Source organism: Notamacropus eugenii, chromosome 5, assembly GCF_028372415.1.
Source record: "Notamacropus eugenii isolate mMacEug1 chromosome 5, mMacEug1.pri_v2, whole genome shotgun sequence".
NCBI classification, from domain to species: domain Eukaryota; kingdom Metazoa; phylum Chordata; class Mammalia; order Diprotodontia; family Macropodidae; genus Notamacropus; species Notamacropus eugenii.
Window position 1 is genome coordinate 216116870 of NC_092876.1, and position 144179 is coordinate 216261048.

The window sequence follows — 144179 nt, forward strand, 5'->3', positions numbered from 1 at the left end:
AAAACAGATTTTCTAATTCCAAAAAGGAGAAGACAAAAGGAAAATTGAGAAAGGAAGGGGAGGAAGTAAGCAGGGAGGGAAGGAGAGAGGAGGAGAGAGAAAGGAGGAGAGAAAAGGCAAGAGGAGGGAAAGGGAGATGAGAGAATTAGAAACAAAGGGAATAACTCTCAGTTGGGAATATCTGAAGAAACTGTGATATATCGGTGTAGAGGAATGTTATCACACCATGTGAAATTATGAAAGAGAGGATTCCAAAGAATCATAAGAAGTATGAACTAATGCAGACTGAAATCTGCATTAAAGAAAAACAGCATTGAAAGACTCAAGAACTCTAGTCAAAGCAAAGATCAACTATATTTCCAGAGAAACTGTGATAAAAAGCCTAAACAACAGATTTTAAAATGATTAAAATAAATACATAAAATAGGAAGAAGATACCAAATGATTAGAAAATATGAGAAAACTCTACCAATATAATGAAGGCATCTTTGACAAAAGTATCAGAATGGAACAGGTAATCATTCTTTCACTGATGGATTTTCTACAGATTTTGCACAAGATCCTTATAAGTCATAAAAATCCTATGATGTCAATTAATTATAAGATTGTTTCAGAATTGAGTAAATAAGAGAGCAGACTGAATTGTAAATAAGGAATCAGTTAGTGCTTTATGAATACCAAGCTGATTTCTGACAAACAAAAAATCATTCTAGTAATTCTAATAGCGTTATTCTTCAAATAATATTATATGACTGTAAAACAGGGAACACCATAATTCTGAGGACTCAAAACTATGAATGACCCAAAGGGCAACAGAGGTACTTATGATGGATACAAGTAGGATTCAACATATTACCAACAATGTTTTGTGCTTCTGGCAGGGATGGGGAAGAAATATAGTGAGAAACGGGGCATAGCATACTAAGAATCACATGTCTTTTAGACTATCTATAAGTAGTGATATCACTGCTAGTATTCTGAATATGAGATTCTTGTATAGTCATCAAATATCAAAATACTGTTGAAGTAACCAAATCAAATCAGTATTGACATAAAACAAATCCAGAAGATAAAAGGAAGTTGTAGGTAAAGGAAGGATAGATCATAAAGAATATGGAAGAATTAATTTTATTATATAGCCAAAGACAATAGGAAATATTACATGGGGTTCATGGTCATATCATCTTGCACTACTCATGGTAAACATTTGGCCAAAAACTATGCTGATGATAACTATTGCTCAAAATGGTGGACAAACTGCATCTAGAATCAAATAAAACCCATCAAGTTCAATCAATATATTTTAATATGCAGTGATTTCAATGCTAGACATCAAAGATAGAGTAATAAATTTGAAGTCAGGAAGTACTGGATTCAAATCTCATCTCTAAATCCAGCATTTAGCATAATGCTTGGCACACAGTAGAGGCTAAATAAATGCTTATTTCTTGACTTGTTAGCTATATGACCGTGAGCAGATCACTTGACCTCTCCAAGCCTCAGTTTTCTCATCTGTAAAATAAGGAGGATGGTCTAGATTGCTTCCAAGCCCACTTTCAGCTCTAAATTTGTTCATAGAGTCATAGGATCAAAGATTGTTCGGAACACTAAAAAATGTGGAAAATAAGGATAGCCTTTCGTATATGAAAATGATACAATATTCCTTGAACAATAGGGATAATTTTGTTTCACTATCATTATTATTATTATCAAGTGAGGCATGAAACACCAAGAAATACACTTACCCAAAGTGTATGGAAATAGTTAGAAGGATGTTAAGAATATAGTCCAAACAGAAAAGGAATTCTGTGTAGATAGATGATAGATAGGTAGATATACAGACAGACAGACAGACAGACAGACAGACAGACAGACAGACAGACAGACAGACAGACAGACAGATAGATAGATAGATAGATAGATAGATAGATAGATAGGTAGGTAGACAGATAGATAGATAGATAGATAGATAGATAGATAGATAGATAGATAGATAGATAGATAGATAGATAGATAGATAGATAGATTAAAAGGTCATCTAGATGGTCCCATTTATAGATAATTTTATGCTTATTACTTCAGTAATACATTGTTTAATCCTGTAAATAAGATCCATAATTATTCCCCACCAAAATAATTATCATCCAGGAAAAAGTAACTGATTAAAAGAAATATATTCGAAACTGGGATATTCACTTCTTGTGCAAGTTAGAAAGATATCACACATATCTTAGATAAACACTGAAAAATGAACAGCAAACCAGGTCATGTTTTTAATGACCTCAAGAGCCCTCTTGAAACAAAGATCTATGTTTTAAACATTAATATTCTTTTTCTGATAATATTCATTTTAAGGGTAATAGAGAGATAAATGGTAAGTATGAGTAAGCTGTATCATAGTACCAATAAAAATTATGCAGATTAATATATTTAAAGCATGTGATCAAGGAGATGAATGACTAGAGGAAAAAAAACCTTTTCGTGCAGTGGATAGAGCAGGGTACACAGAGTCAAGAAGAGTTGAGTTCAAATCCTGCCTTAGACTCTAACTAGCTATGTGATTGACCCTAAACAAATGACTTAATTTCTGTCTCCCTACCTCAATGGGTTGTTGTGAGGATCAAATTATTTATCATAATAAGGTTCTTTGTAAGCTTTAAGTCACTATATAGCTAGCTTTTATTATTAAGAGCATGGAATAACTTAAGGAAAGATTGCATGGTCCACTAGTATCCAGCAACACCAAGAGATGTGAGAAAGGTACCCAATGTGTTGGGCAGAAACCAAGAAAGGATGTATGAGAGAACAGGGGCAAGGATAAGACAAGATGAGAAGTAGGGGAATTGCAATCTACATTGTTAGAATATCCATAGTTAAAAAACTGGAGACTTACATATGAAATGTGGTACAAAGATTTATAGGGAAATCCTAGTGTAAAAATCCATTCATAGTAATTCCAGTTCTTTAGAAGGGTCAGGTTGGGGCATTGTGATGATCCCGCCAAGTACCATTTAACCAGAACATTCTGGTAAGGGTAGGCCTGCCTGTATCAACAGCCCTGTTACATTCATTAGAGGAAGATTCCAAGACATACGCTAACCATACTTTCTGGATAATCAGACTTGGTCTTGGAATTGACAAAGGTGATTCAAGCACTGAGAAAACCAATGCAACCTCTTAAAAATTAATATCTATTTACTAATGTTTTGAGTCAGTTATATGTCCTGCTGTATTCCTTCCTCTGTCTCACAAAGAATTTTTTAAAGGAGAAAAAAATCAGCAAATTAATTAATACATAAAAAACTGCCATGCTATGCAATATTCCATACTTGTGAACCCCTCACTTCTGCAATGAAGCAAGGTAGACTTTTTCTCATGTCTATTTTTTTAGGGCCAAGCTTGGTCTTTATAATTTCACAATATTCAGCTTCAATTATTTTGTGGTGGTTGTTTTTTCCATTTACATTGCTGTAGTCATAATGTATATTATTTTCCTGGCTCTGCTTACTTAACTTTGTATTGATTCATATAAATTTTTCCAAGCACCCATTATTTTCATCATTTCTTACAGCATATATTCCATTCATGTATCACAATTTGTTTAATTATTCTAAATGACTCAATAGATCAAAACATTCCAATGTATAACTATTCTGAATAAGTTTTTTTATAAAGTGTTCAGAAAATCCTTCATTTCCTTAATGCACATTTTCAAAAGACAATTATATCTGTTAAAGAACTAACAAACAAAACAAAGCAGTATCTGTATAGTATGAACATGCTAGTTATGTTTCTTTTACCTAGTATAATCAACATATTGATATTTTAACCACTCAAGCAATAACTAGTAATCATTGTAGTTTACTTGGATTTTATTTTAGGGAGAGAGAGGTAATATGACCTTAGTACAAATCCAAACATTGTAATCTGAAAGTTAGCTTTCTCGTACTTTGTAATGTGATGCAGGATAAACTTATCAAAAGTTGAATAATGGAACAAATTCCTCCTTAATCCCTATAATACACTGTTTTGATGACTCTTAAAATGTTTGTAAATCTCTCTTGGTTCTTTTATATACTCAAAAGAATTGAGTAGCATTCTACCCACCAGTTTTTGCATGGATTAACTCTAGAAGTCTAAGAAAAAAATGTTAACTCCAATGAAGATAAATGTTTTTAAAAAGTAAAGCAAAATCTCTCATACTATTTTTGCCAGTCATTCCATAAACATTTATGAAACATTGACAGTGTTCCAGGCACTGTGCTAAGCCCTAGGGATACAAAAAGGCAAAAATAATCTCTGCTTTCAAAGAGCTCACAGTGTAATGGGGGAAACGTAAACAACTATGTATAAACTGTATATAGGATGAAATGGAGATGACCAACAGAGAAGAGGTGCTAGAGTTAAGGGAAATTGGGAAAGGCTTCTCTCAGAAGGTGAGATTATAGCTAGGACCTGAAGGAAATCTATTTTTGCTAGAATCAGAGAATGCCCTCTCAGGAGACAGATGGCCTATACAGGGCTTGGAGGTTCAAAGACTGCTACACTCTGGAGATAATGAGTTCTTTCTGAACAAAATGGAAAAACATGGATTAAATAATATTAGTGGGCACACACCATTGGGCAAACTCTAAGCCTTTTCTCTTGATAACAATGAGATAACTCTTTATGAAGAGACAAATAGAAATTGGTTGCAAGTTTTACTTTAACATCAGAAAAGAAGTACCTTTATTAAAAGATATATCCCAGAGAGGCAGCACCAGATCCTTCGAAAATAAGGAAACAAATCACTTGGCACATTTCAATGTGATGGCTTATCATCCACAGCTGCTTCCAGGAAGTTGCCACTAAATCTTTATGCTTTTAAACTTTGTCCTCCAAGTTTGAGCCATAAAAATTACCTTCATTGGCCTGGTCAAACATCCCCTGTACAAGTTCTATATACTGGGGTTTTTGGCTCAGCAAATATACGTGGTTATTTGAACAGCATTTCTTGACTTGGAGAGACAGCTGCCTTTGTATGGACAGATTGATTAATTAAATCCATATCACTCTGACATTAAAATAACATGAAGGGTCACATTTTCAGCTCACAAAGGATTTAGGCTGGAGGAACACTCTAACAGAGCAACAAGAGGAGGTTGGTACGTTTTATTCCAGGGTTTTATAATTCCCACTGAGCCTAGATAGAACCTATATGTTAACACTGAAAGGAAAGCAAAATAGAGGAGTGTCTTTAAATCACAGAAAGGAGAATAGGAGAGAGAGGGACAAGGGGAACTTAATGGGATCTCTGGCCTATAGAAGTAACTTTGCCCAGAGTCATAGAGCTAATAAATGGCTGAGGCTACATTTGAACTCAATCCTTCCTGATTCCAGGCCCTGTACTTCATGGACTGTGCCAACCACCTGTCAAAATGAAGAGCAACACACACAGACACACACACACACACACGCACACATGCACACACGCACATACATATACACATACATACACATACACACACGTACACACATACACATATACACACATGCACACACATAGACACACATAGACACATAGACATGCACATGCACACACACACACACATACCTACACACATACCTACATACATACACACAGGTGTATTTACGTACATATATGTATATATACATGCACACATATAACTATCAACAAAAGAACATACAAAAAAGACCCAGGGTAGAGGATACAGGGGTGGTCAGGAAAAGTCTCATGTGCAAAGTTCTATTTGAATTGTTTCACAGAAAATTAGGAATTCTGAGAGATAAAGATGAGGAAGGATGCATCCTAGGCATGGGAAACAGTCTAGGTCAGGGATCAGGAACCTGTGAGCTCAAGGCCACATGGAGATCTCCAGGTCCTCAAGTGAGGCCCTTTGACTGGATCTAAACTTCACAGAACAAATCCCCTTACTAAAAGGATTGGTTCTATAAAACTTGAGTTCGGTCAGAAGTCCTCACTCAAAGACCTAGAAGGCCACATGCAGCCTCAAGGCCACAGGCTGCCTACATGTGGTCTTGGCAAAGGTAGATTGAGTGTTTGTTGTGATAACTATCAAGAAAGTCAACACAACTGGACCAATGCACACATAAAGCGGAATAAGGTAAAAAAAAAAAGTCTAGAGAGGTAAGTTGTGGCCCCCTAGGGTAGTATTTTGAATGCCAGATAGAGGAGTTTTAATTTGATCCTAGAAGAAATGAAAGGTCCAGTGGAGTTTACCAAGCAGAGAAGTAAAACGAGGGAGTTATAGATCATCTCCAAAGCTCCTCTTAGCTCGGACATTGTATGATTCAATTTCATTACTTATATGTGGTGTGAGGGACGTAAAAATGCCAGACTATTCCAAAATCTCAGCCTCACCAGTCTGCTGTGGTATCTGAAGCTCCCACTAGAAAAGTAATTCTTTTAGGTGAAGACATTGAAGATCTCTTGAAATAAAAATAGCCAGGGTAGCCTAGGAGGATTTTAGCACCCATGACAACCTTCGCATTAATTATTTTTATACTGTAGTTCCTGAGCTGTTCACTAAGGCCTTGAAGAAGAAAGGCAAAAGAGAGCTCCATTTAGAATGGATGTGTCAGTGACAGGGGGATGAGAAAAACAGAAAGGTCTAAGAGTATATGGAGGACAATGAATCCTCGTAGCAGAGGAATATGGCCAACCGCAGAGTAGATAACTGGAAAGTTACTGAATATTAACATGCTATTTAGAATGTTTCCTAGGACCAGTTCTGGAGTGGGTGAACTAGAACTCCTTATGTACCTACCTGTGTTAATGATAGCACTGACACAAGGGCACTAGAAAGTGTAATAGCAAGCACTCCGAGCTACACAGGGGGCCTGCTGTCTCATGTTCTTAGATCTGAATTGCTAAAAGGAAAGGCAACTTTTGAGGGATCAACAATCACTTTGAACAAGCACATGTATCATTCACTTAGTTCCGGGAAAAAAGTCAGCACCCTGAACTTCAGAGAAAATACAGAGAAATCTAAACCAACAGACAGTGCTTCCAAACTGTCTGACAGTAGGCAATATATACATCACAAATGAATAGACAGATGTAACGGCCTGACCATACATACATAGTTACCAGAGAGAGAAGTAACAACATCTGGGAGGCTGCTTAGCACCATCCCAGAGTCTCATCTGTCACACACAGCTTCTCCCAAAAACTAAGCCCCAAAGTAAAACCTCCCACCCAGAGTATTTGTACACTTTTTAGAGCCAGAGGGCATCACAACCCTTGAGAACCAATACCCCATTAACAAAAAGTATGGACCTTCCTACAAATCTTCCCAGTCCTGTTAATGGGTGGGGAATATCTTTATCACATAACAATACAAATACATACACTGTTTCTAGTTAAAGAAACTCTTGCTTCTGTGCTTTTCTCCTAGTAAACACTCTAGGTTGATGAAAGCAAGATTCATTCAAACGCACTTGATTATACTAAAAGAAAAACAGCAAAAGATTCTGCTTTGTTGCCATCTCAGCAGGGGGGTGGTTCTTCTGGCAGACCTGACCCCACAGAGATTAGGAAGACAGCTCAAGAAGGGAGTACCATAGTGAAGTGTCCAGGAAAGGAGCACCATGATAATGCCACTATGGGGCTGAGATCACTGAGGGAGTAGGTAAAGACCAGGAGAAGATTCTGAAGCATAAGGAAAGCATCCCTTCATCACGGACTGGAACCAGTCACTCTATCTTGTGTAATTATAACTGTTAATAGTGCTAATTTTAATACAAAGGACCAGTTCAGGGGATTCTTTATTTGCAGTAATTGGAACCTGACTGTACAATTAATATGGAAAGGAAGCATGATAGAATGGAAAGGGCACTGCACTCATAATTAAGAACGACTTGAGTTCAAATTCATACTAACATAATTACTAGTTGTATAACCAGAGAGAAGTCATTAAGTTGTCTGAACCTTACAAACAAAACTAATGCAGTTAAAACTAGAAGGACAACAGGAGACTTGAGTGGGAGGAGGGGAAGAATTTACAAAAATTTTCTTGATAAAGGTCTCATTTCTAAAAAATGCAGAGAACAGTCAAATTTGTGAAAATAAGAGCCAGTCTCCAATTCATAAATTGTGAAAATATGAACTTGAAGTTTTCAGAAGAAAAAATCAAGCCTATCAATAGTCACATGAAAAAATACTCTAAATCACTATTGGTTGGATAAATGCAAATTAAAACAATTCTGAGATACCACCTCAAATTTATCAGATTGGCCAACATAACATAAAAAGAAAATGAAAATAAACTGGACAGGATTGTGGAAAAATTAGAACACTAGTGCATTGTTGGTAGAATTATGTACTGGTCCAACCATTTTAGAGAACAATTTGGAACTACATCCACAAACTTATAAAATTGTATATACTCTTTGACTCAGCAATACTACTACTAGGTCTGTATCCAAAAAATAAAAAATCAAAGGAAAAGAAACTATTTGTACAAAAAATTTATATCTGGTCTTTTTGTGATGGCAAAGAATTAGAAACTGAAGAGATGCTCATAAATTGAGGAATGGCTGACCAAGTTATAGCACATGATTGTAATTGAATAATATTGTGTCATATTAGTAATGTCAATCAGGATGACTTCAGAAAAACTTAGGAAGAGTTATATGAGCTAATGCAAAGTGAAGTGAGCAGAACCAGGAAAACATTATATATATATATATATATGTAACAGCAACATTGTAACATGATTATCTGTGAAAAACTTAGCAACTCTGATCAAGCCAAAGATGCAAGATAATTCCAAAAGACCCATGTTGAAAAATGCTACCCATCTTCAAAAAGAGAACTGATGAAATTCGAATGCAGATTGAAGCATACATGTTTTTACTCCTTGCTTTCCTTGTCATTTTTTTTTTTTGGTCCATTATTTTTTTCTTTTGCAGCATGGTTAATATGTAAATATATTTTGCATGACTTCACACATATAATCAATATCAAATTGTTTGATTTTTCAAGAAGAGGGGGCAGAAGGAAGATAAATTGGAATTCAAACTTTTAAATCAATGTTAAAAATTTACAAGTAATTAGGAAATGTTTTATGAAATAAAAGTATTTTGAATGAAAACTTATTTGGGTCTTAGTTTCCTCATACATAAAATGAGATTAGTACCTACTTTATAAAGCTTTTGTAAAGGTCACATGTGATTATATATGTGTGTGTATACACATATATGCAAAAAATATATATGCAAATGTATATGCAAACCTATATATATATGCAAGCCTTAGAACATGATACACACACACACATATATAATATATATACCTTAGCTATTAAAATGCAAATTCATTCCAGTAAAAATGAACAAATGAAAAGCATTTGTTAAGTGCTTACTATGTGACAAGCAAAATGCTGAATACTGGGGACACAAATATAAAAGAAAAACAGTCCCTGTTCTCAAGTAGCTTACCCTGTAATGGGGAAAACAATACATATAAGGAGTAATGGCCAGGAGAGGAAGTTGTAATCTGAGAAGTCACAAAGACGGAAGTGGAGCAATGCAACAATTCATCCACACATTTTCCCCAAAAGCCTCAGTAATGGTGCTTTCAGTATAGTTCTCAGAGAAAGTTGGAAAAAGGGGATAGATACTACATATACATAGCTGGAATAAAGATGAGGGATATATTGTTCCCGGGGATTTTAGAGCCAAGCGGCTTATCTTCTCCTAGGCATGTCCTCCTGACCTCATCTTTGCTGGGAACCACTCAAAATTTTGATGTTAGTATGATCTATGGGAAGAAGAAAAGAAGAGATTTCCATGTCCTGCATCCCTTGGCCCTGATGGAGGCAGAGACAGACATATTGGTTGTCCTACACTCCCGAAGTCAGGTTTATCATAGCCAGCTTCCCCATGCTTGTAGCCCTAATTTGACGTTTTGTGATTTGTTCATGGCTCAGGAAAAGTCCTACTTTTTCTACCCTTATAACAGCTGTTCTAAAGCCCAATACTAGTGAAATATTCCCAGAAAGCCATCTCAAACATTTGCAGAAAAGCATTTTTCAAGTTTGCAGGGACCATAGAGATCATCTCATTTGACAACGGGCAAAGTGAAGTACAGAGGTTAAACAACTTCATTTTTATCTTTGTTTTCATAATGCCTTGCACATAGTGAGTACTTAAGAAACACATTTAATGGCACTGATTTCCCTCATCTTGTAATCTGCCTTCAGAATTCCCTCCCTGAGAGTTTTCTAGCCCTCTTGTTTCTACATCCTCTGTTCAAGGGACTGAGGGACCCTACTTATTCTTTCCTTGAATTTTTAAAATTTTCTGCATATATATGTGTATATATATATATGTATATATATATACACATATATATGTGTGTATGTGTGTGTATGTGTAGTCTTTATATTCCCAGATAAAGTAGATGTTTAATAAATGCTTGTTAATTGTTTGATCTATGTCCAGTTTTCCTCTTCTCTAGAATGAATGCTTAGATGTAATAATCACGTTGCCCCAAGGTTCCCATCATTTATATTCAAGCAATCTCCGGGTCCTTATTTACTATAATAAGGTCTATAATAGCAGCTTCCTTTGTCATTCCCTTCACATTTTGAAAGATTAAATGCTTATTAAGATAAAGAATAAATTTCTCAGTTACTCTGCTTTTGATAGAGACAGTTTCAGAAAGACTCAGGATGACTGAAGTTCTTTGTCATTACAAAATCATACCTTTGAAATAGATTCATGACCAGTTTCCAAATTCCTCACCCCATTCTTTCTTCTGAGTATCTAATTAGGTATACCCACCTTGTTCCTCCTTGCCACAGATCTCCAGGTATCTCCCTGTATTGACTCAGTCTCTTGATACTAGGTAACTCGATACAGGAACTCACTGTTAGATTCTGAAAGGTCTTCTGCTTTTTAGTACAACTCTGTACCATTTGAGTGATAGATACATTTATATTCTAATCTTTCTCTGACATACTTAAGAAGTTATTTTCTACCCCTCTGTTTAAATATAGGTGGAGCCAGAGAGCTCACTATTTTTCAAGGTAGACCTAATTGCTAGACACCCTAAATTATTAGCAGAGAATTACATTGAACTGAAATCTGCCTGTCATCTATTGTTTCTACCTCTATCCAATGAAACCTCAAGAATAAAATAAATATTTAAATTTTCATATATGTATATATTATATATAATATAAAATTATATGAAATGTATTCATGTTATAATCATAAAAAGAAAGAGAAACAATATACTCCATCTTCTACATGACAGTGTTTCAGATTTTCAGACAGTTATCATGTTCTCCAGTGGAAAAAAAAATTGAATATACTCATAAGTATATAAAATATGCACACTTGTTGAATGGACACTTTCCAATGTGCTTATTTTTCCTTCTCCTACCAAAGACTTTTTTCTTTGCATACTTATAATTCAGTGTATGAACATATCTGTATGTCTACAGTGCACAGGTACATAAACATCAGGAAAATATCTCTATTTGGTTAACCACCTACGAAAGGGCTTGTTTTCCTTTCTATCCCCACTCCAGTTTAGGAGTTGAATACTAGCAAAGTTCCTTGAGCTTGGAACTTACCCTTCCTCATCAGAATTAATCTGGGTGCTGTGGGGGTAGGATTTATGTTCCTTGGCATAGCTATGGGTGGGCAGCTTGAATCACTCCTACTGTCTGCATACTTGGCCCGATGCACTTCTCGCTGCACCACTCAGCTTCCAAAAAGAATAAATATACTCAGCTTTTCTATATCTGAGAAACTGAAAAATTCTGCGAATATCTGACAATTTAAGGAGAACCTATGTTCTTTACCAACTGTAAACCAAATAGACTAATTTGAGCTTTTTTTTTCTTTTTTCTTTTGGTTTCATTCCTAACTTGTCCAAATTTTTATTGCCTTTTCTCTGTTGATTTGGCACTTCTTATTTTTTCTTCCCAGTTTAAGAGGTTACAAAAAGGCTACATTTTACACCAAGGAAAATGCTGAATTAAAGCCACTTTTGTCTTCATTCAGTGTATTCTGGATATCCTTGTTCAATATTTGCTTATCACTAACAGAAAGGCCATTTCTAGGATATGGAAAAAGTAAAGAGTAACATCTTTTATCAAGGCCCCCTTCATCATTTCAACCAACAGCAGCTTCTTTTGACTCTTCTTCCCAAGAAAGTAGATGGAATTGTGTTTGACTAAAGAGAGATAGACCAGTGGTTCATTTCTTTCCTAGAAAATTTTGATTTCATTCTATTTCAGAAGTAGTTTAGATGTGTTCCCAAAATGTTACCCACAATTCTTTGCTTTCCTTCCCAACTTTCTTCTCTCCTCTTATTTTTTAATCTCTATTCCTTCTTCTCTTTGCCAGGGTGAGGAATAGGAGTGTGATCATTGTAAGTCTCAGATCTGGTGAAAAGAGAAAGAAAATACAAGTTGTCCTAAAACACAAAGTTTGAGAGGTATTGAAAGGCCTGCCTATCTACAAATATTTTCACTTTTAGTATGAGACTTTGAAAATCCCAGCATTAGAGTCATTCATTTGGATTAAAATAATGTTGCTCTGAAGAACAACTGATTTGTTGTTTGCATGGGCATTTTCACCTATATTATCACATTAAATAATCTATTTAAAATGTTGTGGTTGCAAAAAATGTGATCTGGAATACTTTCTAAAGCTACTGTCTACCATAAATTAAGGGTTGGGATCAAGATAGGGAAAAAGAGTTAGAAACATAGAATTTTTGGAATTGAAAAGCCTGATGGAATTATCTTGTCTTACCTTCCATTTTACAGATGAATAAACTGATCTAAAGAGGTAGAGTGACTTGTCTGAAGATACACAAATGGCAGCTATATAATAAACATGATTAATAGAAAGAAGGACTGCATTTCATAGTGTGACCTGAAAATACCCATATGGTAGATGTTAACAGGCATCATTGATGGAAAAAAGATTTCATTTCTTAGCATACCTAGATGATTGTGTCATGAGGGTAATACTATTACCACTAGTACTACCACCACCACCAACCACCACCACCACCACCACCACCACCACCATTACTACTACTACTACTGATAATAATAATAAAATAACTTAAGAATACAATACTCTAAATTTCCTGGACCATTGATGATGCAATCTTTTAGTCAGAAGACAAATACTGTAAAGGAAATATGAACTGCTTCTCAAAAGGCAACCAAAAAATAGTACTTAGTCATTTTCATCTGAGTAATATTTTTTATTTGAGGAATTAGTCATAATGGACAAGATCTGTAGCATGCCATCTGTGTTTTAGTACTCTCCATTGATTTGAACTAAGCATGGTGGTTATGTTTTCCAACCTCCTTTTCCCCATTTTTGTGGATTGTATTTGCAAAGGGAGGTTGCCTTACTGATAGCCAGGCTTTGTTGTAGTGGGAAGAGTTCTGGACCCTTGGATTTAGGAGGCCAGGATTTTAACATTGTCTATGCCCTTAACTAGCTGTTTGATATTAGACAAGTCACTTCTCCTTTCGGGGACTCTAATTCAACATCTATAACAAGTGGGGATTGCATTCTCTAATGTTCTGTTCAGGTCCAAGATTTTATCATTCTAACTGGGTAAAAGGAAAATCAAAAAGCTTCTCTGGTTGATTCATACTGACTATTTTTTTACTTTAAAATAAAAAATTTCCCTTGGAATATGGACACATTAGTTTGAGTCAAAAGAGATATTATATGTAGACCACAAAATAAATCTGCATGCTTGGACAGGATTTTTGCATGGTTATATCTCTTGAATCTCCCATCCCATGTTGACTGGGCCTAAATGCCAAAATCTAATTCTGATTTTAGAAATAATGATTCATCTTTAAATTATTATTCTCTGAGAAAGAGAATTTTTAATACTTTTTCTTTCCTTCCCTTGTCATTATAATAAGCTAGATAGCAGTTGAGCAAATATAATAAAAGCAAACAGAGCAGGCACTAAGTACACAAAAAATTTTCACACATATACACACCCTCAAGAGTCATTTGAACATGCTTTCATAGAGGAAGCATCTCACAGTCCTCAAGAGCAGATCCTGGGAGTCTGAACCAAAAGTGCCAATGGAATTCCAAGCACCTATCTGGATGTGACTAGTGTACACAGGAGTTTGCATGTAAAATTCCCAAAGTACTTCATGATAATGACCTAGTTTCCTCTCAGAGTCTGATCTTTTACAAACATTTGAAGAGTAACTACCAGCCATAGTACACAGGTATTTACAGACTTGGAAAGAAACCTCAAAGTGACTGAATTTGCAACCTAACAGATAGTTCTGAACTGAATAATTAAATGATTATAAGCACCAAAGTGGTAAATATAGTATCACATTCATCTACTTAAAATTGTGAGCAGGGCTAGAATCTGGAAATTACTGAGTGAATTTTTATTCATCACAATAATAAATATGCCAGGGCTCAAACATGACTTAGATTATTCGTGTTAGCCATTATGGAAGCACAAAATTCCAGGAGGAAGAGACTTCTAAAATCTTCAGGTCCAACTATGCTTGAACAATAATGTTACTCTCTACCTTATCTAGCAAGTGTTCTTGAAGTATTTTCTTGAAAACTGCTAAGGAAGTCTCTGTTCCATTCAAGGCAGTCCTCTGCACTTTTAGACGGCTCTAATTATCAGAAGTCTTTCCTCACCTGAAACCTCAATCTTACTCTTTGCATCTTCTAATCATTGTTCTTTATTCTACCCTATCATTCAGATAGCCCTTCAAAATACTTGAAGATGGCTATTATCTCTTACCCCACATCTTCCCTTCTCTAGTCTATCACTAGTTCCTTCGGTAAAACATCACATGCCTTTTCACCATCCTGACTGACCTCCTGAAGAAAATCACCATTTTATCATGTCCTTCATAAACCATGGCAACCATAATGGAACACAACAGATGCTTCAGGAGTGGTCCTTCCACATAAATTATTGATTCATATTGGACACTAAAACCTGGAGACCTTTTTCAAATGACCTACTGTCTAGCCATAGTTCTCTTATATTGTTGTACTTGTAAAGATGATTCTTCTAATACAAGAATAAGTTACATTGATCCCTTTTAAATTTCATCTTATGAGATTTCCAAACACTTTAATCCTATCCCAGTTCTGTGTCATCCACAAAATCAATATGTATGTCAATTCATGTGTCTTCATCCAAATCATCGAGAAAAATGTTAAAAAGTAGAGGTCAGGGCAGAGAAAGATGGCAGAGCAGAGGAAGTATTACAGTCAAGTTCTCCCAACATTCCTCTCCAAACAACTTTGAAACAATGCCTCAAATTGAATTATGGATGGTGGAGTCAACAAGATATCAGAGCGCAACATTTTTCCCCATTCAAGAGAACTTAGGAATTTGGAAAGAGAAGTCTGTGACACTGGGGTAGAGGCTGACCCAGAACACACATGATGTTATGGGCTTTGGAGGCAGAAGCAACAGTAGCAGCAGCTGAACCAATAAGAAGATACCCAGTCAGGAAGAGATTATAGGGGATCCCAGTGCTAGCTGGGTATAACTATATTGGGTGTAGGACTCAGTGCTGCTGGACAACTCCATTGCCCATACTTACTTATGACCCACAGTTCCAGAGTGGAAAGAAGATCATGTGGTCACAAAGGAGCAGGGACCATGAGGAGCAATAGCATTTGTGGCTGCAAGGCATTAGGGGCCCTTCCTGAGTAAGGACCCAAGCAAAGACCAAGAGAGTAGTAAAAATATTTCTTCTGGATTATACCACTTTAGAAGCACTAAAACTTCCCCTCCCCCCAGTTATCTGAAAACAGCAGTTCAAAAAACCCTGAAGCTTGTGAGTCTCACACCACTACCACCCCCTACTTAGGTGAACAGAGTCTAACTTTAACATAAAGTTCAAAGTAAAAAAATAGCCTGAAAAAATTGAGTTAACAGAAGAAAAAAAGGACCTGATTAAAGAAAAAACCTATTATGGTGACAGAAAGATCAAAAAACAAATTCAGAAGAGGACAATGGTGTCAAAATAGGAAAAAGGAAAGCCTTAAAGAAAAAAATACAGATGTACACAAGCTGAACAAGATTTCCTGAGAGCAAAAACATATTTTTAAAACAAAATAAGAAAGGTAGAGGAAAAATTGGGAAAGAAATGAGAATTATACAAGAAAATTATGGAAAGACAATTAATAGGGTAGCTGAGTCATGCAGTGAATAAAGTAATGGTCCTGGAGTCAGGAGCACTTGAGTTCAAATCCAGCCTCAGATACTTACTAGCTCTTGGGCAAGTAATTTAACTTCAATTGCTTCACAAAAAAAAAGTGCATGTGCATTAAAAAAAAGACAATTAAGATCTTGGTAAGGGGAACATAAAATAAAGAAAATACCTTAAAAACCATAATTGGTCAAGTGGTAAAAGAGGTACAAAACCTCACTGAAGAAAATAATTCCTTAACAATTAGAATTGGGCGAGTGGAAGGTAATGACTTCATGAGACATCAGGAAATAGTGAAGGAAAGTTAAAAGAATGGAAAAAAGGAAGAAAATGTGAAATAACTCCTTAAAAAAGGACCTGGAAGGGGGCAGAGCCAAGATGACAGAGTAGAAAGACACACATATACTAGCTCTTCCCCCATAGCCCATAAAATATCTGTAAAGAAAGACTCTCAACAAATTCTAGAGCAGCAGAAGTCACAGAACAACAGAGTGCAGGAGATTTCCAGCCCAGAGTGACCTAAAAGGCCAGTCACACTGGATGAGGAACAGAGCCCTGGGAAGAGGATGAGAGCAGGCCTCAGGTGCAGAATTCCCAGTCACAGTAGCAGCGGTTCACAGATCCTTCAACCTGCAGGCACCAGGGTTTTTTCAGATGGCAGAGAAGGGAGAAGGGCCTTCTCATAGCTCCAGCCTCAGGCAGCAGCTCCGCAGAGGCCACATCAGGCAGGTGGGCAGCAGCAGCTTCCATAGCAGCCCCTACAGCAACCCACATCCATTGCTGGATCATAAAACCCCTGGGGGTGCTGAGCAGCTGATTCTTACCTTAGACCAGTATAAAGGCCCTGCCCCCACCTAATACTCCTGGGGGATTTGAGCAGCTGATCTTTATCTCACACTGAATGGCAGCCCTGCCCCTGCAGCTTATCTGAATGTCAGCCCCCAATGCTGGCTTGGCAGAACTGGAGGAGAGGTGGTTATGAAGAGGAAACTCTATTAGTCAGATTCTGGGCACAAAAATTTCTGCTTGCTCCCAGACCAGTGTACACACTTGATTGTACCATCTTGGAGGAACTGAGATCTTACAGATCCTCAGAGTATACCCTACTCTTGACAAAGGACCTGAAAGTCAAGTAACTGATTGGAAAAATGCCCCAAAAAGGGGGAAAAAATAGGACTATAGAAGGTTACTTTCTTAGTGAACAGATGGAGGCTAATGATTTTATGAGAAACCAAGAAATCACAAAACAAAACCAAAAGAATGAAAAAATGGAAGACAATGTGAAATATCTCATGGGAAAAACAACTGACCTGGAAAACAGGTCCAGGAGAGACAATTTAAAAATTATAGGACTACCTGAAAGCCATGACCAAAGGAGAGCCTAGACATCATCTTTCATGAAATTATCAAGGAAAACTGCCCTGATATTCTAGAACCAGGGGGTAAAATAAATATTGAAAGAATCCACCAATCACCTCCTGAAAGATATCCAAAAAGAGAAATGCCTAGGAACATTGTAGCCAAATTCCAGAGTTCCCAGGTCAAGGAGAAAATATTACAAGTGGATAGAAAGAAACAATTTGAGTACTGTGGAAATAAAATCAGGGCAACACTAGCAGCTTCTACATTAAGGGACCAAAAGTCATGAAATATGAGATTCTGGAAATCAAAGGAACTAGGACTAAAACCAAGAATCACCTACTCAGCAAAACTAAGTATAATACTTCAGGTGAAAAATGGTTTTAGAGGACTTTCAAGCATTCCTGATGAAAAGACCAAAGCTGAAAAGAAAATTTGACTTTAAAACACAAGAACCAAGAAAAGCATGAAAAGGTAAACAGGAAAGAGAATTCATAAGGGACTTACTGAAGTTGAACTGTTTACATTCCTACATGGAAAGACAATATTTGTAACTCTTGAAACTTTTTTCAGTATCTGGGTAGTTGATGGGATTACACATACACACACACACACACATACATACACATACACAGAGAGCACAGGGTGAGTTGAATAGGATGGGATCATATCTTTAAAAAATGAAATTAAGGGGTGAGAGAGGAATATATTGGGAGGAAAAGGGAGAAATGGAATGGGGCAAATTATCTCTCATAAAAGAGGCAAGTAAAAGACTTTTCAGTGGAGGGAAAAAGGGGGGAGGTGAGAGAGAAAACATGAAGTTTACTCTCATCACATTCACTCAAGGAAGGAATAAAATGCACACTCATTTTGGTGTGAAAACCTATCTTACAATACAGGAAAGTGGGGGAGAAGGGGATAAGCAGGGTGGGGGGGATGATGAAAGGGAGGGCAATGGAAAGAGGGAGCAATTAGATGTCAACACCCTTGGGAAGGGATGGGGTCAAAAGAGAGAGCAGAAGTAATGGGGGGGGGAGTCAGGACAGGATGGAGGGAAATATAGTTAGTCTTACAAAACACTACTATTATGGAAGTCATTTGCAAAACTACACAGATATAGCCTATATTGAATTACTTGCCTTCCCAATGGGGATGGGTGGGGAGGGAGGGAGGAAGAGAAGCTGGAACTCAAAGTTTTAGGAACAACTGTTGAGCATTGTTCTTGCATATAATTGGGAAATAAGAAATACAGGTTATGGGGTATAGAAATTTATCTTGTCCTACAGGACAAAAGAGAAGATGGGGATAAGGGAAGGGAGGGATGTTAGAAGGGAGGGCAGATTGGTGATAGGGATAATTAGAATGCTCGATGTTTTGGGGTGGGCGGAGGGGAGAAATGGGGAGAAAATTTGGAACTCAAAATTTTGTGGAAATGAATGTTGAAAAATTTAAATAAATTAATTTTTAAAAAAAGGACCTGGAAAACAGATAAAGGAGAGATAATTTAATAATTATTGGACTACCTGACAGTCAGGATCAAAAAGGAACCTAAATATCATATTTCAAGAAATCATAAAAGAAAACAGCTCCCAATATCTTAGAATCAGAGGGCAAAATACAAATGGAAAGAATCTGCCAATTACCTCCTAAAAGACACCCCAAAACAAAAACTTCCAGGAGTATTATATTCAAACTCCAGAGTACCCAAGTCAAAAACATAATACTGAAAGCAGCAAAAAAAAAAAATAAAGTTATTCAATACAATGAAACCACATTTATGATCACATAAGATTTTAACAGGTACAACAATAAAGAAGAAGAAGGCTTGGAATATATTTGAGAAGGCAAATGAGCTAGAATTACAGCTCAAAATAACCTATCCAGCAATACTGAGCATAATCATGCTGGGGCTGGGGGTTGGTGGGTGGAAGAGTGGGACCAAATGGGTATTTAATGAAATGGATAATTCCCAATCATTCCTGATAAAAAAAAAACAACAAACTAGAATTGAATAGAAACTTTGACTTTCAAATAAAAGAGAAATCATAAGGAACTTTAAAAACATATTTATTTATTTATTTATTTATTTATTTATTTATTTATTTATTTATTTATTTATTTATTTATTTATTTATTTTTAGTTTACAACATTCAGTTCCACAAGCTTTTGAGTTCCAAATTTTCTGCTCCTCCATCTCCTCCCCTCTGTCCCTCCCCAAAATGGCATGCAATCTGACATAGTCTCTCTATATACATTCACATTAAACATATTTTCACATGTGTCATATTGCAAAGAAGAATTAGAACCAATGGAATGTACTATAAGAAAAAAGAAACAAAATAAAAAAGAAAGAGAGCAAATAGTATGCTTCAATCTGAATTGAGACTCCACAGTTCTTTCTCTGGATGTGGATAGTATTTTCCATCATGAGTCTTTTGGAGCAGTCTTAGAACCTTGCATTGCTGAGAAGAGCCAAGTCAATCAAAGTCAGTCTTCACACAATGTGGCTATAACTGTGTACAGTGTTCTCCTGGTTCTGCTCCCCTAACTCAACATCAGTTCATATAAATCCTTTCAGGGTTTTGTGAAGTCCTCCTGCTCATCATTTCTTATGAAACAATACTATTCCTTATATTCATATACCACAACTTGTTCAGCCATTCCCCAATGGATGAGCATCCCATCAATTTCCAATTCTTGGCCACCACAAAAAGAGCTGTTATAAATATTGTTGTACATGTGGATCCTTTTCCCATTTTTATGATCTCTTTGGGATACAGCCCTAGAAGTGATATTACTGGGTCAAAGGGTATGCACATTTTTATAGCCCTTTGGGCATAAGTTCCAAATTGCTCTCCAAAATGGTTGGATCAGTTCACAACTCCACCAACAATGCATTAATGTTCCAATTTTTCCCACATCTTCCCCAGTATTTCTAATTTCCCTAAAATTTGTCATTTTAGCCAATTTGACAGGTGCGATGTAGTATCTCAGAGTTGTTTTGATTTGGATTTCCCTAACCAGTAGAGATTTAGAGCTATATTAGAGATTTTTGAGTTATATATGACTCTAGATATCTTTAATTTCTTTCTCTGAAAAATGCCTTTCATATCATTTGACCATTTATCAGTTAGGGAATGGTTTCTACTCTTATAATTTTGACACAGTTGTCTATATATTTTAGAAATGAAGCCTTTATCAGAGACACAGATCGCAAAAGTTCTTTTCCAATCTTGGTTGCATTGACTTTGTTTGTACAAAACCTTTTCAATACATTGTAGTCAAAATTATCCATTTTGTATTCCATAATGTTCTCTATCTCTTGTTTGGTCATAAATTCTTCTGTTCTCCATAAATCTAATGGTAAACTATTGCTTGTTCTCCCAGACTGCTTATAGTATCAACCTTTATGTCAAAATCATGAAGGCATTTTGACTTTATTTTGGTGAAAGACAGTGATCTGTGCCCAGTTTCTGCCATACTGTTTTCCAGTTTTCCCAGCAGCTTTTGTCAAATAGTGCTTATTCCAGAAGCTGGAGTCTTTGGGTTTATCAGCAGTTGATTACTACAGTCATTAACTCCTGTGTCTTGTGTACATAACATGTTTCACTGATCTATCACTCTGTTTCTTAGCTGGTACCAAGTAGTTATAATGATTGCTGCTGTATAATACAATTTAAGATCTGCTATGGATAGGTCATCTTCCCTAGTATTTCTTTTCATTAATTCCCTTGATATGCTGGACCTTTTATTCTTCCAGATGAATTTTAATATTATTTTTTCTAGTTCTATAAAACAATTTTGGTAGTTTGATTGGCATGACATTAAATAAGCAAATTAATTTAGGTAAAGTTGTCATTTTTGTCATATTAGCTTGAACTACCCAAGAGAAACTGACATTTTTTCCAATTATTTAGATCCAACTTTATTTGTGTGAAAAGTGTTTTATAACTGTGTTCATATAGTTCCTGGGTTTGTTTTGACAGGTAGACACCAAAAAATATTTTATAATATCTACAGTAACTTTAAATGGAATTTCTCTTTCTATCTCTTGGTAATAAATAGAAATACCAAGGATTTGTGTGGGTTTATTTTATATCCTGCAACTTTGCTAAAGTTATTTATTATTTCAAGTAGTTTTTTTTTTTACTTGATTCTCTAGGATTTTCTAAATATATTATCATATCACTTGCAAAGAGTGATAGCTTTGTTTCTTCTTTGCCTATTCTAATTCCTTCAATTTCTTTTTCTTCTCTTATTGCTAAAGCTAATGTTTCTTTGCTTTACCCTGATTTTATTGGAAATGCTTCTAGCTTATCCCCATTACAAGTAATACTTGCTGATGGCTTTACATAGATGCTACTTATCATTTTAAGGAAGACTCCATTCACTGGGGACTTAATAAAGTTAAATGGTTTATATTCTTAGATGGTAAGATGATACCTGTAACTCCTGAAAACTTTATCATTATTAGAGCAGTTAGGAGTTTATATAGACAGAGGATGTGGGTATGATTTGATTATGTTTGGATGATGTAAAAAAATGAATAAGTAAAAAAGAGGGATGCACTTGGAGGGCAGGGGAAGGAAGAGAAAGAATGGGGGAAAATATCTCACATGAAAGAGGCATGCAAGGAAGGACATTTACAATTAAGAAGGAAATGGGGAGTGGGGAATGGTCAATGCATGAACCTCACTCTCATCTGAATTGGTTCAAAGAGTAAAGAATATATATGCATACTCAGCTGGGTATAAAAAGCTGTCTTACCCAATAGAGAAGTAAGAAGGGAAGGAAATAGAAGAAAGGAGAAGGTGGGAGTTTGATAAGAGAAAGGGCAGATTAAGGAAGAAGCAAAACAGACTTTGGAGGAGAGACAAGGTAAAAAAGGAGCGAGAAAAAGAAACAGAAAAAAATAGGATGGGGGAAATATGTAGTAATTGTAACTATGAGTGTTAATGGGGTGAACTTACCCATGAAATGGAAGTGGATAACAGAATAGATAGAAATCAGAATCCAATAAGGGGTTGTTTATTTTTAAAAACTCATTTTAAACAGAATTAAAATAAGAGGTTAGAGCAGCATCTATTATGTTTCAGCTGAAGTACAAAAGGTAGGAATAACAATCATTATGTCAGACAAAGCAAAAGCAAAAAGAGACCTAATTTTTAAAGAAAATTAGGGAAACTTTATTTTGTTAAAAGGTACTAGAGAAAATGAAGTAATATGAACACTAAATCCATATGCACCAAATTCATAATATCCCAATTCTTAAAGGAAAAGTAAAATGAGTTAGAGAAGGAAATACTCAGTAAATCCATACCAATGGGGTGCCTCAACTTTTCCCTCTGAGAACCAGATAAATTAAACTGCAAACCAAACAAAAGAAAGAAGCAAAGAAGAGGAATATAAATTTTTATAAGTTAGATATGATAAACTTCAGGAAAAAATTGAATGGTAATAAAAAGGAGCATAGCTTTTTCCTCAGTTGTACATGATACCTTCACAAAATTGACCATGTAGTAGGGCATAGAAACCTCACAATCAAATGTTAAAAAAAGCAGAAATATTAAATGCACTCTTCTTGTATGATAATGCAATATAATTGTATTCACTGAGGAATCTTAGAGGCATAGATTAAAAATTAATTCTAAGTAAATAATGTACTTCCAATGAATGAGTGGGTCAACTAACAAATTATAGAAACAATACTTTCATTAAATATGAGGCAACATATCAAAATTTGTGGGATACAACCAAAGTAAAATAGCAAGAACACACACACACACACACACACACACACACACATACATATATATATGAGTACATCCATGAAGGAGAGAAAGAACAGACTGGTGAATTGGGCATGCAATAAAAAAAAAAAACTAGAAAAAAACAAATTTAAAATATCCAATTAAACTGCAAAATAGACATCCTGAAAATCAAAGGAAAATTAATGAATTTGAAAGCTTAAAAAACTGAACTAATAAAATTAGAAGCTGGCTTTAGGGGGAATAAAATAGATTTAAACTGTTGGATAATTTTATTTATAAAAGAAAGCAGAAAATTAAATTATCAGTATCAAAAATGAAAATGATTACACCACCAATGAAGATGAAATTAGAGCAATTTTAGGAACCATTTATCCAATCATATGCCAGTAAAATTCACAATGTAAATGAAATAGATAAATGTCTGTAAAAATATATAACTTCCTTAGATTAAGGAGAAAGGAAATAGAATATTTAAATAACTCAACAATAATTTGAACATGCAATAAATGAGCTCCCTAAGAAAAAAATCCCCAGCATTGGTTGGATTTACAAGTCAATCAAGAACAATTCATTCCAATTCTATGCAAACTATTTGGAAAAACAAGTAAAGAAGGAGTCTTATCAAATTCCTTTTATGACTCAGCTATGGTTTTGATACCCAAAATAGGAAAAGCAAAATCAGAGAAAGAAAACTATAGGACAGGGAGAGAATTCTGGGAAGATGGCAGAGTAGGTAAGAAAATTTCAAGCTCTCAAGATATTCCTCCATAAATGAGATAAAATAGTGCCTCTAGGTGAATAGAGCCATGAAAATAAATAAGACTAGGGGCAGAACAGGGGTCCTCTTTCAACAATAGGAGAATACCTGAAGAACAATCCCTGGACTAGATTTCCCCCTGTGAAGAATAAACACCTTCAACATAGGGTCCATCTTCTTTACAAACCGCAAGCTGCTTAAACAACAAACAGCAAGCCCTGGGATTAACTGAATTGGAGGTTGCCTTTGCCTGACACAGGAACTTTTACCCCAAAACAGTGAGGGAAGTTGGTTGTCTGACCTGGGGAAGATCTGTGGAACCTCTACTGACAAGGAGCACCAGACCCAGCTGTGCTGCAGAGAGCAGCAGAAGAAGGAAGGAACCAGCACACACCTGGTGAGTGCAGAAGCAGCGGGGCAGGGCATGTCGCTGGCTATGAGCACTTACAGGAGACTGGAGGTCTTGGTTTGAGTTCAAGGGCAAAGGAGAGAACTGAGGAGGATCAGAGGTTGGAGGCACCATCCCCCATGCCCCAGGACTAGAGGTGAATATAAAAACTAAACTATTACAAAAAAAGAAAAAAAATACACAGACAAAAGAGAAAGAATCCAACCACAGAGAGCTACTATGGGAATAGAGAAGACTGGGGTTTATTTGCAGAGGGGGATACTGAAGGAAAGAAACCCTCCTCTATCCCAAAGAATAATGTCAAATGGTCACCTGCCCAAAAAGAATTCATTGAAGAACTTAAAAAAGACCTCAAAATCAAATGAGAGAGATTGAGGAAAAATTAAAAAGAAAAATAAGAATAATACAAAAAAAACAAGATTAAGACAAGCAAGTCAACCAATTAGAAAAAGAGATTCAGAATCTTAAGGAAGAAAATGACTCCTTGAAAATCAGAACTTAGCATGAGGAAGCCAGTAAAGTTATAAGAGATGAAGAAATTTTATATCTATCTATCTATCTATCTATCTATCTATCTATCTATCTATCTATCTATCTTTGTACATATACATATACATACATATATGTAAAGAATGAAAAAATAAAAGAGAATATGAAACATCTCATAATACAAACAATGGATCTAGAGAACAGATCAAGAAGAGAAAACATAAGAGTAATTGGACGATCTGAAAGTTCTGAAAAAAAGAATCTTGATACAATAATACAAGAAATAATTAAACAAAATTGTCCTGAAACTGGGAAAGTAGGAAAAATCTACCAATCACTACCTGAAAGAGATCCTACAAGGAAAACTCACAGAAATATTATAGTTAAAATCTGAAACGCCCAGATCAAGGATAAACTATTATGAGCAACAGGAAAAAAAAAACCAATTCACACATGACGGTGCCACAATTAGAAAATCGTACAAGACCTATCATTGGTGACACTAAAAGATCATTGTGGGTCTTGGAACACTATATATTGAAAAACAAAAGAACTGGCTTCCAGCTGAAGATACCATATCCAGCAAAACTAAGCATAATTCTGAATTTAAAAAATGGATATTTGATCAACTGTCAGACTTTCAAGACTGTTAAAAAAAACAAAACCCTGAACTCAATAGAAGATTTGGCATAGAAGAGCCAAGAGAAATATAAGGCACATACCAATGACCAACTACAAGGGGCTAAATAAGGATAGAATGTTTACCTTTTATGTAAGGAAAAAGCAAAACTTATGTCTAAGATTGCTACTGGTAATTAGATAGCACATAAGAAAGATTGGTGTAGACTTGAGTATGATATGACTTTAAAAAATAAAACCATTCAAGAACAGCTAAAAGAGTAATTATCTTATACAAATAGGTGCAAGAGGAAGAACCAATACAGAGGAATTAGATGGGGAAGGGGGAGTGGGCTCTTAGTTCAAGAAACCTACTTTCGTTGGGAATGGTATTAAGAGGGGAAAATGCATATACATCTAGAAGAGTATAAAAGTCTTCTAAATTTAAAAAGAAATAAAACTCTAAGGGGATAGGGAGGGAGGAAAGGAGGGATCTTTAGAGGGGAGGGTGAGGGAATAGGTTAAAATTGGGTATAAAAAAGTGTTTAGATATAAGGGAATGGAAGAATAAGACAGGGACTTCTGGAGTGGGGGTAGGTTAAATAATAGGAGGGCAAGGTAGCATGTAGAGGTAAAGTAGAGGAGTTAGGAGAAAGAGGAAAAAAGAGATATGCACAAACATAAAGACTAGAGTAGGAGTATAATCTCTTAGGGAAAGGATATGTTTATATATGTATGTACGTATACATATATGTGTACATATCAATAGCTGTACGTAAATATCTCCATGCTCAATTGTAGCCTTGGGGTGGTGGGTAGAAGGGGAGGAAAGAGAAGGGGGAAAGGAACAAAGTAAAAAGTGTACAGCAGAGAACAGAAGAAAACCTACAAAGAAGCAATAAAAGATGGACAGCTTTCAACATAACAAACAGTATTTAACATATAAGCTTTTTTGAAATGTTATTGCTACATATTCTGAATCCTCTCCTGTGTTTTGTTATGTACACAACATTTTTTTCTTTTTAGATATTTAAGTTTAATATAATTTAGTATTTTCCTAAAATGAAAATTAAAATAAAATAAGTAAAATGATTAATTATCCAGGAAAAAAGAGAAAAAGAAAACTATAGGCCAATTTTTTTGATGAATATTGATGCAAAAATTTTAAATAAAATATTATCAAAGAAATTTCGGCAATATATCACAAAGATCACACTCTAGAATGAGGTGGAATTTATAAAAGTAATGCAGGGTTGGTTCAAAATTAGGAAAACTATAATAATCAAATCAATAATAAAACCATCAAAAATCAAATAATTATTTCAATAGATGTGGGAAAAGCTTTTTAAAAATATATAATGCCAATTCCTATTCAAAACACTAGAAACCATAGAAATCAATGGCGACTTTCTTTAAAAAGATAGGCACTCTCTATCTAAAACCAAGAGCAAGCATTAGCCATAATGTGGATAAACTAGAAGCTTTCCAAATAAGATCAGGAGTGAAGCAAAGATATTCATTATCATTGCTATTATTCAATATTGTATTAATAATGCTAGCTATAGCAATTAGGCAAGAAAAAGAAATTGAATAAGAATAGACAACAAGAAAGCAAAACAATCACTCTTTGCAGATATTATGGTATAAAGAACCCTAGAGAATCAACCAAACAAAAAACTAGTCCAAATAACTAACATCTTCATCAGTTTCAGGGAATAAAATAAACCCACAGAAATGATCAACATTTCTATATGTTACCAACAAAACCCAGCAATGAGATAAAAAGAGAAATTCAATTTAAAATAATTGCAGACAATATAAAACACTTGGGAGGGCACTTCCCCCCCCCCCAAAGATACTATATGAATACAATTATAAAATGCTTTTTACACAAATAAAGTCAAATCTAAACAACTGGAGAAATAATAATTGCTTATGAGTAGATCAAACCCATATAATAAAAATGACAATTCCACTAAGGGCAATTTATTTGTTCAGTAGCAAACTAATTAAACCACCAAAAACTTATTTTATAGAGCTAGAAAAAAATAATAATATTCACTCAGAAGAACAAAAGATTAAGAACATCAAGGAAATTCTTTAAAAGGAAAGAAAAGTAACCCAGCAGTACAAAATTTCAAAGTGCATTACAAAGTGATCATCATCAAAACAATCTGGTACTGGTTAAGAAACAGAGTGGTGGAGCAACGCTAATGCCCAGTAAAAAATGACCATAGTAATCTAACATTTGATGAACACAAAGATCCAAGCTCTGGAGGAAAAAACCCACCATTTGATTAAAATTGTTGGGAAAACTATTTGATAGAAATTAGATGTAGACAAACACTTCACACAATATACCAAGGTAAGTTCAAAATGAGTACAGGATGTAGACATAAAAGGTGATATCATAAGAAAATTAGGGGAGTATAAAAAATTACCTGTCAGATCTATGAATAAAGAAAGACTTTATGACCAAAGAAGAAATAAAAAATATCATGGGAAATAAAATGGTAATTTCAATTACAAGAAATTAAAAAGATTTTGCACAAACAAACCAAATGTAACCAAAATTAAAAGAATAGCAGGAATCTGGTGGAAATTTCATAGCAAGTTTCTCTGATAAAGGCTTGATTTCTTAAATATGTAGGGAATTGGGCCAAATTTATATAAAAAAATATGTCATTCCCCAATTGATAAATAGTAAAAGGCTACAAACTGGCAATTTTTAGAAGAAATAAAGCTATCAATAGTTATATGTAAAATTTATCTAAATAACTATTGATTAGAGAAAAACAAAGTAAAACAACTCTGATAATACCATTCTACATCTATGAGATTGGCTAACATGAAAGAAAAGGAAAAGGACAAATGCTGGAGGAGATGTGAAAAATAAGTATATTAATGTGTTCTTGCTGCTGGTCTGATCTAGAGAACAGTTTGGAACTATACTCAAAGAGTTATAAAACTACTTGTATATTTCATCTGGCAATATTACTACTAAGTCTGTATCCCAGAGAAATTAAAGAAAAAGGAAAAATACAAAAAATATTAATAGCAGCTCTTTTGTGGTGGCAGAGATTTGGAAACTGGGGGATTGGAGAATGGCTGAACAAGTTGTGGTATATAATTATGGTGGAATACTATTGTGCTATATGAAAGGACCAGCACAATGGTTTCAGAAAAATCTGGAATTATATGGACTGATACAAAGGGAAGTAAGCAGAACTAGAAGGACATTGTACATGGTAACAGCTATATTGCAGTGATGATCAACTGTGAAACACTTAGCTAATCAATACAATAATCCAAGACAATTCCAAAGAACCCATAATCAAAAATGCTGTCCTCTTCCAAGGAGAGAACTGACGAACTCTGAGTGCAGATTAAAGCAGATTTTTTGCTCTTTCTTTTTTTCTTGCTTTTATGGGGAAGGGGGGGGAAGGGGAGGAGTTTGCAACATGAAGAGTAGGAAATATGTTTAGCATGACTTCACATGTATAATTGACATTATATTGCTTGTCTTCTCAATGGAGAGGGGAGGGACAGGAGGAAGAGAGGGAATTTGGAACTTTAAAAAATTTTAAATGGTTAAAAATAAATGAATGAATATTTAAAAGGGGAAAAAAAATCAGAGATTAAAGAACAGAACCTTGGCACACTCCACTGAAGAATTCTACCTGAAAGTCAAGTATGGACATTATTCTTTTTAAAACTCTATGCCCACATTGTCAAGCAGAATTATTAATGATATTTCAGGAAGATTGTCAATCTATAAACTCTTGGGATCTTGAAGCTATGGACAATAAGACATTTATCTGACTGAATCCATCAGAATAAACCCATCTGAATAGAAGACCACAATATATAATAAGATCTTGAAAGTATATGTACATTCAAGGAAATTTCTCAATACAAGTATATAAATCTATCAAAACTACCAATATGAATTCATAATATAAATCTTAATCTTAAGACATAGGTAAGAAAACATTATACAAACAGGATAGAATTATATTATGCATTCTGGTGTAACTGTAGGTCTACCTAAGAGATAGTATGATTTATTGGAATGACTGCTAGATTGGGAGTCAGGAGAAATATAAGTTCAAATCCTAGTTCTGGAATTTACTAGCTATATGTCCCTGGCTGAATTTCAGCTTTCTTATTAGGTAAGGAAGGGTAATACTGTATTACGTATTTTACAGACTTGTTAGTGAGGAAAAGTCTTTTAAAATCTTAAAGTCTCATATAAATCTCAGTTATTATTATTATTTAGACATAAGATTATAAAGTCTTCCCATTTACAAATTATGTAAATATGAATGGGGGAGAGGAAAGAAAGGTAAAAGGTGAGGGAGAAGGAGAGAGGATGGAGAAAGAAGGGAAAAGGAGAAGAAAGAGAAATGGGGACTCAGAAAGAAAGAATGGAGGTTGGGGGTACAGAGAGAAATACAGAGAGAAAAACAGAGGATAGAGAAAGAGAATGAAACAGAGAGACAGAAAAAGAGAGACTGTGTGATCTCAGTTTCCTTCTATTCCCCAGAACACTGACGAGGAGATAATCTACTTTAGAGGATGTAAGTGATGATGGAAGAGAAAGCCATAAGGGAAGAGAAAAAGGGCACATGGGTTCTTAAGACCCCATTACTTTCTGTCAATGCAGATCTCCATTTAAGTCCCTCCATTTCTGCATAGTCTCTATAGGCTTTTTATCAATTCATGGTTGGAAGCATTAAACCTTAAAAGGAACAGCTCCAAGTTGTTCTGCATTGACTCCTACTGGAAACTTTCCCTTATGCACTTATCGTCTCCCTCCTTTTCAAATGATCCTGTATATACTTATCTGTTTAGAGGCTTTTAGTCTCCTCCCCATCGCCATTAGAATTTGAATTCCTTCTTAAAAAGTTCAGGGCTCCTATTTGTCTTATCTCTGTCTTTCCTAGCTCAGTGCTGTATCAAGAATGTATCTAATGCTGTATCTAAATTTCTTTTGAGAAAACAGGTTGAAAACACAGAATCCACATTGCTATTAAGCTTCAGACTAATCTGATAAAGTATTTGATCATTTCTTACATACTTTTATATACCTTTTAGTTTTCTAAAATGTTTTTTATATCACTTATCTCATTTTATCCATAGGACAATCCCATGAAATAATAATAATAATAATGTTAACATTTAAATGGCACTTTAAGGTCTGCAAAGAGTTTTAAATATATCATCTCACTGGATCCTTACAATAACCTTGTGAGAGAGATACCATTATCATCCCCATTTCATAGCTGAGGAGGTTGAGGCTGAGAGTGATTTTCCTCAGAACCACACAGCTGGAAAGTGTATGAAGTAGGATTCAACTGCAGATCTTCCTGATTCCAGACTCCAGCACTCTACCCACAACACCAGAGGTCCTTAACCTATTTTCTGTTATGGACCCCTCTGGTAATCTTATGAAATCTAGGAATTTCTCCTTGGAATAATGTTTGTGAATGAATGAAATAAAATGCAAAGGATTACAAAGGAAACCAATTATATTGGAATACAATTTTCAAAATATTTTAGAACATATTCTGGGTTTAGAACTCCCACATTATTCCATGACATCTCCTTAGGTATTTAGGGCAGGTAGCTATATTATTATCCCCATTTTCCAAGCGAAGACAAAGGCAGAGGGAGATTGTCATTTTCTTAGGAATAGAAAGCAAATACGAATGACAGAGCTGGGAAGAAAGCCAGGGTTTGACCCTCTACCTTTTTCCTGCGATATCATCCTAAAAACTTTGAATTGATTCTGGCCAGTTTTTGCAGATCCTCAAGTAATTTCGCCCCTAAAACTGAGTAGTTCTCAAACATTTTGGTGTTAGGACCTCTTATATGCTTAAAAATCAATGAGGATTCCCCCAAAAGCTTCTGTTTATGTGTGTTCTGGTGATATGTATTGGAAATTAAAATGTCTTGGTATTATTATGAAAATAGTCTTGACCCCTCAGACACCCTGAAAGTGTCTCAGGGACCCCACAGGAATACCTAGACTACATTTTAAAAGCATTCCACTAAAACTATACTGATAATGAAAGATAGCCTAATGAAGTACTGGGTGTAGATAAATTATACCCACCTTAACTTTCCCTGTGCCAACACAGGTAGCAATCCCATCAGCATTGAAAATCCTATCTCCAAAGACAAAGGACAGATGGGGAAAAATTATCAAGTTCAACTTTACTAAGTCTAGCTTTTTTTGGTTTTTCACTTTCAATTTCTTCTTATTCATTGACTCAAAGTCCCAAATCAGCTGTGTATAGAAACGAAGAAACAGAGTAACTGCTAGGATAGTGATGTAGGGAATCCAGAGGAGCATGAGACATTCTTCACAGGTCTCTGATGAGCTAATGGGCTAATAGTTGGTGAACAGTGTGATAGCTTTCCCTATAAGGTGGCTGAGAGTGCTTTCTGAATTGGCATAGAAATTATTTTTCTCCCATATTTCTATGTTTCACTGTGTCCCACTCTCCCCTTCTATTCTAAGCATAAAACAAGTAAATCTGGAGATCAAGTCTGGAGAATAGTATCATTTTCTCAAGTTCAAGTAATGTTAGTGATGGAATTGTGTCAGGTTCAGAAATTCTTACTTTTAAATTCAATTGAACTATAGAACATTCTCCTCTAGGCTACCCATAAATTATGTTGTGTTTTTAGGAGTACAAGAAAACCAAGGAGAGAGGAAGAAATCTTTGAAGATCTTGTGAACACGAAATAGAATCCATTTCAAGCTTTATAACTGTCAGATGCAATAAGGATTCTAACAATCAGTTTCTTTAACATGAGTTAGGAGGATTTCAACTAATGAATGCTGACTTAAAGGAAAGATGCTTAGTTGTTCAATAAAATGGTTGGCAAATAACTGATTGAGGTTGGGGGGAGTAGGAGAAGGTGGTGGTGGTAGTGGTGTGCTTTCTTATGCCTTTCAAAGCAAAGTACTAATTTCTTCAAAAGATTTTTAAACCAGTATATACTGTGTGAAAGGTGTTTGGGCACAGCTTTTCACTTTTTATTGGGTAATAGAGGAGAAGTTACTTGGTATGATACAGAATGTGGGAAGACCTACACTTAAGTCCTGGCTTGGCCATTTTTCTAGCGGAGCAATCTCAAGTAAGTCATTTTACTTCAGAGTCTAGAGTTCTTCATCTATAAAATGTAGATAAAAGATCATGTAATATCTGCCTCACTGGATGGCTCTAAAGGAAACAAAGTGCTTCAAAATTTGCGCAATTTACTTGTTTCAAGTTAGTTCATAATTGAGTAGCTAAATGGCACCAAGGACAGAGAACTAGCCACAGAGTTTTGAAGATCAGACTTTAAATCTGTCTTCAGACACTTGCTAGCTACATGAATTGAGGAAGTCATTTGACCTCTGTCTCTTTCACTTTTCTCATCTATAAAGGAGGAATAATAAAAATATCTACCTTCCAGGACTGATGTTAGGATAAAATGAGATATTTGTAATACACTTTGAAAATCTTAAAGCACAACATAAAAGCGCTACAATACCATTGTTTTATCTCTCCAACTAGGTTGTAAAGCTTTCTGAGGGCATAAGCCCAGCTTCAATTTTCTGGGGACACAGGAAGCTCAATAAATATTTGTTCATTGACTATTGACCTACTGAAGTGTAGAAAACCAATTATCCACTATCTATAGTAACTGGTAATTCGCATTGTATAGCTTTTTACAGTTGGCAAAGCCCTTTCCTCATAACTCTCCTGTGAGATTAAGTAGTGTGTTATTGCCTCTATTTTACCTGGTGCTCAGAGACATTAAGTGACTTGTCCACTGTCAAACATCTAACAAGTGGCATGGTTGGGAATCGAGTGTGGGCCTTCTGACAAGAAAAGCCCTGTCAACACTGGATCTGAATGACCTTTAGCAAGCCACCTCACCAAACCTCAGTTTCTTCATTTTTAAAATGAGGAGAATGGATAAAATTATCTCTAAGTTCCCCCTCCAGCTCCACATCTCTCATCCTATGACCTCTGAGAGCCTCAGTTTTCTCTTTCGTAAAAAAAATAAGAGATGATTTCTAGCATTCCTTTCAGTTCTGAATCTGTGATCCAGAGATCTGACGTTTTAGCAAATCTTTCCACTATACTATACCATCTCTCAATAGAAGATAAAAATGGCAAAAATCGATCCACTCTGTGAAGATGCCTTCACCTTCATCTTTATATCATTTTATTCCTCCATTATTTAAAGAAAGTAGATAGATTCCCTTCAAAAATTCTCTTGTTTTTCTCAGAATGTCTGGTGTCTAGATACATTGTGGAGAGCCATTCAGTTGTTCCAGAGACTACATCATCACTGCATAATAGTAAAGGTAAATCAGTTGTTGTCTGGGGCAAAGTATGTATGGGGGTAAAGATTTGGAGAGTATTTTTTTTTTTTTATTAGCTTTACCATAGGCTATGCTTATCATCTCTCAGGGTTAAGCCTAATGACCAGTGCCATTTGATGTTCAGGAGCAAAGAAAAGGTTCAATAGTTACAGTATAGGATGTTTTGCTTCATTTGAAGAAAAGCATCCTGTAGTCCATGGTTTGTCTCAATTTTTGTTCTTCCAGAAAGAACAGTTACTCCATAAATGTTTGCTTAAAAAAAAAACAAAAACCAAACAACCATTAGCTAACAGATAAAGTATTATTCTGTCCTCCACAGAAATGTTCTTCAGAATGGTGATTAGCTTTTACAATTGAAATGTGATGCATTCCTTTTTCATGCTAATATTTCAGGAACTGGAAACCCTACAGACAGTAAATGATTGCTGTTATATCAGTCATTGTACCCTGGAAAAAAGAAGGTTAAGGAGTAGGACAGTTCTAGGGAGGTTTACAAGCACATGTTAGAGTAGAGTTAGATCATGTTCTTTTTTACTTGAGGGAGACAGGGAAACGAAGGAAGGAAGGAAGGAATGAAGGAAGGAAGGAAGGAAGGAAGGAAGGAAGGAAGGAAGGAAGGAAGGAAGGAAGGAAGGAGAAAAGAGAAAGACAGAAAACGAGAAGAGAGAGAGAGAAAGAAGGAAGGAAGGAAAGAAAGAAAAAGAAAGAAAAGAAAGGAAGAAAGAAAGATCACCCAAGTCTTAAGGTGAGAGTGGCATAAAGTTTTCTGGTTAATGGATTGAAATGGTTTCCTTATGTGAAGTGGTGTTGAGTTACAATTCGAAGAATGAGAACTGGGAGGGGAGAAGAAAACAGCTGAGCCCCAACCTTCCCCAGGGCTTGTCAGAACGTGGACACCAGTTCAACCAGACAAGCGATACCGGAAGCTAACGTGGGGCTGGAATTTACTGCTCTGCTGGTGCCTAATGCCAATGTTTACCAGGGGTTTAACCAGGGCAGGCTGAGGACGCATAGATGGTCTGCTGCGAAATGCCACGCAGGCAGAGACTGACAAGCAGCAGCAGGAGCTGAGCTTCCCCCCACCCCCCACCACCACCCGGACTGCTGTTCCTGCTGAGTTTTCAGGGAGAGGGGGTGGGGTGGGGGGGGAGTTGATTTTTTTTTTCTTTTCTTTTCTTTCTTTTTTTTTTTTTTTTTTTTTTTTTTTTTTTTTGCTGCTGTTTGGCTGCTACTGCTGCTGCCGCGGACGCTGCTCTGCTCCAGGTAAGCAGCCCAGTCCAGGAGCGAAAGCCTCAGGGCAAACCCTGAGACGATGAACAAGATCTGGAAGTTTTTCCGAGGCAGCAGGAGAGCTCTGGTTTTTGTATTCGTTGCTTCTGTCATTTGGCTGCTGTTTGACATGGCAGCTCTCCGCCTCTCATTCAGTGAGATTAACACGAGGGTCCTCAAGGAAGACCTCATCCGGAGGGGACGAGAACAATTCAAAGTTTTGCGAGATCGAGAGAAGGTGCCGCCCAGCAGCAGACGGGAAACCAAGCGTCCCATGAAAGTACCCGAAAGGGGGAAATGGGGCAGAGAAAACTTAAGGAAGACAGAGAACACTTTGTTGAAGGCTGAGGACCATGCAGAAAAACTGCAGCAGAAATGGACCGTGCAGCAAATCCCTGGAAAGGGAAACCCGGTCTCTGTGTGGGGACCAGTAGACCCGAAGAGCTCCCCTCCGCCTTCCCTTCCCCCGCTGAAGCCGGGCAGGGAAGACTCTTCCAAAGTTAGTAACTCTTCGGTCCTGATGGCAAGAAAACAAAAGGCTTCCAGCAGGTCCCAGGAAATTCCACTCCTAGGAACAAAAGAAATTTCCTTGGTGAAATTCACAGACGGCGTCCCTTCTCTCGTCAATCAAGGGGTGCCACTGAAGAAAGCAATCACGTCAGCCACGTCTGAAGGGATGAATAAATTGGACTCCAACAGGACTACTGCCCCTAAACCAGATGACTCCAAACCAGAGACACCTGGAGGGCAAACAGGTAGGAAATCCCCCATTGACCTGACAGTGCCAAAATCTGGGGAAACCATAGTATTAAACAAAAGTGAGAATGGGGCCAAGGAAATAAATGGGAATGAGGTGCAATTAGACAGGAATCCTTCCCTGCCCAAGTTTACTGCCAACAGAGATCACTTAAAAACCCAATCTGTAAATGAAACAAGAGAAGAAGGCCTGCCAAAGAATGATAAGGATAAAGTGGATCTCGGGAAGAAATTCAATTTCTCTGAAAGCCACATTGTGATTATAACCAAAGAGGAGGAGATGAAAATGCAAAAACCTAAAGAAGTCCGCAGTTCCAAAGACAATCCTATAGTTTTTTCTAAGACACTGGATGAAAGTCAAGGAAAGCACATTTTAAAGAACAGAAGTGAGACATCTTTCCTTTTAGGCACTTCAGAGAAAGTAGGAGTGTCTTCAACCAACCAAACCCTTACTGGAGGTTCAGAATTCACAAGAGTCAATATAGCTATTAAGAACCAGTCCATGATACAGAATCAAATTGGGGGGGAAGTACATTTACCTGAAGATCTTGGAATGCATCCAGTATTGAACATTGATGTGACACTTTCTCCAAGGAATCCCAAAGCACCAGGCCAGTTTGGAAACCCTGTAGTAGTTCCCCCTGGAAAGGAGAAAGAGGTAAAAAGAAGATGGAAAGAAGGAAACTTCAATGTCTACCTTAGTGATTTGATCCCATTAGACAGAGCCATTGATGATACAAGGCCTACTGGGTAAGATCAATTCCCTTTCTCTTCATTCTAGATTGTGGGATTTTATGCAAACATATTTCCCCTTGGTGAGAGGATGCCACTGTGGTAGCTTAGAGAACCAAAATACTTTTATCCAGTGTAGACTGTCAAAGCTTGACATCTTCTACATCAGTAGGGATGACTCCAGGCAAAATTATGAAATAGGCACACCTAATTTTTTTCTTCACCAATTGCTTAACCTTTCTGTACCTCAGGGGATAAATAAACTTATGCTCTGTCTCCTCCCCTATCAAAAAAAAAAAAGAGAGATCTAATAAATTCAGTTCACACTAAGGTATAAGAAAAATTATAAGGCTTAAATTTTTTATCTATTCTTTTTTTAAAAACTTACCACTTCAAGGATATATGCAGAAGAAAAAAGAATGAGTATCTAATTCTGGTATTTCAGGAATTGATGGACTGGTAAAAGGTTTATGGGAGGACAGAATGGAAGTACAGGGTCATGGAAAGAATGCTGCAGATAGAGTCAAAAAAGACCTGTGTTCAAATTCTGATTGAACAACTTTGTTAACCTTTAGGCATGATATAAATTCACTTTTCGGTAAGAAGTGTTACCATACCCTAGAAATCAAATCATATGTTTTTCTTTCTAAAAACTTAATTTTTCCATGGCATTCTTTTTTGAAATAGAGTTGAGGAGAGGGAGGCAAAAAAGGAGAATTTCAAAATTATATTTATTCAGAAGAAACAATGTCCAGAAAATGTCATGGTCCAAAAATATTTAGTGAGCATCTATAGAATGCTTGGCATTGTAGGAGACATTAAATATAATGTCAAATAAATAGCTGCCTATTCAGGCAATTAAATGAGCTGAGAAGCAGACAGAACATTAAAAAAATAATAAGTCCACTTCTGGTCATCTTCATGATGCAGATAATTGGTCCATCATCTAGACCCTAGATGATGGTGTCACAAACAAGCACGTGTAGGCTTCATGTTACCTGGAATTCTCCCAAGTACAGCCTGAGCTAGATTAAAATGTGATTGTGAAATATTAAAAATAATAAATATAATACAGATAATATTACAGTTCTCAGGGATACTTTTATATAGTTTAATGGCCTCTATTTCTATTTGAATTTTAAATCACTGATCTGGACAACCCAGATCATATCGAGATTCATTAATCAAATCATTGCTCAATGAGTAGACACGATCCTCAAGTAACTTATAGGCTAAAGAAAGACATTTTAATACAACAGAATAGCAAAGGTACTTAATGAATCATCAATGTGTCTAATCCATCCAAAAATACAAATTACAGTTCTGTACCTCCACTTTTGTATTTCATATTAACCTCTGCCTTTAAATTCTCCATAGGGAATCCTTTTGCTAAGAGTCTTCCTTTAGGTCTCGACATTGAATAGCTACTAGTGGACCAAGTGGGCTTTCAGTCTATTATCCATTGCTCTTGCTACACCTGATCAGATATTCCTTCAATGACGTCCTTTATTCTGCTTGCTATGTACAATTCTCTGTTTATAATATACTACAGTCTACTTACATCATCATTACCTTTTGCATAATCTGCAAAATTGATTATTTAGAGATCATGGTATCTGGTAATTTACAGCCATATACCCTCACCAAAAGGACATTGGTGCAAACAAACAAACAACAACAACAACAACAACAACAACAACAACAAAAACAACAGATTTTTGTTTCAGGCAAAAGTTTTAAGTCATTAAAAGAGTTGTATAATTTCCTGGATTCAATCCAGTCCAATCTTCTTCCAGTTAAATTGTGGGCTCAGGTCATTGTTCATCCACTTGTCTGTGCAAGATTATATTCTTATGAACCAGTTCTGTGGACCATCAATACAATTACATATTCTATCAATGTAAACAGTAAACATTCTTCATCCACTTGGTTTTTCCTATGTGACTAGGAGAGTCATCTAGAGATTATTGGTGTTAAAGAATTGGGCGTTTGTAGCAGAAGACATCTCAGGATCTTTGAACATGTTATGTGATTTCCCCAAACACAATTCAACCCAATTTCTTCCTTTTGAATTTTACTATTTTTTATGAGATTCTGTTTTCCCATGCGATCAGTTAAGTCAAATTTTTTCAAGTGAGCATGAATATAATTTAAGAGGGTCAGCAAGGTTTCAGGGCTTGATACGATTAGAGCATCTGAAGGACCACACTGTCTATATGGAGTCCCTCTTTCATTTGGACTGTGTTTCAGATGATCTCAGTGATAGTGAAAAATACCTTTGATGAGCAGATCTCCAGGTTTCATCCTCATTTATATTAATAATCAGGTGGTCATACAAAAAAGATATCTATGCTATTTCATCTGTCAAGGTATTTTGTATGTATGGTTTTAATGTAAAGTTGGGGGACATCTTCATAGAGGTGTCTTTAAGGCAACATTTTTTAAAACTGTATTTCATTATATTGTTCTATTTGAATTAATGAGCATTTATTGTCTCGTTTTCTCATTTTCCCCTCCACTGGGGAGAAGAAAAAGAAAATCCTTGTAAAACTTGTATATGCATAGTTAAGCAAAAAGCAAAATTCTCTTAATGGCCAGGTCAAAAAGTATGTGTCTGAATCTTGGGTCCATCACATCTCTGTCAGGAAATGTGTATCATGTTTCATTATCCTAATTGTGGTTGATCATTGCTTTGATTAGAGTTTTTAAGTCTTTCAAAGATACTCGTGTTTAGATTATAGTTGGTATTGTATAAATTGTTCTCCTGGTTCTGCAGATTTCACTCTACATCAGTTCATAGTCTTTCTAGGTTTCTCTGAAATTATCCCTTTTATATGACTTTTTGTGACATAATGGTATTCCACTACATTCATGTGCCACACTTTGTTCAGTCATTCCTTAATGAATAAATACCCCATCTTTAGTTTCAAGTTCTTTGTCACAACAAAAAGAATTGCTACAAATATTTCTGTGCTCTTTATTTTTAATCTCTTGGAATTTAAGGTATTTTTTTCTACTGGATCTAATGCTTTTTCATAGTCAACAAACTTAAGTACAGTATTCTGTGCTATTTTCTGCACCTTTCATCCAATCCTATGACTGCAACTACGTGGCCTATCATGAAATATCGTTTTCTAAAACCTGGCTGTTCCCTTCTCATATCTTCGTTAAAGATGCCCTCAAGAAATGTGTATATTATTACAATGAAGATTTTGTAGAGATAGGAAAGTAAACAAATTAATCAACAGTTTACTGATATTTTCTTCCCTTTATTTGGTAGGAATCATATACACTAGATACTTAGTATTCTCCTATTTTCTTATTTTTTGAACTTCAATCCCTCAACACATTCAAAAATTGCAGCACAGGCATCTTTTGTGTGCAGCTCTTCTTGTACATCTGAACTGATTACTTTATCTAGCTCCATTTTTACCTCCTCATGGTAATATTAGGGATCTATAAATCAAAATGTGCTGGCTCCACTATCTTTGATAGAGAAAGAAGTTGTTTTCTTAATAGAAATCTCCACAGATTTCATTTTTGTCTTCATTTAATACTCTTAGGATAATCTCATACCAAACTTTCTGTAAACTTATTTTTCCTCTACTGCATCTGGCTTTTTATGAGATGACTGTTAGCTTCCATTGCACTATTCCATAAGCTTTTACAAATTAACTTGTACTCTAAACTGGTGCTGTCTTTGGTTACCATCTGTATGCCCATTGCAAGGAGATCAAATGGTGTCACCTCTTACTAATGCAATTTCTAAGGTTATTTAGTGATTGATTTGCATCAGTTAAACTTCCTTAGAAAATTGTGTTGATCTATGCCAGCATTTGTTCTTTTATCCATTAACTATTTTTCTATCACCAATACTATGTTAAAATAAATGTTTTAAGTTAGAGCTATTTTAACCTCACACTATACCTCATTTTTTCTTCCTTGTAATTTAGTATGGATTTTATCTTTTATATAACTAATCAATGATTTGAATGTTATACAAAGATAACTAATTCCAAAAATTACTTTCTAACTGTCCAGATATAGTTACTTTGATCTTTGTGTGCGTGTGTTATAATTTGGTGCTGACCACATTCAGCATCTTCAGTACCTTCTCCTATAAGTATCCTAAAAGTATTCAGTAATAATTAATAACAATAATAGCCAACACTTATTTAGTACTTTAAAGTTAGTAAAGCTCTTTACAAATATTATCTCATTGTTGTTCTCATAACTACCAAACTTTATTCAAGAATCAGATATTCTTTTCAAGCCATAACCTATCCTTTGTTTTGGGGCATTGAAATCACAGGACATATTGAGTCATTTTCATCTAAAGTATAATATCCCCCTATCTAATTCAGCATTTACTTCAGCATGAGAGCAAAATAAATGAATATTTTTAAAGTTTCACTTATTGCAGATGACCAAAGTGATGTTTGCATAGGATAAGAAAAATAATTCTGTGAACTTTACCAGATAAAACAGATAGTATCTCACTTATAGGTAGGTTGCAAATTACCTTTGCAAATGAGTTCTTAGAAGCACAGAACATATTTCTTATAAAAATAAATTAATCTATGGTTATTTGGTTCAGAGGTCAACTCATGAAAACCTCCTTAACCTGCAGTATACCTTGAGTAACAATAATAGTATCAAATTCATCTAACTATGCTCTATAACATTGTTTCTGTGGGTATATGAATTCCAAGAAGAACTACTCCCCATCCAAGTGATGGCAACAATTCAGGAGGGGCAGAGGTTCTGAACCACTTATAGGGAACAGAGTATACAGCTAGGATCCGGTAATAATTTTAAGCCTCTTCATCTGTACCTCTAGATTATTGGGTCTCTCAGTGATTCCCCTACCTGTCCTGATTTGGGAAACAATAGAGTGATTTCCACAGGATCTGAATGTTCACCTGTCCATATGTATGAGTCATTCATAAATTGAGTTGTGAATCAGTGATGACCTGCATTCATATGGGTCTGAGCTTAAATGGCCATCGATACAAGAGATCATAGACTTCATAGCAGGAAGGAATTTTAGAGATCCCTGCACTCCACTAACCCTCAGTTACCTCAACTGAAATGAAAGGTTTAGATTAAATGACTTCTGAGGTCCCTTCCAGAACTAGGTCTATGATCCTATCCTCTGATTTCAGCCCTGGGTTAATAACACAAAATCCATACTTTAGGTCAACTGACTTTCAAAGTTTAAGACTACTCACTTTAATTAAAACAGCACAAAACAAACTTAATTTGGGTGTGAAGTTAACTATTGCCTAGAGACACATTTTCAAATATGAAAAGGCATTCTTTTAGGTCATCTTACACATGGTGTTAAGCAAGTATCAGAGACTTCTGCTAGATAGTAAAACATATTCCAGAGAAGGCAAAAAGTACTACTGTGAACACACAGTCAAAACTTCTTCTTTCCAGTGGATAGTGCCTCTAAATTTAAGAGAAAGTAAAGATGATTGTTTAGGAGGGTGAGTCAGAATGTGTGGTGAAGTACCCTCCTTCACATAAGAGGCTTTGGTTAAATATAAGCATACTGGGAGGTCAGACAGCCGTCCAGCATCCTACCCATCTGATTTTCCTTTCCTCTCATAGGAATGAGAAAAAAGTCTTCAAGAGTGAAAGAAAGGAGGAAATATTCCACAGTTGCTTCATGCCAAGATCACTGAAGCATTTTCAATTGCTGGCATCTCTCTACATATGGAAGGAGCGAATCATTCTTTAAATTAATTTAACAAGTCAAGAATCAGCATGACAGTGTCTACAGAGATAGTCTTGAAGTCTAGATTCAAGTCTCTATATAATAAAGAAATAGAAAAATAAATAATAAAGCAAAGGACACACAAAGCCTATGTGATCCTGGCAAAAGCACTTAACCTCTTGGTGCTCTAGGCAACTCCCTAAAGAATGTAAGTTGCAAAGAAGATGCCCACTTATGTTGGTAGAGAAAGTTTCCTCACCTGGGAATAAATAAATCACAGGTCTAATCCTTCTCCCTAAGAGCACATCACTTATGTCCTCAATCAACTTGTCAAGGTATTGAAATTAGATTAGCAATTATTTCATTGGGACTAGAAGGCTTTGATCTCTTCTATAGAGCTTTGACAAAATTAATTTGCCACTGAGAGTGTCAACTAGCTGAAAGAAAAGTAACAGTCATTGCCTGAAGAAAATTCTAACATATTTAGGAAAAGACTTACTCGGATAAAACAATTCGAGAATAACACAGAATACTACATTTTCTTATGCTTGAACAATTCAGTGGAGTAGCAAGGCAGAATGTGGAGGGTTCTGCAGGCAAAGCCCTTGTTTCCCCGTATATGCACTCATGATATAGGTAGCAAGTGCTAGAACTGGTTTGGAAAGGATAACAGTCAGGAAAGGTTTGTAGGCTTGTTCAAGGACATGAGACTAGATATAGAGGCTTTATGAAATGGTTTGGATTTGGGGAGACAGTAGAGTGGGTAAGGTATTTCAAGTGGTAGTAAATAAATGATCAAAGGTACAGAAATGGGGATGAGCACAGCATGAATCAGAAAGTAAAGAAGGCAGATTGAACGAAACATTTTATTTATGCATTTATTTTATTTACATTGATATATTATATATAATACTATATTATTATTTTGTAAATATATTTTATAAGCTCAGAAGGAGTGGTTGCATATTTCTATATGTCTGTTTCTTAAATGTGGTGACTCTTAACTCTCTATAATCATTATATATAATAATAATAACTAACCGTTCTATAGTGGTAGCTAAATGGCTCAATGGATAGAGTACTTGGTCTAGAAGCCAGGAAAACCGTAATTCAAATATGACCTTCAAATTTTGATCTTCAAATCACACTTCCTAGCTGTGCCATCCTGGGCAAGTCACTTAACCTCTGTTTACCTTAATCCGCTGCAGCAGAAAATGGCAAACTACTTCTGAATCCTTGCCAAGAAAACCCTATGGATAGTAGGGTCCATGGGGTCACAAAGAGTCAGATGTGACTGAATGGCTGAACAACAACATTTCTATAGTGCTCACTATGTTCCAGGTACTGTGCTAAGCATTTTACAATTGTGTGTGTGTGTGTGTGTGTGTGTGTGTGTGTGTGTGTATGCTTCACCATACTTTATGAGATCTGTTTCTGTAGCTGTATTTCATGGGCTCCTCCCTTCACTGGTAATGGGTTTTCTTTGTGGTACATGTCAGATTAATCTTACAACAAATATTTGAAGTTCTAGATAATAGAATCATGGAATTTAAAGAAAGAAGGATATTTGAGATCATCTTCTATTCCAACCACTTCATTTGATAGATAAGAAAACTAAACCCTGCACCTCCTCCTCCACCACCCCCCTAAATGAAATGCTTTTCTAGGGCCAAAGAGAAATAGCACAACTGATATTTGAACCCAGTTTCTCTGATTCTAAATCCAATGTCCTTTCTGCTATACAACTTCATTGGATTAATTGCATTGCTTCTGTTTTTTCCTCAAATGGAAACCCCATTTTGACTCATAATAAAGAACAGGAATTGTTTATCTCAGGTAGGTGAACTTTTGTAAAAAACATTGATAACTACCTTTGAATATAACTAGTTTCCTTTGTAATCCCATGTCTTTTATTTTGTACATTTGAAAACATGATTCTGAGGAGTGCATAGGCTTCACCAGAGTGTAAATGACAAACATTTGAAAAAAGATTAAGAACCACTGATATAGAATATTTGTGAATTTTATTTTTCTTCAGAATGAATTGCTGAAAGTAATAATTATTCTGTGACATCTACTCTGTAGTTACCTTCATTGCTTTTGGCATCTATAATAGCTTCTTTTCTTTCTTTTTTCTTTTTTTTGTGGGGGTTGGGGGGGAGAAGAACGTATGATTTAATAAGTGTAAGAAAGTCCCAGTGAGAAACTCCCTCTGTCAATGTAGCTCGGCATCCTCTTGGCAACTTGGAGCCATGGAGAATTGCCTGGATGCAGATAGCATCTTTCTTCGTATGTCCTTTATAATTAATTTGGGTATTTATAAAAGTGAAAATGATTAATTTGCTCAAAGTTGTTCTTAAAATAATATTGCTTTTACTCTATACAATAATCTCCTGGTCCTGCTCGTTTTTCTCTTCACTATTTCATGCAGATCTTTCCATGTTTTTTCTAAGATCATTGAGCTCATCACTTCTTATATTACAGTAGTATTCCATCACAAACATATACCACAATTTGTTTAGCCATTTCCCAGAGAAAGAAATGATAAATAGAAGTACGTATAGAATAAATATACACACATGCATGCACACCCATGCACATACACATATATGTATGCATACACACACACATATATACACACACATATACCTATTAGTGTCTAATAACAGCCATCTCTAGGATGGGGAGAGAATAGAAAAAAAGAAGTTTACATGATAACTTTATTATATATTTAAAAAGAATAGCAAGTTGTACATCTTAGATTTTCAATATCACACAATCATCTTTTATATTGTATTACGTTATAGAAATGCTTGTTTTATTCCATAAAGTAAAAATAAAAAAATCAAAGGTATATAGAAAAGGAATGAGAGAGAGAGAAAGAGAGAAAGAGAGAAAGAGAGAGAGAGAGAGAGAGAGAAAGAGAGAGAGAGAGAGAGAGAGAGAGAGAGTTGGCTGGAGATACTGAGAGATTGTATAACTTGCTCAAGATTCCACAGTCAGTACGGTGTCAAAGATAGGACTTGAGCCCAGTTCCTACTGATCCTGAGGTCAGCTCTCTATCCAAAGCTATGTAATAATCCAGTTAAAATTATGTCCATGTGGTACACCCATCAGCTTGATTCACAAAGGACTTAATTCAATTAGATAATTATTAATAAGCATCGGAGAGGTAGCTCAATTTACTGAGTAGAGCAGAGGTCTTAAAGACCCAGTCTATGGGCTGCAAATGGCCATAAAACTTCAGAGTGAGGCTCAAATCAGATTAAAATGTAAGTGGGAAATATTTAAAAATTAAATAAAAATACAATACAACATAGATAACATTAATTTGTGGTTTTCAAAGTTAATATGTGCTTGCAGGGATCCATTTCTATTTGAGTTTGATACCAGTTGGGGAAGAGGACTGACTTTGGAATCAAGACCTAGATTCCAGACCTACCTCTGAAACAGGCATAAATGTGAGCAAATCACTTAATATCACTTAATTTCTCTGTGGTCCAAGATACTTTCTAAGGTTCTAAGTAACAAGTGAGTCTGATCTCCCTCAGTGGAGAAAATTTCTACACTGGGAGTTCCCCCACACTGATAAAATTACTGGTCCAGGCCCTCTTCCCTCCTGCAAAAATAAAAAAATAATATATATGTATTTCTTTAAAGGGGCCTACTATGTTAGTATGCATACTGTTAAGAAAAACCACAAACAAACATAGACCTGTCTTCAGGGCCCATACGGAAAAATAATACAAGCTACAATATATTTCTGGTAAAGGAGAGAGCAAGACAGTGTGGTTTTTGTTAAAAAGAAAACGAATCTTTTTAACCACAATGTCTAGCATGATCCATTTATGGAAATATAATGCAATATGCAGATAATATATGCAGTATGATTATAGGTATATTACACCCATGTAGCAAGCATGTGAGACAGCTAGGTGACATTAAACCTGGAATCAGAAATACCTCCATTTGAAATCCTGCCTCACATACTTAGTAGCTGGTGATCCTGGACAATTCACTTCACCTCTATCTGCCTCAGTTTCCTTATCTGTATATAATGAGAATAATCATAATTAACAGTAATAAAAGCAGCTACCTCCCAGGGTTGTTGTGGTGGTAAAGTAAGATTATATATGTAAAGGGCACTATGCATGTGCTATTATTATTACTATTATTGAGTGATATTATTATCATTATTATAGAGGTAAAGGAGAAATCCAATGTGCATTTGAAAAAAAAACTCTCGTGTTTTGTTCAATGCCTAGACCACAGTAGGTGTTTAATAAATGCTTGTTCAGAGATTGAGTAGTGGAAAAAATGCTGGATTAGGAGTTAGATGAAGTCTGTTCACATCTTGCCTGTGCTACTTATAGCCTCTGTAGCCAGGGGCAAGTTACTAACATTTATGGGCCTCAAGTTCCTCATCTACAAAATGAGAGGCTTGGACCAGATCAACTTTGAGGTTCCTTCCAACTCTAGCCCTGTGATCTTAGGAATGAAAGATCACTTTCAGGCTGGAGGGATCAGAGAAGGCTTACTTGAGGAGTGGGCATGTGAGATTAACCTTGTAAAAAGAGAAGAATTTCAAAAGCAAAGATGTAGAGGAAATCCATGCCAGGCTTCAGAACTAGCTTGAGTGGCTACATAGAGTGGGGATGAGTTCAAGTCCAGATCATTTGACTGGATTATAGAGTACATAAAAGAGAGTCATGTAAAATAGAACTGGAAAGGTAAATTAAAGGCAGATTGCAAAGATTTCTAGCTTCTGGTTTCTCTTCTGAGCTCTGATCCTGAATCACCAACTGATTATTGCGTATTTCCCATAGGCATCTCAAACCCAACATATTCAAAACAGACATTGTAATCTTCTCCTCAAATCCTATCCATCTTCCTACTTTCCATATTTCTGCGGAAAGTACCACCATTTTCTAGTCACTTAGGGTCAAAACCTTGGCATCAAACCCTATACTTTGATCTCCCTCACCCCCACTCCCATGTTGAATATCCTTTACAAAATCTCTCACACTTGTACCCCTTTCTTCATTTGTATGTACCATGACTTTCCTTAGTCCCACTTGAACAATTCTAGTAGCCTCCAAATTTCCCTTCACCTGTCCACCAGTCTTTTGCCTCTCCAACCCATTTTCCACACAATTGCCAAAGTGATATTTGTAGAGCACAGATCTAACCTCAATACTCCCCCACATAGGAAGTTCCTTTTGGATTATATGTTATTCTCCTTTACACTCTCAGTGGCTGAGCCACACTATCCTATTTGCTAGAATTGATGCCTACTGTTCCATATAATAATTCTGTGCCACCATGCCCAAAAAGCACCCCTGCCTTCCTCTGTGCTTCCTAGAATTCTATCTCCCTTTAAAACTTAGCTCAAGCACCATCTTCTGTGCCTGACTCTCTGACCCTACAAGTATACCTACTAACAACCCCCAAATTACCTTGTATTTAGTATTTTCTGGATACTGTGTGTACATGTAGTTTCCCCTGATAAATTGTAAACTGCTGGAAAGAAGGAATTTTTTCATCCCTGTATTTGTATCTTCAGCACATAACATAGAGCCTGGCACATAGTAGGTGTTTAATAAGAACTTGTTGAATGATTGATAGAGATTATAGATAGTAATTTCCTTCTTCTTGTTTTCAAGTCCCACAAGGCTTATGGGGAAAATGAAGTTAGAGGCAGAACTCAAAAACTTCATCAGTGGCACATAACAAAATGTATAAGAACCTAACAAAAATAGTCTCAGAGTTTTATGTGTGTTCAATGGTTATGAAATATATACATATTACAATAAATAGTGGAATTATCCATAGCCTTGGGCTTCTACTCTGTGTCCCCCACCACTACCACCACCATCATGGGTCTGGGCAGTGGGGCAAGAAGATAGTCTTATCAAGGTACAATTCTAGGATTCATTAAGTTTTTAAGATGAAAAAGTTGAGCATGAATAAACAAAACACAATCTCGCAGAATAACACACAAGGTGAACTGTAAACGAGCTGGTAAATGTTTGAGGTTTATACATTGTGCATATTAGTACAGGACTCAGTTCATCTAGATACAGTTCTCTTCATTCTTCCCATTTCTCAGGGATGAAATTAAGCATAAGCAAAAAAAATGAAATTCATGTTGCACTCCAATTATTCCCTAATATATCATGCACATTGGAACAAATGTGAATTTTTCAAATACCATGGCAAAACTGAATATATTTAATTCCTCCTAAGTACTAAAGGAGATAGTTCTCTTCTGGGCAGAAAAGTATCCCAATCTATGACAAACTCTTTCTGCTTCATTGTTTAAGATTAATCCTCCTGAGTACACAGATTGATTTCAATGAGGAGAGTCTAGAGCCAGGGAGCCAAATTGGCCCATTACTACAGACCACTGCAGTAATAGATTTTCTCCAGTAGAGATGGCCTAGACTTGAATGATGACAAAGGAAATGGAAAGGGATAAAAGTGGGGGGGAAACATTTTGGGGGGGTTAGGCTTCATGACCTTTGAGGCTGACTCCTGATTCTCTAATTATATAACTCATTAAGTGTATATATTGGGTTATATTGTGAGATAAATTACATAGGGTTTGGTGAGACTGTGGAGGTCCTTTAAATCCAGGATGAAGAGCTTGTAGTTTAAAATTAATCCAAACAATTCATATCAACAAACAAATTAAGCAGAATACTATACAGCTTGATGGATAGAGACAAATTACAGTCAATTTAGGGGATAAGAAATGTACAAAAGACCTCAACAGAAAATAATACTGTGCATGTATACAGTAGGTGCAAACAATGTGCTTTATGAGGTCCAAGGGAGGAAAGGTGATTACAGATTGAAAGGATGAGGGATAACTTCATGAATTAGATGACTTTTGAATTGGGTCATGAAGTGGGGAGGGGGAAGAAGTGGATATAAGAAGTTGGATTCTTGACACAAGAAAAAGGTGAGCAAAATTACAGAATCCAGAAAGTGCAAGGTCTGTATGAAGAACACCAAGTAATCCAATTTGGCTCAAGCGTAGAGTACAGAAAAGGAGAATTATGAGATAAGGTTGGAAAGATTTAATTTTGTAGTTAATTGAAAACATTTATATGTTGTTAAGCGGACGACAGACTCTGTGAAAGTCAGTCGATCAACAAACATTTCCTAAGCACCTCTTATTTTCCAGATTCAGTGCTAAGAAATGAGTGCTGGGAATACTTATTCTAATGAGGGAGACAGTGATGGAAACAGCTATATCTTTCCTTGGAGTTGAAAAACACTGCTTCTTTCCTGGGGATTTGCTAAAGGTTTCAAATCGAATTCTTTCCTTTGGCGGCTGAGTACAGTTTTTTGCTCTTTATGACTGTAATTCATTGCATTTAGTTCAGGAAAAAAGCAGTCCCATTGAAATGAAACACAGGCAGTCTTGTCCACTGAAAACCAGGGCAAATTTGCTTGGAAATGCCATCTTTGGGGGAAGTAAATCATTCCTTTGGCCAACAGCTGGAGTCGAAATGTCATCCTGAAAAGGACCCTATTTTAAGAGTGTGCTTTCTTAGGTCTGCATTTAGTGGAAGTAGGTTTAAATAGATGTTTGTTGCCAGAGTTTAGGTTTTAAAAATACTCTTAAAAATAAACTGTGGTACCGTGCCTTTCCTACCACTTCCATGTGCCATCACACAACTGGATTGTTTAATTTGCTACTCTGTAAGTTTAAGAACTCTGGCAAGCCACTCGGTGAACCAATTAAGCTCATCCTCAGTACTCTTTCTGCCCAGAACTTCAATTACAGGCCAGAGAGGGCTATGCAACTGCACATCAATAATTGGCTTCTTCCTTATGCAGCCAAAGTGAGGTTTTCATTAGCAACTTTGAAAAATGTCCAAATGATACTACTCTCTGGTGAGAAACCAATTTGAATTATTTCAGAAAAAGCTTTCAATTGCAGAGCATTTTGCACAAGTCCCAGAAGGTCAGCTTGCTGTGGTGAGAGCACAGAAGCCAAGTTCAAGGTTAACCCTAAAGTTCCAGATGCTTCTGGTTCTAAGGGGCTGGCTTATTTCCCTTCTCTGATACTGCCACCACTCTGGTGGCAAGAACTCATTATTTCATGCCTAGACTATTACAATAGTCTGATGGTGGGTCTGCCTGCCTTGAGTCTCTCCCTACTCCATCTGTCACTCACCTGTCAAAGTGATCAACCTAACGAGCAGGTCTGACCATGTGACCCCCTCATCCAATAAACTCCAATAGCTTCTTCCAGTTACCTCCAGGAGCAAATATAAAATCCTTTGGCTTTTCAAGCCCTTCATAACCTGACTCTTTCCTACCTTTTCTGTCTTCTTAACTTTACTCCCTTCTGCATGCTCTACTGTCTAGTGACACTGGCCTCCATGATGTTCTTTCCACATGATACTACCATCTTCCAACTCGGAACATTTTCACTGACTTTTCCTCATTCTTGGAAATCTGCTCTTTCTCATCTGTATCTTGAGCTTTCTTGACTTCTTTCAAGCCAAACCTCAGCTAAAGTCCTGCCTTCTAGAAAATGTCTTTCCTAAGTCCTCCTTAATCTTAGTGCCTTCCCTCTGAGATCATCTCTTATTTTTCCTATATCTGTCTTGTTTGTACATAGTTATTTGCCTATGTCTCCCCCATTAGATTGTGAGCTCCTTGGGGGAGGACTGTCTTTTGCCTTCCTTTTGTATTCCCAGCACTTGGCACAGTGCCTGACATGTAGTACATATTTAGTAAAAGCTTGCTGACTGTCAATTGACTTAGTTGATGAGAATGAACTTCTCCTGATTTGAGCTCACATTCAGAAACCAGGGACCCTAATGGAGCAATCTATCCAGACTATCTAGGCAAGGAGGTTGGTGCTAATTCCCCCTTATAAGAACATTGCCCATAATGTGTCAAAAGGAAGTTTCATTAAAGAGAGAAAATACCATAAACATCACCTTTTAACAAATAATAATCAATAGTATCATAGATTTAGACTGGAGAGAATATTTAGAAGTTGCCTAGTCCAAATCCCTCATCTTACAGAAAGAAAGGAAGTTTTGACTTTCCCCACATTACACAATAGTAAATAGCATGGTTGGAATTGAAATGGAACTCGGGGTCTTTGGACTCCAGAAAGAAGAATTTTCCACTGGGCCATAGATTTAGCACCCAGAAAGACTTTAGCATTCATCAAGTTCAATACCATCCTTTTATCCAAGAGGAAACTGGGGTCTGAGGATAGGGGAATAATTTGCGCAAGCCCCAAAATGGAGTTAACAGCATAGCTTTTGAACCCAGGTCTTCTGGCACAAAATCTAGTATTTTCTACTAATTTGGGCTATCCCACAAGGTAGCACAGCAGATATCCCCCAGTATCTCTTGTAGTCCCAACATTACAGAGTCTCTCATGCTATGGTCCTCTGCAAGTCAAGCATGAATACTCCACAATACTGTTGCCCCAAAGATTTAGGCAGTGAAGAAGTCTGCTTGCTTGTCTACAGTGGCCCTGTGGGGAACAAGTGTTCTCAGCTGTGATCTGTTCATATCTATCACCACCATTCTCTTCTCTCCTGCTTTTCAAGTGATGTTTCCTCCACTGTCCTCTCTTGGCATTAGAGGATACACCATTTCCTCTGTTGATTTTAGTGCTAATAAAGGCAGTCAAAAGACTCCTTTGTCTATTACAACTCCTCTCTGAAGAATTCACCACTCTAGTGAAAAGGTATTCAGCCAGGGACTTCTCCTAGTTAAGACAAGTCATCCACAGAATCTCATTATGCCACACTGGAGTCTACTTTCCTCTACTTTTACCCTCAGTTACAAGAAAGACCTGGACACTCAGTCTATATGTGTATCAAGTAACTGAACAGCCCAAGTGGAGTATCCTGGTCTAGGACGTCACTGGTCCAGGAAGAACTATAGTCATTACCCATTTTACCTCATATAGTTGATGCTTAATACATTTTTGTTCAATTTGTTATTAAAATACAGTGGGATTCTTAAAATCCCTTTAGTTGAGGTTGAGTTTCTCCTCAGGCTACTTGTTGAGTCCACCTATAATTCTCTCTCTCTCTCTGTCTCTCTCTCTCTGTCTCTCTCTGTCTCTGTCTCTCTCTGTCTTTTTTTCCTTTCCCCCTCTCTGATAAAGAAGGATAAGAGACCAGAATTTTTCCAACTGGACTCCATTATGCTACCAAGGACTAGTGAATGAATAAATAAATAAATGAATGAAAAAAAATAGTCCAGTGTTCAATTGCTACGTAAGGCTGATTAGAAATCCTTGTGCAGCTCATTACCGCCATACAACTGGAGGACAGGGAGGTAGATCATAAGGAGGAAGAGGTGAACATATCGTGATAGGAGGATGGATTCAGAGCTAGAAAGGAAATTAGAGGTCACCTAAACTCTCATTTTAAAGAGTCAGCTAATTGGTCTAATGAATAGATAGGGTGCTGGATCTGGAGTCAAGAAGAGCTATTTCTCACATTCTTGCTACCTATGTGACTCTGGGCAAGTCACTTAACCACACTTGTACTCAGCTTCTTCCTCTGTAAAATGGATATAATAATAGTACCTACATCTTAGAGTTGTTGTGAGGATTAAAAGAGATAATATATGTTAATTGCTTGTTATTATTTATAGATGAAGAAACAGAGATTCCCCTTCCATTTCTCCCCACCCCAACAACTTTTGCTTTTCTTTTTGTTTTTCATTTATACCAGATATATCTTAAATGTACCTAGTTATTCACATACTCTCTACCTCATTAGCATGTGAGTTCCTTGTGGGTAGGGAGTGTCCTGGATTTTCTTTGCATCCCTAGCACTTAGCATAGTATCTGACATGTTATAATAGCTTGATAAATGCTTGTTGGGCGACTTATAAAGAGTTCACCTTAAAAACAAGAAGACCTGAGTTGAAGCCCTGCCTCTGATAAACATACTGGCTGTGTGACCCTGGGCAAGTCACTAGACCTATTAGTCTGCCATACTTTATAAAAGTATGAGTTGAAGAGCAAGGAAGGGAGGGAGTGGTGGTCCTCACCAGGAGTTCGCTTAACCAATCATGTTACAAGTGCAGTAAAATATGTTTGTGTGTTTGTATGTATACACACATATGTATATATAAAATATAAAGGTAGATCTAAAGAAAGATAAAAACGTATGTATAGTACACATGTATATATAGCACAAAGAGAGATCTAATGAAAGATCCAAAAACTATGTACAAAAACTAATAAAAGATTAAGTGAAAGAGGTTAAGTGTGGAAGCAGAGAAATTAATTGAGGCTTTTGCAGTAGTCCAGGAAAGCTTTGTTGAGGCCTTAGAGATAAGAATGTTACTTAGAAGGACCAGAGTCTCCCATCCTAGCATAAACTGCTAAAGCAAGAAATTCAAACATAGTTATAAAATGCAAATATATTTTGATTTGCTAAAGCTTATAATCAAGGCAAAATTGCATTAATACAACATCCAATATGTGTAATTTAAATTTCTAATTATTCTTTCTTCTCCTCTATTCTAACTGATAAAATCTTTTCACAATTATTCCCTCTGTGACATTGTATTAGTATCAATATCTTAGAACAGGAAAGGATTGTATAGTCCTTATTCTTAAACTTTAAAAGTGTGACTCTAGACCCTTTCTTCTCCTCTTCTCTGTATTCTTCTCATTCCTTCCATGCCTACTCTTCTCCACTCCTGGTGACACTGAGCTGTGCAGAACTATTGGGAGATGAACATAGGATATAACTGTGTAGAGTCTGGGGTGGGAAACACTGCTCAAAGCCCCCACACCACCTAATGAAAGGTAGACTTCACTTTAGCCTCTGCCTAAGGCTGCCTTAAAATCTACCAAGTCTCTCCTTCCTTGATGCTTCTCTGGCTAGCTCTATGCCCTTCTATTTAGTTATATCTTTAACTTCTTCAACATGCTTTGCCAATTGTGCTTCCCTCCTATAGGAATGGCAGTTCTAGGTTCAGTTGTCCCAGCACAGCAAATCTTCCCAACATATCCAAGAAAATTAGAAGATGTTTTAAATCACATATTGTATCTTCCATTGACACATAAAAATAGATAAGAGCTTCCAAGAAAAAAGATTAAATGATAATGCAGGTTGATACAAAAATGAAATAAAAGATTATAAATTATTTTATATTATTCAACTTTACATGCTCTATAGTCAAGTCAAACTATTCCAATTACTATAACAGAAACTCAGCGTTCCACCTCTTGTTTCCATACTATTGGAAGCCATTGCATGGGCGTTTCTCCATGCCTAAAATACCTTCCCTCTTCACCTCTTAGAATCCCTTAGTTTTCTTCAAGACTTAGCCCATGTACCAACTCTTCTTAACGTTTTATGTGTCACGGATCCCTTTGCCAGTTTGATGAAGTTTATGGACTCCTCTGAAAAACATTTTTAAAGATGTGTAATAAAAATATAGAATTACTAAAGAAACTGATTATATTGAAATACAATTATCAAAGTACATTTAAAAAGTTCACACGTCTCAGATTGAGTCTGTCACTTAGAGGAGGTCTTTTCTGATTTCCCTATTTGTTTCTTTCTCTCCCCCACTCAAATGATCATATGTATATTATAGGTGTATATACCAGATATATCTTTATATATTTTATTCTTCCTCTATTATATAGTATATGTTCCTTGTATTGTATAGTATATGTTCCTTTTGTCTGTGTATTCACAGATATATATATGCATACATGTATATATGTATATGTGTGCATATATGTACATATGTATATATATATGTATATGTGAGTACATATATTAGATGCTTAAATATTTGTTAGGTTGAATTAGAGGGGATTGTACATGTTGATAAATTTTCTTATTCCCCCCCAAAAGATATATATACATAGTATATGTATGTATGTAGATGTATATAATATATTTATACGTGTGTGTGTATACACATATGCCTCATGAGTGGTTTAAATGACTGAATGGTCCGTCAAACACCTGCCATGCCTCACTTTTTTTGGTTTTCCAAGATTTCCAGTATAGAGTGAAACATTGCTATCCACATTCTCTTGCTTTCACAGTCAGTACTAGCTTTGAGGAAAACAAAACTAGTTCTTCCTTATCAAAAGGTCAGAGATACATAAGTTATATAAATATCATAACTAATAAATAGGATAATTTCACATAAATATTTACACATCTGGATTCCATCCTATAAATGTGAGCAATGGAATGAGGAAGAAGGGACAGTTAAGATAATTTAGTCCCATTCCATTTTACGGATAGGGAAACTGAGACTCAGAAAGGATAAATGACTTACCCAAGATCACACAAGCAGTAAGGACCAAAACAAGAATTTTAACCCAGAATTCTGACTCTATATCCTTTGCATTACATATCTTCACCCAAAAAATACATTAATTGTGGTTAAATGGCAAATAACAGCAAATTTAAATATGTTTGATATGGAATATGTTTTGTATGATATTACAGAAAAAATATTTTACAAGTAGGCAAGGGATATGGGTTTTAGTTTGGCCTCTGCCAGTTATTAGCTATATAACTGAACTATTCAATTAATTATAATAATTCACATTTACTTAACATTAGAAATATATTTACTTAACTGACTTTAAAGTCAGTATGTACCCTTTCTATAACTTCACAAGGTAGGTGGTGTATTATTATCTTAATTTTACAGATAAGAAAATTAATGTTCAGAGAAATTAACGTGACTTGGCTCATACTGATAGTAGTAACTTCAAGAAATTCAGGAGTCAAGATTAGAACCGTTTCAGTTCAGTAGCGTGTGTCTACTATAGCCAGAGTTTCTTCATCTACCCAATGGGAATGATGATAATTGCTCCATCTCACTGGATTATTGTAAAGATCAAATGAGGAAAAGTGTAGAGGTTTAAAAACGGAAGCTCCTTTAATAATGTAAGGTGGTACTGTGCCATCTCTTCCACCAATTTTAGCCTGTTGACAGGCACTCAGTAGACCATTACTGAGACTGAAAATTGATGTAGGTGGCTAGTGTTTCTAAAACCTGATAGCACTGGTCAATTTTTAACAAGTTATTGTCTACAAAAGATGGATCTGTGAATTTGGGGGTTCAGTTATGGGTGAACTTTTCTAAATTAGTAGCTTTATGGTTCAGGCAAATGGTATAAAAGAGAATAAAAGAAATTCTTTTATTGAACTATACCTTCTTCTTATCAAAGGGATGGGAAGAAAGTCCCCTTAATTCTAAGGTCTTGGAGAAAAGAATTTAAGTCTGGGTAGAGTGCTTCAGTAAGACATTCTTTTCTCCTCAAGATTCACTTGAAGATACTAGAGCTTTGGGAGTGAAGGTCCCCTAAAGGCCCCACATCAAGGCTGTAGTTGAATTGCAAATTGAAGTTGAGAAAATCTTCCCATCGACCTTTTGTTCAAGCAAGTGAAGACAGAGACCTGACCCAGACATCACATTTTTACTGTTCTGGAATAAAATGAAAAATTCATAGAAGTGAGAGAAAATGTTATCATTCTCTCAAATCTACTGATTTTTAAGCTGTCTTTATTTGATAGGCAACATACAAATACTGTTACTTGCCTAGCATTCAGCATAGGCAAGCCAGGAGGGCTGGAACTGTCACTTTGAAAGTCTTTTGATAAGTGATGAGAGTTTGATCATTTTAGATTCAGGAACCACTTTTGACAGGGTCAGATCATCCAGTTATAGTATGTCTATTAGGAGGAAAGACAATAAGAAACACATTACTTTTGACAGCAAATTTATCCTATTTCCACAAAAATGCAATTGATTTCATCTTTAGGCACAGTGCCTTATACATTCAAACATTCAATAAATATTTGTTGAATTAATGAATGAATGGTAATGAATTAATGTGTGAAAGAATGTTAACACCCCACCAGTTCACAAACCACAGTTGTCTGGACACTAGAAGAATAAGTATTTGTTATCTATAAACATTTTTAATATGACTTTGTACTACAATATTATATGCTTATAGGTTTATAACAGGGGTTCTTAACTTGGGATCCATGAACTTTTTTAAAAAATTTTTTTGATATTTGCATTTTAATATAAATGGTTTTCTTTGTGATTACGTGGGTTTTTTTACTTTATGCATTTAAAAATGGTATTCTAAGGAGGTATGCATAGGCCTCACTGGATGCCCAAAGATTAAGACTCCCAAATTTATAGAGTAAGAAATTATTGTCTCCACCTTCAAAGAAACAATAATCCCCAAAAGTAATTTACAATTAGTCTGGTTCCTGTTCTAACAAGTAAGAAAAGGAAATGCTGGACATATATTTATATCTGAACAAAAAGCCATGTATCCACTAGAAACTATGATTTACATTACCATGACATTAAAGAAACAACCATCAGCTGCCAATATCAGTAAACAGAATAAACTGCTTGAATAATCCCAGGGGACTGTAGCATGTGCCAAGATTCCCTGGGCCTCAAGTCCTTGTCTGTGAAATGAAAGAATTGAACTAGATGATTTTTAAAATAATTCCAACTCCCAAAGTCTATGATTCAAGTGCAAAATTCATTCTCTTAAGCCTTCTGGGCTTTAGAACAAACTGACCATTCTTAGCTTAACATGAGGTCACACGTTGCCAAGGGGCAATCAGGAATTTCATCCAATGAACTATGAAAAAACCTGAATTACTAATATGTTGAGATAGTTGAGGAGACTGGAGAAAGAACCCAAGTCACTGAAATGCTTCAGATCAGCAACACTCATGAGATTAAGGTTTTGTCCTGGGATGTGTAATTTAAGAGACCTTGACAGCATATGTAATCCTTTAGCAGCATAGAAATAACAAGGTTTTGCACTTAGTAATAAGAATGTCTACATAGTGCTTTAAGGTTTACAAAACCCTTTACAAATATCTCATTTATCGTCAGTGTTATCATAACTCCATTATTACAGATGAGGAAACTGAAGCTTACAGCTGTTAACTCACTGGCTAAGAGCTACACAGCTCATAAGTGTCTGAGGTGGGATTTGAACTCAGCTCTCCTCCACTCCAACTGCAGCATTTTCTCCACTACACCAAGGTTCTGTCTTCCCTGCCCCACCAAAGAAGGGCTTACGTTTACTCCTTCATCTAGGTACAATTTGCAGTACTTACCTTGAGTATAAAAATTCCTGCTTAGAGCTTTGTTACCAATTGACCTGAAGCAGTAAAATAGGCCACAGTGACACAGTGACAATCTCTAGGCAAAAATTGGTTTTGACAGCTCATATTATTCCCTTGAATTGGTATCCTCTTGAGCCAGTCCTGTTACCTATCTTGTATGTAACTGTGTGTATATACACGTATATACACACACACAAATATAGTTATTATGTATATATGTATATGTATGCTTGTGTATATATGTATATGTGTATACATATATATACATACAAATATAGTTATTATCTATGTATATGTATGCATGTGTATATATATGTATATATGTGTAGGTATGTATGTATGTATACGTATTAGAGAGAGAAAGAGAGAGTTCTTTTACATAAATGATTGGAAAAGAAAGTGGGCTGATTATGTGTGTGTATGCATATGCATATATATGTATATACATATGCAAGATAAATGTGTTATGTATACAAATTATGTAAGTATATGTGTAAATGCATATGTATGTGGATATACACATATATTCATTAGGATGTTGCTGTTTCTAGATCAGGGGTTCTTGAATAGGGGTCTATGAACTTGTCTTTTTAATATTTTGATTATTGCACTTCAGTATAATTGTTTTCTTTTATAATCTTCTATATTTTATTTTATGCATTTAAAAAGATTATCCTGACAAGGACTCTGTAGGCTTTCCTAATCTGTGAAAGGGCACCATGACACAAAAAAGATTAAGAACTCTAGGTTGTCTATTAAACTAGTTCCTATATAGTGTTAGCTAATAAGGTTCTCAGATTATCCCATGGTGTGTGTAGGGATTGTTTCATTCTTTGTACTTCTACCTCCAGCACATTGCCTGGCATAGAGTATGCATTTAACAAATACTTGTTCATTGATTGATATGTCAATAAACCATTGATTTCCTAGGTAAGGCTATACCCCTCAACCTATGCAGATCTTAGCCTACCCACAGCATTTTTGTCCTATGCAATTCTTGGCCATGCCTTCTCATAAATCTTCTACAGAAGGACTACCCAGTATACTAGATTCCTTTGTCTATGTCCTCTATCTTCCATCTGTTATCTCTCAGTTTTGTTATATGAGCAGCCCACTTCCTTTTCCAATCAGACACTTTTAACCACATTATTTAAGCCACTTCTTTCACATATATGATTGGAAAAGAAAATGGATTGATTGTGTAACAGGACTGATGGATAGCAGAGAAAGACTAACAGAATGGTAAAAAGACACCCACATTTCCTCGATGATATGACTAGAAATGTGCTGTAGCCCATTTACAACCAGCGTGCTTTTCTCCATTGCCAGTGTAAGGTCTTTGAAAAGACTAATGCATTTAAAAAGATACTGTAGAAGATGAAAAAGGCTTCAAGACCCAAATTTTTGTTGTTCAGTCACTTTTGAGTTGTGTCTCACCTTTTGTAACCCTGTTTGGGGTTATTTTGGCAAAGATACTGGACTGGTTTGCCATTTCTTTTTCCAGCTCATTTTACAGATGAGGTAATTGAGACAAATAGGGTTAAATGACTTACCCCAGGTCACACAACTAGGAAGTATATGAGACTAGGTTTGAACTCAGGTCTTCTTTACTCCAGGTCCATAATTCTATCCACCAGCTGCCTCCCAAGATCCAAATAAATGACTGTAAAATGGTCGCCTCTTTAAAGGAGCGATATAAGCCAGATGATAATTCCGTTAATTAGATCAAAACTTGTCGAGTGGCCAGACCCAATGAGTAGTGACTAATGGAGCAATATCAGCTTGAGGGGGGGTCTCCAGTAGGATACCTAAGGATTTTATGCTTGGGTGTGTGACAGTTTCACAATGATTTCAACTAATTCATCGAATTCAATTATTTATTAAGCACCTCCTGTGTTTAAGGTATTATGTTAGATACTGGGATTACAAAGATCAAAATAAGAATCTCTGCCCTCAAGCAACTCGCGTTCTAGTGAGGGGAAATCTAAAGGACATACAGCTAGGTAAGATAAGAGACATATTGGGTGACAGAATCAGGAGCTAAAAAGATCAAGAGAGGCCAGAACCTTGGGCCAAATCAAAGATAGTAAATATGACGTTCTATACTTTACAACTAAAAGATTGGAAACTATGACTAGACAAAAATTTTTAAGGGCCTTCATATAGAATGTGGATTAAACTTGCTTTGCTTGGCCCCAAATGGTAGAAAGAGAATCAGTTAGCACAAAAAGCACAGAGACCTATTTAGACTTGAGATAAGGAAACATTTCTTAATAATTAAAAAATGCAACGAAGAAAGCTAAGGTGGCATAGTGGATTTAGCAGTAGACCTAAAGTCAGGAAGACTCATCTTCTGGAATTCAAATCTGACCTCTGATACTTACTAGCTATGTGACCCTGGGCAAGTCACTTAACCCTATTTGCCTCAGTTTCCTCATGTATAAAATGAGCTCAGTATCTTTGCCAAGAAAACCCCATAAAGAGTAAGGCATGACTGAAAAATGGAATGTGTTATACTGGGGGAGAATAGACCCTTCATCACCAAAGCCATTCTAAGATTCTTTTTGAAGAACATTAGGTACCATATCTGATTGGAGGGTGAGAATGGGGTAGGGGGGCAAAGAAATGAATCTTCACTGGACATCAGGAACTTCATCAGAGTCCTTCAAATTCCATTACATAGGCAGCTCCTCCTGAGGTCAGAACTGCTTTGATACATGGAAATTTCGGTTTTGTGGAACCAATCCCAATATTATAAAAATCAAGGAATCAAAGCAACTGCAAAATCAGCTGGGCCAATCAAATGAGATAACTTGGGATAATTAGGAAAGTGAAGTGATTTACCCAAAGTCTCATAGCAAATTCATGGCAAATCTGAAATTAGAATTCATTTCTCTTGTAAGTATCAACTGCCTAAACCAGTTTTAGTCAATTTCCCTTGTGGGTATTGCCTGTGTCACCTGGTATTTTCTAAAAATCAAAAAGAGATTACTTATCATTTCACTGGAAGTCTTATTTATTCATCTTGAATATACTCAGCCATAACAAGTATCTTTTATAGTGTGGATCTGTTCCAGCAAGGATGACTTAAAAGATATGTAAAACAATTGTTCTCTTCTCATTGACTTAAATGAAAATCAGAGATTTTTATCCATAGAAAAGCAATAGGATTACTCAAAAGAAGAAGTAGAAAATTTTCTAGAGAAGGGGATAAGATAACAACAAATCTTACGACATGCTCAACATTATAATATGCCAGCATTATTCTTCCTGCTGAAAGCATTTTGCTTTTGCAGTGTTTCTGTTAAAATGTAGGCTATTGGAGGGTGAGAACAGTTGAATTGATTTTATATTCTCAGTGCTTAACCCAGTTCCTGGCACATAGTAGGAGCCTAGTAAATGCTGATTGAGGATTTCATAACATCTCTCCAATCTCAGGATATCCTTTTTATAATTGACCATTATACCACACCTACATAAAACAACTTCATTTAACTTGTGACTTCACAGAGATCAAAACAGTTATTTATTTGTTTTTAATTCTCCTGAAAACTCTACTGGGTTTTCAATGTTTAATCTAGGTAGGATACATTAGATGTCACAAGCAGCATGAGCTGCAGAAGATAGAAAACCCCCTAACTTGTGACCATACTGTATATAGTAGAAAGAACTTTGAAAACAGGGTCCATTGATTTAGGATCAAAGGAGTTGGGTTTGAATTCTGACTCTCAAGCTTACTGACTTGTGCTAACCACCTTGGATAATATACATCTCTTCTGTGTTCCACAGTTTCTTCATCTATAAAATGCAGGAATTAGACTAGTTAATTTCTCAAGTTACTTCTACCAATAAATCCTATGAAATGATTGGACTCCAATCTGATAATTATGTAAATTCAAATCTTTGGTTTCTGTAAAATCATTTCCCCTTATTACCAATTCTACAAACTTAAAATTGCATTTAATTTATTTTGTATATAGTATATCTATACTTTGGGGGAAATAATGTGTTAACAGCAAGTTTGTCTTCAAACAGGTATTTTCTATGCTTTAACTGATTAATACACAGCCTTTTAAGTTAGGTCAGAGCCAGTGTTTGTATATCTTATTGGGCTAATTCTCTTCTAGGCATAGAAACTATTTAAGCTGGGCTCATTATTTAAGGTTAATCATAGGATTTGCGCATAGTAAGTTTCTGTTATATTGACTTGGTTGTGGTCTCATGGAAAGAGTATCAAATTAGGAATCAGAGAAAGTGGGTTTGAATTCTCCTTCAGCTATTAATGACCTTGGGTTTTGGTTCCTTTCTCTGAAATATAAGGGTGATTAAGGAGGTAGATTAAATGGTCTCCACAGTCCCTTCTAACTCCAAGTCCTTTCATTTGAAGTTTAAAGGAATTTTGTACTCATGTACTTGCTAGTTCACAAGGAGATTTAAAAAAAAACAAAACCATATTGGCCAGAAACATATTAGAAGGAAGAAAACTCAAAAATAATCATAGCTTACATTTACTTAAAGTTTTAAGATTCCCTTTAAGATTTGCAAAGTATTTTTTACTTCTCATTTCTTATTTTGTTCTTTTATAGTAAATTGTGAAGTAGGCAGAGTCTCTGGCAGGTAATTCTGGTTTTACCCTATTGTAGTGAGATTTAGAGGATGCTAACAACGCTTGTACCCCGTTGGCAAGGAGAAACTACATAGCTTAGCAGCTAAATATCGAGACTAACTAGTTAACATCAGAAATTATCAAATGGTTTGCTTCTTTTCTTCAACTCTGCCTCCTTTTCGAATCTGAGTGAACTTCAGTTTAGTCCTCCCAACCTTATCCCTACACCTGATGGTGGTCTCTCTAGCAGAGGCCTTGAAGTATCCCAGGATTTTCTGTCCTCCTCTCCCACCTCAAAGAATCCTAAGGTCTCCATAGGGTCTTACATCCCACCTTCAAACATGTGTAAGTCTTCCCAACCTCAAAAAACCCTTTGCAACCATCTCTTCAAACTTTAATCTTCTCTCTTCCTTTCTCAGCCAAGCTCCTAAAAAAAGCTCTCTAGATTCCAAACCACCACTTCTCTCCTCCTTTCACTCATTCTTCAGCCTTTTACAATCTGGCCACCAAGCTCAAACTGTTCTCTCCAAAACTACCAATGACTTTAATTGCTGAAGCTGATGGTCTTTGCTCTGTTGTCATCCTTTGTCTGCGTGTGTGTGTGTGTGTGCGCGCCCATTCACACCAGTCAGGGTGATGGGAATAGCTGGGAGAACAAGGACAGTAGGAGGGACAGGAGATCCTGGTGAAAAGGAAGAAACATTTCAGAGGAGTGAAGCAGAGAGAGAAATGAAAGCTCCCCCTACTCTCCTTTCTCTCACTGACCACACCAACGTTGCTTTGTGGGTGTAGTCATCATTGCTATATTGGTTACTACCAGTCCTGCATAGTTTCCAGTCTCTTCCCTAACCTTTTAATCTTGCCCAGTGGACATTCTAACCGGATTTCCTGGAGACCTTTCAAACTCAACTTGACTAAAATAGGACTCATTATCTTTCTCCTTAAACCTACCCCTCTTCTAAACTTCCCTATTTCTATTAAAGGCACCACACTCCTAGGTTCATAAGCATGATCATTATCCTCACTTCCACTCTCCCTCACCTCACACAGCCAAATGTTGATGTTTCAAATTTCCCCAGTTTATCCCATTTTACACACACCTGCCAAACTAATTTTTCCTCAAGATTGGGCATATATGACCATATCACTCTCCTACATAATTAACTCCAGTGGCTGCTAGGAATATAGGGAAACTCTCCTTATTTTTTAAAGATGTTCACAAACTTGCCCCAACTTCTCTTTCCAGCCTCACTGTATATTTTTTTATTTTTATTTTTAACACAGTTCATATCACATAAGACAATTCCAACTTTTGGTCAGGTGATATTTCTTTTAAAGCATTTACAATATAGATCACAAATGATTTTTTTTTCCCCGTCCTTTACTCGATCCAGTCAAACTGGCCTTCTCTCTGTTCCTCACAGAGAACACTTAGTCTCTCATCTCTAGGTCTTTGTCCAAGCTGCTGCCCATGCTTGGGATGGATACCTTTCTTATCTCCCCTGCTTTATGGACTCCCTCTCTTCCTTCAAGATGCACCTCCTTACAGGATAGGACACTAGCAGGCAGTGGGATCAATATGAACACTTTCTTGACTCCTCCACCAGCTGGTGCCCTAACTTATATTTAACTATGTATTTATTTATGTGGTTTTTTTCTGTATCTACTTATTATATATGTACTTGTCCCCCTCATTAGAAAAGTAAACTTGAACATAAGTTTTCATTAATTCTATATCCCCAAATCTTTTTCTATCATAGAACCTGAGTGCTTAAAAAATACATCGTTTAAGGTTATGTTTCATGCTTGCTGAGGGCATGCTTTGTTTTGTTTTCCCCAGGGGGGACTGGAAGGGAAATGAACATTTATTAAACACCTACTGTATGCCAGGCACTTTACAAAGTGTTAAACACTTTACAAATATTATCTTATTTGACCTTCACAACAACCCTGAGACATAAGTGCTGTCATATCCCCATTTTACTATTGGTAAAACTGAAGTAAACAGAGGTTAAGTGGTTTGCCCAGGGTCATAGTTAGTAAGTGCCTGAGGAGCAGACTCCAAAATTACTACTTTGAGTTCTGGAAGTAGGGAGAACAAATACAGTAGATGAGGAAACTGAGGAACAGTGAGGTTAAGTAAGGAGTAAGGCCAGGGCTTTTGACTTCCAGGCCTCTGCTTTTCACCATACTATATCTTGCCTTCCTTCAGTGATAGACATGTGACTATGATCACAGCCCAAGGCTATTAGGCCAAAGTTCTTGCTATCCTCACACACTTTTGATTTATTAACCAAACAAAAATAGGTGCATTGTTTGACAGAATACATTGCATTGACTGACCTCATAAAAGTACCTTTGAAAACACTGATGGTTGGTTTTTCTGGTAGATTGAGCAATGTTTCATGAATGGGTTAAGTAGCAAGGTCATGTTGGCAGACAGGAGAAAGCTGCCTGGGAGGCATGACAAGGGGCAGTATGATAGAGATGGCCTTGTGCCAGCAAAGGGGCATAAACCACACGACATGGAATACCCCCAAAACCAGCAGCAGCCAGAGCAAACATTAACACCATGTTCTGCGTTCCCTTGTGTTCACTTGGGAGCAACCAATCAAGATCATTTCAAGGTGGTTACCAGGAAGCAGATGTAGTCTCTGTGAGATGGCCCAGAATGGGCTGCGAAGGAGACATCAGCTTAATTATTTGGTAATTATGGATACTGCTGTACACATATGCTTGTTTGAATGCAAAGAAAGGGAAAGAAAATACCCTAGGGCAGACACTCTGGTGAAAACTGCCAATGAGAGCACCAATTATAGCCCATTCAACAGCAAGGACTAGCTTTGGCTTTAATATTTTATACTTAAAATAGATCATAATGCCATTCTGTGGTTCACAGCCTACTTACAGGAGGAATTCATGGCTCGTATTCATAGTAAAATAAGTAATATATTAATAGTATGCTATTATACATAACAATACATAATAGTGTACTATTATACATAGTACATTCATAATAATGATAACCATGTTATAGTTGAGATTTATCTTTATAACAATTTGAAAATTATTTGTATAGCATTTTAAATTTTGCAAAGTGGTTTACATGTAATTTTCTCATTTGAACCTCCATCCTATGAGACAGATACTATAGGTATTTTGATAAGGAAATTGAGGTCCAGAGAAATGAATGGAAATGAACTGCCTATGATCACACAACTAGAAAGTCTTAAAGATGGGAATTCTTGATTCCAAGCTCAGCACTTGATTGTTGTCTTGAATGAGTTTTCCAGGGTCATAGAAATAATAGGTAGCCTAGCAAGGTTGGGGAGCCAGTTCCTCTGGACAATCCAGTACTTATTCTGCTGCACCCCATTGTTCCCCAGCAACAAGATGTAAGTAACATGAGTATAACTAGGGTCAAAAGACTATTGTAAAAAAGAAGAGATAATGACCCTTGAGTCAGAGGAGTGGGCTTCAAACCCCTGCTTTTACTACTATCTGTGTAAGCCTAGGAAAGTCATTTAAGGCAATAAGCCCTCATTAAGCATCTATTCTCCACTATAAAATGAGGGCTTTGTGTTAAATCATCTTTGATGCCCTACTTCTACTAGTTCTAAATCCTATGATCCTTATTTTACATGTCAATGTAATGAGATGCAGAAAAGGTGAGTAACTCATTCAAGGTCCCACAATAACTGAAAAATGACAGAATTCAGCCTTAGATTCAGAATTTCTTACTCCAAGCCCAGGACTATTTTCAGGTGGAAAGGAAATGGACCAATCAGTCAGATTTGAGGCTCCTTAGCCCATTGGAGATGGGAGGTTTCCACTGTTTCCACATATGCCTTGTGACTTGTTGCTTTAGTCTTTTTATTAAAATATTTATTAAAATATTTACAATCTTCAGCTTTTGACAACCACTCATTTAGATGTGGTGGTACATGGGGGAGGTTGATGTTGGTGGATCTCTTGAGTTCAGGACTTCTGAGCTGCAAGAAGGCCAAAGCTGGCAGGGTGTTTGTACTATCTGACATCATTATGGTGAGCTCTCAGAACTAAGGGATGGGTTAATCATGCTGATTACAAAGGGGTGAACCCACTCAGATTAGAAATGGAGTATGGCAAAGCTTTCTTAATGATCAGCCGTTGAGTAGGCCCATGAGTGGCTGCTATACTGTTGGCCTGGGCTCAATCCTGAGACAGAAACAGAGACAGAGACAGACTTCTGTCTTTCTAGACAGAGATATGAATGGATGGGTGAATAAATAAATGAGTCAATGAGTAGGCAAATAAGTAAATAAACAAATGGATAAACAGAAAGATGAGAGAGGGAGAGAATTTACAATCACCTGGAATTTGTTTTGCCTCTAATGCCTTGGCTTGTACATTACCATCCTAATCTAACTCCTTTTTTAATCTGCTGTGTAATGTCAACATCTTAACCTCGCTTATACTCTACTATTTTGTTGGCCATCCATCCAGGTGTGCAGATCAGCTGGTTCACAACAATCTCCCCACCACCTCTGTGATCATGTGCTTTGTGGATGAGGTGTGGTCCACTCTTCTCCGCTCTGTTCACAGTGTCCTCAATCGCTCGCCTCCACACCTCATTAAGGAGATTCTCCTAGTGGATGACTTCAGCACCAAAGGTAACAGAAACTCATAGCCTGCATCCTGACAAATTAATATGTCATTGGGGTGACGGGGGTGAGATAGGGGGAACTGATTAATTTTTAATCAAGCCAAGAAAACTGGAACATGGCCAAAACTGTGTTTGGCTTGCTACATTATAGTAACAATATGATGTATGAGTCTATGGACTTTAAAAGGTCAGCTGAAAATAAGTACTCCTAGATTGAAGGGGTCTCTACTGCCATATTTCCACTCAAGTGAACCTCCTTTGCCACTTTTCTAAATCAGCCTGCCTCGACATCATGATAGAGTGGGGAAAGTATTGAACTTAAATTTGGAGGACCTGTGTACCATATATACTCTGTGTAACCTTGGACAAGTCGCCTAACTTCTGTGAGCCTTATGTTCCTCATTTGTGAAATTAGATGTTTGGTCTAGATATTTCCCAATGTCCCTTCCAACTTTAAATCTTGGTTCTATGATCTTTCTATAACACTGGCACATGAGCCTATTTGCAATCAGTCATTTGGGAAAATACTAGAGAAAATGAAATGTTCTACACAACTCAAGCAACAGATTGTTGTGTACAAGCATCTGTGCTAGTATAAAACAACGAAAGAAGCAAACATTCTTGCCATTCATCATTGACAGGACAGGGCCTTTCTTGCTGGTGGCAACCAAAGGAAGATTTCAGATCTCAGGACATCAGAGGCAGGTCTCTTCTCATTCCTTCTATGACTCCAGTATACACTGTCCTCCTTATTTTGACCAAACCTCCCATTTCCAATGGGCTAAGGAGCCTCAGATCTGACTGATTTGCATTTCCTTTCCTTTCTTACATCTAGAATATTAACAAGTGACTTAATATGCATTTCGAAAAATGCTGTAACTACTTAAACTCCTTATTTGTAGACTGTGTGGATAAGTAGATAGGTCTGCTTTAGAGTCAGAAAGACCCGAGAAGCCCTGCTTCTGACACGTCCTAATGACACATCCATGGACAAATTATTTAGCTTCACAGTACCCTGAGAAAGTCAAAACTACAGATGAAGAGTCCTTTACTGATAAGAAATCATACCTCCTCCCCTAAAAACAAAAAGTGAAACCTAGAGGAAATGTATTTGTTCCAAAACCTCAATTTTTAAGTATCATATGACACAGATTTATATGTGCCTGCTGAGTTTGTGTTTTCCCAATGCTATGAGTCTTTGTGCAACAGCCACAAGGTTGATGAATATAATGGTACTCATCTTACATGGGCTGCCTCTGTGAATTCAAAGTACAACGGAGACAAACAACTCCTATGGCTTTCTTAATATCTCCATAGGCACTGGCCAACAATTGCAAATTTCAGCAAATACAAACTGATGTTGAACCCAGATGGAAATACAAAACCCAAAGTAACTTCCATTTTTTTTTCTCCTTCCCATATTAACATTCGTCTGTAACCACAGCGATAAGTGATGTGCTGGAACCAGCGTCTACTGGGAGAGCCAAATGTTGAATTATCCAAGTCAGTGAGAAATTAACAAATCAGAGTTTGATTTATTATTTTGTTGGTCACGTAGACTTAAAGTGATGAAGAGAATGTTAATAATGCAGATGAAACTTAAAAATGTGTCCTGTTACATGTTCTTGGTGGCAGTGTTCTTGTTTTTGGGCCGGGGGAAGTAGTTAAACATTTATCAGCACACCACTGAGATCTGTTTTCACAGCATGGCTCCTTTTTTTCTTAAATTTTATTTATTTTACTCTGAACTTAAGTAATAAAACACACATTTCATTGGAAAATGCAGTCATGTCCATCAGCCGGGAAATGGCTACACAAGTTGTGGTAGATGATTGTGATGGAATACTACTGCGCTACAAGAAATGAGAAGTTCAATGATTTTTAAAAAAAACATGGATAGATTTGCACAAAATAACAGAGAGCAAAACGAGCAGAAACACAAGAATTCTGTACACAGTGTTAGCAATAAGGTTTTGAGAACAGCTTTGAGGGACTAAATCATTTTGACTGTCATAAATACCCAAATTAGCTACAAAGGCACAATGAAGAAAGACTTCTTCCACAGTCATGCCATTGCCAGAGTTATCACAGCCAAGTTCCCAACAAAACTTATGGCACATGGAACACATGGTGTATTCTAGTTAGGGAAAACTGGACCACAGTGAACTGACTGAATGCCTCAAAAACTGAACTTGAGTAAAATCAGATGGTAAATTTCCTGATGGTAAATGATACACTCCCTTTTTGATGATAAAGGCTCATAACAGGGTCGATCACAGCTTAATCTTCCCTCTCTTCATCTTTCCTCTGTTTCTCTTTTTTCTCCTTTGTCTCTTTCCCTTTCTCCTTTTTCTTCTCCTCCTTTGGGATTTCCTCCTCCTTTTACTCATCTTTTCCCTTTTCCTCCTCTTGTTCCCATGCATCTCTTTTTCCTCATTTTCTTCCTCTTCTATTCCCTCTTTCTTCTTCTCTTTCTTTTCTTCCTCTTCCTCTATTCTGTCCTCCTATTTTTTCTCATCTCATCTGTCCTCTACTTCCTCCTCCTCTGCTGCTTCTTTCTCTTGTACCTCCTCCTGTTCTCTTTCCCAGAATCACTCATTTTAAAAGCTTTCAAGATCCAGAGGAATGAACAAGTCTGCAAGAGTGGAATTGAATGCACCACAAGAGGGATATCCCCTAACATCCTGGCTCCTTGGCAATTGACTATGGGCTGTCCTCCATTATCACTGCCACAGGAAGTAATGTGAAGGGAATCTTGCTGAATGAGAATTCTTCAACATCTTCTGTAAAAGTTGAACCAAGGAATTCAATATCATTTGAAAAACAATGTCAGATCTCAAATCAAGGGTCTGGGGCTTGAAACCCACCTCTACCACATACTTCTTGTGAGACTCTTGAAGTGACTTAACTTCTCTGGAACTCAAATTAGTCAAAAATAAAAATAAATAAGGTGGTACTAGATGAATTCTAAGGTCCCTTCCAACTCTAAATTCCTGAACCTATGAACCTCAACTTGTTTGTTGAACCTGACACAGAGGATTTTGAAGAGAGAAAACTGAGCATCCAATAGTTTAGAAATCAGGGGTGTGGAACCTAAGGCCTTGAGGCCACATGTGTCCTTCAAGGTCCTTGAGTGCAGCCTTTTGACTGAGTCCAAGTTTTACAGAATAAATCCTTTCATTTATTCTGTGAAGTTTAGATTCAGTCAAAGGGCCGTACTTCAGGACCTAGAGGGCCACATGTGGCCTCGAGGTTGCAGGCTCCCCACCCCTGGCAGATTCTTGATAACGTCTATCTAAGAAAATGACACCTGCCACCAAAACCTTGGAAAAGAGAATAAAATGTAACTATTCCAGTAAACATAGGATTTCTTAGGCTTGTCACAGCTCCAAGGTCAGGCTGAAATAAATATTTTCTCCTTTTTCTCCCTCTTTGATTTAGAATACCTGAAAGACCAATTGGATAAGTACATGTCACAGTTTCCCAAAGTCCGGGTACTTCATCTCAAAGAGAGACATGGCTTAATAAGAGCCAGACTGGCAGGGGCACAGATCGCAACAGGTAAGAGCTAGTTCTCACACCTGGACAGGATTCACAGAAGTCAAGTGTAGAGATTCTGGTATCAGAACACCTCTTCCCTCTGATGTCTCTGTTTTAGACAAATGATGTTCCTTGCCATGACACTTTGAAGACTTCATAGTCACATACTTTATTTTCCTCTCAAATAGTGTACTCTGTAGATTGATCCATACTTCTCCCCTGCTATCTCCCCACAATTACTGGAGCAATTCTTCATCTAGAATTATGGGTACATAATCTATGACACAAGCACTACTGTGACCTAAGACTCTTATTGGTGACCCCATTATATAGAACAATGTATAAGAGAGCCAACAGCCCTGACTTCATTGGCCAATTTGTCCCAGATATGATTTCGGTCATTTCTAAGTCTCATCCTTCTTGATCTCTCTGCATGCTTGGACATTGTCGACTCTCTCTCCTTTTGGATACTCTTTCCTCTGTTTTATTGTGACAGCACTCTTAATGATTGCCATCTTACCTTTCGTACTGTTCTCTCCAGTCTCCTTTGATGTGTCACATCCATGACACCTAACTATGGGCATTCTCCAGTGCTCTATTCTGAGCCCTATTGTCTTTTCTCTTAGTTCATTCTTTTAATATCCTCATCAACTGTCATGGGTTTAATTATTAATTGATAATAATAATTAATTATTAATTATTATCTATCCACAGTTACTTGCACATCTATAGATCCAGGCTCAGTTTCTTTGTAGAGTTTTGGTCAGGTATCACCAAATTTCTATTCAAAATTTTAAATTGTACAAATAAAAACAAAAGTAAAATTTAAAACAAAAAAATTTCAAATTGGATATCTCAAACTTTCTTTGTGCAAAACAGAACTCCCAAACCTGTCACTCTTCCAAACCTCCCTATTACTGTTGGCACCACCACTATTCTAGTCTCTCATGTTCATAAACTCAACATTTTCCTCAACTTTTCACTCTCCCTCCCCCCACATATCCAATCAGTTGCCAAATCTTTCCCCATCCTACCTTTTCAGCCACGTTGTACATTACTCCACCTTCCATAATCTGTCATCTAGCTAATTCAGCCTTCTCTTATATAGGAAATAGCATTCCTGTCTCACTGCCTTGGCATTGACCATCCCCCTTGCCATAAATGCTCTCCTTCTGCCTCATAGATCCCTCTCTTCCTTCAAAATACAGCACAAACACCACCTCCTACATGAATCCTTCATTTTCAATTTCTTTATCATTTTCTCTTTATATGTGTTCTCCATATACTTATGCATGTACTTGCTGTCACCCCAATTAGATTATCAGCTCCCTAAGTCTAGGGGTAGTTTCATTCTTGGTATTTGTATCCCATGCAGCCAACGAGGTACCTGGCATACAGTGTTTCATTAACATTTGTTACTTGTTAATTTAATAAATTTTTGATAATTGGTAGGTAAATATAAAATTTGAAGAAGGGGAGAGTCTAACTACTAAGGAATCAGGAAAGGTTTCCAATAGGAAGTGATGCTTGATCTAATCCTTGAAAGAAACAAAAAAACTAAGAGACAGAGGTGAAGAGAGTGAATTCTAAGTTCACAAGACAACCTGTCCAGAGTGTCAAGCTCAAGGAAGAGCTGGTGTGGCTGAAATGCAGAGTTTTTGAAGGGGACTTAGGTGAAATCAATGTAGAAAGGGGTACTGAAACCAGACTATGAAAGGCTTTCAATGCCAAGCTGAAGAGTTTGTATTTCATCCTAGAAGCGATTGTCACTGACACTTCTGGAGCAGAAAATCAGAGGATCAGACTTGAGCTTTAAGGATGTTCTTTGGCAGCCAAATGGAAGATGGATTGAAGAATGGTTAGGCTAAAAGTGGGAAGTCCATTTAGGAAGCTCTTTATTCATTTGACAAGCATTTATTAATCATCTAGGATGTGATGTCTTCAGTGTTACCAACACAAAGACAAGAATTCATCAAAATGCTTACATTCCAATGGAAAAAAACAAAATGTAGAGAAAATTAGCTCAAAATATATTTACAAGTAAATATGAAGTCATTTGAGGGTAGCTGGATGCAGAGCCAAAACTAGAGCAAATGACTTGCGTTTTAACCCAGGATAGAGAATTGTCCATATAAAGTTCTATTGGAAAAGTTATTACAATTTACTAATGAAGAAGACAGTTGTAGAGAGTCCAGACAAGATGGCAAGGCTGGGGTGGAGCTGTGGCTAGCCAAATGAGGGAAGAGCAAGAATAGAGGTTGGTTCAAAATAGCTTGAAAGGGGAGGGGAGTACAATGTGAGAGGCTAATGACCTGGTCCAGTGGTGAGGAGGGAGACCTGGGCCTAAACTGTATACCTTTGTTCTGCCCACCAGGTGACGTGTTGACATTCCTAGATTCTCATGTGGAATGCAATGTTGGGTGGTTGGAACCTCTCCTAGAAAGAGTTTATCTGAACAGAAAGAAAGTGGCCTGTCCAGTTATTGAAATAATCAATGACAAGGATTTAAGGTAATGTCATTAGATTTCACTGAATGTTTCCATTATGCACTAGTAACCAAGTATACTATTTAGCCACCTTTTACTCTTCTCAAATGTAATAAAGTCTCCATCTTGTTAAATAAGGAATTCCTGCCAGCAAGCTGGAGTAAGGGCATATCTTGGAGGAAAGATAAATTCATTAAATAATTTACTGATCCAACTCATTTCTGAACCACTCTTGCTCCCAACCCCAATCCTATAAACCTCTTAATCTGTATCCATGTCTTAACAAATTCCAACCCTCATTAATAGATGAATTTTCTAGTACTCTCTCTAAGCTATTTGGATCTAAGGGCCTATAAGACCCCATTCAGGCTAAGCACAAATCACAGGTGATAAAGGGAAATATTTTCAGGTACTTACAATCCTATTAATCAAGTGTTTAATGAGTGCCTACTATACACCATGCACTGTGCTAGGTACTAGACTACAAAGACAAAAATGAAATTGTCTCTACTATCAAGAGCTTACATTTTATGGGGGATGACAACATGTGCATGCACACATGTGCACACGCTCACATATGTATTTATTTATATTGTACATATGGAATGAACACTTGCAGAATAAACGTGAAATAAATTCAAAATAATTAAATACAAGTTAATGAGAGAATGTCCTAGAATGTGGGTGAAGGAAGGAATAGATTCTATAAGATGAAACTGTGCAAAGACATTGTAAAGGAATTTAAAGCCAAACGTAAATAATTATATATTATCCTTGAGGCAATAAGGAGCTGCTGGAGTTCGTTGGACAGGGTAATTACATGGTCAGATCTACAACTAAGGAAAATTACTTTGGAAGTCATATGGAGGTAGGATTGAAGTGGGGGAGAAAGTTGAGGCAGAGAAATCAACCGGAGAAGAGGCAACCTGACCTAAGGCAGTATCTATGTGAATAAAGAGAAAGGGTCAAATTTGAGAGAGGTTGTGGGGTTAGAAATAGTGAGATTGGGAAACTAACTATATATGTGAAGCTAGGTAGAGTGAGGAACTAATGTTAGTGCTAAAGTTATAAGCCTAGAAGATTATAATAATGTGGTACCCTCAGCAGAAATAAAGAAGTTCAATTGAAAGAGGAGTTTGGGGGGAAAGATCATGTGTTCTATTTGAATACATTGAGTATGAGATGTCTCTAGTACATCTGCTTTAAAATGTCTAATAAGCATTTTGTTGGTTATGTGGTTACTGAAGTTCAGGGAAGAGACTAGGTCTATTAGTCATCAACACAGAAACTATAATTAAGATCTTGGGAGTAGATGAGTAGGTAGGGGGTAAGACAGAGAGAGAAATGCAAAGACAGAACTTTGGGAGACACTACAGTTAGGGGTTATAAGATGGATAATAGGCCAATAAACGTATTAAAAGAGTAACCAGACAGATAAGAGGAGAATGGTGGCATGAAAACTCAAAGATGAAAGAGAATCTAGGGGGAGAGGGTGATCAACTGTGCCAAATGTAGCACAGACATGAAGAAGGATGAGCACTGAGAAAAGCTTATCATTAGATTTGGCCATTTAAAAAGACCATTGGTAATTTTGAAGAGAGTTATTTCAGTTGAATAATGACATAGGAATTCAGAATGTAAATCATGAGTAGTAAGAGGTAAGGAAATGGAGGCGATGAGTATAAACAGGCTAGGAGAGAGAACAAAGCTGGGAAAAAACTGAGTAATGCAACCATATGGCACAAAGAATTCATACATTCATTTGTTATTGAAAGATTTGTGGTGATGTTTATCCAACATCTTGTTCTTAGGCAGTTATTTCATTTATTCAGGATATATTGATTGTACCCCTATTATGTTCAAGGAACTATGCTAGGAAATCAACATAAGATGTGTAAGTTAATGTGGCATATATCTGATAAAACTTTTCCTTGCTTTTTCATTTTCTTAGCTACATGACGGTAGACAACTTTCAAAGAGGCGTCTTTGTGTGGCCTATGAATTTTAGTTGGAAAAAGATTCCTCCTGAGGTCATTAAACAAAATAAGTTAAAGGAAACAGATGTAATAAGGTAAGAGTGGGAAATCAGGATTGTGGAAACAAAGTGGGGACAGGGGCATAGAAATAGATCATTAAGGAGAAACGAAGTGTGCCAATTTATTCCATAATCTTCCATAAATCAATTACTGATTCTAGAATATGTTAAGCCAATGTAATTATTATAAAAACAACCCCAAATATGGAACTGTTGTTATTAACATCACCATCATCAAGAAATTTCTTGTCTGTCCTCTTCAGCTAGGTAGCATAGTGGATAGAGCACTGAGCCTGGAGTCAGAACAACTTGAGTTCAAAGCCAGCCTCAGATACTTACGAACTGTGTGGCTTAGAGCAAGTCCCTTCAGCTCTGTTTGCTTCAGTTTCTTCATCTCTAAAATGAAAGAACTAATAGCATCTCCCTCCTAGGTAGATGTTATGAGGATCAAATAAGACAAGAATTGCAAAGTGCTTAGTAAAGTGCCTGGCACATAGTGAGTATTATAAAAATGTTAGCTATTATTATATTCAAATCAGGGCCCAGCCATCGTTGGCTACATGTGATGTCTGGAAAATATGTGTGTATGTACACATGTATATACATATCATACACATATGGACACACATTCACATGTACATACACATATGTGTATATGCACATGCATACACACACATATGTATACCAATTCTATTGTTCATGCGACCACAGTACTAATAGGCATTCTTTATCCACTTGATTTTTCCTGTAAAATTGATTGATTGTGCTATCAGTGCATCATCATTGCTTGGTAATGGGTATCACACACGGACTGGACTCAGAGGAACGAGGTGAAACATCAGCTCTGCCTCTTGTTTTGTTGTATGACCTTGGCCAAGTCACTTAATCATTTTCAGTCTCAGCACCATCTCTAAAACAGGGATGATAACATCTGCTCTTCCTAACTCAAAAACTTGTTGAGGATCAAATGAGATAATATTCATAAAATGTTTTTTACCTGAAAATAGGCATATGGATATATTCCGTTATTGCTACTAGCTTTGTGATCCTGAGCAAATCACTGTAACTCCTCATTATTTTTAAAATGGGTATCATAAGAGCACCTAACCTTAATGAATTGTAGAGAGGAGTAAATAAAATAATGCCTATAAGCTGTTTTTACTAACTAATCCCAAAGTCCTCTATAAATGCTAACTGTGACTGTTTTAATTATTAACTCATTCTCATCTTTTTTTGATAGAGTTCAGGCAAAACTATTTACTAATCCTGGGATTACTCTTTTGTATTCAGTATTCTACACACTATTTTACAGGTTGATAAAAATCATAGCTGTTTATAGTTGAATAGCATTGTCAGAATGTGAACCTCTCCTCTGTGAGTACACTGAAAACCCTTGGTAAGGGAAGAGGAAGGAAATAAGCATTTTATATAGAACCTGCTATGTGCCAGATACAGTGCTAAGTAAGCACTTTGACAAATAGAGGTAACAGGTTCCAACATGATTTGGCTCCCTTTGAACTGGTTTGAATATTAGGTGTCTCATAGTGCTGTTCTAAATTTTAAACATTTTCCCCCTAAATTTCAGTTGCTTAAAACTCCACTAAGTCTTTTCTGACATCCTATATTTTGGAAGCTTTTTTTTTTTTTACATGGAGCTTGGGAAGTGAGTATTTGGAATGGTGACAATTTTGAAAAACGTTGTTCTTGAGATTTTATGAATCAATGTTCTATCCAGGTGTGAAAGAGACTATTTCAGGCAGTGTTAATGGTCTTGTGCCAATACAGTTTCTCAGTTGACTTCCCTAGAAAATTTTAAGGACTGTGTTTTTTTGGACGGAGATTTGTCATATGTCAGTCCATGAAAAATGAGAAGGTTCTGATGTGTAATTCTCTCCACAAGGTCACATCTTGCTAGATATTTAGAAAGTGCTGAAGTTTGTTGCTGTTGGTTTTTTAATTTTTTGTTTATTTTTGACATTCTTTTCTCTTTTAATTTTGAGTTTCAAATTTTCTCCCACTCTCCCTCTTCTCTCCTACCCACTGAGAAAGCAAGATTTCATCTATTAATTATGCATGTGAAATCATGCAAAACATATTTCTATATTAACCATATCACAGAAAAGGAAAAAAAAGTAAAAATGAGAAAATTTTACTTCATTTTTCACTTCATTTCTCTCTCTGAAGGTGGATAGCATTTTTTCATCATGAGTCCATTGGAATTATCTTGGATCACTGTATTGATCAGAGTAGCCAAGTCTTTCACAGTTGATAATCATAACAACATTGTTGTTACTATGCACAATGATGTCCTGGTTCTTCTTACTTCATTTTGCATCAGTTTATATGTCTACTTAGAGAATGATTGTAAAAAACTACTTGAAATAATAAAAAACTTGGGCAAAGTTGCAAGTTACAAAATAAACCCACATAAATCATCTGCATTTCTGTACATTATTAACAAAGTCCAACAGCAAGAGATAGAAAGAGAAATCTCATTTAAAGCTACAGTAGACACTATAAAATATCTGAGAGTCTACCTGCCAAAACAAACCCAGGGACTATATGAATACAATTACAAAACACTTTTCACATATAGGTTTTGCCATGTTTCTTCTGAAACTACTTCCCTCATCACTTTTTTTCTAAATTTATTTATTTAACTTTTAACATTCATTTTCACAAAATTTTGGGTTCCAAATTTTCTCCCCATTTGTCCCCTCCCTGCACCCCAAAACACTGAGCATTCTAATTGCCCCTATCACCAATCTGCCCTCACTTCTATCATCCCTCCCTTCCCTTGACCCCATCTTCTCTTTTGTCCTGTAGGATCAGATAACTTTCTATACCCCATTACCTGTATTTCTTATTTCCTAGTAGCAAGAACAGTACTTGACAGCTGTTCCTAAAACTTTGAGTTCCAACTTCTCTTCATCCCTCCCTCCCCACCCATTCCCTTTGGAAGGCAAGCAATTCAATATAGGCCATATCTGTGTAGTTTTGCAAATGACTTCCATAATAGTCGTGTTGTGTAAGACTAACTATATTTCCCTCCATCCTATCCTGATCTCCCCCATTACTTCTACTCTCTCTTTTGACCCCATCCCTTCCCAAGGGTGTTGACATCTAATTGCTCCCTCTTTCCATTGCCCTCCCTTTCATCATCCCCCCCACCCTGCTTATCCCCTTCTCCCCCACTTTCTTGTATTGTAAGATAGGTTTTCGTACCAAAATGAGTGTGCATTTTATTCCTTCTTTTAGTCAAATGTGATGAATGTAAACTTCATGTTTTTCTCTCACCTCCCCTCTTTTTCCCTCCACTAAAAAGTCTTTTGCTTGCCTCTTTTATGAGAGATAATTTGCCCCATTCAATTTCTCCCTTTCTCCTCCTGATATATTTCTCTCACCGCTTAATTGCATTTTTTTTAAGATATGATCTCAGCCTATTCAATTCACTCTGTGCTCTGTGTGTGTGTGTGTGTGTGTGTGTGTGTGTGCGTGTGTGTGTGTGTAATCCCACCAACTACCCAGATACTGAAAAGTTTCAAGAGTTACAAATATTGTCTTTCCATGTAGGAATGTAAACAGTTCAACTTTAGTAAGTCCCTTATGACTTCTCCTTGCTGTTCACCTTTTCATGGTTCTCTTCATTCTTGTGTTTGGAAGTCAAATTTTCTTTTCAGCTCTGGTCTTTTCATCAAGAATGCTTGGAAGTCCCCAATTTCATTGAAATTTCCCCTGAAGTATTATACTCAGTTTTGCTGGGTAGATGATTCTTGGTTTTAGTCCTAGTTCCTTTGACTTCTGGAATATCATATTCCACACCTCTCGATCCCTTAATGTAGAAGCTGCTAGATCTTGTGTTATCCTAATTGTATTTCCACAATACTTGAATTGTTTCTTTCTAGCTGCTTGCAATATTTTCTCCTTGACCAGGGAACTCTGGAATTTGGCCACAATATTCCTAGAAGTTTCTCTTTTTGGATCTCTTTCAGGTGGTGATCGGTAGATTCCTTGAATACTTATTTGCCCTCTGGTTCTAGAATCTCAGGGCAGTTTTCCTTGATAATTTCATGAAAGATGATGTCTAGGCTCTTTTTCTCATCATGGCTTTCAGGTAGTCCCATAATTTTTAAATTGTCTCTCCTGAATCTATTTTCCAGGTCAGTTGTTTTTCCAATGAGATATTTCACATTATCTTCCATTTTTTCATTCTTTTGGTTTTGTTTTGTGATTTCTTGGTTTCTCATAAAGTCATTGGCCTCCATCTGTTCCATTCTAATTTTGAAAGAACTATTTTCTTCAGTGAGCTTTTGAACCTCCTTTTCCATTTGGCTAATTCTGCTTTTGAAAGCATTTTTCTCCTCATTGGCTTTTTGAACCTCTTTTGCCAATTGAGTTAGCCTATTTTTCAAGGTGTTATTTTCTTCAGCATTTTTTGGGGTCTCCTTTAGCAAGGTGTGCACCTGCTTTTCATGCTTTTCTTTCATCTCTCTCATTTCTCTTCCCAGTTTTTCCTCCACCTCTCTAACTTGATTTTCAAAATCCTTTTTGAGCTCTTCCATGGCCTGAGCCCATTGGATGTTTGGGATACAGAAGCCTTGATTTCTGTCTTTCCCTAATGGTAAGCATTGTTATTCCTCATCCAAAAGGAAGGGAGGAAATATCTGTTCACCAAGAAAGTAACCTTCTATAGTCTTATTTTTTTTCCCTTTTCTGGGCATTTTCCCAGTCAGTGACTTAACTTCCGAGTGTCCTCTCCACACCCACTTCGCCTCCAGATCTTCTCAGCCAGCACTTCGGGTCTAAGATTCAAATGCTGCTCCCCAGCCTCAGGGCTTTCAGTGGTGGCAGGGCTGCTATTCAGTGTGAGATTAAGTTCCGGTGCTCAGGTTGGGGCAGGGCTATCACACGGGGCTCAGTTCCCTCAAGGGGTTTGTGCAGAGACCTTCAACAGTGGATCTGAGCTCCTGCCTACTTTGGGAGCCCCTGTCTGCTGCCGCCTCCACTGCTGTCTCCCAAGGAATCCTGAGTTATGGAGACACCCTGCTCCCCTCTCAGTGAACCAAAAAGACTCTCTCACTGACCTTTGGGGCCTGTGGGTGGAGGGACCTGTGGGGCCGCTGGCGATCACGTCCCTGAAGCCTGCTTGGATCTGCTCCTCTCGGTGCCACACAGCCAAGGCAGGGCTGGGCTCTGCTCCGGGTTCGGTGCGCAATGGACCTTTCACGTCGGTATTTCGGGTTTCTCTGAAACAGAAATCTCCTCCACTCCATTGTTCTGTGGCTTCTGCTGCTCCAGAATTTGTTGGGAGTTCTTCTTTACAGGTATTTTATGAGCTGTTTGAAGCTAGCTTATGTGTATCTTTCTACTCCACCATCTTGGCTCCTCCCCCCTCATCACTTCTTATAGCACAATAGTTGTGCTGTTGTTTTCAGTTGTGTCCAACACTTCATGACCCTGTTTGGGTTTTCTTAGCAGATACTGAAGTAGTTTGCTATGTCCTTCTCCAGCCCATTTTATAAATGAGGAAACTGAGGCAACCAGGGTTAAGTAACTTGCCCAGTGTCACACTTCTAGTAAGTTTCTGAGGTCAGATTTAAACTCAGGTCTTCATGACTCCAAGTCACTGTGCCACTAGCTATGTAAATTCCTTCTGATTGCCCCAATAGTGATTAAGTTCTTAGAATTAGATGTATCATCTTCCCATATAGGAAGGTAGACAGTTTAACTTTATTGAGTCCTTTATGTTTACTCTTTCTTGTTTACCTTTTTATGCTTCTCTTAAGGCTTCTTTCTGAATGTCATATTTTCTATTCTGTTCTGGTCTTTATTGTGAATGCTGGAAAATCTTCTTTCATTAAATATCTATTTTTCCTCTGAAGGATTATATTCAATTTTTCTGGGTAGTTTATTCTTGGCTGTAATCCTAGCCCTTTTGCCCTCCAGAATATCATATTCCAAGTCTTCTGTTCCTTTAACATGAAGACTGCTAAATCTTGTGTGATGCTGACTGTGGCTTTATAATATTTTAATTGTTTCTCTCTGGCTGCATGCAATATTTTCTTCTTAATCTGGGAGCTCTGGAATTTGGCTATATTATTCCTGAGAGTTTTATTTTGGGATCTCTTTCTTTCTCTTTATTTATTCATTTGTTTGTTTATTTTTAGTTTTCAACATTCACTTCTATAAGATTTTGAGTTCTAAATTTTCTCCCTCTTTCCCTTCTCCCACTCCCCAAGACAGCATGCAATCTGATGCAGGCTGTACATATATATTTCATTTAAAAAAATATTTCCACCTTAGTCATGTTGTAAAGAAAATTTAGAACCATGAGAAAGAATAAACAAACAAAAAAATAGAGAGAAAATAATATGCTTTGATCTTCATTCAAACTCCATAGTTCTTTCTCTAGATGTGGATAGAATTTTCTGTCATGAGACTTTTGGAATTGCATTAGATCCTTTCATTGCTGAGAAGAGCTAAATCTATCAAAGTTGGTCATTGCATAATGTTTCTGTTACCATTCATGATGTCCTCCTGGTTCTGCTTACTTCACTAAGTATCAACTTATTTAAGATCTTCCAGGTTTTGGGATCTCTTTCATGAAGTAATGAATTCTTTCAATGTCTATTTTACCCTTTTCCATCTAATGTATCAAGAGAGTTTTCATTTATAATTTCTTAACATATGATGTCTAGACCTTTTTATTATTATAGCTTCAGGGAGTCCAATAATTCTTAAATTATCTTTCCTCAATCTATTTCCCAGGTCAGTTGTTTTTCTGATGATATATTTCATGTTGTCTTCTATTTTTTTTCATTATTTTAATTGTGTTTTATTGTTTCTTGATGTCTCATGGAGTCATTAGCTTCCACTTGCCAATTCCTTCATTGAACTGTTGTACCTATTTTTTCCATTGAGCTAATTCTGCTTTTTTTGTGCCTTTTTAAAAACCATTTATCCAATTTTGTTTTTTCGGGTTGGGGGTGGGGTTTAGGTATTACTTTCTTCAATATTTTTGTGTCTACTTTACCAAGCTATTAATTCTCTTTTAATAATTTCCTTGCATGACTCTCATTTCTTTTCCCAATTTTCCTCTATGACTCATCTCTTTATTTAACTCTTTCAAGAATTCTTCTTAGGCTTGGGTCCAATAAGTATTCTTTGAGACTTTGATTGTAGCTGTTTTCACATTATTGTCATCTTTTGAGTTTATGTTTTGGTTTTCTCTGCTGCCATAGTAGGTTTTATGGTCAGGTTCTTTTTTTGTTATTTGCTTAATTTCCTACCTTATTTCTTGACTTTGAATTTTATATTAAAGTTGGGCTGTGTTCATTCGAAGGTGGAGCGGTATTGTCTCAAGCTATAGCCTTTTTGTGCTGCTATTTTCACAGCTGGTTTTGGGGTTCTACAAGTTTTTGACTCTTCCAAGGTAGTATGATTCTGGAAAAGTTTTCCTGGTCTGTGCTCTAGTCTTTACCCAGAAATGGTCCTGCTCCCTGCAAGTGCTATCAATCCTCTTGGTCCTAGAACTGTGATCACATCCCCTCTCCCCTGGAGCTATAAATACTCCTTTCTGCCTTAGGATTGCTACAAGGGCCCCTACTCTCTTATGAGCAACCTGAAGTGCTTCTCTCTGCCCTAGAATTCTGACCCAGGACTGTGTATAGGTAATAGAGTTGCCAATCAGCACCAACTGCACCCATTCCCCTCTAATCTCTTTCTGACCAATTGTTCAACCCTCTTACTGTCTCTGGGCTGAGAACTCCAAAACTGTTGTTGGTGGTGTTACAGCCAATTCCAAGGCCCTCTGCTGAGACTCCTGCAGTGTTTTGGGCTGGCCCTCATTGCCAATCTTCTAAATTGTCATAAATCAGAAAAATGTCTCACTCTGACCTTTTATTGGTTCTTCCACTCCAAAATTTTATTTGAGGAGTTAAGGTGTTTGGAAAGGAATGTTGGGAGAGTTTGAGTTGTTCCTTGTACTCCACTATCTTGGCTTACAAAATGCTATTCAGGATACTGAATATAGCTGCAGGCTACAAAGTTCATTTGTTTATTTGCGTGTTTATTGTTGGCCAACTTGGACCCCAATCAAGGATTTTAAATTATTGAACTGGTGAGTATCTGGGTGCATCTATAAAATGGCCACTTAGCACAAAGCCACGTGCAGCCACATGGTACATTCAGTCTATACTATTTCCTTCTATCTGTTACACTGGTATTGGGGTTCCTTAAGAAAAATCCCTTAATAGACCTGATTCTGAGTTGCTACCTTAAACACCTTCATTTCCACAAACAAATACATAAAACAGCCATAGGAGAATGAAAGTGCTTTAAAAACTTTAAAGGTATTAAGAAAGGGAAGGGTGGGAGAGAATGAAGCGCCTACTATATGCCAGACACTGTGCTAGGCACTTTTTACAAATATTATCTCATCTGATCCTCACAACAACTCTATAGAGTAAGTACTATTATCATCCCCATTTTATAGTTGAAGAAACTGAAGCAAACTGAGGTTAAGTGACTCACCCTTGATCATACAACTAGTAAGTGTCTCAGGATAGATTTGAACTCAATATTATTGATATTGCTGTTATCACACTTGAAAATCAGTACTGCTATTTTCCAACTACAACAACTAAGTTAGCATAGGCTAAGAACTCTCCCCAAGTCAAGGTCAAAATTTCTTCACACAATCTCTGCTTCAACTTGACAGCATGTATCAGGAGCACTGAAGGCAACATACATAGAGGAAATAGAACATCCATCTGGGTCCTCTAGTAGTCACCTGCCATCAGAAGAGAACGTCTTAAATGGGTTCATTACTTATTTGTCCCATGGTTTTTATCCTGAGTATGACTGTTGCCAGGATGGCAAGTTTCTTCATATTCCAAAGAATTTAATTCTAAAATAAGTCCTTTCATTTTTAGGTGTCCAGTCATGGCTGGTGGATTATTTTCTATTGATAAAAAATATTTTTTTGAACTTGGAACATATGATCCTGGCCTTGATGTTTGGGGTGGTGAAAATATGGAGCTTTCATTCAAGGTACTGCCAAGCCTGGCTCAAGTTTCATTTTCATTTTTCTATTTTGGCAGATTTTTACCTCATTCTATTTTGTTAATGTTATGGAAAGTGGTAATGGCTGCTGGAGAAGACATTTCAAAACCACATTAGGAGCCCTGGACCTGGGTTAATGTTTGTAGATTGGGAACTGGGAGCAATGCTGCCTGTCATCAGTCAATTTTAGGAAAGCCCTTCCATTTCTTATGTCTCAGTGGCTGCATCTTAAAAATGAATAAAATACAGATTTTTGCCAACATGCATAAAATGTTATGAGATCTGTGAATGATACAAAATGCCATTCAGGACACTGAATATAACTGCAGGCTACAAAGTTCATTTGTTTATTTGTGTGTTTATTGTTGGCCAACTTGGACCCCAATCAAGGATTTTAAATTATTGAACTGGTGAGTATCTGGGTGTATCTATAAAATGACCACTTAGTACAAAGCCAAAGAGTAGAATTATAATAATGTTCCAATGCTATTTGTATACTAAAAATTAAATCCATAGATTTTATTTCAATCAGTTATTCATTTTTAAGAAATATATATGATTGTCAAAAATATGTATGAAACAGTTGTATTCTCAGGGCCTTTGTTCCATGGTATATAAAATCAGTACAAAATGCATTAAAACATATATACTTTCAGGATATAAATAAGTGTATATTTATTAGAGATTTTGTTTTCTTATTTCATAATGACATCATAAGCATATATTGTTTTTCAATCATTGTCCTTATCTATATGTTTATCCACTAAATAATAAACTTTTATCATCACTCTATCCCAGGTGTGGATGTGTGGAGGAGAAATTGAAATCATTCCCTGTTCCCGAGTGGGCCACATCTTCAGAAAGGACAATCCATACTCTTTCCCTGAAAATCGGATTAAAACCATAGAGAGGAATTTGATTCGTGTGGCTGAAGTCTGGTTAGATGAATACAAAGAGCTTTTCTATGGCCACGGTTACCGTCTCTTGGACCAAAGTCTCAATGTCGGAAACCTCACTCAACAAAGAGAACTCCGGAAAAAGCTGGGATGCAAAAGTTTCAAGTGGTACCTAGAGAATGTCTTCCCGGACATAGAAGCTCCCATTGTGAGAGCCAGTGGGGTGGTAAGTTTGAATTACAGTAAGTTCACATAATGATATTTAAACGTGGTTCATTCCTAATTACTAAAATGTACTGAATGTACACCAGAGAGCACTATACTTTTCACAGCTGCAGGATACAACGTCAAGGATGTTCTTCCATGTAAGTTCTCCCCTTCTGACTGAAAGTATATTTATTCCATGCTTTAATGGATAATATTTATGAGTTAGTAAAGCAAAAAATATAACACTTACCAAATTTATTTTGTTTGGTACTGGAAAACATCCATTAAAAAGTCCATCGCCAGAACTATACTAGAAACCTTTTCAGCTTGGTAGGATCTTCTAGAGCTTACCTGTTCTTGGCTTAGCTTTCTCAGGATTGGCCATGATAAAGCATCTGTCAGAGATGTTGAAACTGCAGCCTCAAGGATACATGTGACCCTCTAGATCATAAAGTATGGCCTTTTGACAGAATCCAAACTTCACACAACAAATCCCCTTAATAAAAGGATTTTTTCTGTAAAACTTGGACTCCTTCAAAAAGCCACAGTTGAGGACTTAGAGGGCCACATGTGGTCTTGATGCTGCAGATTCCCCACCCCTGACTAGGTGGTATAGTACACAGCACATAGGTTTGAAGTCAAGACCTGAAGTCAAATTCTGCCTCAGCTCTTTACCAGCTGCCTGACTCTGAGAAAGTCATTTTTTTTTTTTTTTACTTCTCAGCCTCAATTTCCTCATCACAAAACGGGAATAATAATATTGTCTTTCTCCTACGGTTATTGTGAGCATCAAATGACATAATATAGTTAAAGCAATTTTCAAGCCTTAAAGAACTATATAAATGATGATGAAGCATCAGTGAGACTTTAATAGGTGATTTGAGATGTGTATTGCACAGAAAAGAAAATGCAAATGATTATCTTTCAAATCATATACATTAGTACAGAAAGAACATCTAGTATTGAAAGAGTGAAACTGAAGTAAATAAATCTCCATGAAAGTGGTCAGTTTTGAGCAGGCTTTAGACGTAGGGGAGGGATATAGTTTGGCAAAGAAAGAGGAAAGATTTCCAAAGCATGGATGAAGATTACAGAGATGACAAAGGTGGCAATAGATGGCAGAATGGATAGAGTGAAAAACTGGGAGTTAGGAAAATCTGAGTTCAAGTCTTACCTCTCACATTAGCTCTGTGACCCTGGGCAAGTCATTGAACATCCTTCAGGCTCAGTTTTCTTATCTGTAAAATAGGGATCAATAATAATATCCAAATCATAAGGTTGCTATGAGGACGAAATGAGTCAATATATTATAAAGGCTTCACCAACCTTAAACTGCTATATAAATGTTAGTGGTAAAGATGCTGTTGGTGATGATGAAGATGATGATGACGATGATGATGATGATGATGATGATGATGATGATGATGATGATGATGATGATGATGGTGATGATGAAAGGTATAAGTGAACAAGCGCAGCTTGGCTACAGTGCAAAATCCATAATAGGAAACATAATCAATAAAGGAAGAAATATAAAGGGAGAGCCTTTAGTACATGCCAGCGACTTAGGATTTTTTTGACAATGTATCTAGGTCTAATTATTATAAATTTACCATGGAGTAAAATTAGAGTACCTAAAGATATGGCAAAATGGTAACCGATGGCTCAGTGGATAAAACGTTGAGCTTGGACTCAGGAAGTCCTAGGTTCAAATCCAACCTCAGACACTTCCTAGCTGTGTGACCCTAGGTAAATCATATAATTTATGATTGCCTGACAAAACAGATCCACTGGATCAGTAAATAGCAAACCATTCCAGTACCCTTGCCAGGAATACCCCAAATGCGGTCATGAAGAGTCAGACACAGCTGAAACAGCACAACAGCAAACATATGGCCACACTTCAAGAGGCAGTGCTATGCAAGAGAAAGCATGCTGACCTTTGATGCCACTAGACCTCAGTTCAAATCCTGACTCAGCCACCTACCTATCTGACCTCAGACAAGTCACCCTCTGTTCTTAAGTTTCCTCATCTACAAAATTGGAGGTTTAGACTAACTAGCTTCAAATGTTCCTACTAAGAGCTTGATCTATGATCAAGTCAACAAGCATTTGTGATTTTTCATCATTCTGGTTTAGGTTTTTTAAACTTTATCCCCAATTTCCCTTTTATTTACAAATATTTGGTTTTTTGTTTGCTTGCTTTTTCCTTCTGTGGGCTTTGATTTCAGAGAATTTACTTCTTTGAGGAGGTTATCCAAGTTGGAACATGAGCGTAATGATTCATTTTCTCAGTATCCAGGAATGTGAAAGTTTCACCATTCCTCCTGAGCAGTGGAAAGTAGATAGTACTTCTGATCATTCTGGGAGTGAATTTACTCAGCCTTTCATGATACACGAAGTTGGCAGCCCCTCTTCCTCTCCTTGGTCTATCCCATACCACTGATCATAGCCAGTCCTAGGAGATTAGCCACAAAGGATGGACCTCCAAGAAACCTCTGCTAATACCTTCGTGCCTAGGATTTTACTAGCAGTAGTAATAGAAATCCAGGAGAAGAAAAAAAGAAAGGGAAGAAAAGGCAAGATCTAAAGTTTTGTTCCACTATATAAAATTTAACTGTTCCAAAAGTCTATAATGCAATTTATTCACACATAATTGTTTAAACATCGTTTCAGTTGTTTCCAACTCTTTGTGACCCTATTGGGGGTTTTCTTGGCAGAAATACTGGAGTGGTTTGCCATTTCCTTCTCCAACTCATTTTAAAGACGAGGAAAGAGAGGCAAATAGGGTTAAGTGACTATTCCAGGGTCCCATAGCTAATAAGTGTCTGAGGTGGATTTGAAATCAGGAAGATGAGTCTTCCTGACTTCAGGCCCAGCCGTCTATCCACTGCACCACCTAGTTTCTCAAAGCCCATCAATCAACAAGCATTTAAGTGCCTCCTATGGGAATACAAAAGCAAAAAGGAAATAATCCTTATCTGTGAAGAGATTACATTTTAAATATGGAAAACAACAAATATCTATGTAAGAATATACCAGATAAATAGAGGGCGGTTGATTGTTAAGGACCTGCAGGTTTGTGTCCTTTATTTGGATGCTATTTTGTTATAGGAAGCGGTCTTAAACCCCAGCAGCTATGTCAATGATGATTTTACAAAGAAAATGCTGTAAAACAGCCCCAAAAATCACATTATCATTTTGAAACAGGCCTTGAGCCAGAACTTCATGGATCATGACTCTAACTTTCCCATGTTCCTCACATTGTGACATCAACCATTTTCAAGAATTCTAGTTTTCAGCATCCCCTAAAGGAACATTACCAGGCTTTTACCACCAGAGGACACTAAAGATCTATGTCTTTTCTAGACAAGAGACCTAACTTCAGAAAATGGTGCCTGAACGTACAAACCATATATAACAAAAATGAAATAATCATTCAAAAAGCAGATTCTGATACTTTTTCCCCGCATACATTTCTCTTGGAAACCTCTCCCTCTCTGGTTGTTACTGTGCTGGCTTCCCTAAGCAAAGATCTTGGACAATAGGAGGTACACCTATCCTTCTTCTTTAAGCATATGCTAATCTCCTACTATTTTTTAAGCTATACCTTCACCAGGATATACTATATAGTAAAGAATTCCAAGCAAAGAGTTTCCACATGTCATTTCTTATTCCCACATTTCTGTTCCTCTTGTCCATCAATGAAGACGTTAAAACCAATGAAGCCGTTTTTTTTAAGAATACAATTTATTTTTAGTACTTGAGGTGAAATATTAAATTTCGATGGCCAATTTTGAGTAATAAAAAGGGACTACAACATTTATAACAGTTCAAACTGCTGACAAATGGAAATATTACTTACCTAGGAGATGTGGTTACTAGTTCTGTAGTCCTGACTCTTCACTAATTACATTGGAAGAAGTCGTTTCCTTTAGGCCTCAGTTTCCTCATCCTTAATCTGAAAGATGACCACCAATTTTCCTTTCAGATTCAAAACTCTGTGGTTCTGTGAAATAGTGTTTATGCTCACTTCTCGTAATGTGGGGTGAATTATGAGTAAGCTCTATCCTATTAGCCCCCACTTTAAATGGGTTTGTTTGCTTTCTTTTTTCCTTAAGACTTATAGGTCTTTACTGAAGAAAAGCAAGGAGTGTTTGATTCCTTTGAGCAATACTGAGGTTAAATAAGGCTTTAGATAAAGGCAAGAGAAGCAACAAGTATTCTCATTTCTTTGTCCTTCCCTCTCAAATACATGAGGAAATGAACTGGAGAAACCATGCAAAATAACCACAGCAACCACTCCAATCTATCTACTTTCATAAAATTTCCAGAGCTCTTTTCTTCACACCAGCCCTGTGAGACAGGTAGTGATTTATTATTCCCATTTCAGAGACAAGGTAACTGAGACTCAAAGGAATAAAGAGAATTGCTGGTAAGGAAAACAAAGTAAAGACTATACCCATTCAGAGGTGGGGGACTTAAATTTAATTAGAGCCTTCTTTCCCCTTCCTTCTGCTCCTAGGACCAAACAAAACTTTGCCAGCCTGGCTTTATCAATTTCCATTTCACTAGATCAGAATCCATATCCCCCTCATCACCCTGTGTTCATAATCACATCTCCATATCAGTTATTTCCAGGAAATTAATTTGTTTTCTTTGCTTAGGAGAAAACCTTGATGAATCAATAGGGTCAATTTAGATTGACTTACTATGCCTTCTCCAGATTTCACTGGTTAGCCAGTTTACAGAAGGGCCTCAATAATCTCTCTAAGTCTACTTAGATTAAAAGTCTACTGAGATTAAAAGTCTGCTGGGAGATTTAGATATATTCCAAGTCTGCTCATCTAAAGGCCAAATTCAAGAATGGTCAAAGAATTACAGTACTAGAGAGGTTATTTCATCAAATCTTCTCATCTTATAGATGAGGCAATTGAGAATGGAGAAGTTAATTCCTCAAGGAATTACATACAGCTAACTACTAGCAAAGAGCTAGGACTAGCACTCAGGGCTCCAGACTCCCCATATAGGATCCTTTCCACCATCCCTGAAGTTCTCATACTTTTTGGTCTTAGGACTCCTTTATGCTCTTAAAAATTGTTGAAGACCTTTCCAAGAGCTTTTGTTTAGATCAGTTACACCTACAAATATTTATTGCAGTATAAATTAAAATTCATCCCATTTTAAAATATGTATTAATTCGTTTAAAAAATAATAGACTTATTACATGTTAACACACCATCTTCAATGAAAAATAACTATATTTTCCAAAATGAAGACAAATCAGTGAGTAGTATTATTTTACATTTTGCTGCAAATCTCTTTCATGTCTGACTTAATAGAAGACAGCTGGATTCTCATATTGGCTTCTCTATTCAATCTGTCATGATATTGAAGTATATGAAGAAAATCCACCCTCGCATAGGCATGCAGATAGAAGAGGGAGGGGAGCATTTTAATAGGCAAATAACATCTTGGTTTTTACTTTGTAAAGTTCCTGAAAGGATCTCAGGGATCTTCAGTGATCCATGAACCACATTTTGAAAATGTCACATTCTGCTGTCTTTCTGCTCTACAAGAAGCACATCAGATAGAGTTATATTCAGGAGACCCAGGTTCAAATCCCATCAAATCTCAAATAAGTATGAAAGCAAGTCATTTAATCTCTCAGAATAAGAAAATCCTCAGTCTGTATTGGGTCAAGTTTGCCACATGAGTGATCCAAAGAGTGAGCTGAGCATAACTAGACTCCCTCAAGAAATTGCACTCCCCAACTGAGGACTCAACCATCGAGAGAACAAGCTCCAGGACACAATCATTCCACTATGATCAAGGCTACAGATAAGAAGATGGAATGATCCAGAGAATAAGTTAAGCAGGGAGTCTATCATGTCTAGCATCCTCAATTTACAGATGAAGAAATGAAGGCTGGAAGAAGTCAACCAACTCACCCAACTGAGTCAACCAATTGACTCACCCAAGAGAGGCAGGATTTGAGATCAAATCTTCTCATCTCATGTCCATCATCCTGTGAACCACACCACCTAGCAGCAAACAGGGAATAATGAGAAGGGAAGCAACTAGAATCTGGTAGAAGCAAAGCATAAGAGGTCAAGGTTTGGAATGCAATAGTCTTCAGGCTACAATGGAAAGAAGATCAGTGATGGTCCTATAGACAAGGGACTCTTCAGCCTTGGCATTCACAGTCTCAACAGTGTCTCATCATTCTTTCTAAAAGATGATACCTTTTCTATCTGGGAAGTGCACCTTCCCTCAGCATAGGGCTATAAATTAAGCACTATATTAAATCTATAAGAGGAACTTTGTGTTAGGGTTGCAAGCTGACCTACAAAATGCTAAGCCAACTTAAGAGAACTAACTTCCAGAAAAAACAGCTTGGGTCCAAGAATTTATAGCGTACAGGAAATCTATGGGCAGGGGCAAGGGTCTTCTTAGTCATATCCAATCTTTTCTCCACCAATGGTGTCACCAGTAGGAAAGTGATGTTCTAAGAGGAATAGAAGTTTCTAGTACTTAAAAGTTTTACACACAGCATTATTACAGAAAAATAAAGAAATGGAAGGTGCAGGTGACAGTCAAGATATGGAAATGTAATAAAAATTAATTCAGTCAGTCAACTAACATTTATTAAGCACCTACCATGTGCCAGACACTATGCTAAGCACTGAGGATACAAAAGAGGGTAAAAGACAGTCCCTAATGTCAAGGAGCTCACAGTCTAACATGGGGGCCAACATACAACATGTCTCAAGGAAAATTAAGCAAGAAAAAAACACTGATGAAGAAATTAAGGCCAAGATTTGGTTAACTGACTTGTCCAAGCTCATACAGTATTGCTGAGATTCAAAACTAGACTTTCCAATTCTAAAAGAAATTTTTTTTCACCATATCACCACTCCCCACCCCTCTCAGAAACAGTCATCACAACCAGCATTTTGTAAAGCATTTTAAGGTGTGCAAAGTGCTTTACCTATGCTGTCTCATTTAATACTCACACCAGCTCTGGGGAATAGTATTTGTTAAGCACCTACTATGTGCTAGACAAACACTGAGGAAGCAAAGAAAGTCAGAAGACAGTCCTTCCCCTAGAGAAGCTGACATTCTAAAGGGAGACACAACTGGGAAACAACTATGCACAACAAGAAGGCGCTGAAATTAAGAGGTGCTGGGAGAGGCTTTCTCTAGAAGATAATATGTTAACTGGGAATTGGAGGAAGTCAGGACGCACAAATGAGGAGGAAGAATATTCTACAGTGGGGGACAGTTATTGAAAATGCTCAGAACCAGATAGCGTTTTATTTGAGGAACAGCCAGAAGGCCAAGATGTGGGGGAAAGGCGGATGTCTAAGGGTGATAGGGTATAAGAACACTAGAAAGGTGTGGGGAGAGCTAGAGGATGAAAGGTTTTGAACATCAGAGGATTTTGTATTTGATCCTGGAGGTGACAGGGAACCAGTGGAGTTTATTGAGTAGTCCAGACCGCTTTAGGAAAATCACTAAATGGAGAATGAACTGGAGTGGAAAGAGGCTTGTGGCAGGTCAACCAGCAGGCTATTTCAATATCTCAGTGAACAGAGATGGGGGCTATACCAGGGTGATGGCAGGGTCAAAAGAAAGAAAAGGAATATGAGAGAGATTTTCAAAGGTGAAATTGAAAGGCCTCGGCTACAGATTCGATATGGGGATTGAGAGATAATTAAGAGTCAAGGATAACACCTAGGTTGAGAGCCTAGGGGACTGGGAGGATAATTGTTCCCTCAAGAGTAGGTGTTCTCATCATCCCCATTTTATAGATAACAAAACTGAGACTGAGAATTTGAGTGACTGGTCTAGGGTCACATAGCTACCATGTTATCTGAGACAATATCCAAACTCAGGTCTTGTTGATTCCAAATCCAGCACCATACACTGACTCCTAACTGCCCTATGTCCTAAATTGTCCTAACTTCCCATCATTGCTACCCTGGAATGTGTAACAAGGGAGAGAACAAAGGAGATGAACCTTTTCTGCATCAGATGATGACCTGTCTCATCTCTGATCTCTTTAACTCTATTCTCACACTAAAGATCTACTGAGGAGCTAATTCAGGGCCCCGACTTTGTATTAGTTTTTATGAGCCTTGCTTAAGGAATTCTATCTAACTTGAAACATTAGGAAGAGCCTGACTTGGAATCCTCTGTCTTTTGCTACCAGGTTAGAGAAACTGATTCAGCTATGAATCAGTAAAAGTCAAATAGTATGAAGAGATCAGCCAAGGAGCATTGTTCTCAAACCTGTAACTCTGGCTAAAATTTTAAGTCTGTGTGGGGACTTCCAATGCATGCAGCGGGAAAACTGTATTTGGAAAAATATGTTTTCCATTCTGCCTTTTGCCCAAACTCTCTTCCACATCTCAGGCAAGGGTTAATTAAAAGCTTCTTTTTGTAGCTCTGGGGCTGAATCACCAAGCTTAAGTTGACAGATTGCAGCTGTACTTTGGCTAGATTCTATTACCTCTCTGCTCAGTCAAAACACATAGCACTAAACAATTCACTTAGCTACCTGTTAGCCTCATTGCAAGGTTGTACTCCAGGTGTTTTCTTGTGGCACTCGCGTATCTATGTTCCACTCTGGGCTGAGTTTTCTGAATTCACAGTTAAGTTTTGTTTTGCAGATAATTAATGTAGCCTTGGGCAAATGCATTTCTCTTGAGAACACCACAGCTGTTCTGGAAGAATGTGATGCTGGTAGCAAGGTATGTTGTAATGGGTTTTTCTATAATACTTACTGAAACTGATGGGTTAAGACTGTGGCCTTTCAATCATTTAGAGAAATGAATCATTGACTTTCTATGAACCATAGGAACCTCATGTATAGACTAAGCCTGTGACTAGTGTCAAAAGGTCATAGCCACTTTGATCACATTTCCAGGTCACAAGGGGTTCCTTGGCAGCTGAGAAAACCCCATGTCCCAACCATTGACGCACAGTTCTCATCCCCTCCATGCCCTTGCCTTGGGAATGTTAAGGAAATCCCAGATCTTGAGTCATGATGGGGATCCCCTACTATAAACTCTGCCAAATAAAAGATATGTGAGAGAAAGGTCAAGGACTCTCTTGATTCTGGGTGGGAACTTTGAATGGTCTTCTTTCCCTGTCCCCAACACAGCCTGCTAGGTGACTGATAATAATTCTGCTTTATGTTACTAAGTAAGCAGGATGAGCCGTTAAGTAGGATTAAACCAGAATCACCCCTGATACACAGGTAGAAATGGGAAGAAGAAACATGGGTGAAATGAAGTATTTAGGCTTTTTTTTGGACTGCAACATTATGAATATTATTTCCCAATACAAGATTCCCAGACCAAATTATTTTCAGACTTTAATCTAGAAAAGAGTGCCCAGAACAAAGACTAATTTAGGATGATTGGAGCTTTTCTCTAGGGCGCCGAATTAAGAAGGAACTGACAAGTTCCTTTAAGAGAAACAATAGAGTTCAGCACTGAATTAACAAAATAAACCAGTTAAAATAGGATGCTACCAGATGGTTAGGGTAAGTTAATTTCCTGTCTCTTTCTGCTCCTCTCTGGTGGCTTCCCAAGCAGCAGTCTTTTGTAGGTATCCCAAGGGAATTCTGACTCCTTTTGCTCTCCACCCCAATCAACTGAGGGTGAAATTTGAGCCATTTGCTCTGGGTTTATGGCACTTGCTCCAGGATGGAAAATTCCTATGTAAGGCTCAAACTATTCCCAATTCTCAAAACGAAGATCATGACCCTACGACAGATTGTTCCTCATGGAATCTGGGAAAGAAGGGCCTTGGGTTGTAATCTCTCTTCTCTAATTGGAGTCCTCTTGCAACTTTTTGTTGGAGGAAGTTGTCCCTGGAGTTGGGTATTTGGGCAGAGGTGGGGAGTGGAGGGAGAATGATTTGGGAGGGTCATCTGAGAGGGGAACAGAAAGGATAAGAAACCAGAGGAAGTACTTTACAAGCAGCTGTTGCATATCAAAGTAGAAGAGGAAAATTTTGCAAAGTAATAATGATTGATCTATACCTAGTGCCACGCTTGGTGAACTAATTAATTCCTCTGCTATATTCTGACAGCGACAAATTCAAGAGCATGATGGATCATGGAAATACCAAGAATACGTTAGACTCACATCATCCAAAATCCCCTTTCTTTCTGTTCATGAGGCTGAAAATAATGCCCTTTTACCACTAACCTATAGTCTTACTGGACAGTTCCTCTTCTTGCCCACACCACGCAATCTACTGTGATAGATAATTCCCTTACTGAAGATCTTTGGGACATATAGAAGAGAAACTAAAGCTCTGGCAGCCTGACCTACTTTAAAGTCATAGGTTGCTAGAGGTGGAAAGGATTTTGGGGAGAGTCAGAGTCTACAACATGTAAATTTGTTCCTTCGTAGCCATGCACACTAGCACAAGCTGGGGCCCTAGTAATTTGGACAGGCAGGTGGCAGGTAACATATATCATCAGAATTGAAAAGATTCTGTCCCAGAACTGTATTTCTTTAAACTGGTACTGCTCCCTAACACCTGCTGCATAGTCATTGGAATACTTGGTACAGATAAGGGTGGGATTGGGGAAGAATGCAGGCATTGGGAAATTTCGTATGATGTTATAAACATTAAATAGGACATGCTTTCATGGTACCTATGTGCAAATAGGAGCCAGTTGTATTGAGGAGTGGGTAGAGGAACAAAACAAACTTTCTGGTGATGGTGAGTGCTGTTGATGATAATCTACTCATTATTCCCACAGTCCCAACAATTCAACTACACTTGGTTAAAACTTATTAAACAGGGAGACAGATGCTTAGCGCCTGTCCCTGTTATAAGAGACCTGAGCCTGTACCCTTGTGATAATAGAAACAAAAAGCTGAAATGGTTACACAAATTGATGGGAGTCCTTCATCCTGAACAGGTAAGTAGAATGGTTATGCCTATTTTAAAAATTTGTTCAGGTTTCAGTAAAATCAAAGAGTCCTTATTGTGAGCCTCTTAAATCATATGGTTTACATTTACAATGTAATGGACTAGGAATCTTGTATTGGGAATTGTAATGGACTAATGGAGGCTCCATAAAGATTCATGGAGAGAAACAAATATATACATTTTTAATGATTACCTTAGCTCTTCTCTCCTCCCCTTTTACTTCTCCAGAGAAAACCCATTATTCCAGCTGCTCTAAGTTCCATCAGTCACATTTTGTTTCTCATAGTTGTTTTTCTTAGTGAATAGCAACATAGATATTGGGGTTGATAGGCTGGAATGGAGATTTCACCACTTCCAAGATGACCCTTAGAGGCAGTGTTTGAATAATCTGAGACACTCAGGGGACTGCTCTGCACTAAGTTGGGAAGCAAATAGGGTTGGCCAGCCTCCTCTTTGGTACCTCTTGGCAGTTCTTGTTCTTATCTGGCCTTCCTCTGACACCTAGGGCTCTCATGCTCTCTTCCCACCCTTCTTTTACTGAGAAGTATTAGATATACACATGCACATTAAGTATAAATACAAATATCTGCTCAGGTGTCGCACATTACTTCTTCTAGGAGTAATTGCATTGTAACAGGGGACAGAACTATAAATAAGAGAAATGATGCTTGGTGATGGGATTTCAAGGCTCTTACTTGGGGAGAGGTGGCAGTGTGAAGGGAGGAGATTTCTTGATGTTCTTAAAATCGTATTTGTAGGCAGCCATCTCTTTCCTCCATGTGTAAGGTCTTCCTGAAGCTAGAGAAGACCAGGGCCAGCTCTAGACAAAACTTTCAAGTTGGAAAAATTTGTCTTCAGTACTCACCCACTCCTTTTGATGCCCTTGCCAAGCATTCATTCTATTCATGAAATCTTCCAGCTGTCTACTGTGATGTCATACTATAGCTAGGCAAATCTATTCCTGATTTTCCTTCAGTTCCAAAATCATCTTATATAGAATTTCAGAGATATATAAGATGCAAAGGATCCTCTAATTCAACCCTCTCGTTTTACAGTTGAGGAAACTGAGGCACAGAGAGAAACTGAGGCACTAGCCTGTCAGTTAGACACCTAGTTGTTGGCACAGCCAGAAATGGAATCTAGGTCTTCTGACTTCCAATCTTATGTTCCCTCTACTATATCATGCCTTCCACCATACCGTCTGGGATCATTTTGTTTCAAATGCCAGTTCATTATTAGATATTATTTTCTCTGGTTTGTCCATTGTCATCCTTCCCACTTAGAACTGGCAAGGGCTTTAAGGAAATAGGATATAGAACTGAAGGAGTGGAGAATGAGGGTTAAAACAGGGAAAGGAATAAAGAATATTGTCCTGAGCCTATGGGGTAGCATACAGGAGAAGCCCAGGCAAGGTGGGAAGAGGTCCTTTCCTCACTTAAGATCCTTCTCTATTTGAGGGTGACAAAAAGGATTACTGAGTTAATTGAACAAATTTATCCCTGCTAATGTGTAAACTGCATCATTTAAGCTAGTGGAGTATTAGAAAAATAGTAGGTACTCGAAATTATTTGGTTCATGTAAGCAATATCATGACTTAAGTAAAAATGTGCGTATCTCCAGAAAGTCTGTTAAAAAATGTATATAAATGGTAAGAATTTCAAGGTACCATGTCAGGATAATGGCAAAAGATATTTGGAAATAGATCGAACTTTTGGCAGTTCAAGGGAACAGGAAATACATGACTTAGGATACCTGCCTTCAAATAGGCTTGGACATACGATGGCACCTAACCTTTTCAAAGCCTCCTTTTGCACAAGCACAACTTTTGTGCCTTCAGATCTTTGGTCCAATTTCCCTGATGAAATAAAGGAGACATCTAAAGCAAATGTTCTTAAAATGTGGCCACTGGAACCCCCTGAAGGATTTCAGGTGTCTGTGATCTTGAATGGAAAAAATGATGTCTCTATTTTTACTAAAAGTGATTTCTTTTGGAATCTTATGCATTTATTTTCTCCATTTAAAAAAATTATCCTGAAATGGGGTCCATGGGTCTCATCAGAATGCCAGAGGTTCATGACTCAAAAAGAGGTTAAGAATGCCCAATCCAGTGAAAAGACTAGAATGGGAAAAGTCCAGGACCCTAGATTAAATATCTATTTCTGCAGTTTGCTGCCTATGGGATTTGGAACAAGTCATTGGTCAGAAAGAACTGTGGTCAAGAAGCATATGGCAAGGAAAGTTTGGAAATCCACTATAAATATATAAAGTCTCACAAGAGCTTTGCAAACATTGCAAAGAGGAAGGGCAAATGATCAGTTTGCTATAAGAATTGTCTATGAGAGCTACCAGCAAGAATTACAGGAAACTAATGATTTCACTTCCAGCAGGCCTAAAATGCAAAGGGAATTTTGCAATGACCTTTAGACACTGCAGTATTTTTGCTTTTTTCCTGGGCTGCATATGAAATATCTTATACAAAGTGCAGATAGGTCTCTCTTCTAGAGAAGGAGGTAAAAAAGATGAATGATACCTTTCCCCTCTTTAAGTAAGCCAAGAAAATGAAAGGCTCCTGGAAAAAATAAAGGAAATGCTTCAAAGTAAAGCAAAGATGATAAAAGGAGCTGAAGAAACAGAAAAGAAATTTTCATCTGTGTCAGAAGGTTAAGGGTGGAACAATGTGATATGAAGAAACAGGGAGAAGAATTACTGAATGCTTGGAACTCAATAATAGGTATGAGGTTTCTACAAGGGGAAACTACACCCTCCGAGCCAGCTTCTTGTAGTCCAAAGAATGATGTGAATTCACAGGAGCCATAAGGAGAGAGAGAATCTTTTAATGGTCAAAGTGAAAAGCAATGATAGTAGTGCCTGGTGACTCCCTTCTGAGGAGTGTAAAAGTATATACTGGTTAACTGACAAAAAAATATTCAGAGATCTACTGTATTTGGGCAACGTATCCAGAATATGACTGAGAACCTCCCAAGACTTGTCAAAACTGACAACCACTACCCACTTCTGGTGATTCATGTGGGGATGAATGATAATGCCAGAAGGCACCAAGAATTATTCTGAGCATAAAACTGGGTATTTTAGAAGTATAGATGACATTTTCACCATTGCTTCCAATTAAAAGAAGGGACTTCATAAGAGAAAGGCAAATTTGAGAAGTGGAAAGTTGGGTAAGTTGATATCTGGAACCTTTCTGGATTAAAGCTTAAAATATAGGAATGCTTAATACTTGACCAGAGGTGAAGTATCATTAACAAGGGTCAATAAAAATTTGTCCAGGGTCTTGTAAATCTCAAGTCATCAGACTGAAAAAGAAAGGAAGGGAGAAAACTGCCCATATATTTTTTCCAAGTTAGATGCCACAAAGAGTAGCAGGTGAAATAATGTTAGTAGATAGAACCATTAATTTACAAGGGACAGTATCAAAAAAGACAGCCAGTAATAAAACCTATAGCCAACAGTAAAACCCCTGATCTATGATGTCTATATGCCAGTGAATTTAATTGTACTATACACAAGGTAAACTAGAGATCCTAATGCAAGAAATAAATTTATCCTTATGGGAATTTGAATGTTGGGATGAGACTAATGATTGGAATGTGGCTATGGAATAGTATGCCATATTCAACAGGAACAGAATAGATAAAGGATGTCATGGATATTCATTACATCATTATTAAAAATGTACCTTCACAAGGGCAAATCTAGGAACCAGAGTAGTATGGTAAATATAGCTGACAGCATTTGTGTGTAGGTCAAAGAAGGGAAAAACAGAAGGAATACTGTCATGTGAGTACACTATAGACCACCAGGAGAGAGGGAGGAAATAAATGAAGAATTTCAGAAACAGAACTCAAGCCTAACATGAAAGTTTAGTTTACAGAAAATTGGGGACTTCAACTGACCAGATATTATATAATATGACATATTATATATCATATTATATGATTATATGATATACAGTATGACATCATATATAATATGATGGCCTTCCTCAAGGCAGCAAGCAGTTATTAAGTGCCTCCTATGTGTCAGGCACTACACTAAGTACTCAAGATACAAGAAAGGCAAATAACAGTCCCTGTTCTCAAATAGCTCATAGTCTAATGGGGGAGGCAACAGACAAAAAAATGTTTACAAACAAGATGTAGACTGGACAAACTGAGAATCTTAGTGCAAAAGCATCAGCATTAAAGAGAGCAGGAAAGGCTTCTAGCTGAACCTGGGGTTTTACTTCTTGTCTTGGTCCTTCCAAAACTTGCCTAAGTGATGAGTTGCTTTTCTGAAAATAATTCTAATAAATAAAGAAAAATTGGTTGTTGCTGCAGAAATGATGGGAACTTTAGGAGGAAGTAACTCTCACAAACCTGAAATTTGTGATAGAGAAGAAAAGAAAATAAGATATCTTTTGACATCCTCTGATTTGGGACCAACATAGGATCATAGAGCTAAACCTTATAGGGATCTCAGAGGCAATCTAATCTAAATGGAGGTTAAGTGACTTGCTCACTGAGAAAAGGTAAGAAGGAGGAGTCAAATTCTCATTTCCTACATGTGATAGGTTGGGGACATTCATCACTGTACTCATAGGGTAAGAAAAAAATATAGGTAGAATTCTATGGCCTAAAATTCTGCAGTCAGCCCCAGATGGGTAGGAAGCTTCCCAGAATAAAATGTTAAGGACACAAACACAAATGATTCCCAGGAGCCTGTCAAAGAAGTCCTGCTTTATGAAACTCATTTGGATGTGCATGAACCAATTTCAATATTTTAAAGTTTGTAGAGAAGATAAGGAGTGGGGATAGAGGCAAAGGCAAGTGATGGAGGATGAATCCCAAGAAATAAGAATAGTGAGAATGTTGAAGTGAAGAATTAGCAAAGTTTGGCCACTAACTGAAAGGATATGCCTGCAGACACTTGTTGTAAGACCTTGGGCAAGTCACTTAACCTGTCTAAACCTTAGTTTCCTCATCTGCAAAAAGAAGAGGGTTGAACTAAATAACCTATATGATTCTTTCTATCTCAGAATCTGTGTTCCTATGACTTTTTAAAGTTGTGTTTTAAAGTTTATGAAGATGAAAGGAAGAAAATCAATCAGTAAACATTTCTTAATCACCCACCGTGTGCTAGACCCTTGCTAAGTATATGATTACTGCTGTGGAGAAATAGAATGATTTATACTGGATAATTGAAAGAAGCAGAATTATTTAATTAATTTTATTTTTCTTTGCCAAGAAGAATGATCTTTGGATGGGGAGGGATCCATCCAAACAATCTGGAGGGATCCAGAACAAAAAAAAAAGGCTAATAGGTGGTTGAAACCCAAGATAAGTGAGGAGAAACTAAGAAAACAAGTAGCTCCTTCAGTGAGTTCAAGCCACATGGCCTAAAGTAGCCACATCCCAGGACACTGAAAAGGACTGGCAGGTAGGAATGCTGAACCACCGTCTGAAGTAGCACAGAAAATATGAGAGGTGCCACAAGACAAAAGATGGACAAACGCCTAGTTTTCCAAAAAGGGAGTCCTCACAATACAAGTTGGTAAATGACTTCAAATCCTGGCAAAATTCTCCAACATGTTGTTAAAAGGATGGTTTGTGAGCATTTAGAAATGGAATTAGTGATTACTAAGATGGTTTCATCAAAAACAAGTCATGTCACACAAACTTTATTTGCTTTTATGGTATAGTTGCTATACTAATAGATTGGGGGACTCTTGTAGACAGATGGTTCCCAATTGTTTTGAATCTGAGGGCTCCTTTTTATTAAAAAAAAATGTCCCACCAAAGCCTATATGATAGCAACATGAATGCGTCCATAAGCTCACTTTTTCTATATCTTGCCACCTGACTTTTTTCTTCCTCTAGCTTTTATGCAGTATCCTTAATAAGATACAATACGTGGTCTAGAATAGAATTTTAAATAACATCACTCTTCCTCTAAGACATAAGGTTATGAGATACATATATACGTCAGACCTGTAACTATCAATTTTGGTGCCTTGGGCAAGCAGCACTAACTAGCCTTTATGATATCTTTTCAATTCTTTATGTAAAACAGAAGTAGCTATGACTTGAGCAAGAATAACTATTGGCATTGGTTCACAGGTTGACATTATTAATAATGTGCATATTTTAGGAGCTTCCTATTTTAACTAATGGTTTTTGCCAAATAGATACATAGCTCTTAGTTACTAATTAATGTTTCTAGCTCCTAAAAAAGTCCATGTGTTAAATGTTGTGTCCTCTAAATTTAAAAGGCCTGAGACAAAATTATTTTGCCCTACCCTAGTCATTACTCTGATAACATATAAAATGTAGCATCTTGAATAATGAACAAGAGCTCTCTCTCTCTCTCTCTCTCTCTCTCTCTCTCTCTCTCTCTCTCTCTCTCCTCTGACTATCTTAGAAAAACTTGGAAATATTTTTTAATAGTGGCAACATGACATTTAGTTTTTTAAGATATTGCAATTATCTATACACTTGGAAAATGCCTTTCTTTAGTCTCATTTCTTCTTAAAATCCACCTATAATAATAGCACACTAAAGGTTCATCATGATCACATAAGAAATAATAGTTTTCCCCTCCCTAACAAGAAGATCAAGTCAAGGAAATAAATTTGCAGACTGAAAACCCCAGGCCAAAGTCCAGCAAAACCGACCAGAAACTAGAACAGAGTGAGACTTTGGTGGCTGATACAGTAAGACTGAATGACAAAGCAGGCAACCCACCAAAAACTTAAGAGACTGAAAATGATAGTGCGAGTCCACCCAGTGACATGTGGTATGACTTTTAGTAAGTCAGGTAATCCTAAAAACCAGAGCATGAGCAACAGTTCCTTCCACTACCCTTTTACACCAGAAGGAAAGGAGTCATAACCTTGGCACATTATTTTTAAAAGAAAATTGACCCCTGATGAAGGATATTTCAAAAATATACTGCAAAGGGCCTATTACAACATCCCTTTGCCTCCAATGACTCACTGAAAAAAGTGACATTTTGGGAGAAGTCTTGGCTTCTCTAAATGATAATAAAAATGTTCCCTAACCAAAAAGAAGTCAAGAATAAATGGTGGCAAATCAAAATTGCTTTCTAAAGTGGACCATCACCAACTCATGTCCAGATTATGTTCCAAAAGGCCATGTTTATATGGGGCATTTTAGACCCCAGTCTACACCTCCTCATAGAAATAATGCCATAAATGGTAGGTGTGATGATAGTATTATCGATTTAGAACAAAAACAGATCATAGAGGTCATGGTTTCTAGCCCCCTCTTTTTACAGATGAGGAAACAGGCTCATTGAGCTTTCTTGACTTGTCCAGGGTCATACAGTTGGGAAGTATCTGAGGCAGGATGTGAACCCAAGTCTTCCCTATTTCAAGTAACACAGTACACTACACTACCTTTCTCTGCCACACTGCTCTGATATTCAGGTGAGCCCACAAAGACCCATCTTAACACATGATTAGCCTAAAGTTCCATTGCACCTTTACTTAATAACCATTTACAATTTTGTTTCTAATAGAATTTTTTTCTAAGTTCCAAATAGGAATGACATAAACATAATTGTTTTCACTGGCATCTAGGGGAAGGATACTATTGCACTACAAGATCCTGAGCACTATTAACTTATTAACTCTGTTATATGATGTAAGAAAAGGCACAACTCTAAGACTACATAAAGAATAATATCTCCTTAGGTCATGGTATTGTTGTGAATTGCAGAAGAAAAGTTGAAGTTGTCTCCAAAGTGGTCACTGGGGCTCTGTGCTCAGGTTCCCCTTCAACCCTGAATGTATACATGGATTGTGCATGAGTTGAGTGTTGGTAAAGTGAGGAATATTTGGACAATAAGTTCTTAAATATCAACATGTGGGACATCCAATCTGAACTGTCCATGTGGATTTTGTTTATATCATTATACCATAGACTAACTTCCTCACAAACCAATGAATACATGCCTACACTACCTCTTTCCCATCCACCACCAGCAAGTGCATACTCAGATAATGCAAATTAATTATAAATAATTATCTTTTAAAGACATAATTAGGAAGGTAAATCTGAATAAAATATTATAGAGCATTTCAAAACCAAATATGAATACCTTTGCATTCTACTTGCAATTATCATGGATAATTGAGAGAAAGTTATAGTCTGAAAAGCATAAACCCATAGGCAAGGACTGGATAGAGTATCTACCATATTTGAGGAGAGAGTTCACTAGATATTAAATGATAGTGTAAGCCTCTGCCTATCAGATCCGCTTTATGAGGATGTCAGCATGCAACTTGCCAGAGATTGCAATAGAATAAAATAGTTCAAATACTTATAGGATCATAGGCATGGAGGTTGAAAAGACCTCAAACACCATTTAGTCCAATCCTCTCATTTTACAGATGTGAATGGAACCTGAGACCTAACAGGATTAAGTGATTTGCACAAGGTCACATAGGTAGTGCCAGAGGGGAGATTTGAGCCCAGGTATTCTCACTCTGGAGCTATGGCACTTTCCACTATATCCACTTTTAACATTTTAAAAATAGAATCCTAATGAATGGATTTAATTAACAAATTAACAGTTTCTCTTTTGTTTGTTGGCATCGATATTGTCTGTATAGGGAACCTCATTTATAATTATCTTTGAAGAAGCTAACTACCATTCACACCACCAAAGAGGTGTGACAGAGGTGGGCTAGCTTAGATCCAAGATAAAGTGCAGAACTTGTTACAAATATGTTTATCAAAGACCATGCATTAATCATGTGAACAGTTGATAGGGGAAATATTAAGGAATGATAAAATTCATTACTTGTTTCCATTGCTTGTTCCAGTTCCATGTAAATCTTGACTACTGAACTGAACTGAACAGTGGCTCATTCCTATATCCTCTTTCTCTTTAGATGGATCACCTTATTCTTGAACACTGGAAGCAGCTGAGGTGCTTGGAGGCAAGCCATTCTGGAATGACCCTAAAGGCAACTGCCTGTGATTCCATGAATCCATATCAGAAATGGAAATTTGAAAAATACTACGTAGCCTGAAGGAGGAGATAATCAGAGCCAAACCATATTGTTCTCATCCAGTGAGAGTCACTAGACACTGAGACAAGGATTTCAAATAATGTCACATTATTCAGTGGTGATTTAAACACTAATGGCACGTGAGAAGGAAAATCTACAGCTACATCAAGATGGTATCATTTAACTTAATGGTAACTCAGGGGACCGTTTTCCAACTTTGGGCTGGGGCCTGCTTCAGCATTTGGCACCACTGAATTTGCCTTTCTCTCTCAACTGTGCTAGAACTTCATCATCTCCCTCAACAAGTTTTATTAAGAAGATCAGAGCACAATTAGATCTAATCCCAGAATTAACTGTGGAGGAAATCCATAGTACTGTGAGAAGTTATTTGGTGAACATAGTAGTACTGTGAAGGCATTGGATTATAACCAAAGATTATCTTGGTATTTAGCCAAATAATAGCCTGGTCTTTACTTCTGACTGTCTTCCTTAAACAAAAATTGCTTTATCACCAGAGTTTTTCAGGTTGGTATGACGTCAGATATTTATACCAGTCTGAGATGCTTTAAGGGTGGTTTTGTGTGAAAGCAAGCGGGCTGGTTAGCTTTGCAGGATCCTTTCTTAGGCCATGAGTCTATGCTACTAGTGGCAAAGAAGAAATCTTCAAATGTTTCATCACCCTCTGGCTTGATGTGCCTTCCTGCTGCTCTTTGTTCTTCAAATATCACCTCAATATCTGTGGCCATTTGCATAACTCTTTGGGCTAGTATTAGTTTAAAAAAACTACAGATCTCACAACAAGAATTAAAGAGAGTCAAGGTAATATTTAGAAGAATCTTCCACTTCCAGGACTACGATTCCACATTAGATTACAACACATTTTAGGAATAAGAAATTCAGCATAAAATCAAAATATAGTATGGGACCAAGGTAAGCAGTGGGGAGAGACCTGAAACAAAGGAAACAGAAAATAGAACTCTAAAAGAAAAAGATTATTTTACCAAAAAATAAAAATAAAACTCCTCCCCAAAGTCTTGAAAAATTCTGTGAAATTAGAAATCCAATATGACCCACAAACACACAGAAGGGTAAGGAATAATAGACTCTTTAAAATCCATGATGCATATTGAGTAAAGAGAATAAGACAGAAGAGAGTGAGTTAATCATCACCCAGGAAGCAGACAAAGAAAAATCACATGCTGATGGATGATAGGAATAAAATACTTGCTCTGGAAATTTTGATAATGCTAATAATGTGAAGTACACATTTGTTCAAAATTGAGCCTCTGAATTTCTCAGGTACTCCTATATTTTGTAGAGAGTACCAAAAAAAAGTACTACTGTACTTTTGATGCAAAATCAAGATCTACAGGAATAGAAAAGTTTTTAAATCAGGGTAAATAAAACATACAGATCTTAAAATAAACAACCCAACTGTGCCTGAAGACAGTTAAATAGATACTGTTAAAGAGAGTAAAACTCCATTGTAAAGCAACTCACCATAAATATAGATTAAATTATGTCCTCTCTGGACATAGTGACACATGGTACATTTCTAACACTATTAAACAGAAAGCTAGAATATGTACATTCTTCTTGTCCTCTCAACATGAGTTTGTGCATTCTCTTTGTCCCCAAATACTTATCCCCCCCCCCACATTCTCTGATCACAGAAAAAGATTTGGAGTTCAAATTTTCTGTTTTACTCATGATGAAACTGAGATTCATCCTTGTCGAAGAATTAGTTCATAGAGCCAGGTCCAGTACTTTGCCTCCCTAGGAGGATTACAGAATGAGGTGCTAATATACTATAAATCATCATATCAGAATTTTTACAAGAGTTACATAAACTTTTAGGAGGTATGGGGAAAAGCAGGCTGTGTTTAGACTGATGGTGCTCTGCCATTGTTTGCATCATAGATATAACTAGGGTGAGGCAACTTAGACTATTTCCCAGACCACTGAATTTATGAGGAATAAATAGCACTTACATTCTACTAACAGCATAGAAACAACAGACCTTTCCACCTAATTAGCAAGAATAGTTGAAATAGTAGGCTTCCCCTGCCCTCTGCCTATCCATACTCTTTGTCTGCCTTGTTCACTCTTTCAGCATTTGTCCAGGGCACAAAAATTTCTAGTTATGGCTCTGGGTTCAGATGGTCGAACTCACGTGCATGCTGAATTTATAGTAAAGCTAGCATCTTTAGATCTGACTCATTTTTTAAAATAGTTACACAAAAGTGCTGAGGCAAGGATGGACAGAGAAGTCAGTTTTCCTCAGTACTTCCGTGGAACATTTTGTTCAAATTATCAACATTGCAGATGAAATCACAGATAAGGGGTAGAAAATAAGAAAACACCTCTCAAAACACAAAGCCATATGGAGAAAGTGCTTGCCAGTCACCAAAAGAATCTCTGAGTTACTGACCAAACTGAACCCACTGTCCACGTGCCTCAAGTCTCTGGGCCACCTCAAGTCAACTGTGAAATGTTCCAAGCTATTACTGTTGTTTTAGCCCATAGGACTTTACTTCATAGCCAAAAGCAGACTTCTCAATGAAAATTCAACTTCATTCTCAGAAGGACTTGAATTATGATCATAGAACCAACCAGTAGGAAACCCAGCCTGACGTGTTTGGATATTTTACACAAAAGAATTTTCCTCATGTAGTCACTGTAGCCTTACTCCTGACTTCACCTTAACATATTTATCATAGATATATTGAAGTCCAAATTAGGAATGTTGTAAGCAATTTTTTAGTTCGTCTTGTATTTGTTCTTTCATGTGCCTTAGTCTAAAGAACACTTTTATTCCACTCTTGCTCAATAGCTCTGTTAATGAAAAACATTTGTTACTTACAATGGGCCAAGCACTGTGCTAAGTACTGGGAATAAGACTGCAAAATCAAGACAGTACTTACCCTTCTGAAGCTTATATTATTATGGGGAAGACAGCACATGAAAGCGAGTGATGGCCAAAAAGAGAAGTTATGTCTGAGAATACATAAATATGGCAAGTGGATCCACTATAAATTTACGTTATCTAACACCAACTGGACTCTCATTGTGTTAAGGCAAACGTTCTGCTTTTCCCTAATCAATTGGTTATCCCTCTCTCTAGAGCTGCTGTTCCAACCTTATCTTTCCTCAATCCTCCCATGGTATCACTTGACCCTGTCTCCTGAGGAGCTCCTCTTATAATTTACTGAGAAAAATTAAGGCCTTTCATGGAGATGTTTCTCTTTTCCCTCCTCACTGCCTTACATCATTCACACATCTTCCCCAGCTGTCTCCTTCTTTAGTCTTGTTTCATATAAAGAGGCAACATTTCTCCATAGCCAATGCCAACCTCTTCGCAAGCACCATTGATTCCATCCAATCCTGTCTTCTTCAGCAGATTTCTCCAACTATGTTTCCCATCTACCCTCTCTCCCCCTTTCTACCACTTCCTTTCCTACTGCCTACAAATACACTCATGTCTTTCCCATCCTAAAAAGGGTAAAAAAGTTCCCGTGATCGGACTGCCCCTGATAGTTCTTGACAAATATCTCTTCTCTTTTCTCTGCTAAACTCCTAAGAGAGCCATCTGTGATGGCAATCAAATTAAAATCTTTTGCTGTTTTTGTTTTACTAAAAATGCCTCTGATTGAATAATGTGATTAAAAAAGATCTTTCCCACCATTGATGGGCCTGCCCATTGTGGGAAGCTTGATTGAGGAGTTGTTTTATAGGATGGTCCCAAATATCTTTGGTTTTTTCTATTGAGACACTGAGTCAGAGGGTAATGCCTTCTTTGGGGCTTAGTTTTTGTAAGAAAGTTTGAGTGCCAGATGGACTCTGGGAAGCTGCTTTAAGGAGCCCCCCAGTTTTGAAAACCCAGATACCAGTGCTTCCCTCTCTGATAACTATGGTCAGACAACTATACCTGTCCGTTGAATTATGGTCAGGCAGAGAAAGCCGTGTCTGTTGATTACTTTGGGGCTTACTGACTGGAAGTGTTTGGCCAGATGAGGACTCTAGGAAGCCACAAAAGGAGCCCCCTGGCTTTGAAAACCCAGATATCATGCTTCCCTGTCTGGTAACTGTGGTCAGACAGTTAGGGTCCAACTGTCTGTTGAATTTAGCCAGAGGAAGTCGTGTCTGTTGATCTTTAATTTCTCTGTATTTTCTTTGAAATTCAGGGTGCTGACTCCCCTGAATTAGGAGAATGACATATGTGCTTGGTTGAAGGAATGATACATGTGCTTGATTAAAGTGATTGCTAACCCCTCAAAAGTTGCCTTTCCTTTTATGAATGCAGATCTAAGAACTTGTGATAGCAGTCCCCCCACCGTGTATGTTGGGGTGCTTACTGATACACCATCTACCCAGGTATTTTCACTCCGTATCTTCTCATTCTTTTTTTTTAATACTCTGCAATCTTGTTTCTGAACATTATTATTCAACGAAACTGTTGTCTCCCAAATTAGTCATGATTTCTTAATTGTTAAATTCAGTGGACTTTTCTCAATTTTCATCCTATATGACCTCTACAACTTTAATATTGTTGCTCACTTTCTTGAATGTTCTTTCCTTTCTAGGTTTTTGTGACACTTCTCTCTCTTGGTTCTCCTCCTTTCTTTCTGAATGCTCCTCACTATCTTTTGCTGGATATTTATCTAACTCATACCCACCAACTCTGAGTATCCACCAAGCTATCCTGGGTTCTCCTCTCTTTTCCCTCTATTTTATCTTGCTTGGTGATATCATTAGCTGCCATAGATTTCATTAACATATCTTTACAGATGATTCCTAGGTGCAGATGAATATATATATATATATATATACATATACATATATGTATATGTATATATATATATATACACACACACATATATATGTGTGTGTATGTATGTATGAACATACATATTCAGCTCTAGTCTTTCTCCTGAGTCCCAGTCCCACATCACTACATGCCTTTTAGACATTTCAAATTCAACATGTTCAAAACAAAACTCACTATTTTCTCTTCAATTCTCCCATCTCCTCAACTTCTCTATCACTGTAGAGGACACCATCATCTTTTCCCTAGTCAGCCAGGTTTAACCTCGACTCTTTACTGTCCCCTACTCTGAATATAGGTTGCTAAATCTTGTCATTTCTGTCTTCATAATGTCTTTCCCAGTGTCTTTCCCCTTCTCTCCATTCATACAGCCAACTGCCCTGGTGCTTCTTATCACCTTTCACTTGTACTATTGCAATAGACTTCTAATTAATCTCCCAATCCCATGCCTTTCTCCACTCCAATCTCTCTACCATTCAGTTTCTGAAGGGATTTTCCTAAAGTGTCAGTTTGATCATGTCAATCCCACCCTCCAACTCAGTCAAGTCCAGTGGATCCCTCTGACCTCCAGATTCAAATATAGTCCTTCATTTGGCTTTTAAAGTTCATTATAACCTACCCTCTTCCTACCTTTCAACTTTTATCTTCTCTACAGCACACTATAATCCAACTATACTTGTCTACTTGCTGCATATAATGTTTCATTTCCTATCTCTGAGTCTTTGAATTAACTTTCCTCCACATCTGGAATCCTCTTCCTCCTTACCTCCACTTTCTAACTTCCCTGGCTTCTCTCAAAACTCAACTTAAATCCCAAGTTCTTTCTGGGTTCCCCCAGCTGCTTAGCACCATCTCTGAGATTACTTTTCTATCTACTATGTTTGCTTCCTCAATTAGAATATAGGTTCCGTGAAGACAGAGACTGCTGTCTTTCTTTGTATCCCCACAGAGTAAACAATTAATAAGTGCTTGATGAATGACTGTGTGATATAGCAGGGCAGTAAATTGACAAGGTCTTTACAGAAACAATGGTAGTATTTATTGTATTAAAATGGAAGGAAAGGAGTCATGACACTAGAATGAAAACTGATAATGATAAAATTGCATGGTCCCAGAATCCTGTAGCGTAGCCCCTTCCTTATTGGCCCTTGTTGATCTGTTTCAGAGAGAAGGTCAATCACAACAACCAAATTGGTGGTTGGTAAACTTTGTGTACCCAACATTGATGCCAGTAATATTGTCTCCTAAACTTCTACAACTTTTATATCTTCCTTTTCTATTCTTTTCCTTTTTTTTGTTTGTGGATGTTGTGTTTTTGGGTTTTGGGGTTTTTTTTGTTTTGTTTTGTTTTTTGAGATTGGATCTCTCTACCTTACTCAGGAGGAAATTATGTAGCAGTCACTCGTATACTCAATTTCCCTTATTGTCTGCATGAGTTCTGACCTGCTTAGTCTCTGATCTGTTTACCCGTCCTTACTCAGCCTATTTCCCTCTTCCTCACAATGTCACACCATCTTAAATCTGGATGCTACAGGCTCCCAATTGGCTTAACCTAATGCAGGTCAGAACTTCCAAGTCCAAATGATCCATTACCCTCTGCCTCTCTGGTAGCAGGGACTATAGGAGTAGCTAAGGATTTTCAAAACATGACTGTGACAACTCATAACTTTGTCTTTTAGTATGGTTGTGCTGAACACTGTGTTAGAATGAGACCTTCTGGATATTTCCAGGAATACACAAATGTTTTAGATGAGGTATGAAGTGAACTTGACTTACACTGACTCTTGAAAGTCATATTCCAGGAAGAGTTCAGTACAATACCTGACTCATCATGGATTCATTCTTGGATTTTCTCAAAAAAAAAAAAAAAAACAACTTGCACATACTGTTGCCTGGAGCAAGAGGACGAAAGCCTGGTGGGAATATAATCGTAACTTACCTCAGCAACTTTCACAGCTGGCTTGGAGCCCAGCTGCCCGACTGAATTTCCCCTCTTCTTTCAGAGTATTAGCCCACAGCTACTTGCTGAAATATGGCACAGCTGCTGTTGGTGCAGTCCTGTTTCATCACCAGCATCAGTTCTCTTTATTTCTGCTTGCTGACATTCAATCAGTTGTCATCCAGGCGGCCACAAATAGTCATATGTCAGGACCACATCATATTTGTCAGTTCTGTCACTGGATTGGGGAAATGTTCATTTAGATATTAAAATGTCTTACTTCTGGCATCACCCCAGGGATTCTAGGGAACCAGTTCTCTCTGTTCTTCTGGATGGGTGTTTGATTATTCCAGTCAAATGTGATTTCTAAAAACATGATGCTTCAGAGATGAACAGGGACCCAGAGGAAGATGCCATTTATTGGTCATCTTGAAATGATTTCCAGGGGCACTCATGCAAGAGATTAAAGTGAGGGTGAAGCAGATGGTAGAGTCCCCTTTCAACAATTCTAATTTCCCTTCCAGTTCCCTGATTATAGCAAAATAAATGGTGTGTGTATATATAGATATATATATCTATATATATGTGTGTGTATACCACTACACACACACATGTATGTGTATGCATATGTATATATGCACACATGTTTATATGTAGATATATGTGTGTATGTATATTATATATGTGTGTGTATATATAGTTACACTTTAAGTGGTAACTCCCAAAGCATGGTCAATATCATAGACCTTGATACACATACATACATATACATATATATACACACATATGTGTATATATATATAGCATATATATATATATATATTTATAAACTGAGGTGCTCAACTTACACCCTCTCTCCAGACTCCAGGCATTTTCTCTATTTCCCCTGCCTGGAATATTCTCTCTCCCTCCTCACCTCCCTGCCTCCTATCAAATCTCAGCTAAAATACTGCCTTTTACAAGGAGCTTTTTTCAAATCCCCCTTAATTCTAGTGCCCTCCCTTTATTAATTATCTCCATTTTATCCTGTACATAACTTGTTCAGATACTTCTTTTCATATTGTCTCCCCATTATACTGTGAGCTTCTTGAAAGCAGGGACTCTCTTTTGCCTTTCTTTGTGGCCCAGCAATAACACAGTGCCTAGAACATAGTAGGCACTTAATAAATGGTTATTGACTGACCTTGTTCTCAATATCTACTACACAGCTGATATGGAATGGTGGGTGGGTGTGTGTGTGCAAAGGGAGATGAGTGGAGGGGAAAGGAATTTGGGGAGAAAATAGAGATTATTTCCTTCTCCCCATCACATCTGACTGCAGAAAAAGAAGCATGTATATATGGTAATGATACAAGTGTGTGTGTGCAGAAGGGGACCAGGGGAGCTTGCTGCAGATAAGCAGTACTCCTTTATTCTTTCTCATCAATAATTAGTGTATAGGAATATAGAAGGAGGGAGCAAGGTCAAGATGCTCCTCCTTAGGTCCTTCCTGCTTAAGCTCTTATGTTAAATGAATGGAAGTTAAGATGAGTTTTCTAATACCAAATTAGATAGCTGTGCAGTCCATGCTTAAGTTCCTTGGTTCCAGCCAACAATTGGATTTTGGCTTAGAAAATTCCTTTTCAGTCCTATAAATTCCTGATTGCCAGTCTATATTCCCAAAACCATTTTTAGGAAGCATCAGCAAAACTCCACACAAGCTGTGATGATGAGGCTCCCCTCAGCTACCATGATGCTTCCTGATGGATATTCCAGTGAGCCTTGGGGAAAAAAAACAAACACCAGGTAAAACCAGCAGGGCCATCAACTTTCACTCCTATTCTACATTTCTGCTTTTATTAGATAACTAACTTCTGAGCCATTTCCAGCCAGCACAAATCTCACTGGTCTCATTCCATTAGGAATTGATTCAAAGCTGTCTGGTAGTCCTGCACCAGCTTGTGTGGTGTTGGAGGGAAAGACAGCTACCTCCCTACTCTGTTCTGTTAATGATGGTGCCAGCTTCCCCGTTTTCCTCGTCACTGTTCAAGCTGATAAGCTGCTGCTCTCCTTCAATGGAATCAGAGACAGAGAGCTGTGCAACCCATGTAATGTATATCCCATAACACCATATTTTATGATCTAATGTCTTAGATTGTTTTCCCTAAAAGATGGAAAAGGAGAGGGTAAGGCAAAAAAGAGCAAATTTTGCTCAGTTAATAAGTAAACATTTTAATGGGCTATGGAGGTAGTAGCCAATTTACACCTATTGACTAAAGAGAAATTGGAAGTTGAAGTACAGATTTCCAAAATCAACGATTTCACTTGTCCCCAGTGACTTGAGTTATAAATAAACAACAGCATACACAGATGTGAAAGATTTCCAAATATCCTAGACATTTTCTGCAATGTTACTCCATCAGCAGGCAGACACTAAGGTGTTTGATTTTGTGTTTTTCCATGTAAATGACTATGGCTATCTTCATTGTCTTCATTGATTATATATACTAGTCATCCATTGCTCTCTCCCAGTCATTTATACACATTTTGTCATATTTATTTCACTGTAGTGCTTTTCTGTCTTTGAACAGCGGTACCCCTTTTTGCTAGTTAGTCTTCTTACTTTTTCTAATTTTATCTGATTTTTCCAGAACAGTGAGTGGGCCCATATGTTACTCTAATAATATGGCCAAGTATACTTCTTTTTTATGCTAGTTGACTAATTTATCCTTTTCCCCCGAACACTTCTATTATTACTCATTTGAAATTCTTTTGCTTGTATCACTTTAAAAAACTAAACTATTTTAATATATTCCAAAGGTATTATACTTTGCAAATGAACATATGAGAATAGTATTAAAACTTCAATGTTGTTCAAATCCATTAATTCGATGAGTGAAAAGATGTTAAGTATTTTTAATCAGGAATAAAATTTATTTTTAAGATAATTTTTTACTGTTCCTATAAAACACATGTTGTGTATGTAAACCATGATTTGATAAACTAGCCATATTTTAAGTCTCAGAATTTTTTGTGATTCTACAGAAATAAAAGAACCTATTCAAAATAAATGTGATTTTAAAAAAATAGATAGCATAGTTTCTAGCTATCATTCATTGATGAGTTTGAGAAGCTAATGCATTATGGAACACTTTAAAAGATAACCAAAGAGACCATGATCTAGACTTAGAAATACACACGTTAACTAATACAGAGTAAACAAAGCATTTCTTTATTTGAATCGTTAATATAATGGTATTTTCTGGGGTTTTTTTTTCCATGATAGCATTTGATGAGGCAGATTTTATATTGACAGAAAATAAAACATTGTTTGTTGTTAATTCATGTCTGCTCCAGTTTCTAAATCGTATTAGAAACATCAGCAGGCCCAGAGTGAGCCAGCTTTCCTTCTGCTGTGGAAACCAAGAGCTTTTCTCCTCTCCTTAGTTCCTGCAGTTTGTGCTAGAAGGGACCGAATGGGGGAGATTTTCTTCACTTCATTTGAGGTTTTCAAAGTAAGACACCTTCCTTCCACGATTATGGTTTCCTGACCAAAGAAAGTCAAATATCTATCAGTTACCTATCGATCACCTGTGGTCACTAACATTGACAGTAGTTCCTATATTATAATGAGGAGTGATGTAGAAGAAGAGTATTTGTAACAAACAGCATGATCTATGCACCTATAAGATCAGATTAACCTGGAGAAGTATTAAAAATTCACCAGTTACAGACATCTCGCAATTGGATATCAATAGAAAAAATTGTCTGTAGCTGGTTATCTTCATTTCATTAGAGCACAGAGCTAACAAAGCTAAGGTTATACATTAGACTTCCACATAAGCTTTGCTTTGTTCCATAGCCACGAACTCAGTTCGATCATTTCACAAATAAGTGCTACTAGTCACACAGGCGGATGTAAGGATGGTTTCATACAAATCAATCATTACTGCTGAAATTGGCTATAGTCATATCCTAATGATGATAAGTCAGCAACATTGGCCTTTTCTGGGAAGAGCAATATTACATTATGATACAAAGTGAAATAGTAAATTGTGAGGATCATTTATTCCCCAGAATTTGAATGAAGTAATTCAGAACCTAAGCTAACCATGTAATTAATTTAGCTCTGCACTTGGATTTGTCAGTGGAGGTCTAGTTCTCTTATTTTTTCCCCCAAATCCCAAAGTCATATGCACAAAACTACTTATTCTATTTCCAGAAGTTAGTCATAAAGGTTCCTGTGAACTCTACCTTCTGTGAAGGTTCAAAACAGCTGTTGCATTCTCAATGGAGCCTTCCCTGATTACTCCCAACTCTCAGCCTCTTTTTGCTCATATATACATAAGAACTTCTAAGGTCCCTTATAGCTCTAAATTTGTAACCCTATGACTTCATCCTTAGTCCCATTATATCCTAATCTCCTTGAAATCAGGACCTATATCTTGGGACACCTTGGAAGGTGCTTGACCCTGACAGAGGCTTAATAAGGACTTTCAGAAACGTTTATCATTTAAATGAGAAGACATTTGAATGCCTTATAGAATATGCCATCTTCAAAATGATAAACAGAGAACTGTGGTCACCAAAACTACCAATTTAGTCTGTGTAGTCACTGAAGCCACTTTTCAAAATGCATGCAATGCTACATAAATCTTTGTTTTAAGACAAGGATTCAATAAAAATGTAATCAAAGTGAATTGGGGGTGTTGATTGCACATAAATAAGCAAGACTCTGTGTGCAGCAAGCCCTGGGATTTTCCCAAACTGAAAAGGAGATAAACAAATCGTTGAATTGTCGAACAATGAGAGCTGTATTACATTTAAACAATAAGGAACTGTCCTTAAGCAACAGCCCCAAAATAGATGCCTGTTATATGGAGTAGAAAATTCAGGATTATATTTACTGAAACCTCAAGTGAAAAAAAAAATAAACCAAAAACCCAGGATCAAAGTAGTCCCAAATTTATAGGGATACTCTTTGGGGTCATCTGCTTTTACACACATGCACACACATACACACACACACTACCTGATTTACTGATCACTTCCAAATCTTGGACCCTCAGACAACATTAAGGAGGACAAATAGAGCAATTCAACACTAATTCTATTAACTCATTTGCTTCAGCTATCAGTGAAAAATATCACTGAAAATCATCCCTCAGTTCCCATATTGAAAACATGCTAAGGTAATTATTTACACTCTCATGATAAATTAACTTGGGCTGAGCTATTTAGAAAATTTCTGAAGGTCATGTTAATGAGTGAAGGCATGGTACTTTATTTTTTTAATCATGCTAATATTTTCACCTTTGTTGAAAAGAAATGTACTAGCAAAGATTTCCTAGATAAACAAAACGAACACACTCCCACAGAAGTGAAAGCTTTCAATGCAACTCTTTGGTTTGGTGCCTACTTCTCATCTATCCTGTCCCAATGCATCAGCCTTACAATGAGATGGATTCAATGGTGAACATAATACCAACATTTACCAAACGGAACTCTCCCGGCTGACAGCTGCTCAGCCCCTCCAGTGAGGGAACACAATGAATGGTAACACGAAGGGACTGGGCATATAGAATTCTCACTGTTCAGAAGTCCAAGATAATATTTTCACATCACGGGGAGACAATATGAGGGAAGAAGGAAGAGTCCTTGAAGATTCTTTAAATGATTCTAAGAAATGATGTGCTTCATTTGTACTATCCAACAATGATACATTTCTGAAGTTTAATATTGGGCTTCCTAAATTCTTTAGATGCACATCTGGAAAGACTTCAATTCAGAGACATAACTTTGCAGAGCCCTCTTGTTCCTTTGATGAGCTCACTTCCTACCCTTCCCTATTATGCAGCAAGATCATTACCAGATTCACTTGTGGTTCCTGATATACAGGATGACATGAGATATTAGTAAAGTTTTAAACTGTATAAATCCTGTTATGTAAGTGAAGAAGCCTAATGCTGTTTGATTTTAGATGACAAAATTGGAGTTTTCTTCCTGTGACTAGTTGCATACAATGTTCGAATGAAAGACAAGAGGTTAAGCTTCCACCAGATATTATGAAATTATAGACAAGAAAAAAGATGACTCAAGTAGCATGAGCAATGAAATGTCTTGAGGAAGTAGATTATAAATGCAACATGGACTCAAATTCATCAATTCTCTGCTTTGTGTTCCCCTTTTTAATTTTCCGATAGGATATTGTGTTATATCTTGAATAAGTATGTCTGGAAATATCATTCTTCTTCCCTGAAGCTGGCAGCTCCTCTGGAGTCATAGGATGTGAACTGGGGCTGCTCAGAGGGGAGTCCTCACTGTCATTGCCTTCCTCCTTGAGGTGAGAAGCTCCTCCATTTCCTTTCTTAAATTCTATCACCCGAACTTCATCTTCTTCATCGTCATCATCACCATCCTCATTCTCATTCTCTATCTCCTGCTCACCATCCTCTACTTCCTCATCCTGTTTGGATATCATCATTCGATCTTTATTGGGTTGCTGAGATCCCAGCCACTTTACATTAACTTCTGTTTCTGTTACCTGGAATTCCTCATTTTTCCTAACTCTACCATCTCTTCCTTCCAGAAGTTCCTCAATGCCAATTTCCTTCTGTCTTGTTGTTTCCTGGAATTTTTCTTGTGGAGGAATCTTCTCCCACTGAAGTCCTGAATCAAAATCAATTGAGAGATGAGATGTGTTATATTCTAAAATAATTATTATTATCTGTTGTAACTCGAGATGCAAAAGTCTAGCTGGGGTGGAAAGTAGAGAAGAAATATATTGATATTTGAATATTGGAAATATCAACATCCATATGTGGAAAAAAAGAAGGGAATTTATCAGAGTATCCTCTGATAAAAATTGGTTTTACACACCTCTATTCCCAGACTCTCCACTAAGTGACTCCCACTAGAACCATAACTAGCATATTTTGTGCAAAAGCCATAGGTCATTCCAGCACTTTCCCAAGAAGCAGAGACAAAGACTTCATTTAACTGAATTAAGCAAACATTTCTATAACCCCATGGGCTGCTGTAGGGAGGCGGGGAAGGAACTCACCCCAACATGCCATCTGGTAGTTTCCTATTTTTACTAATTATTCTGGTTAACAAAATGCTAAGCTGTTTTTGTTGTATTTTATTTTCTATTTGTGGAAGAGCTAAAATTACTGCTGAAAACTTCTAAATTCAGCACCCCATGGAAAAGTCCTAGTCACCCAATTCTAGTTTTGTCTCTTCCCCTCATAATTGATCATAAAATCATAAAAGTGTTGCTAGAAGGAAGCTCAGTCGATATGTAGCCTAGCCTTCACTTTCTAAATGAAGAACTGATGAGAGATTAAATGATTTGTTTCAGATCACACAGATTAGAAAGTACCAGAGGCAGGATTTATACTTGGATCCTCTATCTGTAGAACTGGCCCTCTTCCCCCTGTACCTCATTGCTTTCTGTCTGATCTGAAATAGCTGGGTACAAGAGCCCGAAAGAGGTGTACAAAGACACGTGGAGTAAAATTACAGATTCCATAACTTTAGTGACCCACAATAACTAGCACAAAATCACATCAAATGCCCGATTCAGCTTGAAACTGCAATACTCCTTTCTAGGGAAGCCACACTTTAGGCTGATTTCACTGCCATAATTGGAATGTATCCATATAATACCAAAAAGGATGATTAATTTGGTCAATTCAGTAGAAAAGCTGGAGAGGGGTTAGACTAGATAAACACAGATATCCTATCACTCCAAATCTGTGATTTTATCTCCATTCAGGGGTGATTCCTTATTACCTTATTTCCCTACTCCTACCCCCAAATACCTGGGGAAAAGATCACCGTTCTCATAACAATGGCTATGGCATGCTTTCCCCCCATGAGGAAAGTTTCTCCATGGCTATAAATTACATTTTTCTTGAAAATTTTTTAGCATTTTTCTTATTTACCACTCAATGGCAATAATCACTCTGCAAGTTAATTTTAATGCATTTTTCTCCATAGGAAATATGATAGGGAGAAAAATCGATAGCTCTAGAATTTGACAACTAAATATTCCCCTAAAAAAGGGGAGAATTATTTTGAAAAATGCCAAAAGTTCACCTACTTTGAGAATCCAAATACTGTTTCCTTATTTTACCAGGCCAATAAAAGCAACATAATGCTTCCAAAGGACTTTGACCATTAGAGCTTTTCAGAAAGAGACACACTATTTATACATGACTTCCCTGTCATCCAAGGAGCCTAAATGCTGAGAATCTTGGGAGGATGAAGATGAGGAAGAGAATGTTGACTACAAGGGGAGTGATCTGCTAAAAGACTGGATTCAACAGAAGTCCAGGGTTATTAGAAATAAGTTTTACTATAGACACATTACCCTGATAATCAACTGCTCAAGAGTCCTTTCATAGCAAACTACATTCCCTCTTAGAGGGGATATAAGGACTTCAAATTAACTCTGAAGAGATCAGAACCTACCTGTTCTTTCTACTTCCTGAAGTCTCCTCTTTTTCCTTCAGCCATAGTGTGGTGCATGCCCTTACCCCCTCTCAAGAGCAATGGCTCTCTCCAGTCATCACTCAGGTTTATTAGAGTTACATCTCACCCCTCCCAGTACCCCAGAGAGCCCACACTATGCTGCTTCTCCCCTAAAAATGTGGTAGGCTACATTTAGATGGCTATCACATCTTTGGTCCTTGTTAGCACATCTCTACTTTAAATGATGCTCTAATTTCTCAACAAATGGCCTATTCAGTGTTTTGCCTGTGGGGTCCTAGGTATTAATTAGGGTAAATTGGTTAAGCACTAAAAGCAGCCTGCAACTTTGAGATAAAATGCTGGTGGCTGGGAGTCAGGGTCTGTGAAAGACTTCTTCATAGATTTTATTATGCACTTAAAAGAGAGCATGCCTTGAATATAGATGTTTTCTTAAGCAGAAGAGGTTCCTAGAGGATATAGTGTGTACCTGACTATAGAGTTTGTTGAAATATGAGGTATGATGATTTTTTTCATCTTCCCACCCACAAAGAAGCTGATCATCCTAAGATTTTTATTTGACAGGATTTATGTGACTATTTTGAGCTGACCCTCCAGAGCCTCCTAAATTTCCACAGAATTCTATGGGTATACAGTTTCTCCAAATTATACGTCAACTCTAGAGTTGCAGCGCAAGCCAAATTAAAGACCTATTTATATGGCATTAGAAGTATGGTACAGATTTTGAGATTGTGAATGAAAATTAAATGTCAGTTGAATGGATAAATATCATACCCCTTCAGTACGGAACATTTTAGTCAGTTATACTAATCCATGCAATCTGGGTCTTGAACTCCCTGGGATGTTTTCTAAGGTGGAACTGACTGATAAATCATGTCTGACTTATCTGCCTCCAGCAGTCTCAAGAGTTTGGATGCATTTCCTAAACTGCTTTTCTCCCCCACGCATACACCCACATATCCCTCCAATAGCCCATGCAAAGCTGTTCCCTATATACAGTCAGAGAATATTGTGTACAACGTGTGAGTTCTCATTACCTTCCTCTGATGTCATTTCATCAGCTCTTGTTTCCTTAAGGGAGAAACTTGCTATTCTCTTGTGAACAGTAAAGTTGTCCTCCTCTGTTTTTTCTTAAGAAAGATATAAGGATACAAGAGTTATGATAGTTGAAATGGAACTAAAGTTACCAAAAAGTCCCAGCAAGGTGGTTCTCTATTATTATGACTAAAGATCACATTTTTCTTTCCTAAATAATTTCTCAAAAATTCATTTTATTTTTCATCTGACTTCAAATGTCCTTTGCTTGTTATAGAAACATTCATTCTGACATCCTGTCGTAGTTAATGTAGAAAAGTAGTCAAATTCTGAATCACCTTATCCATCCCATTATCTGTCTGGCTAAAAGTTGCTTGAATTCTCACATGCATTCTCTTCTTTACTATTCTAACAAAATGTAAAAGAAGGTGTCATGATGTGCCCCCAAGTTTTCAAAGTCAAATAATCAAAATCATTTAAACGATACTTTACCTTCTCGATGCTTCTTTTCCTCCAAAGACCAAGCCAAATCTCTGCAGATCATGCTTGCTCGAGGATATTTGCCTTCTTCTGGCTTTCCTTTGGAGAAAGAATCTTCTGCATCATGGCATTTGCTGAGATCATCAGGAGTGAAAACCTCATCGCTAATTTCAGAGGTCTCTTTTTCAGGTGACACATCTCCATTGTACTCAGTCAGACTGGATGCCTTTGGAACTTCTGTCATGATTTTCCAGTAAAGAACAACTAGTTTGGAACCTTTTAGGGATAAGTAAAAAGAATGACTCACCTTAGTAGATTGTTTGATTCCTCCTTTAAAATCCTAGAATCTTTCTAGCAATTTCAAAGTTGAAAACTTTCCTGCCTATCACTATATTTTTCTCCAATGCTTAACAAACTTCTTTATTTTTTCCCCTCAAAGTATCCTCCCTCAAACCAGAACAAGGAATTTTAAAAGCTAGGATTTTGTCTGAGATTTAACAATCTCTTCTTTGCATCAAACTAGCCAATCAGCACCCTCGTTGTTGCTTGGTCCTCCTCTTTGCCTAATTAAGCAGCAATATTTTAATTTACGTAAACATCTGAAGCAATCAGGCTTTTGTGTGAGCCTGCAGAAAGTGCTCTCCAACATGGCCGGCCCTGCAATGAACTAAGATTTGTGTCCCCTTGTTATAATAGTCCTTTGTTACTGCCCTTGTAACAGGACCCACAATTGTTCCACAGTTTTAATCCAAAAAGAATGACCACCTTAAGTCATGTTAGTGCTGTGTAACCAGCTTAGTATTTCCAGGCAGGTTTTGTTCTGGTAAATCTCAGATGCTTTGGAGTAGACAATAGCTTCTTTCCTGATCACTGTAGAATAAAACCAGCTTACACAACATTGGCCTTATGTATAGGTGGCCTACACAACCACCTATATATACTGTGATTTGGGGGCTTCAGAAAAAGACCTCTCTTCTTACTCTAACATTATTCCTTTTAGCTACAGGCTAATATCAAAAATTCCATCATTCAAGTCGCATTGTTTTCCCACGGCCTTCCCCCAAAAAAGCAGTATCAATTTCACAGATCAGATGCATTAAGATATATGTAAAGTGCTTTGTAAATTTTGAAGTACCATATTACCTATTACTATTTTTGTCTATTTTGTGTGTGTATCTATTATAAATGTGTGCATATATATTCACATAGACAAACATGTCATATATATATATATATCATATTTATATCTGTATCTATCTACCTCTATCTATCTATCTATCTCTTTCTACTCTCCTAATAAAATATAAACACTTTAAGGAAAGGGACTATCTTTGTATCTCCAGGTCTACCACAGCGCCCAGAGTACAGAAGACACTTGATGAATTTTACTTGCCCTTTACATGTTTGGTCTATGTGAGCAGGTATTTGTGCATTTCCAAAAACTTTCCAGCACCTATCAAAGCATTTTGCACACATTAAGAATTTCATAGACATTTGCGGAATTGAAACAAACTGACCTTGTTAGGTCCTCTATCTAGTCCTTGGGATTAGACATTCGGTTGGTGTGTTGAAAGCCTGCAGTACAGGGTAGCGTCTCTGAAATTTTCTAATAGTTAATTTTGTCATTATCTATTCATTCACTTGCTTATTTGTTCACCAGCTCTTTTATTAAGTCACTCTGTACAAGGCACTGTGCATTGTTCCACAAGGGACAAGGAGATGGAAAAGACATCTTTGCATCCTTGGACATTCCATATGCCTGTACTCCCTCCTTACATTACATTTCCTCTCTTCCCTTAAGGTACAGCCTAAGCTGTATCATCTTTCATATGAAGCCTTTCCTAATTACCCAAACTGCAAGGGCCTTCTTTCTCAACCTACCGTGTATCTAGTGACTTTGTACTTATTCGTATTTATTAACTTTGTTTATGACGTCTTTATAAATATATTTGTTGTTTCACTCGTACTTGGATCCCCAGTGCCTAGCATAGTGCCTGGCATGGAGTAAACACTCAATACTCAGTCACAGTTTGATCATTGTTACTCCCTCCCCTTAAGGAGCTTAACAAGAACATAAAAAGATGTACCTAAAAGTAGTTTCAATGGCTTAATGTCTTCCTTTTCAATCAACCACCACTAGATTTCACATCTCATAGTAGAGGAGTTAGTCATTAGTAGAGATAAAGCTATAAGAAACTTTAAATGTCATCTAATGACTGCAACACCAAGTGATTTTATAGATAAATTAAAAGCCAGAGAAAAGAAAAGACTTGTGTAAAGTCGCACAAAATGTAAGTAACAGAGCCAGAACTTAAGCCTGTGGCCTCAGACTCTGTAACTGGGGTTCTTTCTTTAAAGAAAGAAACAAAAACATTTTGTTAATGCTATGCTTTTTTTAGATCTGTGTCAACTCTCAATAATCCTATCACTCCCACAGTAAAATCCTCTTTTGTAATTAAAAAGTACATTTAAAGTAATACACAGTCCGGTAAATAGTAAATGCTTAATAAATGCTTACTGCCGAATTCGAGATGATCATGTCCAGCAGCACATGCCCCACCCTGAACCTCTTTAGCAAATACAGGGAGCTATGCTTAAGCATCAAGCCTCTGCAATTGAGATCAGTCAGAGCACCCTTCTGAGCTTTCATGTCTTGTTTTCCTTTACATTATTGTGTGTCTTGAGGTTTTCTTGGTAAAAACAGTAGAGTGGTTTGTCATTTCCTTCTCCAGCTCATTTTACAAATGAGGAAACTGAGGCAAACAGGGCTAAGTAACTTGCCCAGGGTCACACGGCTAGTAAGTGTTTCAGACCAGATTTGAGCTTGGGAAGATGAGTCTTCCTGACTTCGGGTCCACCTATATGTTCTTATATGTATACATATCCACACAGGCATACAAAGGTATGTACACACAACTGAGACTTGTGATTTCACTGCTGTAGCAAAATATGCCTACCAATGCAATTTGGAAACTATTCCAGAACTTATATAGTCTTACACAACTACTTGCTGCACAATAATATTCTGTTACATTCATGTAATGCAGGTTGTTTAGTCATTCCCACAACAGATCCACACTTACTTGGCTGTCAGGTTTTTGATGTTCAAGGTATTTTCGCACAGGATCACAGAGGCAGAATTGAAAGGGATTTCAGAGACATTGTACTTCAGCTCCTCATTTTGAAGATGAGGAAACTGAGTCCAAGGAGAGGTTGAGTGATTTGTCTAAAGTCACTCAGGGAGTTACAGAGACAGAATTTGAATTCAAATTTTCTGTCTCCACTATACCAAACCCATATACCAAGATTCAGTAACCCCAGTTTTTTATAATAAAACTCTTCTGGGAAAGGTTTGGTATACAAGCAACTTAAAGCTCATAGTCCTCCCTTATCTTGCACCCACCTTGCCGGGTTGTCATGAAAAATAAAATGAGATAACATTTGTAAAATGCTTAGCAAATCTTAATGCATAAATATATAGCCATATAGATGCTAGATATTATTCTATAAAGGCTACCCCTTACATTCCTTTCTTTACTCCTTCACTCCCTCCTGGCATTTGTAGCCTTGTAGAGAAAAAATATGATTGACTTAACGACTTGCTCCCTTAAAATATCACATTTTGATATTTTTCAGCTTTCTAAACATTCCAAGTTAATTTGGAAGACTGAGAAAAGATCCCAAGTGTTTTGTCAGCATGTGCTCACATCTACAAGAAACTTTTCATTCTGTCCTATAGGATAGTGAGAGTCAGGTCAATAATTCACAACGTCTAAATTTCTCCTGATATGTGTGGGACAGCAAAAAGGTTATTTTGTTTTGCATAGGTATGAGAACACCAACAAAGAACCTCTCAAAAAAGATAGCAAAGAAACTACCTGGTACTCTCAGTAAAAAAAGATAATTTGCTAATCTATTTCCTGTTACCACCTGTAGGATAAAAATGCATCACTTTTTGCATAAACTGAAATGTTATTACATCTCCCTTGTGGTGATAGAACTTGGGATGGGGGAGGCATACAAAGAAAGATGACTTAGGGATGTAAAGTTGGACTTCTTCACCAGTCATTTCTCTTAAGTGGGTAGGAGGTCACAGAAACCAAGACAGTAGTGGAACTGAAGCTATATTCGTGGGAAGAGAAATGTGGAAAAGAAAGATTTCCCCCAAAAATGAAATCCCTGAAACGTCTGAAGTTTCAGTTGCAAGTTTTCTAGAATCAAGAATCAAATTGAGGATAGAAAGATCACAGATTTAGGAAGGCTGGATATCATGTCAACCACTTACCTTCATCTTACAGGGGAGAAAACTGAGCCCCAGAAAGATAAAGTTCTTTGTGAAAGGACATATGGATAATAAGCACCAGAGGATGATTTTGAACCTGTTTGCTATAACTCTAAATTGGGCGTGCTTTCCATTATATTATTCCTGTAATTCCAATATTTTCATGAAAAATCAAATAACTCATCAGGATCACATCTAAGATGGGCACTAAGTATGTTCAGTCATTTTCAGTCATGTCTGACTCTCCATGATGCTATTTGGGGTTTGCTTAGCAAAGATACTAGAGCTGTTTGCCATTTCCTTCTCCAGTTCATTTTAGGGATGAGGAACTTAGGCAAACAGGGTTAACTGACTTGCCCAGGGTTACACAGCCAGTAAGTGTCTGAGGCCATTTTTTAACTCAAAATGAGTTTTCCTTAGTCCAGGCATAATACTCTATCCACTGTGCCACCTAGCTGCCAAATATGAGTATTGAACATAAATACATTAGATATGCAATAACTCAATTCATTTTAGTGCAAGAAATATTAATTTTATGGCTAGTATGTATGTTACCATATTTGACTTGCTTGATATAACAATACAAAGCAAATAGTCTCTAGTTTAAGAAGCTTATAATCTGATGCAAGATTGGAGGAAGAGAACAGTAAAAACTTCCAAGCAGAAAGTATAATAGAGGCACAACACATTATCATGGAAACATTGCTCCCAGATCTTGGTTTGCATCTTGACTCGGACACTTACTAGCTGTGCCATCCTGGATAAGTCATTCACATTCTCTGTGTTCCAGTTTCCTCATCTAAATGGGGATAATAGTTTTTGTCCTACCCAACATATAACATTTATGTAAGAGAAAAGACCTCATGAATCTTACAGGATCTGTAAAAATGAATTGCAATTATTATTACCTAGGACTGGAGTAGATCAAGTCCACCATCTTGAACCAATATAACATATTTTTTGGAAAAAGTAATCACAGGGGAGGAGCCAAGATGGCGGAGTAGAAAGACACACATATGCCAGCTCCGAACCCACAGCCCATAAAATATCTGTAAAGAAGAACTCCCAACAAATTTTGGAGCAGCAGAAGCCACAGAACAATGGAGTGGAGGAGATTTCTGTTCCAGAGGGTCCTGAAAACCTGACGCGAAAGGTCCGTTGCACTCTGGACCTGGAGCAGAGCCCAGCCCTGCCTTGTCCACATGGCACCAAGAGGAGCAGATCCCAGAAGGCTTCAGGGACAGAATCACCAGCAGCCACGCAGGTCCCTCCACCCACAGGTGCCAGGGGTGAGTGAGTCTTTTTGGCTTGCCGAGAGGGGAGTGGGGTGTTTCCATAACTCAGGCCCCCTCAGGAGGCAGCAGCGGGGATGGCAGTGGACAGGGGCTCCCCAAGCAGGCAGGAGCCCAGATCCATTGTTGAAGGTCTCCACATAAACCCCCTGAGGGAACTGAGCCCCTTGTGGTGGCCCTGCCCACACCTGAGCACCTGAACTTAATCTCACACTGAATAGCAGCCCTGCCCCCACACAAAGCCCTGAGGCTGGGAAACAGCATTTGAATCTCAGACCCCAAGCACTGGCTGGGCGGATCTGGAGGAGAGGTGGGGGTGGAAAGAAAACTCAGAAGTCAAGTCACTGGCTGGAAAAATGCCCAGAAAAGGGAAAAAAAATAAGACTATAGAAGGTTACTTTCTTGGTGAAGAGATATCTCCTCCCTTCCTTTCAGATGAGGAAGAACAAGCCTTACCATCAGGAAAAGACATAGAAATCAAGGCTTCTATATCCCACACACCCAAAATAAATATACCATGAGCTCAGGCTATGGAAGAGCTCAAAAAGGATTTTGAAAATCAAGTTAAAGAGGTGGAGGAAAAACTGGGAAGAGAAATGAGAGAGATGCAAGAAAAGTATGAGAAGCAGGTCAACACCTTGCTAAAGGAGACCCAAAAAAATGTTGAATAAAATAACAACTTCAAAAATAGGCTAACTCAATTGGCAAAAGAGGTTCAAAAAGCCAATGAGGAGAAGAATGCTTTCAAAAGCAGAATTAGCCAAATGGAAAAGGAGGTTCAAAAGCTCACTGAAAAAAATAGTTCTTTCAAAATTAGAATGGAACAGATGGAGGCCAATGACTTTATGAGAAACCAAGAAATCACAAAACAAAACCAAAAGAATGAAAAAATGGAAGATAATGTGAAATATCTCATTGGAAAAACAACTGACCTGGAAAATAGATCCAGGAGAGACAATTTAAAAATTATGGGACTATGTGAAAGCCATGATCAAAAAAAGAGCCTAGACATCATCTTTCATGAAATTATCTAGGAAAACTGCCTTGATATTCTAGAACCAGAGGGCAAAATAAGTGTTCAAGGAATCTACCAATCACCTCCTGAAAAGATCAAAAAAGAGAAACTCCTAGGAACATTGTGGCCAAATTCCAGAGTTCCCTGGTCAAGGAGAAAATATTGCAAGCAGCTAGAAAGAAACAATTCAAGTATTGTGGAAATACAATCAGGATAACACAAGATCTAGCAGCTTCTATATTAAGGGATCGAAGGTTGTGGAATATGATATTCCAGAAGTCAAAGGAACTAGGACTAAAACCAAGAATCATCTACCCAGCAAAACTGAGTATAATACTTCAGGGGAAATTTCAATGAAATTGGGGACTTCCAAGCATTCTTGATGAAAAGACCAGAGCTGAAAAGAAAATTTGACTTTCAAACACAAGAATGAAGAGAAGTATGAAAAGGTAAACAGCAAAGAGAAGTCACAAGGGACTTACTAAAGTTGAACTGTTTACATTCCTACATGGAAAGACAATATTTGTAACTCTTGAAACTTTCCAGTATCTGGGTAGTTGGTGGGATTACACACACACACACGCACATACACACAGAGACAGAGAGCACAGAGTGAATTGAATAGGATGAGATCATATCTTAAAAAAATGAAATTAAGGGGTGAGAGAGAAATATATCAAGAGGAGAAAGGGAGAAATGGAATGGGGCAAATTATCTCTCATAAAAGAGGCAAGCAAAAGACTTTTTAGTGGAGGGAAAAAGAAGGGAGATGAGAGAAAACATGAAGTTTACTCTCATCACGTTCCGCTAAAGGAAGGAATAAAATGCACACTCATTTTGATATGGAAACCTATCTTACAATACAGGAAAGTGGGGGAGAAGGGGATAAGCAGGGTGGGGGGGATGATGGAAGGGAGGGCAATGGGAGGAGGGAGCAATTTGAAGTCAACCCTCTTGGGGAGGGACAGGATCAAAAGAGAGAATAGAAGCAATGGGAGGCAGGATAGGATGGAGGGAAATATAGTTAGTTTTACACAACACGACTGTTATGGAAGTCATTTGCAAAACTACACAAATATGGCATATATTGAATTGCTTGCCTTCCAAAAGGAATGGGTGGGGAGGGAGGGATGAAGAGAAGTTGGAATTCAAAGTTTTAGGAATAACTGTCAAGTACTGTTCTCGCTATTAGGAAATAAGAAATACAGGTAAAGGGGTATAGAAAGTTATCTGGCCCTACAGGACAAAAGAGAAGATGGGGACAAGGGAAGGGAGGGATGATAGAAGACAGGGCAGATTGGTGATAGGGGCAATTAGAATGCTTGGTGTTCTGGGGTGGGGGGAGGGGACAAATGGGGAGAAAATTTTGAACCCAAAATTTTGTGAAAATGAATGTTAAAAGTTAAATAAATTAATAAAAAAAAAAGAAAAAGTAATCACAAGGTTGATTGCTGGGCTTTGAATTTTTCAGCCACAGCAACTAGAAGACAGTCCTGTAAAGATGGCCAACTTTGTCAGCGGCAGGAGTTCTTATGCCAGTGACACCAGTCAGTCAACAAGTTTTTATTAAGTGTGTACTATGTACCAGACTTACAGATACAAAGAAAGTCAAAAACAGGGCTCCTGCCCTCAAGAAACTCACATTATAACTGGAGAAATGACATGCAAAATCATATAATATATAGATACATAGATAAATAAATTTTAAAAATATAAATAAATAGATATACTAAGTGGAAACTGATCTCAGAGAACAGACCTGGGGATGAGGGGGAAAGGTCAACAGCAAAATGTAGCATTTAAGATAAATCTCAAAGGAGACAAAGGTGAAGAAGGACAACATTCCAGGCATGGGGGATATTGAAAAGTCACAGAATCAGCTGATAGAATGCCATTTATGAAGAATAAGAAAGCCAGTTCTAGATCACAGAGTGTGAGAAGACTGGAAAGGCAAGACAGGATCATGTGAAAGATTTTAAAGTCAAAATGTTTCATTTTTTAAACTTATTTCCCCATTAGTCATGTGGTGAACGAAGAATCAAAACAAAAGGGAAAAATCAGGAGAAAGAAAGAGAGAGAATAGTACGCTTTGATCTTCATTCAGACTCCTTGGTTCTTTCTCTGCTGTGGATAGCATTTTCCAACATGAGTCCTTTGGAATCCTCTCACATCACTGTACTGCAGAGAAAAGCTAAGTCTATCAAAGTTAATCATTGCACAGTGTTAAATATTCTCCTGATTCTGCTCACTTCACTAAGCATCAGTTCATGTAAGTCTTTCCAGGTGTTTCTGAAACCTGACTGTTCATCTTATAGCACAATAGCATTTCATTACATTCATATACCACCACTTGTTAAGTCATTCCTCAATTGATGGACATCCCCTCAATTTCAAATTCTTTGCAACCACAAAAAGAACTGCTATAAATATTTTGGGCATCCTTTCCCTTTTCTTATGATTTCTTTGGGATACAGAGTTAGGAGTGGCATTGCTAGATCAAAGCATATGCACAGTCTGTTTGCCCTTTGGGCATAGTTCCAAATTGTTCTCCAGAATGGTTGGATCATTTTATAACAACAGCAATGAATTAATGTTCCAATTTTCCCACACCTTTTCCAACATTTGTCATTTGCCCAAAAGGTTTTATTTTTTATCCCAGAAGTAAAAAGGACCAACTATTGTTAAGGAATAAGAGTCAGAACTGTTTTAGGACAATCATTTTGATAACGGGTTGGATGGGAATGGGGTGAGACTAGAGGCAGGGAGACCAATCGTAAGGATATTGTGATAACCCAAATATGAGATGGGGAAGGCCTATACCAGTGTGCCTGTGGTGGAAGTAAAAAGAAAGGCACATATAGGAGAGATGTTACAAAAGTAGAAATAAGACTTAGCAACACATTAGGTAAGTGGGGTGAGTCCAAGTGGAGAAGTAAGGATGACACCAAGGTTGGAAACTTAGGTAACTAGGAAAGGTAACCTTTGATAATAATAAGGAAATTGAGAATGAGGGAAGGTATGGGTGGAGGGGAAGATAATGAGTTGTGTTTTGGGCATGTTGAGTTTCAGATGGGGACAACTAAGTGACAAAGTGGATAGAGTGTTGTCCCTGGAGTCAGAAGGATCTGAATTCACATCTGACCTCAGATAATTACTAGCTGTCACTTAACCTTGTTTTCCTTAGTTTTCTCATCCATAAAATGAGCTGGAGAAGGAAATAGTAAACCACTTCAATATATTTGCCAAGAAAATCCCAAATGGGGTCACAAAGAGTTAGATACAGCTGTAAAATGACTGAACAGCTAGTATGTAATGCCTATAGTACATCCAATTTGAGATTTCCAAAAGTGAGTTGGTGATATGGAAATAGAGTTCAGGAGAGAGAAGAGCACTGGATATATGGATCTGGAAATCTTCTGTATAGATATAATTGAACCTCTAAGAGTTGATAAGATCACCAAGGGAGATGTATTTAGAAATAAGAGAAAAGTTTCCATGGGAAACACCCACAGTGAGTGTGTGCACATATCTTAGTGTGTAAACTCAGATATGAATCTGGGGAAAAGAAACTGAGGAAGAAATTTCAGGCAGGTAGGAGAAGAACTAGGAGAGAGTAGCACTGCTGAAAGCTAGAGAAAGGGTGATTGGCAAAGTTAAGGCTGCAGAAAGGTCAACCAAGAAAGAAAAAGATTGAGAAAAGACCATTAGTTTTGACAACTATGATTCTTGAAGTTTTAAAGGATTATTATTATAAGCTTCCTGAGAATAGGAACTATTTCTTGGATTGTCTTTGTCCCCAGCACCTAGCACAGACCCTGGTATGCCTTGTTTTTTAGTCTTTCAATAGTGTCTGACTCTTTGTGACCCTGTGTATCACACTGTCCATGGGGTTTTCCTGGAAAAGATACCGGAGTGGTTTGCCATTTCTGTCTTTAGTGGATTTAGGCAAACATGTTAAGTGACTTGCCCAGGGTTATACAGCTGGTAAACTTCTGAGGCCAGATTTGGACTCAGGTCTTCCTGACTCCAAGCCACGCAATCTTTCCACCAAGCCATCTAGCTGCCTCTTATGTATGGTACACATATTGGTGCTTAATAAATGTTTCTTAATTGATTGATTTGTGTAACTAGCATTTGCTGGGGAGACAAATCTTCAGAGGAATAGAGACCAAGAGTTTGAAGCTAAAAGTCATTTCTCCTGGCTCCACTGAGCAAGGCAGAGAAATGTAACTCTAGCCTGGTATCCTATCTCTGCTGTGGCAATGTTGCTCCTCTCCATGTTGACTAATTCCCAAAATCTCTCTCCCACCAGAGAGTCTGGAACCACAGTTCTATTTCTCAAATCCCATCCCTATGCAGGCACAGAGCGTCACGTTTTCCTCTTCACCAACCAAGAGTCTTATGCAAATACTCAGGTTTGGACTCCAAGTGACATTCTTCTCATCATCATCATCATACATGGTTTCACCTATGGTTGTGTTCAGACAACTAATTTATGATATTAGATGCATGCAATATGACTCCACGCTTTTTAAGCTTTCCAGAGCAATTTTAATTGTGAAGAAAGAAGAAACTCAAGGAAGAAAATAAAACTGTTTTGCTGCCTTAGTCATCATTACTAAGATTTAACATACCTAGATTCATTAGGGAGATATTGCTGATCTAATCTCTATAGGAGCTTTCTGGCAGGCAGCTACAAATCTGTCTCCAACAGTGGGATTTGTCTTGATTTATTTAATAGGGTGGGAAACAAGGGGGTTTCTATCTTCATACATATCTGATAGACAAGTTAACAGGATGAAAGAGTACCTCAGTATGATTATATACATATATATTTATAATACTAGGTGCCGCATATGCATACACATCTTTTCATAGTTTGAAAGAATTTTTATAATCCATCTAGAGGAAAAGATCTGTGTGAAAGTAATATCACTGCCATCATCATGCCTTTCAAGTTATTTTGAATGTCACCAGGAGTTTAAGACAACATGTTGTTATTCAAGGGATATAAGGCAAGCAAAATAATTAAACACATTTTTCCTTTAAAAAATATAGCCCTGCTGTGAGTCACTGCCTCTCCAAGAAGGTGACAGTGATATGAATGTGAACAAATGTGATGTCTCCTAGGATGCCTAGGATAATTTAGTTGAGATAAAATTCATCACAGGCTAAGCAAGAGAAACCTCAGTTGCTCTCAGTGGGTGAAATAAATCTTCAGACATATTAGGATCCTGCTTAAAGAGTTTGTGTTTTGGCCTGAGAAAAAGATATCTGACAGTTGATAGAAGTTTTTCTGACTTCTAGTGGGAGGGGGGCAATGTTGTGCAAATGAATGGTAAAACTCCACTTGGTGATTCGATTGTTCACTTCCAAGACAGCTTAAGGTAGAAATTAAATATATTTTCTTTATTCTCCTCCGCGGCGTATCATGGCTAGACTTGGGGAGGAAGCCCTGGGTTCAAATCCTATTTGGAACACTTACTATCTGCATGACCACAGATGGTCCTCTACCCTCTGAACTCACTAGGACCATAAGTTAAAGAAGGGTTACCATCTATGTCCCTTAGGAAATCACTGGTCTTCGAAGTATTTTTAACATGTTATTAGTCACATAATTCATGGAAGCTGGCACTTAAGTTCTGTGTGTTAAGTGCAAGAACTTAAACCTGGATTGGTATGGCCCAGGGCACTGTGAAATAATGGGAAGGATCAGATTCTATGTGGAGGACCAAGTGTGTCACTTGCTAGATGTGTAGGGAAATACTTGGGGAGGGGAGGAGGGCCAGGAAGGTAGGACTCAGACAGATTACATGAAGTTTGGAAAGAAGGTAGTTATCCAATGTTGGAATTCGGCCATATGATTCATCTTGACTTATCTGCCCAATGCAGCTTCTACTCTCCCCTCCCAGGCACACCTCAAAGGCTTCACAATGAAGTTGTAATTGTACTTTGCCCCCTTGCATGGTAGAGAGGTAGATGAACCCCAATTGAAAACTGCCACCTAAAGACAGAGAGGCAGAATTGGCACACAATGTGTTTGTCCTTCATTTTTAAAGAGGACTATGACATCAGAGAAATGATGACATGACTTGCACTTGACTTTGTTTTGAGTGAGGGAGGGCTGAGCAAGCTCACCAGCCTCACTTTCTCCTCCTGAACTGTCTGGATCCAGTGACCAGATATTCATCAGGATGACTGGAGACGGCCCATGATGCAATGGGAGACCTTGGCCTTTTCAGGTATTCACTGAGTGTGGTAATGCCCATTCAGTGAATAGGCCTTTTTAAAAAGTAGTCTGGTGATGGCCCCTTTAAATAGAAAAGAAAAAAATAAATAAATCCAAGCTGGGAGAAGCAGGAAGCACACAATAAGTAACTGTGAATAGCAGACCATGACAATATCCCTCAGGTAGTTTAGTGAAGGACTACCATGGCCAGTTCCTGTGCTAGATAACAATGTAGGGTGGGCTATGGATTCTCAAGAGAATTCATATTCCCATTTGCAACTGTGCTTAAATGGAATTCTAGCCTATGACTCAACTCCCCATGCGTGACTCAGGCATGAGTCATTGTCTCACCACTAGACCCAATGTTTTCACCCAAACTAACCTGAGTTGTAAGGAAGCACTGTCAGAGTAGAAAGAGATGCCTCAGGCTGAAACAGACAGAGGGCTCAGTACTTCTTCAGTTAAAACCTAGTACATGCAGAGAAACAAGGACTTCTCTAAGTCATTGCTTTTTACCTTGAGAAAAGTTTGCTAGTTATAATATTTAATATTTTTTTTAAAAAGCCCTGTTGACCATTAAGAGGTCAGCAGGATATTGCATACCCAAACACAATTTTCTATTTGGTGGACAATAGTTTTTTTTTTTTTTTTTTTGTTCCACAATGAGATGAAGAGCTCTGCTCTAGTTAAATCTGACACCACAATAAAAATAATTCTTTGAACTGGCATGGCAGAGAGGTAGCTTAGTTTTCTATTAGGTTCTCTCTTATTTAGCTTCTTTTTGTGCTCCAGCCTCATTAGTCTGGTCCTAAGCACTGTGGGAGAGTGAAAAGGTCCCTGGTTCCAAAAGAACTTGGTTCTAAAATCCTGCTCTGCCACTTAGTAGCAGGAGTGATCTTGGGCAAGTCATTTCATCAATTGAACAACAAGAATTTATTAAACACAAAACAAAAGCAAATCAGTCATTACCCTCAAGGAGCTTACAATCTAGCTGGGGATTGGCATCTGTCTATTTACAAAATAGATACCAGATAATTGGAAGAGGGGGAGAAGAAAAAGGCTTCATATGGATCAAGGCTTCTTAACATTTTTGGTGTCATGGAACCCTTTTGGCAGTCTGGTGAAGACTGGGGGCTCCTTAGAATAACAATGATAAGTCATTGAAGGAAGTGTGCAATTTCAGTTAGAAGTTAGGAAAAATAAAAATGATGTAATTTTTTCCATCCAATTTCATGGACCCCCTAAAACTATCTATGGACCTCTTGAGGCTCTGCACTCTGAATTAAGAACCCATGATGTAGAAAGAGGTATCTGAATCTGAAGTAATCTGTGGGTGAAATTAGGGTTTTTAAGAAATGGATGTGAGGATATAATCCATTCTTGGCACCAAGAACAAGCAGCCTGTTGGACAGAATAATCAGCAAGGTCTTTTCCAGCTCAAACATGCTTTAGTTCTTAGTCCTTTCATTTCTTTGACTTTCCTCCTCTAGAGACCAGGAATAATCACTGTCGTACTGTATACTACACATCTCAAGGTTGCAAATGTGGCAGAGTTGGGAAGAGTACTAGACACGAACTCAGGAAAATCTAAATCCTACCTAAGATTTATATGAGTCACATTCTCCTGGGAAAATCGGTTAATCTTTCTGAGGTTTACTTTCTTCTCTTGGAAAATGGCAATAAATAAATAGCATAAAACCTCCCACCAAAGGACTGGTTAAGGGTCAAATAAGATCATATATGTCATGTCCTTTTCCCTTCAAAGTGCCACATAAACGTTAGTTTCATTTTCTGTACTTTGTGTCAAATATGCCTTTGTTTCTTTTGTTATTAGAATATAAGTTTCTTGCAATGGGTTATTATGTTTGTATTCTAGCCCCAATGCCTAGAAATGGTCCAGGGACAAGTTGCTATCCCAATATTTTTTAAAATATATTTAATGGAGGAAGAGGGGGGAAGAGCTAGGATGGTGATGTAACGGAGGAATTGGGATAAGACAGGAACTTGCCTGAATTCTCCAAAATTGACCTCCAAACAACCATAAAAAATGACTGAAAATGAATTCTGGCACAGCAGAACTAACAAAAAGATGGGACAAAACAATTTTCCAGCCCAAGACAATTTAGAAGGTCAGCAGGAAAAGCCTGACTGACTCAGTTGAAAAGAGAGCACAGTCTGGTGCAGGCATAGTCAGGGCAAGCCAGGAGGAGGCCACACCCCACCAAGTCAGCAGGAGGCCCTGATCCCCAGCACAAAGCCAGAGATCAGACCCTTGGTCCCCTAGCACAAGAAGCTTGGGACAGTACTCGCTTTACCCCAGCAGCAGAGCCCAAATTCAAAAGTTATGAAATAGACAAGAAGAATGAGCAAAAAACAAAACAAAACAAAACCTGACCATAGAAAGTTACTATGGTTACAGGGAAGATAAAAACATAAACTCAGAAAAGGACAGCAGTGTCAAAACACCTACATGAAAAGCCTCAAATAAAAATGTGAAATGGTTTCAAGACTCAAAAAAGAACTCTGGGAAGAGCCCAAAAAAGATTTTAAAAATCAAATAAGAGAGGTAAAAGAAAAATTGAGAAAACAAATGAGAACAACGCAAGAGAACTATGTAGAGTCAGCAGCTTGATAAAGGAAGCACAAAAAAATGAAATAAAAAGATGTACAAAAATCCACTAAAGAGGACAACTCCTTAAAATGTAGAATTGGCCAAATGGAAAAGGAAGTACAACAGATAACTGCAGAAAATAATTCCTTTAATATTTAATTCTTGGTAGACTATTTGGAAGGCAGATAGAATAAAGAGCTTTTTTTGTGTGTAGTATTGGTATAAGTCCATCTTGTGTTGGCCCACTGAATTCATCATTGAGACAACTCCAGTGGCAGACAGGCACATTGGGCTGATGAATACTGTATCCTCTTTACATCTCCTTAGGGCTTCTATTTCTAGGTCTCTCTTTAGAAGGTTTTTCATTCCCTATAGTTTGAAGGTCATAAATATTTGGTACAGTAATATATTTGCTTTGGTGTCATATTTGGTAGGATGACATCTCTTAAATGTATTGTTCTTTAGTTTTTATGGGTCAGTATTATGCCTGGGCAGACATGGGAAAGACTTTGATTTGAGATGAAGCTCCCCAAACCAGCACAGTTTATTTGTTGAATTTTCTAGGATAGTTTGTGGTTTGTTATTTGTAGGATTGAAATTTCTCATCGACCAGTTTATGATGTCTAGCAAGTTTCTGGTATGCAGTTTTTACCTCTTAATTGTCTCTTCCTAGATATGAAATGTGTTAATTTTTTGTAGCCTACAGTACTATATTATAGTTCTTATCATTTCCTTGTAAAATCTGCATCAATGGACATCTGCTCTCCTTAAGTATAGCCTTTCTGTCATTTTTGGTGGCAATGATCTCTTTTATTGTTACTATTATTATATAAGATTCTTTTTCTAGAAGGGAAAAGTGTTAACTATATTTGGGGGAGATTATAGATATGAGCCATCCTTAAGGTTGTTTTAGAAATTTCCCCAGAACTATCCCAGACTAGGGCAAAAAGCAACAGAGAAACACTACTACACCTCTCTTCTTCCCCCAGTGGTATGTTGGAGTTGGTAAAAATTATGCAGTAGCCAATTCTTACCAGCCTTGAAGGGCCAATTATTAAATTTTCAGTGTTCGCATTTGCACTTTAGCAACTGGCAGACACTAAAATCAGGGCTTGATGTATTGTTTTGTCAATTGTCTAGACTTAGGAAAGTGATAGAGAAAATACAAATACTTAAGATTAAACTTAAAAGTGTGTCATCTTTATTTTTTTGAGAACCTGCACACTCCAGCTTCTGATCCATTTCCATTTGGGGGTAAGGCCCCCTTCCAGATAAATGCAGTTTGTGTGATCATGTGGTAAAATGTAAAAGCTCTGTCTCCCAACTCCTGCCTTGATTAAACAAGTACTCTAGCTTCAGAAAAAATTCGCCAATCCTACATGTTCTGTCCTGATTTGTATTATATTAGGGACGTAGTTGAAATTTGCTCAAAAATTAAGCAGTCACATATGAGACCCACCTGCATCCCCACCCCAGTCATGTAATTTCTGGCTGGCTAGCACTAAATTTGATATTTGTATAGACAAGATTCAGTCTTAGGGAAGGCTCCAAAGGATCATCTGATTTTTTTCTCATTTTGTGCTCTCCCAGAGTTCCCTCTAGGTCTTTCCAAATATAATTATAATAGAAGTTTAGTTGTTTCCATAGATGCAGGTAAAAGGATTCTCACTTTCTATTCAGGTTCACAAAGTAATAAGGTATTTTTAGTAGAGGAAAGCTTTATTTCAAGCCAGAGACATAAAGCACAAAACAGACAGAAAATACATGGTAGCCAAAAGACAATAAATACATTCTTTTTCCTTGGGGGAGAGTCTGACTTTTCCCCCAGGTTTGGGATAGCTATCCCCTCTAGCCTCAGCCCCAGTAGACTAATAATAGTTTCTGCAGCCACAGTTCCTCTCCTCTTGAATACCTAATTCCTAGCTCTGGAGAAGTATTGAGAATCTTGGAACCCAGCTTCCTGAGGAGAGGAGAGGGGATCCTCTAGACAATGTCATTGTTTATCCTTCATTTTCGAAGAGGACCATGACTTGCACATGAATTGGATTTAAATGAGGGAGAGTTGCACAGAGTTATCAACCTTATTCTCTCTTCTAGAGCCATCAAAGGCCAGTGGCAGGACAAAAGTCAAGCTGACTGGCAATGCCCTGGGATACAGTGGATAGCGGTGGCTTCTTTGATGTCTGATTAAGCTCACACTCTGCTCAGCAGCTGCTTCAGCTGTCTTCAAGACCATTAGAACATTCACTCATCCACAGGAAGTCTTCACATGCTTAGGGTTGACATCCCCTTAACTCACTGAGGGGTTTGAGGTCTGTCCGTTACCCTTGAACTTGTTTAGCCTGTCTACCAACATGCTTTTATCAGGGTGTGGCTTCACATGATACAGATTCTTAGTCATAGGTGTGAGATTAGCCCTGTAAGCCATCACACCAGAGATTCTAGTCCTCTCTGAACCCCCCATAAATCCTTGACATTATTGAGGTCCTAGGGAATTTCAGGACCCAAACACTTCTAGGGAATAGAAGATGGGATACATAGGCATATCTCTTTCCAGGCTATACTCAGGACTTTTTCTACCAGCCTCTAGAAACTTCTGCATCCTGGAAACTCATTTCAGCCCTGAAATTCACAGTTTGGAAGTATCTTTTACCCTAGGAGCCTTTCACCCTGGTTGGATGACTTCTCCCAGAACCCCCACTTCCTACCACTTTTCAGCTCCCTTTTTTATACAGTATCTTCCATCCATTAGAATGTAAGTTCCTTGATGACAAGGACTGTCTTCTGTTCATATTTGTATCCCCGGTACTTATCACAGTCTCTAGCATGTAGTAAATGCTTAAATATACACTTGTTTACTGACTGATACAGACAGAGCTAGCTGTTTTGGAGAGGGCAGCTAGGTGGCACGTTGCATAAAGTGCTATGCCTAGAGTCAGGAAAACTGACTGAGTTCAAGTCTAACCTCATATACTTACAAGCTATGTGACCCTAAGCCTCAATTTCCTCATCTGTAACATGAATTGGAGAAAGAAATGGCAAACTGCTCTAGTATCTTTGCCAAGAAAATCCTATATGGGGATCATGAAGAATTGGCTATGACTGAAACTACTGGACAAAAATCAGAAATGAATCAACAACAAATCTCTTAGAGAACTCAGTCTTTCTAGAGAGAGAGAATGAAGAATTTCTAGACCATACTATTTTCTTAGCCCCTGGAGCTAGGACAACAGCAAGGAAAGAAGCTACAATATGGGGTTGCAAAAGACATGCATTTTACCTTCCACTCTTACTATGAGATATTCAAATATTTGTGGGGAGAAGGGAATTGCCTGTCTAGCAATCCTGAGATAATTTCCTTAGGGGAGGTACAAGAAGTGAGGGAAAAAGTATTACCACTTTGGCACCCCACAAATTTGTTTTCCTTGTAGATTCCAAACCATGGGTAATTTTAAGAATGAGAGAACTCATTGAACTCTATAGGCTCCTGGGAAGGAGAGAAAGAGTTGAACTGGTTCTAGGACATTGTAGGTCCTTCTGTATTCTGTTTGTGGGATAACATGAAGGCTGCTCCGTACCTTGGTATGGTCACACAGTTAACAGATGATCCAGCTAGACTCTAACTCGGTTTCTCTGAGCTTCTAAATTCAAGTCTAGCACTCTGACATCATGCTGCCAGAATTCCTCAGCATAGACCAAGTTCCATGGCTGTCATGCAGCTAAATGAAAGCACCATGGACCTTTTAGTGCAAGATTTGTGCTAAGGGATAGCATTAATTCCGATCTTAAACTCTTATGCAAAGGCAGACTATTGCCTGGTTAAACACACAGAGATAAGTTGAAGTGACCTATTATTAATGTCATTGTTCAGTCATTCATTTGTGTCTGACATTTGCAACCACATAGATGTCCATGGGATTTTCCTGGCAAAGATAATGGATTAGTTTGTCATTAAGGCAAACAGAGGTGTAAATAAGGAGGGTTTTGTTATCCTTTTAGAGTTCAGTTTCTCAGGATCCATGACCATGGAAAGGTCTTGTTCCCAGGTGTTTGAAAATAACTCCTAGAATAATCTCAAGGATTCTAGATAGTAGTTCCCAGAATCATAGTGACAGACAATCCTACTGAGGCTGCACCGTGAGATGTGAAAGTGACATAATTGATATTTACTACGCTTGCACAGAATGACAATATTGCTAACATTAACTTGTGAGCTTAATGTTGGCAAAATGCCTTTTTTATCTGTTGCCCTATAAAGCAGATGGGCACCGGTCAGTGAGTGGGGAAAGATTATGGGGAACCCATAGGGGAATCTGCCCTTATTGAGGCTTTAGGGTATTTAGGGAAGGGCACACACAGGCTATGCCTCTCAATTGACCCCATTGAGACATAGGGGTAGTTGCCTCCCCTTCTCACTGGCCCTTGCAAGAAGGGGAATGCTGTAGGAACTGGTTCTCCCACAACCCTTTAAGAAGACGAGACTAGAATAAAGTAAGATTGTTAACTCCTCCAAAGCTGTCTGCATGTGTATTGTGATTGTATTTTTAATGGAACTGATGTATTTTTGCATAATGGGAAGATCTTTCCCATCCATTAATAGACCCATCTGACCAGCTTGAGTCACATGGAAGCCTAAGTCACATGACTTTGAGTCACATGAAGCCAGAGAGTGGGAGGAATTTGCTGAATGTGTGGAACAGAAAGAAGTGGAGATAGAGCAGAGCTGAGAGGAAGTTAGTCAGAGAGCAGTCAGAACTGGGAAGGATGCAGGCAAGCCCACAGCTGGCTGTGAGAGAGAGAAGGGCCTTCTGTTTAAGGGAAACTGTTTGTGATTTGTTTAATGGAGTTGGTTTGTGGGAAGCCTAGCAGGGGAAGGCTTGGCGATGGTAGTGCCCCCTGCATTGTTCTTGTATATGGATTTCTTTGCTGCTGTGATGCATTTGGCTTTCTGTTGTTTGAATAAATGTTTCGGTTCTGTCTTCCATGTTCAGAGTCTGTTGTGTTTCATGATTCAGAACTGAACCAGCATATTCATGGTTGCCTTAGGCACTGTGAATATCACATTGGTGCTACAGACTGTCTGACCAGATCAAGAGTGAACCCCTTAGAGGCTAGAGACAGAAAATTATCTGTAATGTTAATGAGATTTAATCTTATTGAGAGTCAAAGATCTTCCTCATCCATTAATAGGCCTTTGGTAGAGCCCATTAAGGGAAACTCGATTAGAGGAGGCTTCTTTTGTAGGAAGTCCCATACCTACTGTTAATTTCTAATGAGGCACTGGGTCACCAGGATTGTGATGCCTTTTTGCTCTGAAAAGTATATATATACTTGGAGATGAGGTTTTGCTTTGGGGCTTACTCTTTGCAAGAAGGTTCCTGTGCCAGACGAGACTCTGGATAGCTGCTAAGGAACACCCCTGGCTTTGAAAACCCAGAAGTTGGTGCTTCTCTCTCTGGTAGCTATGTATGTATGTAATGGTCAGACAGTTGGATCTGTCTGTTGATCTGTGATGTCTGTATTCCTTATGGTCAGAAAGTTAGAAACCTTGTCTGATGGTCTTTATTTCTCTTCTTGTATTTTCTCTGTTGGTGTATGTAATATAGGAAGATTGTTGACCCCTTTTAAGTTGCTTTCCTTAGAAAAACAGATCTAAGAACTTGTGTAGCAGGTCATCCTGGGTGTGCCATGGTGCTTGCTGCTACAACCTCCAGTGCCTCCTGTGTGTTATCTGTGAAAGAAGAGGTTAAGTGACTTGACAAGATTCTGAGGTCAGATTTGTGCTCAGGTCTTCCTGACTTCAGTCCCAGAGCTCTATCTACTGAGACTTCTAGTAATCTATTATTTATACTTTTTAGCTATGC

At 37.4% G+C, this 144179-nt stretch overlaps 2 protein-coding genes across 2 annotated transcripts; one reads left to right on the plus strand and one right to left on the minus strand.

The window, feature by feature from the left end:
- Positions 1-35069: 35069 nt before the first annotated feature.
- On the plus strand, positions 35070-106285 carry GALNT5 (polypeptide N-acetylgalactosaminyltransferase 5). The gene is made up of 10 exons (XM_072612021.1): positions 35070-36800; positions 67756-67922; positions 71357-71476; positions 73830-73965; positions 75893-76012; positions 84910-85027; positions 85838-86161; positions 94818-94898; positions 96929-97090; positions 106016-106285. The coding sequence occupies exons 1-10, from the start codon at positions 35338-35340 to the stop codon at positions 106154-106156; spliced, it is 2832 nt and encodes a 943-aa protein (XP_072468122.1). The 5' UTR covers positions 35070-35337; the 3' UTR covers positions 106157-106285.
- Positions 106286-118934: 12649 nt separating this feature from the next.
- On the minus strand, positions 118935-123239 carry ERMN (ermin). Its single transcript, XM_072612022.1, has 3 exons — positions 122899-123239; positions 122409-122501; positions 118935-119547 (listed from the first exon to the last, which is right to left on the minus strand). Exons 1-3 carry the CDS (start codon positions 123128-123130, stop codon positions 119012-119014), a joined length of 861 nt encoding a protein of 286 aa, XP_072468123.1. The 5' UTR covers positions 123131-123239; the 3' UTR covers positions 118935-119011.
- Between the last annotated feature and the right edge of the window lie 20940 nt (positions 123240-144179).

Coding starts and splice junctions, on each gene's coding strand:
- GALNT5 (XM_072612021.1), top strand. CDS start 35,338: ATGAACAAGATCTGGAAGTTTTTCCGAGGCAGCAGGAGAGCTCTGGTT. Junction 36,801..67,755: donor GATGATACAAGGCCTACTGG/GTAAGATCAATT, acceptor CCATCCATCCAG/GTGTGCAGATCAGCTGGTTC. Junction 67,923..71,356: donor GGATGACTTCAGCACCAAAG/GTAACAGAAACT, acceptor TCTTTGATTTAG/AATACCTGAAAGACCAATTG.
- ERMN (XM_072612022.1), bottom strand. CDS start 123,130: ATGACAGAAGTTCCAAAGGCATCCAGTCTGACTGAGTACAATGGAGAT. Junction 122,502..122,898: donor GGAAAAGAAGCATCGAGAAG/GTAAAGTATCGT, acceptor ATCTTTCTTAAG/AAAAAACAGAGGAGGACAAC. Junction 119,548..122,408: donor TGAAATGACATCAGAGGAAG/GTAATGAGAACT, acceptor ATTTTGATTCAG/GACTTCAGTGGGAGAAGATT.